Source organism: Pantherophis guttatus, chromosome 2 (assembly GCF_059756535.1).
Source record: "Pantherophis guttatus breed Tessera chromosome 2, ASM5975653v1, whole genome shotgun sequence".
Lineage (NCBI taxonomy): Eukaryota > Metazoa > Chordata > Lepidosauria > Squamata > Colubridae > Pantherophis > Pantherophis guttatus.
This window is the reverse complement of record NC_142064.1, coordinates 145,689,658-145,833,836: the sequence shown is the minus strand read 5'-3', so window position 1 is coordinate 145,833,836 and position 144,179 is coordinate 145,689,658. Positions and strand designations below refer to the sequence as shown.

Genomic DNA, 144,179 nt, shown 5'->3' with positions numbered 1-144,179 from the left:
ACTCTTCCCTGATCTGGCTCCCTCCTGCTAAATTTGGGTTGCAACTTCCAAAGTAATTATGATTCCCAGAGGGAAGCTGGGATCAACATGTGTTCAAAGGGAACTATCGACTCCTCTACAGCTAAATACACTGCATAAATCCTACTCCCTTTCCTTAAACTGAGAACTGATGGAATTTTCTCTCCCCCCCCCTTTCACTTTCATTCAGAGCCCAGCCTCTTCTAGAAATAAAGAGAAATACAGGATTCTTCCAGCTCCCCGAGTGGAGAAAGGCTAGTTATTTTCCCTTCTCCTGTCTTCTTTGTTGCTGCAAGTCAGTCAGGGATGAGAGATCAAGTCCTTGCTTTGCATCTCTCTCTCCCTTGTGCTAGGAGAAGAGAGTGAGAATACAGATAGGCTAAGGAACCTCTTGGATATTATTAATAAAGCCTCCAGCCTGCTTTGCAATTGCTAGATTCTGATTTCTGATTGCATCCTCACCCCTCAAGAGATGGATGGTTTAAAAAAAATATATTGAGGCCAGGAATCTAATCTATCAAAATGAAGGAAAACTACCGCTTGCCTTTTTGTCAAAATATTTCAGTTCTGCCTTGAGGTTTGCACAATGTCAATCATGTTTATCTGAAGGGATTTAGTGATTAGTGTGGAATTTAGAGCTTTTGACTCCTGTTGTTGGGGGTAGGGATGTTTACAAATGGAAAGTGGGTGTCTTATTTGTCTCTCATTAACCAGCAAATTAAATTACGTATTGCTGTATCTATCAATAAAATTGATTATTTGAAAATGAAAACTAACTAAAGTTCCCTGCTTCTTATTGGCAAGGTTATGGATTAACTTGTTTAATTTATGATGCCTCTTGCATACTATGTACCCACAGAACAGAGTACTAAAACGATCAGCAAGATAATAGGAATGTTTTTCAGTTATGAAATATAAGGATACTATCTTGTGAGCTATTGTTTATTTTTTTTTAACTCCCGCAGATGAAGAATTCTGTATGAAATGAAAGATTACTTTAGACATTTTGACCTTTAGCAGCTATAATAAAGGCACAGTGTCTTCTGCAGACAAATCCTTCTCAGTGGAAGTGATATTATCTTAGACATCACGGCTTGGATCAAGAATTGCAAATGGATTGTTGACAACATTTACACTGAAGCCCTCTAACAGGGATGGTGGGAGCAGCTCTTATTATAAAAAAGTACACATTTTACATGTGTTAATTATTAATGAGCAAATAAATAAATGTTTTATGCAGCAGTATTAATGTGCACAAACCTTTACAAAGTTTATATAAGCAAAAACGACAGGTCCTTGACTTCCAAGGAACACACTGTTGTGAAAATTGACAATTGGCAACACCACAAAAGCTGGAAGGGAGGCACAGAACATGAGAAATGGGGGGAAAAGGTATGTATGAATCTAAAATTAGAAAAGATGAACTAGAAAATAAGGTATTTTTCAGTAGGAATTAAAAGTAAGGTGGGGGAGGAGGACCCTCACTTTTGCATTCATCGGAAAGGACCTATGGACCAGGGGTGGGTTCTACTTACCTTTACTACTGGTTTGGAAAGGGGCCGCGCGCAAGCGCAGAAGCTTCTGCATATGCACAGAAGCGTTTTGATGACGTCAAGGTCAGTGGGCGGAGCCTCCCGCCAGTTTTACTACCGGTTCTATAGAACTGGTGTGAACCGGGGGCAACCCACCACTGCTATGGACCTCAACTCCCAGAATTCCTGAGCCAGGATGGCTGATTCAGCAATTCTGGGAGTTGAAGTCCACAGCTTATAAAGGGGCCATAGTTGCCCATCCCTGACCCAGAGGGAGAAGAAAGAATAGAGTCTCAGCTTTTTTCAAGTGGGTCTTTTAAGGATGTATTGGAACTATAGCTCTTTGCAATCCATGGAATAAGTAGACCTTTAGAAGCACTTGCTCTGTCATATCTTAAATCACAGGAGAGTTTTGGACTGTGAGTGCATATCCAATCTCTCCCCTCCCTTCTTCCCCAACCAAGTCCTTCTTGCATATTTCACAGTAACCTGTTGCCCTTAGGCTTTGGGGCAAGATTCCATTCAAAGTGCTTTTATTTAACTTTTAAAACCTTTGGGTCTTTTACCCATTGCTGAGTTGAAGAATTACAGAACAATCCTTGATAAATGGGCCAGCATGACGTGTGCTAGTCCCCCATCCCCCGCCCTGCTGAGCCTTATTCTACTTCTATTGTCTGTTCTGAGTCATTGCTGAATTATGCTGTCCTGATTATGCATGTGCAGCACATCATAACAAAAGTGATTACTTTATTTCTCTAGCTCTGCAGCCCTTCACTTGCCCTCAGTCAATAGTGGCACTGCAGTAAGAAAGTGCTGAGTCTGGCTACAGGACCCTTATTTCTAGGATTCTTCCTGTGCCTCCCCTCCTATACCCATTCTACAATAATCAAAGTTGGATAAGTTAAAAAAAGACTGAAAGGAGCTGTGTCAAAACTAGCACTTTTATGTAGGATTTCTCCTTTCCTTTCCTTTCCTTTCCTTTCCTTTCCTTTCCTTTCCTTTCCTTTCCTTTCCTTTCCTTTCCTTTCCTTTCCCTTCTCTTCCCTTCCCTGTCCTCCCCCTTTCCTTTCTTCAATGCTTGTTTAGTTATTTATATATATATATATATCTACCATGGATCCTCACAGACTCTAAGCTATTTGAAAGACATGAACCAAGATATGTGAGCGGCAGTGGTGGGTTGCCCCCGGTTCGCACCGGTTCTATAGAACCGGTAGTAAAACCAGTGGGAGGCTCCACCCACCGATCCCGACGTCATCAAAACGCTTCTGCGCTTGCACAGAAGAGCGCGCAGCCCCGCTGCAAACCGGTAGTAAAGGTAAGTAGAACCCACCCCTGGTGGGCGGGTGTTCTTGCTCTTCATCACACCCAATTTTATGACCTTTTTTTTTTTGCTACAGCTGTTAAGCAAATCATGTGGTCATTAAGTGAATCCGTCTTCCCTTCATTTACTTTGTTTGAAGTCCTCTGGGAAGATCATAAAACGGTGATCATGTGATCCTGGGACACAGCAACTGTCATAAATACATACCAGTTGCCAAGGGTCCAAATTTGGATCACATGACTAGGGAATGCTGCAATGGTTGCAAATGCGAGGGCCAGTTATAAGTCACTTTTTCCAGTGCCATCATAACTTCTAGCAGTTTTTCATCAAATGGTTATAAGTCAACCTCGGTGTGAAAAAGGGTTTCTCTTTGTATTCATTTTGTTGAATGCTAACATTATTATCTAAAATCTTCCATCAGATGTCGCACGAAATGAACAAGGTGGGTGATACAGAGAGAAGAAAAGCCTTTTTAGTGGCAATGCCCTGTTTCTGGAATGTCCTCGCGCCTCTGTGCTTTTCAGCTTCAAATAATGACCTTTCTATTTTCTACAGCCTATGAGTAACTGAATTTTTATGCTTTTCAATCTTCAGGACAACAAGTGTAAAAAAGGTTTTTACACTTTTTATACTGTTCTTTTATTATTTTGTTTTTTTTTAATAGTTTTCATTTATTTGTATATTGTCCAAGGATTTTTGGTAGTCTCGGTGTAGCAAGCAAGCCCACAAACCACTATCCTGCTATAGCGGGTCAGTCAGAGCAATGGTCTTTAAAGGACACAATCCACATCCGTGGACACTCCCACATCTGTGGATTCCCATAGCATCAGCTGTAGTTGAAAACTTACCTGATTTACTTTGCTCAGTTATCCTAAAGCTAGTCTTAGGGGGTTTGTAGCAGTGGTGAAATCCAAATTTTTTTACTACCGGTTCTGTGGGTGTGGCTTGGTGGGTGTGGTGTGGCTTGGTGGGCGTGGCAGGGGAAGGATACTGCAAAATCTCCATTCCCACCCCACTCTTGGGGGAAGAATTTTGCAAAATCTCCTTCCCACCCCACTCTGGGGCCAGCCAGAGGTGACATTTGCCGGTTCTCCGAACTACTCAAAATGTCCGCTACCAGTTCTCCAGAACCTGTCAGAACCTGCTGGATTTCACCCCTGGTTTGTAGGGAGTATCTCTCCCATTTGCAGAATCTTAGGAACCAGTTGCAGTTTTAATATGACTGTACAGATGGACAGAATACAGTATGCATAGGTATGCAAGCAAATTTATTTTATGGGCAATGGGGATGAGGGAAGGGGGTGTTTGTTACTATAAAGGCTGCAGAAACTTAGAACAGAGCACTGTTCCTAATTCTTGGTGTTTAAGGTTGGAAGGCTGGAAGACCTTTAAATCAGGGGTCTCCAACCTTGACAACTTTAAGCCTGGCGGACTTCAATTCCCAGAATTCTCCAGCCTGGAGTTGAAGTCCTCCAAGCTTAAAGTTGCCAAGGTTGGAGACCCCTGCTTTAAATAGCTTTGTGGGTCTGTGAAACAGTAGTGCTAGTCATCAGGAAATGCTATGAGTCTGGCTATCAGAACAAAGAGCAAACCTTATTAATGAGTAAAATTTGGAATAAATAATCCATTGGGTGTATCAATACCAGTTTCCCTGAGAAACATCTCCAGTTATAGAATGCAAGGACATTTGCGAGGACATTCCAGAAACGGCATTGCCATTAAAAAGGTCCTTCTCCTTGTATCACCTACCTTCCATATTTTGTGCGACATCTGATGGAGGATTTTAGGTAACAATGTTAGAATTCAACAAAATGAATACTAAGGGAAAACCTTTTTTTCAAGTCCAGATAGAACAGAATAGAATAACAGAGTTGGAAGGGACCTTGGAGGTCTTCTAGTCCAACCCCCTGCTTAGGCAGGAAACCCTACATCACTTCAGACAAATGGTTATCCAACATCTTAAAAACTTCCAGTGTTGGAGCATTCGCAACTTCTGGAGGCAGGTTGTTCCACTGTTTAATTCTTCTAACTGTCAGGAAATTTCTCCTTAATTCTACGTTGCTTCTCTCCTTGATTAGTTTCCACCCTTTGCTTCTTGTCCTGCCATCAGGACAATTCAAGGTAGTCCTTGACTTACTGGATAACCATTAGATTAATAACCACTAGAAGTTATGATGGTACTGAAAAAAGTGACATAACTGGTCCTCGCATTTACAACCATTGCAGCATTCCCTATTCATGTGATCCAAATTGGACACTTGGCAACTGGCATGTATTTACGACAGTTGCTGTGTCCTAGTGTCACATGATCACCGTTTTATGATTGTTCCAGAGGACTTCAAGCAAACAAAGTAAATGGAGGAAAGACAGATTCACTTAATGACCACGTGGTTTGCTTAACAACTGCAGTAAAAATTATATAAATTTTTAAAATTTGTAAAAATATTTCAGCGCTGTAGGTAAAGTGAACGTGAGATGATTGAAATGTAAGCTGTTACAAATTGACGCTATTGGTTTGTGCTTCTCCCAGTGCCCTGAGGCAACTGAAAGATGCTAATCGTCATGCCTCAGAGAAAGAGTGTGACTTGTTGGCATTGCTTTGGGGCAGTACATACAGCTCTCTAGGAGAACCCTTTCAATTCTTTTATGTTGAGGAGACTTTTGGCATTTGATTTTATAAAATGAGCTTTCTGAATATTGGATTTGAGACTACTGTATGATACAAACAGAATATATACTTCCTTAGTTATGATAAATGTATTTGCTGTTTACTTGGGCTAAAGACATGTTGCATAGGACTTGAATTTATTATCCAGGTGTTGCATGGAATTTATTAACATTTTGTGTATTCATATGTTTGCTGCATACTGGACGAGCATCGTATTCCTTTTCTTTGACGAGATCGGAGTTCACAAAGTTAATTTTAAATCTGATCGGTAGGTTTCTGTTTTATTTCTTTACATGATTTGCAGCGTGTATTTTTGATGCTTCGTTTCTATATTGTGGGAGGCGAGGAAAGCACGATGGTGCAAGACTGCCCAATTTGTATGAATGTTTTTGAAACTCTTAGAGGGACTGGATTTCTCACACCTTCCTAGTTGTCGGAACAAATATTTTCAATGTATCTGTCTCATGGCTACTCTGTTTATAGCTTTGCCCTTTGCAGCTAATGGAATAGACTAAGGGGAGATTGGGAGGTTATCTAGATTTGAGGCTAGATTGACACTTCACCCCACTCCTTAGTAGAAAAGCCGACAGGAGATCCAACAAAGGTTTTAGAGGATCCGTCTAGTTGCTTAGGAATTATATCGAGAGCAATGAGTGCCCATTGTCCTTGGGCTGAAAGAAAATACTTGCTCCCCTTGCTGTAGAACAGAGAAAAGCAGAGAGGTCAGAAGAGATTTCAAGGAAAGAAAGGGAAAAGCATCTTTAACTGTTGATGTGGAACCGTTATGGAGCCGAAGGTCAGGCAGAAAAAAAAATGGAAATGTCCAGTCTTCCAGCCTTTATCTTGTATGTGTTGTATATACAGCAATGGCCTTGTATGTTTATTTACTGTTTAGTTTCAGTGGCCACAATTTTTTTTATTTATTTATTGAAAAGTTTTTAAATGTTTACAAACAAATTCCCCCCCTTCCCCCACTCCTTCCCCTCTTCCTCCCCCTCCCCCCCCGACTTCCCAGAGCAAAATACAGGGTATTTCATTTAACAAACATAATCTAACATAAGCAAACTAACTATAAACTCTTAACTTCCCCTTACTCTTTAACTCCGCCATAGGTACTAAGATATCAAAGTAGAAAAAAAAAATCATCTAAATATTTCATTCATAAGCTATTTGCAACTTTTTAGTCCCGTATTTGTTTTGTATATAGTCAATCCATCTTTTCCATTCCAGTACATATCTTTCATTCGAACGGTCCTTCAAATATGCAGAAATTTTAGCCACAATTTCGAGTCTGTGCAGCAAGGGAAATAATTAGGGCCAGCCTTCCCTAAAAGTCTCACCTGAAACATTGAAGTACAGGTAGTCCTCAATTTACAACCACAATTGAGTTCAACATTTCTGTTGCTAAGTGAGACATTTGTTAAGTGAGTTTTGCCCCATTTTACGACTTTTCTTGCCACAGTTGTTAAGTGAATCACTGCAGTTGTTAAGTTAGTAACATGGTTGTTAAGTAAATCTGGCTTCCCCATTGACTTTGCTTGTCAGAAGATCACAAAAGGGGATCACATGACCCCAAGACACCGCAACAGTCATAAACATGAGTCAGTTGTCAAACAGCTGAATTTTGATTATGTGACAATGGGGATGTTGCAAGAGTCGTAAATGTGAAAAACAGTAAGTTTTTTCAGTGCCATTGTAATTTTGAATGATCACTAAACAAACTGTTGTATGTTGAGGACTACCTGTAGTGGATTTGTGATGGTCCCGATTCCCAGGAGGAAGGGGTACATTTCAGAGGAAAAAGAGACAACTCAGTTCAGATAACCTGTGGGAGAGAAACAGGATTTCATAATAGTTCTCAGAGTATATGTTTTACATGGTGGTAGCATGCTTTAGTTTGGCAAGATTCTGCCTATAGGTGAAGAACAATAAAGAAATCTGCTTGGAAGAATCATGTGTCTTTCTTGTTTTTTTTAATCTGACAAGATTCTAGATCCATCACTTGCTGAGGAAAGTCCAATGGTTGAAACAATTCAGGAAGATTCTGGAGAAGTTGTAACCAGCTAAATACAATTCAACGTGTTGAAGAAGACAGGCCAACTGCATCTTGTTCTTAGTGCGAGTGCTGCTTTTGGGAACTGGGGATTACAGATTGCTGGGTCATAGGGTATATAGGACAAAGCCCCACGGGAATTTAAATCAAGAATTTAGCAGTTCAAGTGCAACTTTCTCTTTCACCAGGATGGCTCTTTGTAGCGAGGAACTGGAATGAGGTCCAATTTGAATGCTAGTTAAAGGCTAAAACACAATGCAGAAAGTAGGATACGGACATTGTGGAAGTAAGAATGGTTTCCAAGGCTAGAAAGAGAGGGAAAACTATCATAACTGGCATTAGTGTAAACTAGATTATTTTTTAAAATTTTCCTACCTCGTATCTTACTTTATTATTTCTTATACCCTTTCTGAACTGGCAGGAGGTTGTTTCCCATAAAAGGTACGGGGATGATATACTACACATTTGCTGACTATATGATTATAAGCTGAGATCCCCTTGTTTCCAGAAATCGAATTATACCTGTGAGCAAGCATCAAGACACTGTCGGGCTTCTTGAAAGCTCCCGCTTTCTCTCTGTCTAAGCCACTTGACCTGAGGGCAGCCACAGGAGAACCCTCTGTGCTGTTAATCCTGTCTACCGCTGACATTTCTGCCTGACTTTAAAAACCCCAAGGCAATAAGGGGAGAATTGCTGCTGTAGGCCCATCCTGCTTCCTCTGCTTTTATTGTTGTTGTTGTTGTTGTTGTTGTTGTTATTGTTTCCCTGGAAAGCATCAATCCTGGAATTTTGCTTGCCCCAGTAACAGAAAACAGTTCGGTGGAGAGGAGTCATCCAATATCTAGTTTTACTGCATCTGGGCTTTTGAAGGTTGATGCCAATTCCTGGAGTTAATCTACTAATCCTAACGAGAGATATTCCATTCATATTTTATAAAACAGAGGACTAACATTGCTGGGACTGGTGGTCCCGTTGCCATCCCGTTCTTAAAACTTTTGGTTTTTTTGCTTGTAAAAAAGAAATGTGGGACAATGTGTATTCTTTTTTGTGTGCGTAATTTTATTTATGGTTTTTTTTCTTCAACATACTTAGTGAACAGTATATTGTCTGGGTCAATTTATTCTATACAAAATAAGGGTAATAATAATAATAATAATAATAATAATAATAATAATAATAATAATATTTACATATACCGTATTTTTCACACTATAAGATGCACTGGACCATAAGACACACATTAGCTTTAGAGGAGGAAAACAAGAAAAAAAAATCTGCCTCTGCTTCCCAGCATCCATCCGATATTCATCTGGCTAATGTCCTTGCAGCAAACAGCAAACAGCCTGGTCAGCTTCAGAACATTATCGCAGCCCCAGCATGTGGCTTGTCAGGGCTCTGCTTCGTTGCGCCCACCATCGGTCAACTGAGTTGAGCTGCTGCCGCCGCTGAGCAACATTGGAGCCTTCGCTGCCGAGCAGCTGATTGGTGGTTGGATCAGCTTCCCGGAATACTGCTGATCAGCTGTTCTAGGTGGTGGGAATCACCGCCTATCACTGCCTATCACTGCTGCTGCTGTTCACTGCTGCTGCCATTTGCCGCTGCTGCGGCTGCCGTTCACTGTCATTTGGTGGTAGCAGTCGGCAGCAATGGTGGCAAATGGCAGCGATCCTCGCCGCCTAGAACAGCTGATTGGTGGTATTCCGGGAGGCTGGTCCAACTGCCAATCAGCTGCTATGCAGTGAAGGCGCCAGTGTTGCCCGGCAGTGGTGAACAGTGGCAGCAGTGACAGGCGGTGGCAAATGCCGCTGTTGCACCAATGCCCCTCCCCACCACCGCAATATTTGCTCTATAAAACGCACAGACATTTCCACCCACTTTTTTGGGGGGGGAAAGTGCGTCTTATAGTGTGAAAAATACAGTACATAAAGTAATCTTTCAGCTTCTAAGATTTACATATACATTGTAATTATAATGTATTATATTTTGTAGCAGTATACATAGTATTGTTTTCCAAATTTCTACTTTTTGTCTCTTATTTCTAACCCCTAATACAACAATTCCCATATTAAAAAGTATTATGTATCTATCCATCATCTCTTATTTTTTACTTTTTAAGCATAAATAATAGTAGTCTTAATTTCTAACATTTACTTATACATAGTAACTATAGTAACTTCAGAAAATGTGTATTCTTCTGGAGAGGGAAAATAACGCTGAGTGTTAAATGTTTAAGAAAAGGAACAGCAACAAAAGATGCAGAATTTCGTTCATGTGTTAGTTAAGCCATTCCAGTACAAGGTCTCCCTATTCTGTTGTGACATTTCTTACAGCATTTGCAATATTTAAACATGGGTAATGGGCAGGGGTGGGTTCTACTTACCTTTACTACCGGTTTGCAATGGGGCCGCGCGCATGCGCAGAAGCATTTTGATGACGTCGGGAGCGGTGGGCGGAGCCTCCCGCTGGTTTTACTACCGGTTCTATAGAACCGGTGCGCACCGGGGGCAACCCACCACTGGTAATGGGGTAATTATGGGGTAGAATTGGGATCTGAGAAATCTAGATGCAAGTCTATTCTTAATCACAAAGCTCAGTGGATAACTTTAGTTTTCTGTCTTTCAGTCCCCTTACAAGCACGATGATGGGAACGTAAAATGAAGAGATGTTGCTATGGAGAATTCTTTGAGAATAAATATGTACAAATAATAAAAAACTAATTATGCTGATTTTTTTTTTTTTTTTTTTGTGGCTGAAAGTTCCAAGGAGATAAATGTATACTGGGGCATTTCTATCCCAAAGACACCCAGTTTTCGAGCTACCATAAAGAATATGTGCTGTATATGCTGATTGTGAATATAATGTAGACTATTAAGAGGCAGAAGGCAAGGAATCAAGGAAGGAGTATGAGCTATGTTTTCATTGAGCTTAGCAATGCAATTTAAGCTTTATTCTGTTTCCTGTCGGAGATGTGCGCAACAATACGCTGGTCTGCAAGATAGTTTCCAGATTAGAAATCCTATCCTGCATAGCACTGACTGAGGACACTGGGAGCAAAACGGGCTTTTTTTTTTTTTTTTTTTTAAATTGATTTATATGCCGCCCTTCTCCGGAGACTCAGGGCGGCTTACAATGCGTTAAGCAATAGCCTTCATACTTTTGTATATTTATACAAAGTCAGCTTATTGCCCCTGACAATCAGGGTCCTCATTTCACCTACCTTTGAAAGGATGGAAGGCTGAGTCAACCTTGAGCCTGGTGAGATTTGAACTTGCAGTTATTGCAAGCAGCAGATGTTAATAACAGTGCTTAGTCCACTGTACTACAGGCTCTTGTAGTACAAGCACTACAAGTACTACAGGCTCTTGTACAAGCTATGCTTGTAGTGTATCACTCCTGAAATGCCATAACTGCTCACTATTGCCTCATGATTGGCAGCTAATGCACAATTACAGCTCATAACTAGTCTGTACCTCCACTGTCTTACTAAAAGCACTGTGTGAATGCTTCAGTTGACTAAAGCCATATTGAGCAAACGGGGTCAATACCAATAGGGCCTGTGAAACATGGATGTGACATGGAGTGCAAGAGGTGTCATTAATAAAGAGTATGAATTAATGAATGAAATTAAAAGGGAGACCAATACACATGTTAGGTGTCTGTAGGAGAAAAATGGAAAGATGTAAGAGAAAGAGGTCAATCTTGTAGGGTGGAGGTGATGAATACAGAAAGGGAAGTCGTCTAGGTTTAAATTATAAATTATGAATTTAGATAATATGTATGTCAGAAGGTATGAATAGGTTATTTATGTTGGTGGGGTGTACATAAAACTAAGAATCTATAGACAGGTGATAGTTGCAAGTTATCCTTCAGTGAATGGTGATGATGGAGGAATCAAAGATGAAACTTGGGGACAAAATGCACAATATTTTGAATGAATGCAATGCAAAGAAAAAAATAATTTGGTTAGCTGACATGAATGGATGATTGCAACAAGTCAAGAGAGTATAGCATACCTGATTGGGTGAATTAGAGACCCAAGAATGAATGAGAATAGTGGCTGATTTAGTAAGCATCCATTTAAAAACAGGTTGATTTCTTTCAGATATCTTGTTTAAACATGTCTATGACAATGGAATTAATGTAACTTTAAAAGCATGATTGATTTAATTGTTCATGATGAAAGACTGAGAGAATTAATGAGGGATAAAAGGGAGTTGAGATGTTCTGAATGTGTGTCACACCATGTTTCTGGTTGTGGATCTCGGAGGAAAATGGAGATGTCTGAAAACGAAACAAATACAGAAAACCGAGGGGAAAATTAATAGAACATATGAGGTCTTTATGAAAATGTGTTAGAAGATAGATTAATCACAACAGAATAAAAGTGAATGCACGGAAAGAGGATGTGGAAGCTGTTTGGAACAAAATGAAAAGAATGATGTTATAGACTGCCAGAAAAGTTGGTGGAGTAAGTATGAACAAGAATGTCTGTTTCCTATTATGGCTGGAAGAAAAACACATAGAAGAAAATAATACCTGCAAAATAAGGTACATATGTGAAGGGAAAGATAATTGCATAGAATGCTGCCAAAGAAAAAGGAATGATTGAGATTAAAAGAGGAAGAGAAAATGCATTGCAATGTTAATAGAAATCAAGTGTTTTGGAAGTGAAGTGGACTAAACAAGGATTAGCAGCAAAATAATTGGAATAAAAAAAATAAACATTACAACATGATTTGGCATGAAACTGAAATGAAGGAACATTTTAAGGATTTATATAGAAACCATAGTAGCTCCAATCTAAAAAGAACAGGGAGAACATTCTATAGAGAATAATTCTAACTCAATAATTTCTCTGTAAAACTGTATCAACAGCTCCTGGGGCAGTCTGAACTTCCTGTGTTGAAGCAGGAAGAACATTCGATAGAATATTCTATAGAGAATATTCTTCCTGCTTCAATTCAGGAAGCTCAGACTACTGCATGAGCTGTTGATACACTTTTACAGATTTATTGATCCACTTTTACAGAGGAATTATTGAGTCTGACATTTGTACTTCTATAACAGTCTTGTCAGGTACAGGCTCCAATGGATAGTTAAGACTGCAGAAAGAACAACTGCAACCAGCCTGCCTTCCATAGAAGATCTGTACATTGCATGGATCAGAAGGAGGGCTGAGAAGATATCGGCAGACCCCTCACATCCTACTCCCTCCGATAGGGTTCGCAATCTGGGTGTCCTCCTGGATTCTCGGCTGTCCTTGGATGACCATCTGACAGCCGTAACCAGGTGCGTCTTGTGCGCCAGTTGCACCCTTTTCTAGACTGGGATGCCCTCGCCACGGTCATTCACGCCCTCGTTACCTCTAGGTTGGACTACTGTAACACCCTCTACATGGGGCTGCCCTTGGGATGCATCCGGAGGCTCCAGCTAGTCCAGAATGCGGCCGCGCGGGTAATTACGGGGGCTTCTCAATACTCCCGTGTAACACCTCTCCTGCGCGAGCTGCACTGGCTGCCGGTGGCATTCCGGATTCGTTTCAAAGTGCTGGTGCTTACCTATAAAGCCCTTCATGGCTTATGCCTGGGGTACTTGCAGGACCAACTCCAGCTGCTCTCCTACCGTCCTGTGCACTCTCACAGAGTGGGCCTCCTCAGGGTGCCTTCAGCCAAACAATGTCGGCTGACGGCCCCCAGGAGGAGAGTGTTCTCTGTGGGAGCCCCGACCCTCTGAAATGATTTGCCCACCGAGCTCAGGACAGCCCCCGACCTCCTTTCCTTCCGTCGTGAGTTGAAGGTGTTGGCTCTTTCGTCAATTTAACTGATCCGTTATGGGTGTACATTGTTATAATTTTAAATTGTTTTAATTGGGTTGTTGATTTTAATTTTATTGTGATTTGTATTGGATATTGTTTTTGTAAGCCGCCCTAAGTCCCTCGGGAGAATGGCGGCATATAAATCGCAATAATAAATAATAAATAAATAAAATCCTGGACATAAACTGTTTCAACTCCTCCCCTCAGGACAGCTCTATAGAGCATTGCAGGCCAAAACAACTAAACACAGGGACAGTTTTTTCCCCTGGTGCCATCACTCTGCTGAACACCTAATTCTCACAGTGCTGTCTAATGTCTACATCCATGTAGTATGGCTGTAATATTACTGTTCATCCTTATTATCTTCTTTACTCCCCCTTATTGGTATCATCATCATCATGCTGTTGTTTTGCATGTACACTGAAAACTTCTGCACCAGAGAGAAATTCCTTGTGTGTTTCATCACACTTAGCCAAATAAAGTATTCAATCCATTTCAATTTAGAATTGCAACATATGTTGTAAGTATTCAAAAAAAAAAAACCTTATTAAAAGAAAGACATAATGTGAGAATGTTGCAAAATAAGGCTGCAAGTTTAAATCTTTTCACTTGCGAAATATTCAGATGTGGATGTGATTTCCTTATGCAGGGTCTGGGCAACTTGTCTAACAGCTTTAAAGACTATATCTGTGCCTGACATTGTATTCCTATATCAAGGGAAATATGTCAAAAATGAACTAAAAGCTACAGAAAAAGTAGGCCAACAAATGTATTTTAGAAAAGATTTAGCATAATTCTGGCCAAAATGGTACAAGAAATGGCAATGAACAAAGTGTGGAAAGTGCCGTGTGACTTTAAACCAAGCAGGGTATGTAGAAAGATTTTTGCTCTTCAGCAACAGAACTGTATGTAGATGAGAAAGAAAGTGTGTTGGACATCCACTGATTTAAGAGAAAGCATATGATAAAATGATTAGACATGAATTATGGACTCTTTTGCATTAAATATGGAGTTGAAGGTTGGTTGCTGAATGAAGTAAGGGCAGTGAGTAATGGAAAGGAAGCATGTGCCAGAATAAATGGAAAGCTTAGATAATAGGTCACCACTGAGCAGAGAGCAAGATAAGGATGGCCCCTTGATTGTTCAAAGCACTTATGGATAAATCTGTAAGAAATTATTGGGTTATAATTGAAATGTGTTGGTTGTATGAAAATATGCTGTGTTATTAGTTGAGAACCAGAATGATTTGCAGTGAATATTAGCTAAATTGTATGATGCATCAAGAAACATAAGGTGCTGTGTTAATTTTGATTGACAATGGAAAGCAAAGTGAATGATTCAAGTTATAGGGGGGGAAAGTATATGAATTTTTGTCCCTTGAATGTTCAAGAAATGGAAAGATTTTATGAAGTGCAAATATTGGTAGGAATATAATGGGAATATGTAGTCAGTTGCAAGACATGAATATTTGTTGAAAGAAACAAACTGTTAGTTAAAGAAGTGTGCTCCTGCTCATTTCGTTATATGAAAATGAGATTTGTGTATGTCAGGAGAAGCATAAAGGTAAGTTCAATGCAGGGAGAATGGTGCCTTTAGGAAATCCGGAAAACAAGAAAACATGTAAACAAGAATTAATGTGGATGTGACTAAAGTGGCTTAATCATTCAGAGGGAATTAATAAGAATCAAATTGCAAAACAAATGTATAGGAAGAGTGTTTCAAGAGGAATGGGAAGACTGTAAAAGTGGTGGCTAGCTAGTTTTGAGATCCTTAGAGGTGAGATCCTTAGAGATCCTTAGAGGTTCTTGTCAAAGAACAAGCAAAATGTGTTCTACGAATTTAGGATGGCTTTGCAAAGTAAGAGTATAAGTGAATATTGTTGGCATAAGCTAATGTTGCATTTATCTCCTCTTTTTCCCACAGTATGCCTTTTTTATTATTTCTTGCTGTTTTCTGTGTTTTGCACAATACTGATGACTCCAGAAGAAAATAGTTCCTTGATGTAGGATGTGTGCCCCAATATAGCTGGTAAACAGTACCCCAACATACTCAGCAAATGCATCTTAAGAGCTGAGCTAGCTATGCTTTGCAAGTGATATTCACACAATGTCTACTTAGATAGGTCAACGTTAAATCCATTCTCATTCAAAAAAACCTCACAGGATGTTTCAAGACAAGCACTCACTGGCAATTCAAGCTACCTCACAAGGCTGTTCTGTGGATCAGAGAAATCACCATAGAAACTGCCTTGATCTCCTTGAAGTACAAAGGAATAGATGTGTAATAAAATATTAAACTAAATAAAGATCAGCAGATTACAAGGATAAAGATGGCTGTGTTTTAAGGTAAAGAAGGCAGAGATAATAATATACAGTATTTGACTGCTTCTTGTGTGCATCCATGTACAGCTCAGCTCTCAAGCTCCCCTTCCTTTCCTGTGTCCTGGCAAGAGCTCCATCTTTTTAACATTTTAATGTGGTATGTATGCATCTACATGTATTTGCATTTATCCTTCAGCTTACTAAAAATATATATATTAATCTGCGTAAACAGTTTTAGAACAGTCCTGAAGATTAGGGAGGAAGGGAGGAGGTATACTAGTAAAATTGGGTGTAAGCCATAATACATTCCCACTCTTTCCCCATCTCTCCGATACGCAAATACTCCCTCTGAGGACATCCAATCCTTAGCAATTGAGCATTTCTCCAGTTTTTAAATGTTCTGCTTGGCTGCACTCCTCACCTGCTCCCTCAACTTTAAAAGGATGGGGAGCATCTGGATCTGCCTGAGAGAGCCGAAAGCTACATTTTCCAGCAATCCTACCTAGAATGGCCAATGGAAAGGGGTGCTGGGAATTGTATTTTGGGATGGGACAACTCACCGCAGCCAACTCGCTGTGGGACAACTCAACAGTTCGATTTAATTATTTAAAAATTAAAATTAATTATTTTAAAAAATTAAAACATTATTTTAATTTTTGTCATTCACATTTCATTTTGTCCCTCCTTTGGCATCCTTTCTTTAATGGATTCTATTCCACTATTTCTTTGATATTAGTGTAACTCTTGTCCCGTGGCAAGTTAACCATGACCAGTTGGCAATGGTGAATTGTCATAGACCCATTGTATTTCAGGCCTGTCTCTTAATAAAGAAGAAAAGCCAGTTGTAGTGGTTAAAAGCGCCAGGTTAGAAACTAGGAGGTTTAACTTTTAAAGCCAGCTGGATGCCCTTGGCCCAGTCACTTTCTCTCAGCCCCAGAAAAGAAGCAAGGGCAAAACCAATTTTGAAATATCTTGCCAAGAAAACTGCAATCAATACTGACTCTAAGGTGGACACAGATGTTAAGGAAAGGTGAAAGATCTTCCCTGCCCAACCTTGGGCGGCCCGAAAATGCTTTGCTTGCAAGCTGGCGCCCTCTGGAGCGGCTGAGGCCTCCGGAGTTTCGCGGCTCTCCTTTCCCAGCAGGTTGAGCGGGAAAGCGAAGTGGCGGAACTTTCCAATTGCAAGGGCTAAACTGTGCTTCTTTCCTCTCAATTATTCTGTTGTGACGGGACCAGGAGACAAATTGGCATGTCAGAGGCAGCTGGAGTGGGTTTGGAAAGCGAATTGTGCAAATGAATACAGATGGGCTTCGGGCGACTGGGCCTGCTCGCCGCCGTTTAATCCAGGGCGTGCTTGCAATCAAACAAGCGCTTCCACGCCGGGACCTAAATTGGATGAAAATTGCCCTTGGACGGATATAGAAACCCAGAAAGGAAACGGGGATGTGTTTTGGGGGAGGTATTTGGGTGGAATGGGTGGGGGGAGGAATGAGGTCCATTTTTATTAAAGAGAAGGGGTAGGTGTTCCACGCGTCCCCCCCCGGGACGATCGGAAACATCTGTCTCCTCGGTAAATGTAAGCAAGGCAAAGGAGCGGCCCCGGCAGAGCTTTATTGAAACAAAAATTGACTTGATTGTTGAGGATTACGGAGCGTGGCAAGGAACGGCGCGGAGGATAATAGATTTGTTAGCATAATAGAGCCCGTCGCCAGGAGCTGTTTGCGTCACGCCTGGGTGGAGACCACGTTTCGCAGACGGCTCGTACATCACGAAATTGAGCCCTCGGAGGGTCCCCCATCAACCCGGCGACAGGAGCTCTTCCAGGCTTCTATACACATACACAACACACAACACACATGCTTGCCAAGGAGGGAAAGGCCGGCAAGGGGTGAGTGGGGATCTAGGAAGCCGAGTGAGGAGGTGCCAGCCCGCAAGTATTGCGAGGAGCCGGCGGGAGGGTTAGGGAATTGCTGTCAAGTGTTTACTGGTTGCTGTTCCGCAAAGTTTTTTTTTTTTTTTTTTAATGCGATCGTCAAAAGCCCGGAGGCTGAATGAAATGTGAAGGTTTCACGCGAAACGGCGCACTTCGAAACGGACTCTCCTCGGTGGCGGGAACGGGCCGGCGCTCAGGGCGGGAAAAAGCACCCGGGTAGCGACCAATGTCGCGGGAATTCAGGAGCAACGCATGCGGAGTTAGGTCCCGGGATGCAGCCAGGAGGCTCACGGACACAAACGCAGATAGGGGCCCCCGGTGTGAAAGACTAGCTGCTTTGACATAATGCATATTTTGATATTACCTTTCAGATAGGCGTCCCGATGTGAAAAATAAGCTACTTTGGCATAATGCACACTTTGATTTTACTTTTTTTCTGAGCCCGCCTCCTACGCGAGGAAAGCCCTTTATTTTATTCTCCGAGAAGTAGGATGGGATGAGGCAAAGACTGACTGATTCAGAGACGTTCAGTGTTACAAATGGGGCCTGGAATCCGGCTCTTCCAACATCTTACTTAGACGCAGTTTCTAGTTACTGTACCAAATAGGATGGGTTGCAAAGCGACTTGGGTTTCTTCATCACTACTGCTAAGCCACAGGCCTTTTTAAAACCTGTGGTTTAGTAAACTGCAATGGCTGTGTTCACACCACCAGATAAATGAGGAATTATACTACACAAAAGTAAAAAAACAACAACTAAACCCTACTACACTGTACAATTTCCTCTGTAAGGAAATACATCCAGTATTTTGCAAATACACATTTACCCCGACCAGATTTTCTCAGCCTTCCATGGCTCTACTGGCAGAAGCCTTTTCGAATATAATGAAGGAAGTGTGTTGACTTGTGGGACTCTCTTCTCCTTTTTCAGCGTTCTGCAAGAACGGATCTTATTCACCCAAATCTTTAGGCTCTCTTGGGAGGTCTTTATGTTTCTCCTGGTTGTTTTGAATCTTGCTGGCTCGGGGGGTTTTTTTGGTTTTTTTTTTTTAATATTTACTTGAGATTATAACTTAAGCAGAATCAATTTAAATATGGGGCATTTGATCTTGAAACAGGTTTTTTAATTGTTGATGCCTAGGGAGGAATGGGATATAGCTCAGATACATAAAATTGTGTAAGTCATTTCTGAAATGCACTGGAGTACATCTGGTGTCTAGGGCTGGAATGATGAAGAGTTGCTCCTCTTCCTTTCATGCCACTGCTGTTTTGTCCCCTACACACAGATCCTCATCATCACTTTATGCTGTGTAATGCAGTATCAATTAAGGCATTTGGCCTTAATTGGTGATAATGAGCCTGTCCTCCTTGGGGATGCCTAAGGTAATTAGTGCTCTCTGCCCCACCTCTCCCAGCCCATTTCCAAGGCTAGCCGGTGGCAGGCTGGCTCTCTGCCCAGCGGCTGCGTGGGGAGGCTGCTCTTTATTAAGGGCTCCCAAGGTGCAGGCAGGTCCCCGAGCTGTCAGCCTGCCCTGCTTTGCAGTCTCGTCACGCTGCTTAAATTGGGCTCAGCAGAAAGCAATTTAAAGAGTGTCAGGGCAGGCGGCTGACTCTGGTGGCAAAGGGCCCTCACGCCAGCGGCTTGATAAACGAGATCTTGCCTGCCACAGAGAGGTCGATAACCAGCAGTTGAGCATGCCATGGCAGAAAAGGGGAACGACACCCTTCCACCATGCAGGTGTGCACACACCAAACCTTTCAGACCTGGCAATCTTGTCTGATTCCCCTTTGTGGCCCTACTAGGAATGAAATATAGAACAAATTGGAAAAGTATTTCGGGCAATCTGGCCCATTGTAGTTGGCTGTGCCCACCCTAATCCCCGATTTATTTAACTAAACAATTCACTGAAATGTAAACTTACCTCCCGATTACATATAGAGTGGATTTCCACACCACTCAGAATTGCAAACTAGGTAATTGCATTTGGATTTATCCTGTTGTACATGGGAGGTCCTGACATAGACTTTGTACAATCCAGACCAATCTTCTCTGATGCTCTTGCAATTTGCTAAATTGTGGTTCCCATAATCTTCAACCAGAACAGCTATTCCCTATTGAGGATAATGACAATTTTAGCTCAATGCTTAATGGAGGGATCCAGACAAGCAAAGGCTTGTCCAACAGGTAAGACAGCAGGAGTTTTTTCTCCAATTGTATACAAAGCCAATTGTATCATATCATGGAATGACGTCGTCAGCACCCCTTAAATCAGTTAGGATATCTTCAGGAACTTAACAGTTTTATTGTATTGTATTGTTTTGTTTTTGAAATATTTTTTTTTTATTTTTAAACAAAACATAACATCCATCATTCATTCCAATTACAAGTAGTGTGTCAGTCGGTTACAAATCTTTTGTGCTTCAGCTCATATTCATCATTATGAATTCTCTAATTTCTCGTATTATCAATCTAACATATATCTTTATATCATTATTCTCCGTTTTATTGTATTGTTAAACATCCCCTTTGGATCCTTTTTCAAGACCACACAGTCATCCTCCCTTAAAATGGGATTCACGTGTCCAAGAGACATCATGATAAAACTTCGTTAGGAACCTGAAAACATTCTCTGTGCCATCTCCTTCCTCCTCTCCTCTCCTGCATCATGATTATGTAGCACAAGGATGATAAAAATAGGAAGACCCAATCCTAACCTCAGCCCTCCAGTATTTTCAAAATCAGCAGTTCCTCTGATTCAGAGAAACAGCCATGAATGCAAAAAAATCTCTTAAATGCTAAAACAACATTCCCAAAGATTAGAATCAGTCAAAAAAAGGGTGCTTGTATACCCCTGAAAGAAGAGTCAGGCCAATGGGCATGAGAGGCCAGCCCTCTGTATAGTTGATTGAATCTATCAGTAGATTTGGATAAAAGATTTATTTGATGTCCAGTTGCAATCTGCTCTGGATATATGGGACGCATATAAGATATTCTTATATCTTAGCTTCCTCTGCAGCTCCCAGTAGGCTAAAAATCAGTAAAAGTATGGGAACACTTAGGCACTGCATTTTCTTTGTGATGATATAAAGTAGAAGATTGAAAAGGTTTTAAAAATGAGTGAGAGGGGGATTACATAAAACAAATGCATTTCTGAAGAGTTGTTTATTTTTTTTTATTTTTTTTAATTTTAATTTGATTTATATGCCGCCCTTCTCCGAAGACTCAGGGCGGCTTACAATGTGCTCAGCAATAGCCTTCATTCTTTTGTATATTTATACAAAGTCAGCTTATTGCCCCCACAACTGGGTCCTCATTTCACCTACCTTAGAAAGGATGGAAGGCTGAGTCAACCTTGAGCCTTGGCGAGATTCGAACCCTGCAGTAATTGCAGGCAGCTGGTCTTAATCAGCTTAATAACAGGGTGCCTTAAACCCCTGTACTACCAAGGCTCCTCCTCCTGTTCTTGGTTATTGTCTCTATATCCCAAGATCAAAAGTCAAGAGTTAAGTTTCCCTTCTAGTACATGCTAGATATAGTCAACCCAAGTTAAGTAATTCACTTTTACTGAAGTCTAGATGATAAAGACAAAAAGATTATAATCTACTGGAGAAAGAAAACATGAAGAAATGGTGCAAATATATGGAAAAACTTCACAAAACATTCCTAAAGTTAAGGATACCTTTGAAGCTTTGTAACAGAACTCGGACCAGATATTTCAGTGAGCCCATAAAATACTATTAACAACAAAGCTGTAGGAGTAGATGAAATATCAGCAGAACCTTAGCAAGTTTCTTAAAATGATATTTAAGAATCACATATTGTAAATGTGTGGCAAATACAGCAGGGGCCAAGGGACTGGAAAAGATCAATTTACATTCCAGTACCAAAAAAGATTAGTGATCAAAAATGCCCAATCAAATAGTTGCAGATACCTTGCTAGCATGTAAGATAAAGCTTAAGATTTTATAAACCAAACTTCAGTATATGAAGTCAGAACTCTCAGATGTACAGGAATTCAGAAGAGGTAGACGCACCTGAGATCATTGTGCTAGCGTCTGATGGATATAGAAAAAGCAATGGAATTCCAAAAAGACATCAAGTTTTAATTGTATTGATTATATTGTGACTTTTGACTGTGTTACCTCAACAAGTTGTGGATAGGCCTTAAAAACATGGGTATATCGTGTCTTATTAGTTGGCCAGGAAGCAGCAGCTGGAATGGATTATTGAAGAATTAAATGGTTCAATATTTGGAAAGGAGCGCACCAAAATTATAGATGGTCAGGTTATTTATTTAACTTATACACAAAACGTACGTTGAGAGAAATGCTGGTCTATAGGAACTAAAGATGAGAATTAAAATTGCTTGGAAAAGCATTCTCAGATATCTGAAGATACCGCTTAAATGGTTAAATGTAACGAAGATTTAAGGAATGAACTTAAGTTTACTGAAAATGAAAAAAGAAAATCTCCAGTACAGATCGTCCTCAACTTATGACCACAATTGGACCTCAAATTTCTGTTGCTATGTGAGATATTTGTTAAGTGAATTTTTCCCCACTTTATTACTTTTCTTGCCACAGTTGTTAAGTGAATCACTGCAGTTGTTAAGTTAGTAACATAACTGTTAAGTGAATCTGGCTTCCCGACTGGCTTTGCTCATCAGAAGTTCAAAAAGGGTGATTACATAACCTCAGCACACTGCAACCATAATAAACAAAATGCATCTGCATTTTGATCACAAGACCATGGGGATGTTGCAATGGTTGTGGGAAAAAGGTCATAACTCACTTCTTTTCAGTGCCGTTGTAACTTTGAAGGGTCACTAAATGAACTGTTGTAAGCCAAGCATTACCAGTTTGCTGTTCAGGATTTTTTTAAAAAAACAGGCAGTATCAATCTATATTCCTAGGCGCAAATTTTTTCAGGAATAGCAACTGTGGCCATGAAATAAAGAAACGGGCATCTGCTACTTGGGAGAAAAATTATGGCAGGCAAAATATTAAAGTGCAGAGACATCATACTGCCAAACAAAGGTACATATTGTGAAGGCCATGGTTTTCCCAGCTATAATAAATGACTGAAAGTTAGAACATCAGAAGGACTGAGCAATGAGAAATGGATACTTCTACATTGTGCTGCTAGAGAAATTGGCTGAAAATATCTTGGATTGGAAGAAAAAAAAATATGATCCAGTACTAGATGAAGTAAAAGAATACACACTGAAAGCACTAATAATGGAGCTAAAGTTTAAATATTTTGAATACAAATAATACAAAGGAAAAATTATCATAAAAAATCCAACTACTTGGAAAAATCAAACGTACTATATAAGCAAAAAATGCAACCAGGCAAAGTGGGTAGATAGTCTCATCGATATCACAAGCATGAAAGCAGTTATGTACAGACAATTCTGTGAAACAATGTCAATGGGTCACAAGGTGTCAGAAGTAACTACGTAGCCAAATGGTTAGGCTTATTATAACTGGCCTGCAAAAATCCATGCAAACATTGGATGGCAGCAAAAAAATTCAAGAATTCTGAGTCTGCTGCTATCTAGTGGTTGCTTAGATACAATTACTACAACCAAACCTTTTTTAGATGACCCAATTTAATTGTATACTGCACAGGAATCTCACTAGGAATGTGTTATTCTAAAAACCTCTGACGTTTACTGAGCTATAACCAGTGGTGGGATTCAGCCAGTTCACACCACTTCGGGAGAACCGGTTGTTAACTTTCTCAGCAGTTTGGCGAACTGGTTGTTGGAAGAAATCATTAGGACAGAGAACCGGTTGTTAAATTATTTGAATTCCACCACTGGCTATAACCCTATTTGAAAGGCAGTTTGATATAGTCATTCAAATACTATCAGAAACGGGAAGTCTTGGGTTCTACTTTGTTTATTGGTTTATTTATTAAATTTATATGCCATCCATCTCTCTTTTTAAAAATGACTCTGAATTCTGCCAGCACAAAGCCAGTTGGATGAGCTTGGGCAGTCACTGTCTCTCAGCCCTAGGAAGCAGGCAAGAGCAAACCACCTTCAAAAATCTTGTCAAGAAAACTGCAGGAAACAGTTGCCAGGAGTCAACACTGACTGAAAGGTGCATGCACACACACATACTCACACTCACAAAACCTGAACACTTTTAAAATCACACTAGGAATTTTAAACTGGTTTGCTGGATTTATTTATTGTATTTTAAATGTATTGGCTGTCTGACTTCAGTGGGCTTTGAGCAGCATACAAATAAAATGGACCTTATAGTACCAAGCCATAATGAGTTGATGGGTATGTTATTCTAAGCAATAAGCAAGCTACATCTTTTGTGCTTAGGTACCAATGGGCTAATAGCTAAGGCTATTCTATCAATTGCCTTTAAGAGCTTCTCTGTTTGGCCAAGTTAGTACCACCCATCAGTTCTTCAGCCAGCAGAATAAAATCATTGGTGTAAAGTTTGCTGCCTCAATTGTCGATCCCAATCCTTCTACAAGTAGAATGTTATTCTTATTCACAGTGTACATTAAAGGCAGGTATTGGATCCCACCCCCCAGCTAAATTTCCCTCCCACCAGACATCACCAGCCCGTTGGGAAATATCCACCATCTTCGAGGAGCATGGGACCAGAGAGAAGACAAGTTTTGGTCAATGTGTAGATATTGGGTTAACTGTCTATCAGAACTCATTCTGGACTTGCAGAAGTGTTATGTGCAGGTCAGTGGTGGGTTTTAAAAAAATTTACTACTGGTTCTGTGGCTGAGGCTTGATAGATGTGGCTTGGTGGGCATGGCAGGGGAAAGATACTGTAAAATCTCCATTCCCTCCCGATCAGCTGGAACTCTGGAGGCAGAGAATAGATGGGGATGGGGCCAGTCAGAGGTGGTATTTAGTGGTCCTCCGAACTTCTCAAAATTTCTGCTACTGGTTCTCCAGAACTGCTGAACCTCTGCTGCAGGTACATTCAAAGGGAACCTACCTCTCATTTCCTTGATATCTCTTTTACTTCACTTTGCACTATCCTGCTCCCCCACTGTTGAATCACTTCCTGGTCAGGCAGATCCAGATCTCCAAGCTGGAATTGGTCAGAGACCTGAAAAATAAGGGGAAGAGACTTGTCGGAGAAGACCCAGTTGAACAACTGGAGGGAAATGGCCATGGATGCACCATTCTAAAGGAGCTAATAGGTCTTGTGCTGATCCTACCTCTAGGGTTCACTGGATTGCATCATTGATGGGATGGGAGAAAATTGTCCTTGAACACGAGTACTGCTGAAGAGACCTTAAGGCTGTTTCACTATGAGGAGCAGATCAGATGAAAGGAACATGAAGATAAGTAGATCAAAGATGTTGCTGGATATATATGTACCGCAGTTAAATGCATGTGAGAAAAAGCTGTTTAAAATATACAGCAATAGGAGCTCTGTATTTTATCACCTGTATACAGTAGGTGTGAAAATGAACTTTATTTTGAACTTGCTATGCTTGTAGCTCTGCAGGGTGTGTTTATTGACATATTGCATACTCTTTAACAAACTGAGGGTAGAAGCCGCCTCTGCTAACTTACTTCTTGGATTTATGACAAATGCATAAGATCGAAGCATGAAACTCTGCACATAAGAAGTGAACATGGAGGGTCAAGAAACAAATGTGCATTGCAGTGTTGTGATGCAAACTATATCACTTACATTCTTGCCTGGAACACTGGAGTGCAGCACTGAAAGGCTTAGTCTGGGCTTCTGTGCTACTCCAGCCTGAATGCTGTGAGCTCATGACTTCCATTTTGTCATTTTGCAGCACTGCGATTTTTACCAAAGCAAGGTTGATGGGAGAAGAGTTAATACAAGCACAACCTAACTGGTTTCAATGATGCTAGGGTAAAGTGACATCTATAAACTCATGTATATCAAATACTAGAATTTAAGGTGGTTGGTAATCAAGGCCAACTTTTCAGGACTCATAGAGACAGGTCTCCAGGCCGTGGGAGCAGCTGTTTATCAAATGCCACATGCTGACCTCCTGTTTCTTGACATGAGTGTGTACTGAAGATCTAAAGGAGTTGATAATGTCACCTGTCACTCAGCAGTGCATATGCAGTTGACTTTTGGCAGGTGAAATTGTAGAACATGTGACATTGGGGTCTGTTTTTTCCCCAGGAGAACATATTTACATCATCTCAGGACATTCCATAATTGCATGAAACTGAAGACTTTAGATAGTTGTGGACTTCAATTCCAAGGGCACTTGAAGGACTCAAGTGAAATGTATCACAATACAATGAAATATGTTAAAGGTGTAGAGGCAAGTTCAGTAGATACAGGTCAATAGCTGAAACTCCCATTAAGTCTTTGGGAAAGATTGATATTGATAAAAATGAATATAAGACTTAATGTACATTCTATCTATGGGATGTTAATCCTACTGAATATTTTATACGGATACATAAGTTACAGAAAATGTTTATGAGAAGCTAAAATCCCTCAAATATCTTTGGCCAAAGTGTGCCATTATAATCGCTTTAAAGTTCCAGAATTTCCATTATTGTATGGTCTATCAAACGGAGATAGTCTCTAGAGTCTAGACTCTAAATTTAATGATAAGCCTAAATACTGCATTAACTTTGTATCATTATCTGTAATTATTATAGAAACCCTATTAAATAGGTTTCTTCTTTCTTTTGTTATGTTTATTTTAATCATTAGAATATATCCTTTCTTTTCTTTCTTTATTGTATCACCTTGTTCTGCTCCAGCTACGGAACCCAAGAAATGTAGCACACACAAAACTCCGAACAACTCCGTTTACTACAGTCTTTTTCAAATGCAGGCTATTACTAAAAATGTCCTTAACAGCCTGCCAGAAATTCCAAATATTAGATAAAGGCTTACAAGAGTTGGCAATTAGCCCAGAAACCAGATTTGCAAGGAAAATTCACTCTCAAATGCTCAACGAACGACCCGACGAACACACATTGTTTCCTGCAACGTTTGCCAGCTGTGTGCAAACTTAAATAGGCTAAAGGAGTGGCCAATTAGTCCCAAGCCTTACTCTCGAGGATACCTCCTCCTGAGTAACCACTCCTGCCTTTTGGCAGCTCTGCGTGCTCGTGCATTGAGAAGAGGCTCCTCCACTTCACTCTCTTCACTTGAAGGAGCCTCTGGAGGATCTGAAGGCCCTGGCTGAATCTCTGCCTCTGGCACCACATCTTCTTCAGCCTCCTCGCTGTCCGACTCGAGCGCCGGCTGCACAGGCTGCTGGCGCGACACCACACCAGCCTCCTTGTCGTCAGGATCAGCCACAATCCGCGCAGGCCGCTGGCGGGCCACAACACACCTTTTCTGTTGATGGGGTAATTTTTTGTCTTTCACCATTATTAAACAAATAAATGGTAAATGCTTTTAAAATTCAAAGGGTCCTATTTTCTCTGTGAAAATGCCCTCCCAATCCTGCTTATGCCCTAGCTGGGGTTTCTGGAACTCCGTAGGGTGGTATATATGGCACTGCAGGCAGTCTGTCACAAGTCCTTTCCCTGGGCGGTCATGCCTGCTGCCCTTGATGGGCTGATGAAGATATAAACCTGGACACCTGCCTGGTTTTTAAACACAAACAAGGAGGGTGGGCTCTCTCCCTAATGAAAGGCAGCTTTTGACCATGCTTGATGGACTATTGAAGCAAGTTGCTGGTGACAAACAGCCACCTGGCCCAGGCTGTGCCGGAGCATGGATGTTGGATGGGGTCAATAGATGGTTGCACTCAAGTCAGATGGTCCTGAGAGAAGTGATGCAAAATCCCATTTCCCAATCTGCATGTGGAGAGTTGAATGGCAGAAGATCCCTGAGGACTAGAACCTTTGCAGGGAGAATGCATCCTGCACAGCCATGATTCAAAGGTGGACTGCTCCTTACATCTCCTTCCTTTACACTACTTCCAGGGTGAGGAGGAGCTCATTGATATATTGTGGCACTGAGCAAAGAGATTGGGAGGGAAAGGTGAAAAGCAGATGGGCTGCAAGGCAGAAGGGAACCTGTGGTCCTATGTTCAGCTTTAAATAACAAGTGGTGTGTGCACCGGTGGGTTACCCGCTAACCTGCAGTCGCCACTACCAGTTCGCCTGAACTGGTCCGAATCGGCTGAATACTACCTCCGGGTGTGTGTTAGTAAGACTCCCAGAAACAAATCTGGGAAATTATATCTAGCATGGATAGTAGCCTTGTTGCTACTGGCTGTTAATGTCTAGATTAAAAAGAGGCAAAATTCTTGTTTTTAATTCTTTATGCCACTTATTACAATCTCTATTGCATGTTTACTAATGTCTATTATGTTTAATGGGGCTTATTTCTAGAAATTGGGAATGATTTCTTGCAGCCTTGTTGTTATAATACAAATGAACATCTAGTTGTGGTTTGTGTTTTGGGATTTTTTTGGGGGGAGGTGTAGTACGTTGATACCATTGGCTCAGTGGTGAAATGTAAAATTTGTTACTACCTGTTCTGTGGGCGTGGCTTGGTGGTGGTGGTGTAATGTGACTGGGTGGGCGTGGCCATTTTTTTAACTTTTAAAAGCATTTTTTCTAAAACCTCTTCGGCTGAAGAGGTTGTAAAAAAAATGCTTTTAAAAGCCTCTGATGATCCCAGCTGAGCCGCGCGATCATCAGAGGCTTTTTTTTTTTACTTTTAAAAGCATTTTTTCGGCTGAAGAGGTTGTAGAAAAAATGCTTTGAATTTTTTTTTTAAAAAGCCTCTGATGATTGCACGGCTCAGCTTGGCATGGGGTGGGGGGCAAGGATTTTTGCTACTGGTTCTCCGAACCACCCGCCGCCCTCGCTACCAGATCGGGCGATCTGGTCTGAACCGGGAGCATTTCACCCCTGCAATAGACCCTTAGTGCTACAGATGCCCATTTTGAATCAAAGAATTATCAGTCTAGGATTAGAAAGGAACAAAGGATTTCCTACCCAAAATACAGGTAGCCCTTGACTTATAACCACATCTGAGACCAGAATTTCCCTGCTAAGCAAGGCAGTTGTTAAATACGTTGTGCCTAATTTTGCAATCTTTTTTGCCACAGTTGTTAAGCAAATCACTGCAGTTGTTAAATGAATCATGAGGTTGTTAAGCGAATCTAGCTTTCCCCATTGATTTTGTTTGTCGAAGCCATCTGGGAAAGTTGCAAATGGCAATCACCTGATTCTGGGATGCTGCAAACCATCATATATAAATACATGCTTGTTGCCAAATGCCCAGATCTGATTGTGTCGCTGTGTGGATGCTATGAAGATTGGTCATAAATAACTTTTTTCAGTGCCATTGTTATGTTCAGTGGTCACTAAATGAATGATTATAAGTTGTAGACTACCTGTGCACTTCTTATCTCGTCCTCCAAGCTTTATTTACATCCATAGAAGGATGACAAATGAAACTGCAGTCCTTCTTGGAAATAAGGATATATAGAAATGTCATTATGTAAGTAATTATTTGCTGCCCTTTTATAGCAAAAAAATAAGCTCCCGGGGCCAGCCATTCTGCCATTGTCCTGCAAAGAATGCCTGCCATGTTAAACCCTTGATTTGCAAGAAATCCAGGTTGAGCCAGCAGCTTGGAATCTAATTGATATTGATTAACAATTAAAAAGCAAGCATTAATTATTCCAAAAGCAGCAATAATACTCCATTTTCCGAGAGATGTTCTCATTGTCATTCAGCCTAAGACTGGATAATTAAACCAGTATAACTTTTTATAAATGACTTTAGCACTGTCCAAAAATTGATTTTCAAGTAAAATAGGAAAAGCTAGGCATTTCACAAGCCATTACAATTTTGGAAAGAGGAACCCAAGGAGCCTTTAAAAATAGGCATTCTTCAGATTTACTGTAATAAGGCATACCCAGATTTTAGCTTCTGTAATATTCCTCTTTCCACAATCTGTACTCTTTAGCTTCTGGTCAGCAAGGACTTTTATTGGAGAGCCATTTTTGATAAAAGAGTCAAGGAGTCAAGGGCAATAAAGGCTTTAGGCAAAACTTAATTATTCTACCTTCCCCGCCTTCCACCCCCAGGCATCTCACTGCCTGCTGGACAGTATAACATTAGCATCTCAAGCGCAGGAAAGGGCAATCCGAATCGTCAAAAGGCAAGAACACTTATGAGAAAAAAGGGGGAAATATTGGAAGCTTTTCCTTGGTAATAAAGGCATCTAAAGGGGGACATGATAAAGGGGTTGATAACCCAATGTACAGGGTGGGTAAAGCAAACAGCACTTCCCTCTTTATTTCATCACTGGGATAACCGGTGAAATTGATTGGCATGATATTCAGAACTGAGAGACCCAAATGTTTCTTTTCGTAATGCATCATTGGCTTGAGCATTTTGCTCCAGGCTAGGTTGCAATAACTATTGGTTTGAAGATGAGTAGGATTTGTTAATGGGGGAAGGGGGTGTACCGGGGTGAAATGCTCCCGGTTCGGAACGGATCGCCCGATCCAGTAGCGAGGGCGGCAGGTGGTTCGGAGAACCAGTAGCAAAAATCCCTGCCCCCCTCCATGCCAAGCTGAGCCGTGCAATCATCAGAGGCTTTTTTAAAAAAAATTTAAAAGCATTTTTTCTACAATCTCTTCAGCCGAAAAAATGCTTTTAAAAGAAAAAAAAAGCCTCTGATGATCGCGTGGCTCAGCTTGGATCGTCAGAGGCTTTTAAAAGCATTTTTTTCTGCAATCCCTTCGACAGAAGAGGTTATAGGAAAAAAATGCCTTTAAAAGCCTCTGGCGATTCCAGCTGACTTGCCTGATTGTCAAAAGCGTCTGAAAGCATTTTTTACTGCAACCTCTTCAGCCGAAGAGGTTGTAGGAAAAAAAAATGCCTTTAAAAGCCTCTGGCAATCCCAGCTGACTTGCCTGATCATCAGAAGCTTCTGAAAGCATTTTTTACTGCAACCTCTTAAGGTTGTAGAAAAAATGCTTTTAAAAGTAAAAAAAAAAAAATGGCCACGCCCACCCAGTCACATTACGCCCCCCAAGCCACGCCCACAGAACCAATAGTAACAAATTTTAGATTTCACCCCTGGGGTGTACCCAACTTCCTGGGGGATAGATCTCTCAGGAAGCATTGGCTGTAATGGAGCTAAATGAAACCTGCAGGTTCAGAGGCTGCATGGTCCTGAACACCAGTAGAGGAAACAATGAAGTGTAAAGCAGAATAACAGAATAATAAGAGTTGGAAGGTCTTCCAGTCCAACCTCCTGCTCAAGGAACCATGGTGCTTATCTCAAACTTGGCTGGCCTCTATGGAAAACAGTATTCTTGTCAAGCGGTTCAGTCCTGCGGTGTGTTTAATCTTCCCATGTTTTAAAGTCTGTTTATGGTACGTGTTTTATATTTATTTGAAGTGTCAATAACTACTAACTGCAGGTAGTCCTTGACTTATGATTGGTCACTTAGCAACCGTTCAAAGTTGTGATGGACCCTGAAAAAAAGGACTTTTACAACCCAGATTCACAGTTCCAACATTCCCCTTGCCCCCCCTCCCCTCCACCCCCTCCACCCCGGTCCTGTCACTGCATTTTGGGCGCTCGGCAACCTGGCTATCTTTACGGCCATCAGCCACATTCCATGGTCATGATTTATGACATTTTTCTGGAAATGGGCGCTTACATCTGGTTTCTAGCAAAAAAACGCCGCATGGTGAACAGTGGCTTCCTTAATTTGATGCCTGCTTAACCAGTCCCACAAAAAATGATTATAAAATCATGTGTGGTCCTGTGATGGCCTGCTTTACAACTATCATGATTTATGACCAAAATTACAGCTAAATAGAATAGAATAGAATAGAATAGAATAGAATAGAATAGAATAGAATAGAATAGAATAGAATAGAATAGAATAGAATAGAATTTTTATTGGCCAAGTGTGATTGGACACACAAGGAATTTGTCTTGGTGCATACGCTCTCAGTGTACATAAAATAAAATAAATGATGTTTTAAATTGAGGATTACCTGTATGGTCTCCCAGATGTTGTTGAAGAAAATTCCCAGCCAGCACTGTTGGGATTAAGAATGATATCAGTGGTAGTTTAGTGCTGGCTGGGGAATTCTGGGAGTTGGAAGTCCACACATCTGCAAGTTGCTGTAAGGTTCACAAACACTGAGCTAGACTATGGGGCACAGCCATAGCAAAGCAACTCCTAACATGTATCTATAGAATTTGAAATCTACCTTGTTTTGATTTTTTGAATACAGGGGCATTTATAATGCACACACACACACACACAGAGAAATTCTTTGGAGGAAAAGTGCCACCAACCGCCACAGGTGATTCACTTGTCTTGTTTCCTATTTCCCTGAACATCTTGCCTGCTTTATCTAAACACCATGTACTATTTTTTTCCCTGTCAAAAGCTGGAAAAGAGGAAAGGTGAAAAGGTATGTGCTGGTATCTGGGATGCTTGTTCTGTGATTAATATTTTGTGGATTACTGTCGTATTTCCCTTGGGTTTGGGGGTGGGATGTCTATGTGTGAGAAGCATTACCTAACATTTGTAGTGCTTCTACTCTGCTGTTTTTCTACTATACTTACTTTTATATATGGTCTGCTATTACAACAGATTCCAGAGTGGTGTAGAAAAGTGTTTAATAAAGTGGAAATTGAAGATAAAAACAAGGAATAGTAAAGAAATATTTCTTCCTGTCTGGACCTATGCTAACTCTTGGGGAGGTCTCTGTGTGTATTCTATGTATCTTCTCAGGAATGGTGGCTTATTAAATGATTCTCTACTTGTCCCCAGCTCTGGAATAGATGTTTTAGTAAACAGAAACAGAATAACAGTGTTGGAAGGGACCATGGAAGTCCTTCACTCCAACTCCCTGCTCAAACAGGAGACACTACCATTTCAGACAAGTGGTTGTCCAATCTCTTCTTAAAAACCTCCAATGATGGAGCACCCTCAACTTCTGGAGGCAAGCTGTTCCACTAATTAATTGTTCTAACTGTCAGGAAATTTCTCCTTAGTTCTAGGTTGGTTTTCTCCTTGATTAGTTTCCATCCATTGCTTCTTGTTTTACCCTCAGGTGCTTTTGAGAATAGGTTGACTCCCTCTTCTTTGTGGCAGCCCCTGAGATATTGGAAGACTTCCTGGGACACACAGATCCAAGCAAATACAAATCTATTTGCCTGGCACTGAAAAATAGCCATCTTTCCAGTTACCAGATAAAGGCATTTTTATTCTCCCAGGACTTTTCATATTTGAATATGTTAATATTCCAATACTTTAACGTCTCTGCTATGATGGAGCCTTCTGATCCATTTTCTTTCTGCTGTTGTGCTGCATATAAATTATGCACTTTAGCAGCTAGTTTTAGTTTAATTTTCAGTTTAAATATTAGACCTGGATGATGGACTTTGCCTCCAAGGCTGACATTTCCAGTGTTAGATTTGGACCAAGAGAAGCCTGGGTTCAAGGCCCCACTCAATCATGGAGCTCCTTGGGTGATATGGGGCCAGTTTCTCCCACATCCGTCCACCCTATAGAATAGGTCTCTGTGGGAACAGAATGAGGGTTTGGCCTTTTGAGCTCTCAGAGAAAACGTGGGGTGTAAATCAGTGATGAAATCCAATTTTTTTTTACTACCGGTTCTGTGGGTGTGGCTTGATGGGCGTGGTGTGGCTTGGTGGGCATGGGCATGGCAGGGGAAGGATACTGCAAAATCTCCATTCCAACCTCACTCCAGGGGAAGGATACTGCAAAATCCCCATTCCCTCCCCACTTGGGACCATCCAGAGGTGGTATTTGCCTGTTCGGAGAACTCAAAATTTCCGCTACCGGTTCTCCAGAACCTGTCAGAACCTGCTGGATTTCACCCCTGGTGTAAATAAATATTGTATGTAACCTTTTGAATGTGGTTCTTATTTTCATAAGGTTTTCTCTTTAGAAAGAAGCTGGAGGAGGCTTTGGGCTTTTTGTAGTATTTGATTTATTTCCATCTTATAGGAATTGTGGTCCAGGCCATTTGAATGGGACCAAATCTGAGAAGGCCAAAGGACCCCTAAGGACAGGCAGATTAGAAAATCAGAAATCCACACCCAGGCGCACTTGTTTTTCTATATATCTTCCTTGAAACCTGGCTGCTCCTCTTCCAGAGGTGGGGGAACACTGATGCTTATTGTTGGGGAGGAGGGAGAGTAGAGCCTGTGAAAAAGGCCGTTTTTCTCTCCTCTCCCTGCCCAATTCAGCTGGGATTTACTGTCCGAGGAGATGCACTGCGCTCCAGACCATATAAAATTAGTCATTTCCTAAATCCACCAGCTCCGTGCTAATAAATGGCAACCAAGCAGTATATCACCTGCATGCCAGTAGACGCCAAGATTGATATCTGCAGGGCGGCCTGAATTAATTCCTCAGACAATCTGCTTTTATTAAGCATTCTAGGGATGTCAGATGAAGAAATCCATCCTGCCCTCTTTTGGCAATTAGTTGGGCAGGGAAAGATTGGGTGGTTTGCAGCAGCTCCCAGGGGGTTCAAATCCCAGATCAGAGCCTGCGCTGGCTGCAAGGACTCTAGGCACGCAGGGTCCTTCACCGACCCCCATCCTTGGGCCACACCGAACCTGCGTAAATGCAGCATTATTAGAGGGGGGGGGTGCATAGCAGGAGGCAGAATTCCCAAATCCAGATTGGATTTCAGTGCCAGTTTCAAAGGCAAGGCCCCAATGGATCATCTCTCCATGGGAATAAAGAAAGATTGACATGCGTTGTATACTTTGCCATCATTGTGGAATGCTCAAAGTTGGCAGGAAGGGCACACAAGCCCAGGAATAGGATTCTGAGTGAAATGGTTGGTATCCATAACTTAATTTACAATGTGGATCTTGCACAAGCATGCTTTCCGTATGTACCCACAGCGAGTTTTAAATGTAAAAATACCAAAACAAAGTTTTGTTTGCATGTTTGATATGTCTGTCACACCAGCGAGAAAGGACAAGTTGCCCCATAAGAGAGACTGTTGCCAGGTTCCTGTTATGTTCTCAGGCTAACATTTTCAGCATGAAAAGATAAAGGAAATGTTCTTTCAAAGCTCCATTGTTAACCTTTTGCACTTGGTGGTGGTGGCTTTGATATTTCCTTCTTGTAAATAATAGTCATCCTATAACCAGACATAATTAAGAGAAGAGAAAGATGACTACAGGACATAAATCGTGTAAATAAAATAATTTCCTGCACCTTCAAATTTCTCTGCTGATACCCACATATATGGGGGTCATTAACAGAGTGCTCTGATGGTATAGGAAGTGTCCATAAGTTCATTTAAATATATACAATCTTGTATTCAGTAGTGGTTTTCACTCACCTTCGCTACCGGTTTGAAACTGTGAGCGAGTGCACAGCGCTTCTGCACATGCGCAGAACCTTCTGCGCATCCTCAGAGCGTCCATGATGATGTCCGGGTGGGTGGGCGGAGCCTCCTGCTGCCACTGCTACTGGTTCTCCTGAACTGGGGCGAACTGGTAGAAACCCACCACTGCTTGTACTCTATTTTTTTAATGAAAGGGCCAGGCGTTCACCATCTTTATCCCCCATAGCACTTCTCAACTTTACACAGAACCAAAGGCATTTCTAGAAGTTTAGGGGCAATTAAAAGGCCCAACAGATTAGAAAGAGAGAAAGCAAAAGGAGAATTCCCTTTTTTTCTTCTCTGAACAGTTGGATGGTGATTCTGAATAAGAAGGAGAATTATAGAATTTAAAGTGCTGTAAAGCTTCCTTTGGAGAGCCAGTGTGGGGTAGTGATTAAGACAATGAGCTAGAAACTGGGAAACTGCGAGTTCTAAGTCTGCCTTAGGCTCAAAGCCAGCTAGGTGATCTTGGGCCAGTCACCCTCTCTCAGCCCTAGGAAACAGGTAGGGGCTTCTAAAAAACTTCGTGTTAGATGTAAATGCCTTATTCTCTAATGTGTAAATAGTATGTAAATGGGATATCAGGGGTTAACTTATTCTTTAATTCTTAATGTATTCATGATTCACCACTCCCACTTATAGCTCCACCCATTGTATATATAAGGAGCCACCTTCCCCTTTTTCCCTGCTTCTATCTGTGAATATTCAGTGAATATAGAATGCCTATTGTAAATAAAAGGATATATATTTAAACCTTTAACTCTTAATAATATTATTGAGTCTGATCCTAAAATATCGCAACAATCTGGTAGCAGAGGATGGTTAATTGACTCAATAAAAGAAAAAAACTTAAAAATGTCCAAGAAGGATAGACCCAACACCAGGGCCTACAGCAAAGAAATGGAAACAGAACAAGAAATAATCAACGAATCGACAAACGCAATCTCAAGAGAATCCGAAGAATACACCACTGAAGATGAAGAAATAATAGATGGAATTGATGAACAAAAGGAAAACGAATTGAAAAGCAGTCCTCTCGGATCAGAACTATTGAAGCTGCTAAAAATCAACACAAAAATCAAAAACGCTATAAAAAACAAAGAAATGACAAAAAGAAAAGGAATCCACGCAGATGAAAATGATGACCAGAAGGAAACCGAAATAGAGAATAACGAACTCAGGTCAGAGATATTAAAACTATTAAAAAGCCAAAAGAATGATGAAAACCTCATCGCGAACCTCCAAGAAATGCTGAAGAACAGCGGAGCAGCGAGAGAAAAAAACATCACTAATGAGAAGCCTAAAGAACCAAAAATAGTGAGTGATATGACTACAAAGAAAGTCGTTAAAAAGAAGAAGAAATGTGATCCCGCGCGAAATTTTGAATGGCAGCCATCTTGGTTTCAACAGGCCTCCAAGGTGAGCGAAGCAGAGCCAATCAAAATGCTCAGTTCAAAATTTCTGGCGCGAAATACGTTATCAGACAACGAAAATGAAAAGGAAGATTCAAAACCCTCGGAAGAGTCAGAATCAGAAAGTGAAGATGACTCAACAAAGTCTCAAATAAAATCAGCGATGAAAACGCTTTTTGCTGCATTTGGGCCAAAACTAAAAATTACCAAAGAGTCACCAAAGAAGCAAGCGAGCAAACCGATGCCTCGGGACCTGCCCGCCTCCATCCTGACTTCGAGAGCGACGACGCCCGAACCCAGAGAGCCTTGTCGGTTCCACCCTACACCAAAGACCGAAGCAAGCGACAACGCTCACAAAAGAAGAAGAAAAGCAGCCGCCGTCACCAGGACTCCAAAGACCGAGCCAGAGACCGACTCGTCTGAAGAGGAGCAGAACGAGCGAGCCGCGATGGAGAGAACCTTCCACGACGACGCCAAAGAAGAAATGGACAACACGCATGCGCGAAGCTACGCAGACGATCCGGGAAGATCTGAACTAATGAGAGAACCGCGCAGACTCGTTGCGAACATCCCCATGCCGTTTTGCAATTTCCTACACTTGCGAGACCACGGACTGCCTCAGGTTGTAAGTAACGGACAAAATAATGTGGGAAACTTACCCAGTGACTTCCCAAAGCTAAGGGTTGATGGCATTAATTTGCAAGAATGGTACCAGCAGCTCCAGGTTATCTTTATGAAAGAAAACTTACTATTCTTTATCACTAGTCCCCCAAGAAGACCTTGGACTTTAAAAATAGATTGTTTACACCATAGAGCTTTTTTCTTAATAATAGCTAGTGTGTCTCCTGCAATGTATTATAGCATCAAACCAAATCTGACTGTTTCAGAAATTATTCAATGCATGTTTAATTTGTTTCACAGCGACAGTGTAGCTACCACCACAAGAATGTCTAAGGATTTCTTTTCATCTAGAGTAAAACCAGGGGTTTCTATAAGTGAGCATTTAATATCTTTAAACAAAATAAGAGCTGAACTGCATTTGAGGGGGGAAGTGATTTCAGACCAAACAATGAAAAGTGTTATTATCAACTCACTTGATTCATCATGGGACAATTTTAGTCACATTTAGACACTATTAATCTAGGATATTTATCCATAGAAAGTCTATCCAACAAATTGATAGCAGAAGACAATTCAAGAAAAAATCGTTCTAGCAATCACACAGAACACAAACCTTTTAGGAAAGTAGCTTTCCAAGAAAAATATAATGAAACATATAAATGTCATAATTGTGGATCCAAGGAACACAATAGAAGAGATTGCCCCAAATCCTCAAAAGAAAAACATAGATCAGAATACATAAACAAACACAATTATAGACAGTCTTCCATAGATAGACATAGATATAGAAGCCCACCAAATTATAGAGAAAATAGAGGGGGCAGAGAAAATTCAAGAGATAGAAAATCTGGTTCACTGAATGGACTAAATAAACAAGACAACACAAGACTACAACAAAATGAGAACAATAATTGGCTTATTGATTCTGGAGCAACAAATCACACCACTAATAACAAAAATATACTGTCTTCTTTTGCAGAAGATAAATTTGTAATAAAGGTAGCTAACCAAGAAAAGGTTCAAGTATTAGGCAGAGGGAATGTAACTTTGCCTGGTCTAGGAAAAATAGAGGGGGTATTGTTAATACCTGAAATACCTCATAACATATTAAGTGCCATAAAACTAAGTAGAGACTCTGACATTAATATAATTTTCTCAAAAGGAAAAGCGACTTTGGAGAAAAATAAAAGTAATATAGGTACTGTAATGATTAAAGGAGGCCTACCTTACCTAATAACAAAGGAAGAATGGTTGCATAACATTGATTCAAATGTAGAAGACTGTGTAGAAGTAGATGATGAAAATGTTAGCAACAGTGACAATGATGAATGTAAAATATCTCATGATCATACTGATGCACACAATATAGAAAAACCAAAAATAGGTAAGCCAATCCATGATGAGTGTGCTCACATCTTACATAGGAAGTTAGGACATGCCAGCTTTCCTGTAGTACAAAAAATGACTGAACACGCAGAAGGTGTCAAAATAAAAAATTGTGAAAACTATTTGGAATGCTCAGTATGTAAATCTACAAAACTGAAAACTAGTCCCAGGCCAAAAAAATCTACTAGATCAACTAACAAAATTTTTGACTTAGTACACATGGACCTAGTAGGCCCACTAACTCCATCAATCAATTATAGGAAACGTTATTTTCTGACAATAGTAGATGATTATAGTCGTTATGGGTTTGTTTACACATTGAAACATAAAGATGAAACTTTTCAAAAATTTAAGGAATTTTATAAACGCATAGAAACGCAACATAATATCAGAATAAAACAAATTATGACAGATAGGGGATGTGAATTCATGTCCAAAGAATTCTCCCAATGGTTAAAAGATAGGGGAATGCTACATTACACGTCCAGTCCATTTTCTGCGTTCCAAAACGGAATTGCAGAGAGAAAGAATTCCACGTTACAAACCATGATTAGATGCACATTAGAGGATGCCGGCTTAAGCAAACAATTTTGGTCAGAAGCCTTACATTATTCAAATTACACACAAAATAGGACCTGGTCCAGTGTTATAAATAAGACACCATACGAAGTAATGTATAATAGAAAACCAAAATTGGCACATATGCACATTTTTGGAGTCACTGCAGACGTACACATACCTAAACAGTTGAGAAGAAAGGGAGAAAATGTATCCAGAAGACTCAGATTCATGGGATATGAAACTGGTACTAAAGGATATAGATTCATTGATAGCAACAATAAATTTATAGTTTCCAGAACTGCCGTGTTCCATGAACAGGCCAACTGGTCCAAATTACATCTTAATGAAATATTTCCAAATAAACACAAAGAAACAAAATCTCATGAGGAAGGGACTGTAGATAAACAAAATATCAACAAACACAAAAACAAAAACAAAACCTGGACAAATAGCCAACACAAAATAAAGACTGACACACTAACAAAAAAGGAGGCAAGATATATGCATGATAACAATAGCAAACCTGAAAGAATTATTAGGAACAACAGGAATAAAATGCCAAATAAATATAGAGATTACGTAATGCATATGGATGGTGAACCAATAACACCTAATACATACGAAGAAGTATTAAAACTTCCTCGTGAAGAAAAAGAAAAATGGGAACTAGCCATGAAAAAAGAAATGGAAAGTTTGCAAGGATTAAATGTATTTACACCTGCAACTGCACCTAAGGATAAAACAATTATTGGTACCAGGTGGATATATAAAATTAAGAACTTAGAAGAAGGTAATACCCTATACAAAGCTAGATTAGTTGCTCAAGGTTATGCACAAAAATATCCAGAGGACTATACTGACACATATTCCCCCACTGTAAGGACAGAGAGTGTCAAAACAGCTCTAGTGGTAGCATCAGCACTCAATCTTGATGTATTCCAATATGACATACAGACTGCGTACCTACACGCAAAGCTAGACAAGGAAATATATGTAAGGGCTCCTCACAGTCAATACACCAACAAAAATGAAATTTGGTTGTTGAACAAAAGTTTATATGGATTAAAACAATCCGGTAAAAGATGGTATGATTGTCTAGTAAAAGTACTTAAGACCATGGATTTCAATGCTACCTCTGCTGATAACTGTTTTTTTGTCAAAAAGAGTAATGATCATATTGAATTTGTATTAATTTATGTAGATGACATTTTATATATTGGAAAACACAAAGAAAGAAGAGAAATCTTTGTAAACAAGTTAAATGAACATTTCTCACTGAAATCACTAGGTAAAGTGAACAAATATCTTGGTGTACAAATTAATAAGACTAGAAAAGGATTCAAACTTACTCAAAAAGATAAGATTATAGAACTTTTGAACAAATGTAATTTAATCAATGCTAAACCTTGTGATACTCCTATGCAAACTGATTTTCTCAGAAATACTGATGAATCTTCTCCTGAATTTAAGGATAACACATTTTATAGATCAATCATAGGTTCACTTCTTTATATATCTAATTGGACTAGACCAGATATAGCCTTACCACTTAATTTACTATCCAGATACGTCAGCAAACCAACAATGTATCACTGGGAAGCTGTCAAAAGAATTTTAAGATATCTGAAAAGCACATTAGATTTTTGTCTAATGTTAGAACCTAGTGATAATAAGGAACCAAGACTTATATGTTACGCAGATGCGGATTGGGCCGGAGACACATCTTGCAGAAAAAGTACATCAGGTTATATTTTTTTCCTAAATGACTGTCCAGTTTACTGGTATACCGGTAAACAAGAACTAGTAGCCACTTCAACGACAGAAGCGGAATACGTTTGTTTATCCAAAGCTGCAAATAACCTTGTATGGTTTAATGATTTAATTTCAGATGTTTGGAAAAAACCTGCTTTACCTTTTGTTATGAATGAGGACAACAAAGCAGCTATTGAAATATCTAGATCCGATGCTATTGGACAAAGGTCCAGGCACATAGATATAAAGTTTAAACATGTGAGACAATTGTCTCAGGATGGATTTATTAAAGCAGTGCACTGTGATACCTCGGAACAAGTAGCTGACATATTGACAAAGCCTTTACCTTCTAAACAGCACAAATATTTAACTTCCAAGCTACATGTATTGTATTGTCCCGAATCTGAATGTAATTGGTGTTGTATAACTAATCGGCATTTAGAGGGGGATTTGTTAGATGTAAATGCCTTATTCTCTAATGTGTAAATAGTATGTAAATGGGATATCAGGGGTTAACTTATTCTTTAATTCTTAATGTATTCATGATTCACCACTCCCACTTATAGCTCCACCCATTGTATATATAAGGAGCCACCTTCCCCTTTTTCCCTGCTTCTATCTGTGAATATTCAGTGAATATAGAATGCCTATTGTAAATAAAAGGATATATATTTAAACCTTTAACTCTTAATAATATTATTGAGTCTGATCCTAAAATATCGCAACACTTCGCCAACAAAACTGTAGGGACTACTCCATGCATTCGCCAGGAGTCAGTGTTGACTCAAAGGCACGTACATACACACAAAGTTGCCTTTGAAGCAGCAGAAAGGATTCCAGCATAAAATCTCTGCTACAGCGTCTTTGCTCCAGTATCCCAGTAAGCAATCCTGAAATTTTGAGAGAGTACCATGAGCTCTGTACTAAAATTGCTGCCATTGGAAAGGGAATAGAATGTCTGTTAATAAAACTGCCACCATGATTGGCATGGCTCATCATAAAACACCCATTTCACAGAAAGGAAAATGGAGCAAGAAATCAACAGTACATAAAATGTTTCCTCAGCCTTTCCCAACATATACCTGAGATTGCCTTAAATTGTCCTTTACTATTCCATTGTTGAAGCAGTATTTTTCCTCTCACACCAGCACAGGTTTTGTTGTGCCCAACATCTGAGGGGCTTCACTGATCAATCAGTAGGATAGTGATGTATCCTGCCAACTGGATAGAATAGACAGACAGACAGACAGACAGACAGACCCCCACCCAAGTGGATCCTAGCCACTTGTTTTCTGACCCTCTGATCTAAATCAGAATAGCCAAATTTATATAATTAACCTAGCCAACCCATACGTGCGGGTCTCCATAAACCTGGCCCTTGGATATGTCTTAAATCACAGATAACATGGAAATAACAATGCCAAAATTAATGTGAAATTAAAAACATTCCCTTCTCAAAATTAATATTTAAATTAAAAATCCCCTTCTCAAAATTGCGCCCTCGTAAAGCATTTCACTGTAGGGGAGGGGAGACCGAATGGTTTTTAAGTGGCTCAAGGATGGCTGGCGAGCACTTTAATTCAACCTTAAGAAGGACCCCATGGATCCCATGTTGGCAAGTAGTGTTGACCTTGTGGTGTATAATATTGGGCATGTTAAGAACAAGGATTGGTTGATATCTCCAGCTTTGTTTCTCTGATAATATCAGGCCTTACAATCCAGCAGGAATGTTTATGACATCACTCTCTTGCCTTAAAATCCTCTAGCGAGGAGGAGTTTTGACAGATGCCTAAACAGTTAATTTTAGCCACTTATTAAATTCACGCCAATTTTTTGCCAGAGTGTTTTGCCAGAGTGCCTTCATAGGGAGCCTGGCCATAAGCTGATGACAGCTTGGACATGGGTTTAAGAACTGTTTGAAAAGGGCATCAAATCTGCATTTAGAAACAGCTGAGCATGGGTGCATGGCTACACCTATGTTCAAAGCAAGCCAAACAACTGTTTTCCTCAATTCTGAAAGATTGCTCAGCCTGTCTTTAGAAGAAATCTGAAAAGCAGCTGACAAGCTGAGGGAAGATTTGAAAATGAAGCAGCAGAGCAGGAAGTGATTATGTCGTCCCTGCTTCTTTTTCCCAAGGCTACCATGAATGGCTACAGGAAGATAGTCCAGTTTGAAAGGAATAACTTTCCTGCTCTTGAGAGCAGAATAGTACAAGCAACCCCCAATTTATAACCATTTGTTTAGTGGCTGCTCAAAATTACAACAGCACTGAAAAAAGTGACTTATGACTGTTTTTCACGCTCATGACTGTTGCAGCCTTCCCATGGTCACATGATAAAAATTCAAATGCTCGGCATCTGGTTTCTATTTCTGACAGTTGGAGTGTCTCAGGGTCATGTGATCACCTTTTGCGACCTTCTGAACAGCAAAGTCAATGGGGAAGTCAGATTCACTTTATAACTGTGTTGCTAACTTAAATAATTGCAGTGATTCACTTAACAACAGCAGTAAGAAAGTTTGTCAAATGGGACAAAATTCACTTAACTGTGTCACATAAAAATTTTGGGCTTAATTGTGATTGTAAGTCAAGGACTACTTGTATTGGAGTGGTGGGATTCTACCAATTCTACCTGGTTCAGGTGACCGGTAGCGGCGGCAGTGGGAGGCTCCGCCCACCCGCCCGAACGTCATCATGAACGCTCTGTACGTGCACAGAGGTGGCATGTGAGTGAAGCGAGCGCATGCGCGCTCACACTTCCGAACCGGTAGCAAAGGTAAGTGAATACCACTACTGAGGACAACATCCAGAGACAAAAGAGGAGGGAGCATTGTGCACTAGCCTTAAGCAGCCTTAAGCAGGGGGTCTCCCGAGCCATAGACTGGCATCAGTCCCCAGTGCACCAAAAACCGGGCTGCACAAACGAGCGAACCCCATCCGTGCATGTGCGGGATATAGGCAGTACATGAAACCATGCCCGATCCGGTCTACAGAAAAAATGGAATTGGTCCCTGGCTCCCAAAGGTTTGGGGGCTGCTAGCCTTAAGTCATCAGCAGGTACCAGGTTGAGAGAATGGGGAATAATTTATATCCATCTGTTGAATTCTTTTAACCCTAGTCCTGTACAGGTAAATCCTTGACTTCCAGCCATTCATTTAGTGATTCTTCAAAGTTACAACGGCACTGAAAAAAATGACTTGCAACCAATATTAAGACTTATGAATGTTGGTCACATGGCCAGAATTTGGTTGCTTGGGGACTGACAATGTATTAAAGATGGTTTCATCATCTCGGGGTCATGTGATTGCTATTTGCATCCTGCTCAGCCAACTTCTGACAAGCAAAGTCGGTGGGGAAAGCCAGATTCCTGTATGATTCATATGATTCTCTTTTAACAACTGCAGTGATCTGCTTAACAGCCATGGCCAAAAAGATAGTAAAATCGGGCATGACTGACTGAACAACTGCTTTGTTTACCAATGGAAATTTTGGTCCCAATTGTAGTCATAAGTCAAGGACTATCTGTATATGATGACCAGCCATACTAATCACGGCAGACATTTTGTTAGCAGATATACTTTCCCTTTCCCATTTCATTAGCTATTATTAACCAGAATTGACCAAGCAACTACATCTTGTAGGAATTATCTGCTGTGAGATCAAAGTGAAAATTTGCCTAGTTTTTAATTAGAGCTATGACACCCCTTCAGTTTGGGTGCCTGGTGACTTATTAGCTTATTAATAAGAAATCAGCAGCTTTTCTAAGCAATGAATTAACTTTAGCCAGAGTTAATAGTTGTGCCTTTGCGTGCTAGAGAACACTTGCCAGCAAGAGCTAGAGGGGTTGACCACAAACATTCCCTACGTTGACCACAGATGTCTCCTATTTAGATTAGTTAATAGGTTGTGGCTTTGACCCTTGACTAAAAAGACCCTGCAAATGAACCGGTTACTGAAATTAAGGAAGGTGACTGTGATGTTTAGCTTAAGCACTGCTTAGGGGCATCTGGACAAGGATCCGGATGGAGGCGAGCAAAATTTATCAGTAATAACATAGTAAAAAACACACCCTGAGGTAGTCAACTTATATAATAATGACGTAGAATTAAATAATTAATTGACTATTATGGAATGGCTTTGCTTTGTGCGCCATGTGGAAGACAGGTAAATGTGGAACCAATCAGCCATTCTCTTATTTTTTCCTGTAGAAAGTTATATAAAAATAACTGTGCCTGATTTCTGGGATGCTGCTCCTTGGGTATGAAACTCAGAGGTGAAACCCTTTTCTGTTTCTATACAGAAATAAGAGTTTTGTCTTTCCTCGATCCTGGGTGGACATTGGCTTCTTCACATTGTATTCCTTGTACCTAGCCAGACTTCTAGCCAGCAAAGGTCAGTTGGTTATATTTTTGCTCTAAAATGGCCTCTCTTTGGAGATCAAAATCACACTCCTTCCGCTGGCTTTGAGAAAGTGGCCCAAAACCAAACTATTCTTGACATTTTCTTGTTTTAAAGCATGGCAACATTTTTATTATTTTATTTGTTTTATTGTCATTTATATATTGGTGTTTTATGGTGGATGTTTCGTTATGAGTTGTATACTTTATAAGCCATCTAGAGTCTGTGGATTGCGGGGCAGTATAAGTTCAATCAGTCAGCTAATCGATCGATTTTATTATTACACCCATGGTATTCTCTCGGAATTTCAAAATTGCCCACTGGTTTGACAAAAATGGGAGGTCTCTTATTTAGCCAATCCAATATGAAACAATGCTAGTTCACAGCATTGTCCTGAATGTGAAGAATATTGTCGTCTGAATAATGTGAGACTATTGAATGTTTTGATTTAGGGATAAAGGACATGTTTGCAGTGTGCATTTTGCCACTTTTTGAATGCCCCCCCCCAACAAAATAGGAACAATTTTTGCAAGATAAGATCCACAAAAATTATTAGTGAAATTCTCTCCCTCCCCCTACTTCCAAAGTAAGCTCAAATCTGCTTGATGGTAATTTGGGCAATATTAACCAATAGTATTTGGGAATATTATATAGGGTCTAATGCTGACTTCATTAATTATGGGGTATTTTAAAATTCAGCCAAATTATTTAATTATTTTAAATTTTGTATCTCTGTGTTTTATCTTCTGGCTGTTCACCGCCCTGAGTCCTTCTGGAGAAGGGCGGTATAGAAATTTAATAAAATCAATCAATCAATCAACTCTCAAACTATCTATGTCAGCCTTTTCCCACCTCCTAAATGTCTTGAACCAAAGGTGTAAGTCTTTCCTCAGCCAATAGGATATGAGTTTGAGTGTGAGATATTTAAAGGACTTGTTGGAGGCTGATGGAATCCAGAGGCAAGTACAGTATTAGAATCATTTTGAGTTTCTAGCTTGGCTTTGTTGCAGATTGCTAAAAAAAAAAAAAGGATTTTGAGGTTCACATTGCCTAGATGGCCCCCTTCCTTCCCATCTTTAAGAGTGGGATGGGAAGTGCACTCTGCACATGTTCAGAAGCACTTTTGTTGTAATAAAGAAGAATATTTGTAGCTCAGGGTAGATATGAAGGGCTCTCTGAGTTTGCTTGTTTTCTTGCAGACATTTCATTACCCAAACTAGGAGACATCTAGAGAGCCTTGGTGGCGCAGCAGACTAAAGCACTGTTAAGTAACACCAGCTGCCTGCAATTACTGCAAGTTCAAATCTCACCAGGCTCAAGGTTGACTCAGCCTTCCATCCTTTCGAGGTAGGTAAAATGAGGACCTGGATTGTGAGGGCAATAAGCTGACTTTGTATAAAAAAGAACACCGCTTGGCGGGGGCGCGGGCGGGGGCGGGGAGGCGACAAAAGCCCTACTAAGCAGGTATATACAAAAGTATGAAGGCTATTGCTTAACACATTGTAAGCCGCCCTGAGTCTCCGGAAAAGGGCAGCATATAAATCGAACCAATAAATAAATAATGTTTTCTTTCTGATGAAGAACACAAGTGTAGTCTTTGTTGGTGATCTCTGAGCTTGCTTGTTTTCTTGCAGAGTTTCATTACCCAAACTAGGTAACATCATCAGTGCTACCTGTAGTAGCTTGTAGCACTGAAGTTCCAAGCCATAATGCTCGGTCAGTGCTCTGTGGCAAAAAATACTGACTCAAATGATACCTTTCCCCAGCTAAGGCCAACTTTGCCTTGCAACAGTACTTTCTTTCTGATCTTTTCCCTGATATTAACCAGAGCAGACAAATAAAAGGAGCCTTTCCGATGCAGCCGAGCTAGGGAAAGCAGTTGATCCGGTGTTTCAGCTCCATAGTCAGATGAGACCTGCTAAACGTTGTTCGATTGCAACTCCCCATAGGCCCCGGCCGGCTGTGGATGATGGGTATTGTAATCGGACGCCGGAGCCGGGGAGGAAACCGAGCCAGTCTTTCCTTTCTCCCGGGAGGACTCCCTCCAGAATACCTGGAAACTTTTTCTCCCCTCACTAAAAGCTTCCTTTCGGCCTCCTGGTTGCCTTGGCTCCTTCCCCCTCCCCGCCTCTCCCTCTCGGCCTCCCCCCCCCCCCCCGCGCCGAGGCAAGCCGAGCAGAAACGCAAACATTTTGGGCCGCGCGTCTCTGCCATCGATCATTCCCGCGTCCCGGCTCGGGCGAGAGCCGCCCCCCCGCCCGTCCCGAGACAGGTTCCGTGCTTCATTCCCGATTCGGCTCATGCCCACCTGAGCCGCGCGCTGACAAATAGACATTTAAATCAGACAATTAGCTGGCCTCCACCGCTGACATTTTTAATGTATTAATGTGCATCAACAGCTAATACATAGAAAATTCCCCAAATAACAGGGCTTGGGTAAAAGAGGTTGCTTTGCCGCGCGGGAGCTGGCAGTGATATACGACTCCGGTGGGGAGCCGGACCCGCAGTTCGCATTAATTACCAGCCGACTGACAGGCCGACGTGACAGCGCGGAGTAGGCAGGAGCCCCGTTATATTATCTTTAGCCCCCGGGGTGGGCGAGCTCCGCCGCCGAAAGGAAGCCGTCTACAATCTACATTGTGCATCTGTTAACGCCAAATCCTCCTCGCCTGGCCTCGCCTGCTAGGCCGGGTGTGCGTATAGTTGGCAGTCCGTAAACCTTGGACCCTCCGCTCCTGGGTTTTTTTTGAAAAGAATTAACATTTGCCCTGGGTATCAAATGCCACGAAGTATTTCTGAGTGGGCCTATCAGAATTGCAACGGTGGAACTCGGTTTATCGAAAGGAAAAGAGGGAGAGAGAGCGAGCCAGCCAATGCAAAGGTGTGTAAAAGTTGTGCCCAGGAAACATTATAAAGCAATCCATCTGGTCTGCAAAAGTGAGAGAAAGGAATAAGTGTAGGTATCTGATGCGTGTTATGGTCAGCGAAAGGAACATGGACGGAGGATGTAGGGTGTATGTGTGTGAAAGAAAATTATATCCGGTGTGTGGGTATAACTAAGAATGAAATATATAAAAACATTATATTTCCCCTCTCCAGACAGTTTCTCTGCTCAAAGGCCTAACGTGCAAAGGCAAGGAGATGAAAACAAACAAAAATGGATCGTTAAATCACACTGAATAGCACTGTGGTGAAGAAAAGTATCAGGTGTGTACGGAATTTATACTTGAAACTCAAGCGTGGATTTTGCATACAAAAGAGGCTGGATGTACATGCGCTTAACTGATTTCCACACGGTTATAAATACATGATGAAGAAATCTTCAGCATTGCTGAAATTGGAATATATTATATTTTTATCTACATATGTGAATCTGCCGGCTTGGAAGCAGAGAAGCTGTAAGTACCTGTGAGACCCTGAGGGTACTTCAGGCCGTACAATCCAAAATAAAATGCATAAATTAAACGATAATTTCATTCATATAATAAAAGTGGAAGTAAATGAGACTACATTTACTAAGGCTGAGCCTTATCATTCTGGTTAATGTTTGCAAAAGCAAAACTAACAGCTTGAATTAATCTAGAAGTAATTTACAGAATAATATGTATTTAGAAATTGTTCTTTGAAAGAAATTTACTATGGAATCATTCTTAGAAAAGAAATAATAGTGTGATCTTTCTGGAAAAAGACTGGCGGGTGAGAGTACAAGGTGGGCAGACCTTATTAAAGATCTTTCTTTGTGTGTATATTTAAAAAATGAAATAGTCCATTTCTGGTGCTGCTGCTAGTTACTGTGATTGTTATATGTATGATTCTGGAACCAATTTCAATCCTCCTCTGCCTTGAAAATTGTCCTTCCCTTTGGTTTTTGTCTCCCAATTTCAATCTTCTATTTTTTGTCAGTCACGGAAGGTGTTTCCCTCTCAACACTACACAACTCAATATTGGAAAGTAGTTTGTTTGGCTAATAGATGTATGCTGTGGGTTGACAAACATGGATTGCTTCACTCCTGTGATATATTGCACATTTAGCTGAGGTTTAATAATTGCAGTACTTTGGGGTTTTCTTTTTTTATCCTATAGATGTCACCGATTGCTCCAAACTGGTGGATGAATGTATGGCTCTGCTCCCGTCTCTTCCCCGAGGAAATGAATGTCAAGAACGGCTCAGAATTGCTACTCTCCGAAACAGAAAAGTATTGAATTTCCTTCTATCCCCTCCGATGCGTTTCTTAGTTCCCAGCAGCAGCAGCCACTGATCTGAAAGAGAGCTTGTACATGTGTGAAACAACAGCTCAATAGCAGGGATATGTAAGAATGGGGACCCAGGGCTGCTGTTTTCACTGAAGCCATCGAAGCGCTGCTGGGTTGTAAGAAATGAAGTTTCAATCACAAACCATGCCTTACAGACTCATAAATATATGACTTGCAAATGGCAACTTTTCATTTGCGCTTATTTGCCGAAATATTGTATGCTGCGGTAGACACTGTCACTTGCGTATCAGCTCTATCCATCACGTATATCCATCATGTAACCCCCTTCTTCTATTCTGGCCATGAATCATCCACATTTACTAATAAGATGTGATTTACATAACCATAATAATTGAGTACGGAACAATTAACTTGAGTTTTTGCATCATGCTAAAACAATGAACCATGGTTAACACATCCCACTGATTCAGCTCATAGTATGCAAATTGCATTCTGACCAAATGAAATATGGTTCATGGTGAACTGTGGGGGATCATGCCAGGGTTAAGACCTGCATTCAAATCCTTACTGGGACATGACAATTACTTACTAGTGACCTTGGATTAGATACACAGGGAAGGAACATGCATGTCATTGTGAGCTCCCTGGAGGAAGGCTGGGAGACCCATGTAATAAATTAACATTGCCCGTAGTAGCTGTTCTACCACTGTTGTAAATTTTCTAGCAGTCAAGTTGGACAGCTTTGATGCTGACCTCCCAGCACTGCAGGGAAAAGATATCCATCACAGCCTTGGCTGGAGGAAATGTTGAGGGAGTGTGGTGGCTTTCTGTGACACTGAGAAATCCAAGTAATTGTATCTCCACAGAGCTGAGTTTAATTTGACTGAGATCCTGCTTCATAATATGATTAGCACAATGATTAATTCCGCTCAGAGCTTTTGGTTGACATACCAAAGGTCCTGATTTCAAAGATCCAGACGCCACTAGGTTGCAGAAATGAAGCAAGACTTTTCTATACCTATTGGTTATCATTTAGTGGTCCTTTGAATTTTCACAGCCCGGATCTGATAAAAATTTAGATTAGCTATGTTTTTAAAAAAGTAAGTGTTTCTGTATCTCTTTGCTGCCATGTAATGGTCATCCTGAGTGGTGTAGCCCAGTTCTGCTACCACTTTTAAAAGTAATCTTAACAGAAAAATGCCAAACTATTTTTTTTTCTTTCCTAAATTTTTATTAAGTTTCAATAAAGGATAACATACAAAAAGGCAAAATAAGAGTGGCTAGGAAAAAAAACAGAGATTAAATAAAAAGCAAAATCAGGAATGCAAGGAGAAAGAAATAGAACTGAATTAAAGACTGTTTAGGATACCAGTTAATTATTTACATTTTTAGGCAGTTTTTAGGTCATGTATCCTTCTAAGGCACTACAGGTAGTCCTCTACTTACAACAGTTCATTTAGTGACTGTTCAAAGTTATAACGGCAGTAAAAAAAGTGACTTGACCGTTTTTCACAGTTACAACCTTTGTAGCATCCGCATAATCATGTGGTCAAAATTTGGATGCTTAGCAACTGGTTCATATTTATGACCGTTGCTGTGTCCCAAGGTCATGTGATCACCTTTTGTGACTTTCTATCAAGCAAAGTCAAAGGAGAAACAAGATTCATTTAACAACCAGGTTACTAATTTGTCAACTGCAGTGATTCACTTAACAATTGTGGCAAGAAAGGTTGTAAAATGGGGCAAAGCTCACTTAACAAATGTCTCACTTAACAATAGAAATTATGGGCTCCATTGTGATGGTAAGTCGAGGACTACCTGTACTTCCTTGAGAAACTGAAATTCACCCCTGTGCAGTGGTGGGTTGCTCCCGGTTCGCACCAGTTCTCAAGAACCGGTAGTAAAAATTTGTAGTAGTTTAGAGAACATTGGCTGGCCACGCCCCCGAACCGGTCCCCGGCCTGGTCGCCGGTCACTTACCCCGCCCACCTCATCAGAGGCTTTTTTTTTTAACTTTTAAAAGCATTTTTCTACAACCTCTTTGGCCAAGTGGTAGTAGGGAAAAAAAATGCCTTTAAAAGCCTCTGGCGATCCCAGCTGAGTTGCCTGATCATCAGAGGCTTCTAAGAGCACTTTTTTCTGCAACCTCTTAAGGTTGTAGAAAAAATGCTTTTAAAAGTAAAAAAAAAAAAAAAGTTGGCCACGCCCACCCAGTCACATTACCCCCACCAAGCCATGCCCACAAAATAAGCCACGCCCACAGAACCGGTAATAAAAAAATTTAGAACCCACCCCTGCCCCCGTGGAGTTAAAGTTAAAAGAGTTAGAGGAGCAGGAGAACATTGGGATATGGTCGGAACTAGCCCTGTCAGAAAGTAGAAAATGGTTGTTCTGGTGGACTGATTTTAGTTCAAGGCAGGGAAAACCTTAATATGTTTTTGCATATCAGATGCTTAAGTTAAAAATATTCTAATCAGTTTTGTTTCCTCGGCATTTTGACTTAGAGCAGTGATGGTAGGGAGTTGTTCTGTGATATTTTTCAGGCAACAAATTTCCTTTGAGAGCCCCTGTTTCAAAAAGAGGCGCTTCCTTCTTTTTCTCTCTCTTTCACCTCTTTATTGACATTGCCTGCTATGACCAGACATAGAAAAGTGAAATCCAGCTATTTGAAATTTGTTCAGAATGACCATGTTGACAGACAGTTCATGCTGGAGGAATAACAGGAACAGAATAATACTGGAATAATAACAGGCAATGGACCCCCGTAAAGAAGCTGTGTTGCAGCATAATTAAATTAAAGAGAACAGGAGATCTGGACATTGGAACATTTTCCCAATAATTATAAAGAAGCTGACTCTGCTTATGAAACTGCCCAGATTAAAAGACAGATATTCTTTCTCTCTCTCCTTTCCTTCCTTCTTCCTGCCTACCTGCCTGCCTTCCCCATGGCCACCCAATTCACCCCCGTGACTCTGAGCAGCTAACAGCCCATAAAAATAAACCATCTGAGATCCATTACATGTTCATCCCACAAAAATGATCAGCTCCTATGAATGTTTATCCTATCACTTGCTCAGTCATAACATGTCTATTTTAGTAATTTAAGGGCGAAGTCTATTTCTCAGGCTTCTTCATCTGAGCACTTAGGATCATTTCTAGCTTGCCTTAGGATTCATCTGCAGTTTGGGGATATTATTGGGCTTAATTCTGAGTTTTAGGCAGGAAGAGAAGCATCCTGTCCCTCTTAACAATTTTTTTTTTCTCTTCAGTTGAGGAAAAAGCAAAGGGATCCTTGGCTATAATACAATCCAACCAATGAAGTCTTTCCTGTGTCTTCAGCTTTGAAGCAAAACAAAGGTAAAGAATGTTCCTATGTTGGGAAGGGCCAGATACATTTATGTATTGGATGCCTGTTATAAGGCATAATTGGCGACATTGATCAGACCTGACCGTCAATGCTTCAAGGAATCGATTGGCAAAATTTGCTTACTAATTGAGGCATTTGTCATTCTTGTCCAAACTTGGGGGGAGGGAAGGGAAATGGAAAGTGAATAGGATAGAAAGGTAAGGTTTCATGATCATATCACAAATCTTGGGTTCTCTTTCTTGTTGGTTTACTATGTTATCCCCAGGCTATCCTTCCCCAATAGGTTGCCTTCTACAGTATATCAGACTATAAGTCCTATTGCCACATCCTGGATAGGCACTGCTCTTTCTAGAGAGAATTGTAGATCAACACACTTGGAAGGTCTCTGATTAGAGAAGGCTCTCCTTCCATCTACATGGATTCCTGTGCAATTGTTTGCTAATCTTCACCCTTGGTTCTTCCAGGCACAGGGTCTCTTTTGGTGGTTCATCCGGCTAGGATTTATATGGACCTGGAGAAATGGTGACTATGGAATAAGAGCCAGGATCTGAGGATGAAAAGCAGTTCTGGCGCTCTTCCCTTCCTGTCTTGTTAGCCTTTGCTTAATGTGAGTGTTGACAACTTGAGAGATCAATACGGCTGACCTTTTGCAGGGCTGAGGATCTGATGCATGACAGGTCAGATTTGCCGAGGCCTAGAGCTCCGATCCAGAGAGAAGAAAGCTGTAATGGTATGTGGGAATGACCTTGGGAAAATGGGACACGAAATATTGCCTAGGGAATGGTCAGATAAGAGACAGCATAGCCCGCAGCTGGGTAATGTGAGGAGCAAGAGGCTCAGAAGCAGTGGTGAAATCCAAATTTTTTTACTACCGGTTCTGTGGGCGTGGCTTGGTGGGCATGGCATGGCTTGGGTGTGGCTTGGTGGATGTGGCAGGGGAAAGATACTGCAAAATCCCCATTCCCACCCCACTCTGGGGCCAGCCAGAGGTGGTATTTGCCGGTTCTCTGAACTGCTCAAAATTTCCGCTATTGGTTCTCCAGAACCTGTCAGAACCTGCTGGATTTCACCCCTGCTCAGAAGAGACCCTCCCTAGTTTCTAGGGCTTTAATGGAGAAAGTGGGAGATTTGTACTTTTGGACTTGCAAGATTCTCACAATGTAGTTTTACAATAAAGTAGAATTAGCTCATATTGTCATGTTTCCTGTCTGGTCAACCTAGTAAGGCTGACATCAATCTTACAATACAATTTCTGGTTGTATTTGTAGCTAAGGTCAGATGGAATAAAAACTCTAGGGGTATAGGAAATTGGCAATTTTCATTTACAGTGTCCTACCTATCTCAGGCTGCAGCTTCTGAGCATTTTGATAGTTCCTGATCACAATTAAACCCTAATAAAACAAAAGATTGGGATAAAAATAATGTAAGTCCAGACTATACCTGACAATGTGCAAAGCATACAATAGGATAGGATTTCCTTTGTTTGCTCAGAGGTTATTCAAAAACACAAGAAAGTTTAGTATTCCCTCTTTCAATAGGCAGGCTAAAACAGGGGTGTCCAACCTTGGCCACTTTAAGACTTGCAGACTTCAACTCCCAACATTCCTCAGCTAGCAAAGGTTAGACAACCCTGGTTTAGGATAAGATGATAGGCAAAGGCTGTCACAATAAAATAAATTAGTCCAGTATTTTCATCTCCAGGCACTCAACATTCCTCAGGTCCTTACAAACCTACAGGGTCAACTTTCTGAAATATTGGTTTTCTTTTGATGTAGAAATCTGTATTTCTTTTTACACTTCGGGAAGGCCAAGATTTACTCCCTAATTTTTAAGTACACGTTAGTGTATTTTTCAGTACCTGATTTTCATTTCCAAGTTAGCTTGGAGTTATCTAAGTTGATTCCATCAAAAGTGGGTCTTGAGTTCTGTCAGCACTTTCTTCTTTCAGGATGGTCCATTCCATCTTCCCCACTGTATCCACTAGCTGCATTATGAGAAGCTCATTGAACTTAATCAGATACCTTAAATTGTTTTACTGACCTCCATCACTTCAGTTACCATATATTTTTCCTGAAAGATAGTTGGTATTGCTGCAAATCATGAACCGACTATGAGATTGATTGAATGAAAGGAAAAGCTTTGCCTATTTGAGCACAGACATCTTGTAATAGGAGTGTAAAGGCCCTCAGAATAGGCATTTAGCATACTGGGTTCTAATCCGGACTAGAAATTGTGGGTGTCCAATTTAGGTAAACATTCCTTCAAACAAATCCTCATTTGCGTTCTTTAGGTAACAATATAACTTCTCGAGGACTAAACATTTCTCAGGTCTACTCTTCCCCTCATCTGCTTATATATTCTTCATCTGAAGTCTAAAAAGTTGAAGGTGTACGTTCCAGGTGTCTTTGACTTACCTTTCATTCACCCTAGTGTCCTTTATGATATTTCATGCTAAATAATGAAAGATTTATTTTCCTCAGAATATAAAGATGGATAGTGACAGGAAGGGGATCTTAAAGAAATGGAGTGACCCAGTTGTTGAAAGAAGCAGACGTTTGAAGCAATTGGAATCCAAAAGGATGAAGAATTCACAAATTCAGCAGAGATATAGACAGGCTGAACAAATCCAGAATATCCAAGGTTGGCAGCAGATGAAATCAGTGTTTTAGAGAATTGAGAATGCTATACTGATGTGTTATTGAACTTACTCAGATTTTATGTATAAGAAATTCAGGCTATGAAACAAAACTCCCTGACTCAGCTCATTTGCTAAACATCCAGAGTTATGGACTAGGTCTGCAGTCTAAGCCTTTAAAATGCTAACAAATTGCTCTTTTGTGTTTTAGCCTCACACCAGTACACTTTCAACACCCTGAATAATCAAGAGAGTGTAGTTGAAAAACTCTGGTCTCTCTCCTCTACAAATAAAGTGCTGTGCCAGCATCTGTTAATGATAAAGTAAGAAATAATTTATTCAAAATATAATGGCTATGAAAAGTACTTACTTGTGCAAACAAAAGCAACTTGGGTTCTCCCGTCTGTGTGGGATACTTTGTGCTACCGATGAATGGATGGTTCAGAAAGAAGCTAGCACACAGGCTAAGAGTTCATTAAGTGAAATGCTATGTGGGGCACTGCAAAGGTGATGTTTCTATGTATTCTGTCTCTTCAAGCTCAACAAGCTAAATCTTTAATCATAGTAATGAAAAATAAGCTGGCATGCAAAGTGAGAATAAACAGTAGGTCAAGCTTAGGTCAAAAGTCTGAAAACTATAGTATGTGAGAAGTGATTCTTTAGTTGCTTAAATCAAAGAAAGGAACCACAGAGCTCAGCAAGTGTTTATGGAGGTGGATGGCAGAAATAAAAGGAAGCATTTTTGTTCCTAGCCTCCAAATGATTGATGTGAACCATTGTTTTGATGCCGAGTTCTTAATCAGTAGACTGTGTTGATCTTTATTAAATTGCAATCAAGTAAGATTTCATTCCTATAATTCTAAATTATGTGTTTAGAGTTATAATTATCCTGACTGTAACCAAACTCCAAGCATTTTTTTCTCCCTAGTAAATATTTCCCTGGCTATTTCTCTAGAGCTAAAAACTAAGAGGTCTAAACCTTTCTTGGTTAATGTATATATTCCTCCCCATGAATGCTTCTTGGGGTTTATTGGATAAATTTTTATTGGGACTGAGCTCATAGATCCAAAGTTGCCTTGATTTTAGTCAGAGACCTCAATGCAGGCAGTCCTGATGATTTTTAGTCCTATGAGGTAGACCAGATCTGCTTCCACAAGAAGACTACAATTATATTTTCCCACCTCCTTTGGGCCAGCACATGCTCTGCATCTGTTATTATTTTAACACTTTCTGGATGGTTTCTCCAAGGTCACCTCCATGGTTCCATGCAATGATGAATCATTTCCTTTCCCACTTTAATGCCAAAAAAAAAAAAAAATTACTTAGACAAGCTATTTCAATCTGGCCCTCAGCATTCTAAAGACAAATGCATCATTTCAGGAGGCTGCAAGTTAATTCTTTTGTCTATTAAACATTGCTTACAAATTTTGAAGGGCCTAGCCTCCCAAGATTAGAAGGAGAATACACCTTCTGGGGCCAAAAGAGCATTTCTATCTTTGATTATATAATTGATACCTAACACACTTCCTCTTGGCAGTTATGATCTTGAAATACTTTTCCATTCTGACTGTTATCCCTTTCTACCATCTGGGGCATTTGATCTCGCAATGATTTGGTTCAGAAAATGTTCTCAGCTGAAGACCACAGTTGAGCCCAAAATTTTCATTGCTAAACAAGACAGTTGTTAAGTGAATTTTGCCCCATTTCACATTTCTTGCAACAGTTGTTAAGTGAATCACTGCAGTTGTTAAGTTAAGATAACATGGTTGTTAAGTGAATTTGGCTTCCCCACTGAATTTGCTTGTCAGAAATTGCAAAAAGAGATGATAATAATAATAATAATAATAATAATAATAATAATAATAATAATAATAATAATAATAATAATTTTATTTCTATACCGCCCTTCTCCCGAAGGACTCAGGGCAGTGTACAGCCTATTTAAAAACACAGACAAAACAACAATATAAAATTTAAAATAAATAAAGTGGCTCAGATTTAAAACCCCAACAAATTTAAATACCCCAATTTAAAAACTATTGTGTTGATAGTCCAGCCTGGCGGAACAATAGGGTCTTCAATGCGCAGCGAAACGCCCGGAGGTCGGAGATCTTACGAATTTCCGGGGGCAGTTCGTTCCACAGGGCTGGGGCTCCCACAGAGAAGGCCCTCCCCCTGGGCGCCGCCAGCCGACATAACTTGGCCGACGGCACCCTGAGGAGACCCTCTCTGTGGGAACGGACTGGCCGGTGGGAGGCTATTGGTGGCAGAACACGGTCTCGAAGGTACCCACCTTCGAGATCACATGACCCCAGGACACTGCAACCATCATAAATACATATCAGTTGCCAATTACCCAAATGTTGATCATGTGACCACAAGGGTGCTACATTGGTTATAACTGTGAAAAACAGTCATAAGTCAGTTTTTTTCAGTGCCGTAGTAACTTCCAACATTACTAAACAAATGGTTGTAAGTCAAATACTACCTGTACATAATTCCCAAGTCAAGTGGTTTAATGTACCGGTAATTGCTGTAGCAGTCACTCAGTTTCTAATCTTATCTGAACCCCTATTACTTAATTTACTTAAGCCCATCAAGCTGCTAAAATGCATTCATAAAGCATTAAATGCCTCACCAATTGCAGAAGCATGTACAAGATCAAGCTACTGCCATCCACATTTGGCTATAAAAATTGCAATGACCCCTGCAGTATTTATTAATTTACTAACTTATTTATTAATTCATATTTCTATGTGTCAGATTACTCTCTACAGAGACCTTCTGGGTTGACAAGTCTGGATAGCATACAGAATTAAAAACAAAGATCTAAGACAGCCAACAGAATAGAAACAGAAATTGGCATGTCTTCTACTCTAACAGTAGTAACTTCTACTAAAAATCTGTAAATCCCTCCCAGAGAGGCCCACATCCCATCTTAGATTAAATCTGGTTGTAAAAGCAGGTCATATTTAAAGGATAGCAGCATTAGGGCCATTTGTATCTGAAGGAGCCTCTAAATCAGTGATGGCGAACTATGGCATGCGTGCTGGAAGTGACACACAGAGCCATCTCTCCAGGCACGCCAGCCGTCGCTTGTTGCTCTTCTGGGTTCCAGCGTGCACATGAGCGCTGACCAGCTGGTTTTTGTGTGAGCATGCGGGCCAAAAACCAGAAGACCAGGTGACCGGTGCACATGCGCACGCTGGAAACCGGAAGCTAGGCTTCTCGGCGGACGCACACATGCCAGGGAACTGCTCTTCCATTTCCGGCGCTCCAGCACATGCGCATTGGGGAGCTGTTCTTCCAGTTTCCGCTGCTTCCCCGTGTGCCCATGTTTCGGCACTTTGTGCCAAAAAGGTTCGCCAACACTGCTGTAGATCATCTTCACTGATTTGTTGGCAGCTTTTGGGTTGATCCTTCATAGGTGATTCTGCCAGAAATTACCTGAAATTAGCTTCTGTCAGTTGCCATTTGTTGCATCTACATTTTATGCTTCATGAGGAGGATATCTCAGTCTTTATTACCTGTGCACAAGCAAATATCTTTGCACCTGTTTATTCAATGTTAAAGGAATTGTATAAACTTCTTTAAATATAAATTTCCACTCCTTCCTTCATTGAAGTACAGTTTAATCTCCTTGCTTGTCTATGCTTATGGCACTGCTATTTTCTGTTTAACTCAAGCTGGACTTCATTGCAGCCTCTGGGCATTAAGTGAATAATGCCTTACTGAGAGACAGGGTAAATAAATGAAGTAGGCAAAGATATTTAGGATTTACTTTGAGTCCTCTTCTTGGCTCTATCATATTTGTGAAGCCACAGTCCAGGCTCAAAAGGCTACTAAAACACTGATCAAATTTGCTAGTTGCAATGGGAATACTTCAGTTCCTACTACTATCCATCTTGCTTCTGGTTGCACTGACTCACATACAGTTATTATGGCAATTCACAGTTTATTCAAGGTTAAGAATTGGAACAATCAAAGCATGTGAACCAAACAGTCCCAGACATTTGCCTAAAAGATTAGCTTTTAAATAAGAGCGCACAGAAGAAAAGCACCAAATCAGTCCAAGGTTCCAAGAGTCAGGTCTGGGTTGTCAGCCAGTCTAGAGGTCAAAGGTTCAAGATATTTTACACAAACAGGATTCATAGGAATGCCCCATAAGAGTTAGACATCAGACATTGTTTCCAACAAAAAGAATATGGCACAGGGCTGCCTTTTAAATCAGGCTGCAGCCAACTGTCACAAATCAAGGAATTTATTCCCTTGCCTGGCAAGGAGCCTTATGGAATGTCTCTGCTCTCCTCTCTATCCACTAGAGGGAAGGCCTTACCTCATCCTTATCTGACTGCCCTACTGTAGCTGTCCAGTAGATGCCTGTTTTTGATCAATCATATGTGATTCTGAGCTCAATGACTCCCGAGACTGATATTTATTTATTTATTTTATTGAATTTCTATACCGCCCTACTCCCGAAGGAGTCAGGGCGGTGCACAGCCATGAAGTAAAACACATAAATATACAAAATTTAAAATCAAATAAAAATGAATTAAATAAATTTGGCTGAATTAATACTAATTAAAAACCCATAATTTTAAAATACATTTAAAAATTTAAAATTTACAGTTGAAAGGGAGAAGATTTAGGCGAGGCCAGCTTGATGAAATAAAAGCGTCTTCAGCTCGCGGCGGAAGGTGCGCAGATCCGGAATCCTCCGTATCTCTGGGGGGAGCTCGTTCCAGATCGTCGGGGCCCCCACAGAGAAGGCTCTCCCCCTGGGGGCCGACAGCCGACATTGTTTGGCCGACGGCACCTGGAGGAGCCCCTCTCTGTGGGAGCGTACTGGTCGGTGGGAGGCTGTTAATGGTAGTAGGCGGTCCCGTAAGTAACCAGGTCCTAAGCCATGGAGCGCTTTAAAGGTGGTAACCAGCACCTTGAAGCGCACCCGGAAGACCACCGGGAGCCAGTGCAGCTCGCGCAGGAGAGGTGTTACATGGGAGCTCCATGTTGCTCCCATAACCACCCGCGCGGCCGCACTCTGCGCCAGTTGGAGCCTCCGGGTGCACCTCAAGGGGAGCCCCATGTAGAGAGCGTTACAATAGTCCAGACGAGAGGTGACGAGGGCATGAGTGACTGTGCGTAACGAGTCCCGATCTAGAAAGGGACGCAACTGGCGAATCAGGCGAACCTGATGAAAAATCCTCCCGGTCACGGCCGTCAGGTGTTCTTCTAAAGATATTCCACAGGTTTGCCTTCTTCAGATTCAAAATTTGAATCCTGAGCCTGGATCATGACCTTATCAAAACATAATACTTGGCACTGAAATTATCTGCTTCCCTCTCACAGGTTTTTCAAAGAAAATCTGCAGAAATTTTTGTTATTTATTAAATTTCTACACTGTCCATCTCATCTAATGACTCTGGATGGTTTACAACAGGGGTGTCAAAGTCAAAGTAAGCCCACAATGTGGTTGGATCTAGCCCGCGGGGCTGTCCTGGTCTACCCAGTGCGAAGAGGAAAGATCAGGTCAGCGTAGCTTTGGCCCAGCCTACCTAATGCAAAGAGGAAACATGGAAACAGTTTGGGGAGTGGAGTCAAGCTGGACACACCCACCCAGTTAGCCCCCCCAACCACCCCCCGAGGTCAACCACAGCCCTGATGTGGCCCTCAATGAAATTGGGTTTGACACCGCTGGTTTACAACATCATTTAGTATGTAGCATGTTGTAAACATACTCAATCTTTATTGCCATTAGGTTTGAGGCAATACTCAATCTTTATTGCCATTAGGTTTGATAAATAAAAAGCAAATCATGTTGGAGCTATAATAAATTTGAAGGAACTTTAGAACATAAGGTCTGAAACTGTCTACTGGTTGTTCCTTTTGGGGCAGCAGGTCCTTGGGAAAAAGTTACCACTGAAAGGTATCTATGTAATGCTGAATTATATTCCAAACATTTGTGCTTCGGACTTCATCCGTTTCTGAAGAGCTCTGGCTATATTGTTTTTGGACCGTTGCAGAAAAGGTGATTGTGTATGCTTGGAAGGATGTGCGTGCTCTGGACTCTAAAGGTTGGCTTAATGAAACCTGTCAACGCTCAGCCTTTGAACTGGCTCTTTATTGGCAGAGGAGCCAGATCGGATGATACGATTTCAAATGGTCTAGATTTAATTGTTTATACAATTCCTACTTTAGTGGTTCATATGGTTATTTTTTTCTATTGCCAAAATCTCTATTGGGATATTCCATGGCATTATTATAGTGGTTTTTATTTCACTTTTTTCCTTCTTTTTTCTTTTTGCATTATTTAGTGTTTTTTAAAGCATGTCACTGTTTTAAAGACATAGCTTAGAATGAAAAAGATTCATTTCTCCTTGTTGTTGCTTATATTGTTTATGAAGCTCAAGAAAAGTTACGCTTAAAAATGGCTTCCTTGGGTTAGTGATATAAAGAAAGGGGACAAGCGGGCAGAAAAACCAGGCCCTTTTGCTTGATGTGCCCTGCACATCCTAAATTAGGACAGTGGCAGGAGGCAGAATAGAGGCTATGGAGGCAGGATAGGGATTGGCTGTGGAGGCAGCAAGTTTTATACCAGCTTGTTTTCTGCCACTTTAAGGATGGTAAGGTTTGTGTGTTCAGCTGGAGAGGACCATCTTGACCTCACTGCCATCTTCAGAGCTGTCTGCTTGAGAGTCACATCATCCCCCCCTCCCACTTTTCATGCCTGGGGGATACCTATTTCCTGCCAACACCCAAATGCCAGCCCCTTTGCTTCTATGACAATTTCCATTCAACACATGTGATTAAGGACATAAATAGTCTTATCTACCGGAGGGGAAAGAAGTTTTGGGAAGGGCTGTTAATTCCTTGTTGGACTGGACATCAGTAACCTTTGCACATAAGTCTGATTCCATCAACTGGGACAGGTGAAACCCCAGAGCAACAGATGTGAAACAGCTGGATTTAGTAAGTGGGAGTGAGAACTGGAGAGACTCTCTCCAGTCTATCTTTAGAATGGTATATACTGTCCATGGAGCATTTTAAGTTGTTGGACAGGGAAATACAGAAGTTACCTTACTGTATCACATTCTATTCGTGTTCTAGATCAGGGCTGTCAAACTGGCGGCCTGCGGGCTGGATGCATCACATGCAGGCTACGCCCACCCCAGCTCCTCAAGGAAAAAACTTTGCAATATGTCATGTGACAGCAATGTGACGCGGCGAGTTTGACACTCATGTTCTAGATGCTATACACAGTATCTATATTCACTCGACATTTACAGTATGCTGTATATAGATCATACCTGCCTATATTTAATTATTTTTTGCTTATTTATGTAGGAAGAAATATCCTTCTGGGTTCAGCTCCAAGTGGGGAAAAAGACACTGGAAACATGGAGACTGCTTGGAAAGATGGTTTAATGGTGGACAGGATCACATGGTTTGAGTTCCTGAACAGAAAAAGGGGCGAGACACAGTGAGTCCCCGGGTTTTATGCCCTCTCTGGCTTTGAACTTCCTGGGGCCCAGAAAGAGTATCCTGATTGGTTGTCAGACTCCCAGGGGGTGGGGGTCTTAGCTAGCCTTGCTGGCTGATATAATCTTCCCAGGTGCCATGTGGTGAGTTTCTGTTGCTAGATGGGTCCTATTGTGTTGCAGATGATGGTCCATTGACAAAGATTGAGTTTCTGCCTCTGACCCCTTGACAAAGGGTGGGGGCAGGAAGATGGGAGCTGCTTCGTCCTTAAAACATGCTTCTCCATTTCTCATCCAGGGAAACATAATATTCTGCCTTTCGAATATTTCCCAAAATATTTCATTTCTCTAGGAAAGGGCTGGGTGCTAACGTCTTACATTTACAAATATAATATTCAGCCTTCTAAGTATGCTGCATGGACACATGTGGACAAACACTGGTTTGGCTTTCATGCCTGTCTCTTTGTATATTGCCTTTTCATAAATGTTTAATTGGCACTAAACTACAATTTTATTTTATTTATTTAAAGATTTCTATGACTGCCCAACTTGCAAAAATGTGACTGTGGGCAGCGTGCAAACCATAAAACAAATCATAATGTCCAGCAGAAAAATCCCCAGCAACAAATCACACAATTGGGGCATAACCTCATATACGTGAACTGCTAGGATGAATCCACCTAACCTCGTGGCCCCAACACCTGGGGGAACATCCAAGTCTTCAAAGCCTTCTTGAAGGCTAACAGGGTCAGGGCCAGTCAAATCTCTTGTTCTCACTGTGAGAATGAATAGACTGTAAGACTCTATACCATTGCATGTTTATATGCTCCATGTTAATATTTAGAGATCTGGATGTATTTGCAGTCCTTTGTCTGTGTTTTAAGAATAATGGGCAGGCAGTGTGCTTTTAGTAGTAATATTTAGGCATAAGGCACACAATTAAAGCTTTATTGCTAAAAAGCCTCATTACAGGATATATCCTATTGGCTTGCAGAAGCTCGCAGTGTGAAATAAAGGAAGTTTAGCTTCTTTAAATGTAAAGGACAAAGGCAACCTTTTAAGCAACACTTCCTTCCCTCTTCTACTCCCAAGTCCTCCCCACTCCAAAGCAGACTGACAGCCGGATCACCTGCCTGGGTACCTGTCAGGTATCTGTCTCCTGGTTGTGGAAATGCAGCATCGTATTCCATGACAACGCACAAACAGGGAGCTGGAAGGAAAGGTTCCCATCTGCCCCAGTGGAGTGTCTATATTGAAATGAGAGGCTGAGATGGAAGCACGCTAAGCCAAGCATCCTTATCTAATTGCTTTAAGAGGGCAAGGGGTGCCTGGGCTTGCCTTACTCAGATGACAAGAAGATGGGCAGGAGTTGAGCATGAAGTGAGGCCGGTGATCAGATAATTCGAGGCATCAAGATGTGGAGTTCATTCTGAGCAAGGCAGAGCCCCACCAAGTTGGGGCTGCCTGCCCTTCGCAAATGTTGACGTCTCGTCATCCTCTCTCTCCTAATCGAGCCCCCAGCAGAAAAAGGCAAATTTGACAGCTTAAAGCCAGATCTTTTACTGAATCGATCAGAGTTGGAAGAGAAACCCCCTCCCTCCTTCAACAATTGATCTTATCAAACTAGCAGGGCAGGAAATCTTTAGTGGATGTAAAAAAAAAAAAAAATCCACTGCATTGGGGTGTGACTTCATATGTGTTTGTGTTTTCAAAATCGCTGGTTGGGATGGGGGGGCAGCAGTGGCCCAGCATTATCTGTGACCTGGTCTCTGAGGATGGAGAAATGAAACTCAGCAATGCCGAAGATTAGCATTACGACCCTTTAGAAAAGCTTTGAGCTGCAAACCAAGAACCAGGCTGGGTATCGCAGTGCTTAATTCCCCTCCTCTCCTCTCTCTGAGCGAAAGCCTGATTTTTGAAGAGCTTTCATAGACTGTCTGCGCTTGGCTGGGTTTCACCCTTGGCTGCTTCCATAGGATCCCCCATGGGACAGCGCGGCTTGAAGCCAACCAAGGATTTGTGCTTTGTGCCGGACTGTTCTTGTTTCAGGGTCCCCCCTGGGACTTCCTGTCTGGAAAGAGACAAGTAAGAATTGGAGCAGAGAAGCTGAGTCTTCAACACTAGGCGATAGTTGCGGGGATGGTGGGTTGGAGAGGTGGGAAGACAGACAGGAAGACTCCACACCTCTATAGATGCTGTTCTGGTTTCTTATAACCGCCTAGTCCTTTTCTAAATGGATATGTTTTCTTTGGATTTCTGATTATATTCTTGTGATGAAAACCACCTTTCATTTAGGCTAAAACAGCAGAGTTTTGGCTTGCTTTAAAAGTGAAGATTTAGTGGAGTGGGCTTTTGACACAATAGACTTCATTTTGTCGGTTATGTTAAGCAGTTAAGTAAATGGCTTTGGTGAGGAAATTTTGACTACACTCACAAAAACGTTGCATAATTTTACAGCCAAAGTAAATCCTGGAGAGACATATTTAAGTTCATTTAAGAGTCCCAGAATATCTTGTGGTTCTACTACCCCATATAAATGTCTGTACTGAAGTATCTTCTGGGTTCAGTTCAGCAAGTAGCAACCACCTTATCTTGGCTCATGTTGAAAACAGCTAAGTGGGGGCAGATGGTTATTATTTGAAAGAGAGAGCACCAAGATGCCTCAAGATAATAGACTGGAAAGTAAAAAAAAAAATGGCAAAAATATGGCAGCTTGCTTCCATACTGCTGCCAAAAACCTACCTTACGCTATCCATGGACTCGCCAGTTTCTGTTCCTGACTCAAGGAAGACTTGATTTTTTTAAACTTTGTAGCCATTCAGTGCTTTCTTCGTGTGGCAGAGTGGTGTTCTTCTGGCTGCCTAAAGATCATTGAACTACAACTCACAGTATCTCTAACTAGTGTGACTAATATGAAGGATGATGGGAAGAGAACAAGTTTCCCATCTCTCATGAGGGCAATTGAACTGATGTTCTGTTCTCCAGGGGACGTGCCATCGAGCAGTTAAGACACTGGACTTGCCAACCAGAATTTTGGTAGTTTGAGACCCAAGTACCATATGATGGAGTGGGCTCCCATTCCTGCTCCAGCTCCTGCCAATCTAGCAGTTCAAAAGTATACAAATGCAAGTAGATAAATAGGAACCACTTTAGTGAGAAGGTAACAACGTTCCATGTGCCTTCAGCATATAGTCATGCTGGCCACGTGACCACATGCTGGCATCCTCAGCTAAGAAACAGAGAGAAGCACCCAGCCCCTAGAGTTGGACATAACTAGACAGGGGAATCTTTTACCTTTTTAAAATCATTTCTCCTAAATTGTTCTACATAAGTTGGTAAGGCCACACTTGGAATACTGCATGCAGTTTTGGTCACCACGATGTAAAAAAGATGTGGAGACTCTAGAAAGAGTGCAGAGAAGGGCAACAAAGATGATTAGGAGACTGGAGGCTAAAACATATAAAGAACAGTTGCTGGAATTGGGTATGTCTAGTTTAATGAAGACATGATAGCAGTCTTCCAATATTTGAGGGGCTGCCACAAAGAAGGAGTCCACCTATTCTCCAAAGCACCTGAAGGCAGAACAAGAAGCAATGGATGGGAACAACTAAGGAGAGAAGCAACTGGAAATAAGGATAAAATTTCCTGACCGAACAATTAACCAGTGGAACAACTTGCCTCCAGAAGTTGTGAATGCTCCAACACTGAAGGTTTTTAAGAAGATGTTGAGGGTAAAACTGCCCTCTACAAAGTGGTGCAACGGACCAGACAGCGAATAGATACGTTGCTTAGCAAAACACACAGATACTCACAGACTTGGCTTCTCAAAACAAAGATAACACTTCTTCAAATAATCACGGTTCAACACAAAAACATAGTTTGCTTACAATTCCAGTTCTCTTCAGTAACACAGACACAGTTCCTTTCAGCAGTTCAACCTTCTAATAGCAGGAACAGAAGTGAATGAACTTCCTGCCTTCTTTTATGTCTGCTTAGCACAGCCAATTAGTCATCTTGTAGCTGTTAAAGTTACAGAACATAGTTTTCTATATATTATCTACCCAACTATAGGATAAGCATCCAACAGAAGAGATTGGATAATGGTATAGGGTTTCCTGATTGAGTTTTGGTTGGACTAAAAGGCCTCTTCCAACTCTATTATTCTTTTCTATTCTATTATTCTAAGTTCTAAATAGTTAAGAACTTAGTAGTTCTAAGCAGTTCTAAATGATGACTGCTTGGGAGGATGAGCTTCAGTCCTTTCTATCCTGCAGCAAGACATCATGTGGAAGTATGATGTCTTTTTCATTATCAAATACTATACTGTCACATCAAATGTTTAAGAATGGACAGCTTGACTGGAGCTGCGGTTAAGAGCTATATTACAACAACCTATTGTTACGAGAAATAAATCTCCCTTTGTTCTGTGGGATTTACTCACAAACAAAGGTTTATAAAATTCTGGCTGTTCAAAAAGGAGCATTGATATTTTTAAGCTGAATTGTGGGCATGGCTTATGGCCAATTGCTGGATGGAGATTTTTTTTTTTCTTCAAACATCCCCAAATATACTGTTTCTTATAGTACCGTCTTCCAGAAGCTTGTAAATGGAGAACTTCATAAAAAAAGGACAGGACTGATCTCAGCATTCCCTTAACCGAGGCCCTAGTCTTTCAAATTGCATTCAAAAAATGTATCCTTGATTCTTCGCCTTAACTGAAAGCAGAATGCAGGATTATCGTACAATGTTTGTCAATACAACATATAATTGCACTATTTCATGCCATTCCAGCTACCTTTTCAAGCCTCGTCTTAATCTTTGGCCTATTCTTCCTTTCCCGAGTTATGGACAGAATTCAGATAGCCTGCTTTATTGCCCTCTTCTTAAACTTCACATCCCTAATGAGGGAGTTTTCAATGCATGAAGAGGCCAGGCCTGGATACGGCCTTGAGGTCTCAAATCCAGGTGACCTGTAAACAGATGATGACCACAAACATCTGAATCAATCACAAGAGGAGCACCTGCTAATCACTGAGGCTGATGCAGAGCCATGCTGCATCCCTGTCTCTTGTGGGGATACAATGGCAAAAAGAGGCACCACTTTTTCATTAAAATTCATCAGTCTGTTAAATATTTAACACTCTTCCCTAATCTGTCCGGCTCTGTTCCCACAAAGGAGCTCATCAACTATCTTTCACCATCATCCTTTAACCTGCTAGTTTTTGGTTAACTTCCATATTTGGGAATAAGATATGCAATTCTTTTTTTTTTCTCCCCTCAAACTAATCAGTTAAAATCTGTTCCTTTCCCAGATGACCATTTCCCCATTTTTCAGTGACCTCATTGTGTCTCTGCATTCCCATCACTTTTCTAATGGAGATCCGACACTGATGATTCTTGCCAGCGGAGTGGAATTGGGATTTTGAAGGATGTTCACAAGTAGTATAGTTTTGGTTCCTAGCCCTGTTGCTCAAAGTGCATGGGTTGAGAGGAGGTTTTTCTCACCTGTCACTGTTAGGCCACTGAGTACAACTATCCAGTCATGTGGTACCGTAGAATATACAAATGTTGCAAAAAACTCCTGGCCTTAAAAGGACTGGGTATTATTTATTTATGCATTTGATTTCTATAGCCGCCCATCTCAATCAATGACTCTGGGTGCCTTACAATTCTGTTAGACAAAAGGGGCTGACTCAGCCCACTGAAGGCCCCTGATCAGGAGTGGGCAGCTATGGCCCCTTTACGATCTGTGGACTTCAATTCCCAGAATTCCTGGGAATCCAGCTGGCTAAGGAATTCTGGGTGTTGAAGTCCACAGGTCCTAAAGGGGCCATGGTTGCTCACCCCTGTCCCAAATGAAGTGTAAGTAGACTTTACCCTGTACTAAAGAAGAAAGGAGCTAAAGTTTGCTCCAAGTAGATTTGGTCTCACTATTAGGCAAAACGAAGCAGCTGCTTTATTTATTTTTCACATTGTTGAACTGCCCATCTCCCTCAGAGAGGGCTTATTTTAGGTAGCAAATGCTGAGATGATATATACAAACCAAGCTGTATGCCTCACGTGTCTTTCTGTGCCCCCCCCCCTCAAACCCATCAGAACAGAGATCTATTTTATTGCTTTTGTTTACTTTCACCTATATAACCCCTTTCATATTAAAACCCAAAATGGTGCCCATGGTGTATGTACGCCAGTTATTTAATTCTCATGACAAGCATCTTGTGAGATACAGTGAGATGACAGATGATTACTGGAAATAGTCAGACAGTTGCCTCAGTGGCTGGGTGGCCACTTGAACCTGGATCTGCCAAGGTACTATAATCACTACAAGTAGTCCTCATCTTCCAACCATTCATTTAGTAACCATTTGAAGTTACAATGGCACTGAAAAAAGTGACTCATGACCATCTTTCACACTTATGACCGCTGTAGCAGCCCCCTGATCACGTGATCAAAATTCAGACACTTGGCAACTGATTCATATTTATGACAGTTGCAGTGTCCCGGGGTCATGTGATCACCTTTTGTGACCTTCTGACAAGCAAAGTCAACAGAGAAGCCAGATTCACTTAACAATCATATAATTAACTTAACAACTACAATGATTCATTTAACAACTGGGGAAAGAAAGTTTGTAAAATGGGGTAAAACTCGTTGAACAACAGTCTTGCTTAATAACAGAAATGTTGAGCTTAATTGTGGTCATAAGTAGAGGACTACCTTTGCACCACACTGTTGCTAATGCCAGAACAAGATTCAGCTGCTGGTCAGTTGCCAGTGGTGAGGGCACACACCATTTTGTCCTCTGCACAAAATATCAAATTTATTTAGCATTTTTTTCAAAAAAAATATTTTATTCAGAGAATTAAAATACAAAAATCCAAAAGAAAAGAAATTAGAAAGGCAAAACAAAATTAGATAAAAACATTAAACAAATGTTGAGTTAAAAGGACAACAAACAAAAACATGTATTATGCTTGTTTTGTTATACAGTGACTAAAAAAAATTTAAAACATGCTAGGTCTGGTTCCAAAAAAAAAAAAAGCTTAATTCCCTATTTTCTCAGTACATAAGAACAAAGTGGGAGATTATTTAGAAAACAATTCAGATCAAGATGCAGCTGGACAAAACTAACTCAAATTATTTTGAGATTGTATTACCCAGGGGTCCAGTTTGATATGAAACAGTAGCAGCAATTGTAGCCAATTCCAGATCAAAAACTGTACCTTTGAGTAAAAGGAGGACCAATTTCTGTTTATATCTTCTAATCTTTGGCAAACTAAAAACCAGTTTACCGTCTCATGCTTCAGAGCACACCAGTAATTCCTAACCTTAGGGGTAATAGCATGAATAGCGATTTTCTTCTTTTCTTTTTTTTAATGAAATATTAAAGTCTCCCAATACATTTCCAAAGTTGATGCAAAATTCTCCCAATTTGCGGAGGTCAGGAAGCAGGTGGCTGAGTCAACAACATAGAAGGAGATTGGGTTGATTAATTATGAATTAGGACAAATTGGCGGCCTGCTACTCAGTAATCTATGTAAATAAGGATGATAATACTATGAGTGCTTGTGCAAATAGAAACTTGCTAAGGAGCAATGGGCAAACCCAGCTCCCCGTGGTGGTTGGGGGAGAAGGCTTTGTGCTGCTATTAATTTTTATGGGGTGACAGAATGAAATTTACATGGACAATGAGATGCCTATCACAGGGGCTACCTTGTTAAAACTATGCTTGGTCAATGGAAGGAGAAGAAGAACAAACAACAGAAGATAGAAGATGGATACACTGTCTGAATTCTAGGAAGATCATTCCCCTCACCTCTGCCTATATGTCCACCCAAGCATAAGCTTGGCTCAACTGCATCTTGCTTTCTTATCTCTTTTTTATTTATTTTTATTTTTATTTTTATTTGATTTATATGCCGCCCTTCTCCGGAGACTCAGGGTGGCTTACAATGCGTTAAGCAATAGCCTTCATACTTTTGTATATTTATACAAAGTCAGCTTATTGCCCCCACAAACTGGGTCCTCATTTAACCTACCTTAGAAAGGATGGAAGGCTGAGTCAACCTTGAGCCTGGTAAGATTCGAGCCTGCAGAAATTGCAGACAGCTGTGTTAATTACAGGGTGCATTAAACCACTGTACTACCAAGGCTCCTTTTTGTATGTAGTGCTGTGGGAAGAAAAGTAAAGATGTCTTAAATTCAAATATCCAATTTGTTTTAGTCATCTTGTCCTCTGTAACTTTATAAAAGTTGGAAGTAATAGGGTTACAATGAATGGCATTGTACAAGAGAGGTAACTGAAGTGGCAGCTTTAAAAGTCAGGGTCATCAACAGATGTGGCACTTATCAACAGCAGGTATGGTTTTTGAATGAGACCTGCACTTCATTAAAACAAGCATGCACACGGACACAAAATTTAAGATTTTTTTCCCATCCTAGTCACAAAAAAGATAGGAGAGAATCATCATGATATATAAAAGGAAACAAACAATGGATGTACTCTTATGACCTAGGTGGAAAGTATTTTGATATGGGAAAATTCCCATTGTTACAGAATTATGTTCATACATTTCTAGTGAGTGACCCTACTTCAAAAAGTCCTAATTAACTAACACAAGGCAGTCTCCAGTAAGATAGCATCATGGCTGAGGTACTGGTCAGGAACTGGAAAGCCTCAAACTTATCTCCCCATTTGACTGTGGAGTTCACTGGATGACCTTGAACAATTCTTCCCCTATTTTAACCAAACTGGCTTGACCAGCTTGCTGTTATGAAAATAAAATGAGGGGACAGTCCCTTCTTGTACATTGACTTAAACTCAGAGATGTAAGATAATAAACTTGGTCAATGAAAGGAGAGGAAGAACAAACAGCAGAAGGTAGAAAAGATGATACACTCAACTGATTATTGTGTTAAATTTATATTTACCGACAAAGAAATAAAGGAAGACTTTGTTGGTAAATATAAATTTAACAAAAATAGTTTGTCACAAAAGCAACTGCCTGCGAAGGCTCCTGGATTGGGGCTGAAAGGCGAAAGCAGAAGTAGTATGCTTCGTTCCATATTTGGTAGACCAGGTGGCCCTGATAAAAAAACATTTACTCAACTGGTTAGTTTAGACAGACTGCTGTTATTTTGGTTGCAAGAGGTTAAAGCTGCTGTACCTCTGGCAACTTAAATTGTACTTGAATCGCATAATATCTCAAAAAAAATTAAGCTGCCTCCAACTGCCCACCATATCCTTCCCGGAAAGATTAGCAAGGAAGCAGCTTTCATTGTGATGTTGCTACTGCCACCTGGTGTCTTGATGCTTTTTAGGAGAGCCAGGATTTTTATTGGCTTGAACTGAAACAAAGCAAAATACAGGTTGCTTTAGCTATCATGTTTATTCCATCACAACAGACGAGGGGTGAAATCCAGCAGGTTCTGAAAGGTTCTGGAGAACCGGTAACAGAAATTTTGAGTAGTTTGGAGAACCGGCAAATACCATCTCTGGCTGGCCCCATAGTGGGGTGGGAATGGAGATTTTGCAGTATCCTTCCCCTGGAGTGGGGTGGGAATGGAGATTTTGCAGTATCCTTATTGCCATGCCCACCAAGTCATGCTCACCAAGCCACACCACACTCACCAAGCCACGCCCACAGAACCGGTAGTAAAAAAGTGTGGATTTCACCACTGCAACCGACCACCACCAGGCTCCAGTATAACAAGCTGCGCCTCAGATTTGAATGTTCAGGTAGTCCTCAATTTACAGCCGTTTGTTTAGTGACCGTTCAAAGTTGTAACCGCACTGAACAAAGTGATTTATGACCAGTTTTCACACGATCATTGCAGCATCCCCATGGTAACGTGATCAAAATTCAGGCATTTGGCAACTGGCAGGTATTTATTTCAGTTGCGGTGTTCCAGGGTTATGCGATCACCATTTGTGACCTTCCCGGATAACTTCTAACAAGCAAAGTCAATGTGGAAGTCAGATTCCCTTAACAAGGGCATGATTCACTTAACAATTGTGGCAAAAAGGTCGTAAAATGGGGCAAAACCCATTTAACAACTGTCTTGCTTGGCAATGGAAATTTTGGGCTCAATTGTGGTCGTAAATCAAGGATTATCTGTATTGAATGCTCCACCAAGATGGAGCTAAAGTGGCTGGGGCTTAGCTCTGGGACATTAGTTCTGGGTGAAATCTATGGAACTCTAGTAAGAAACAAGAGCACTATTGGATTACATGGAAGGTTCTTTGGCTTGGACATCCTGTTTCTCCCTTTATGGCTAAGTAGCATTAGGTTCAGATGCTGGTCTCTAGTGGTGGAGACTGCATATATCTCTCCGACCTGTTTGGGTCACATCCTAAGAATAAGGAATCTTTTTTTGCCTGAAGGTCTTGTTTCTTCAAAGCTATCCAAATGGGGTAAGGAAACATGGCAATGATGGCAAGGCTAGAGTTGGCAACACACACATGCACATCCGATCTACACATTACACAATCACAGACATACAATCTTCTGAGCAGGGCAGCAGATTCCAATAACACTGTTCACCTTTCTCAATGCCCCTTACGTCAGCCAAGTCTTGGTAAGCCAAAAGGAAGGACTTGCAGGCTGGCTCCAACCTGTGAGCCCAAATGTATCTTGTACAAATTGGGGGACTCAACAAATCTGCTTTCATCCAAGATCCCAAAGATGCAAATAGCACATGCCAGTTCCTGCGGTTGTTCTGCCTGGAGTTTCTCCTGCTTGTATGCTACCATTCCTTTGGTAAATGTACTGTAGCCTCTCAATAATTTCTTTAGAATAGGGAACTTGTTCAACCAAAGTTTGCAGTGTGTTCTGATCAGGGCTTCAGCCTTGCATGTGAAAGCCTTGTGGCATCCATAAACAAAACTGAACTGCTGTTAGAACTTGCTTCTGCTCTCTCTGGACAAGTTGACAGGGTTTTCTTCAGTTGCTGCTATAAAAACTGAATACTGATCTTAAATACTGTAAATGTGGAACAAGAAATGAGAATGATTGCCTGCAAAAATGAAAGCCAGATTTCAGAATTTGTATAAAACTCTAAAAAAATAAATTTTCATATATATTTTTTTTGTTTCTTTCCAGGGGAAAGTTTTTGTTTTTTAGAGTTGCAACATTGTCAATATCTATTTGCTATGCAGATGAACATTTAATTATTAATAGTAAACAACATATTTACTTTTAGCCCAATGAAAACATAAGTTTTATTGATGAGTTGTGGGGGTTGTGACACAAGTTAATCTTATTTCAGGGTTCGAGTTATCTCAAACTTTGATTTGGGCAACCTTTGTGCCAAGAAGTTATATATGGATAGGAATTAAGTAGCTAATCATGAGTCCTGTGGTAGTATTAATGGCCCCTAGTTCTTCTGTGGTAGGGATTAAGTTGAGAAAAGAAGTTGAAAGGTTATTTAAATACCTGTCTTTCACTCCTCATGTTAATTTCCATCCTTAGGTACTTTGCTTGTTTTCTTTTTTTAACAATACAATTGTTCTTAATGTGTGTGTCAATACACTAGATTTCACCATCTGTTGTAAATCTTTCAGCTATAGATTTATTCCTGTTATTAGGGGGGTTAAGGATCTAGCCTAAATTCTTTGTATTGTCAATTTCTGGAGGTTTGTGATTAAACAAGCCAACTTGGTAATGATGAGTTTAGGCAGATATTGTTGGGTGACCAAATTAACTGCCATGAAGTGAGTGGTCACATTTATTTATTTATTTATTTATTTATTACATGTATTTATATGCCGCCATTCTCCCGAAGGACTCAGGGCGGCGAACACAAGTACAAGAAACAAGTACAATAAAATCCCATTTTAAACCAAATAACTAATTAATAGTAAATAATAAAACCCGGAATCAGAATCAGCCTATTTGTTTGAACAGCCAAGTCTTCAGGTCCCGACGGAAGGAACGGAGATCAGGAGATGTCCGGAGCTTGGTAGGTAATTCATTCCAGAGGGTGGAAGCACCCACAGAGAACGCCCTACCGCTGGGCATAGCAAGACGACATTGGCTCGCCGTCGGAACCCTGAGGAGAGCAGCCCTATGTGAGCGAACAGGACGGTTAGAGGCAGGCAGGAGAAGGTCCTGCAAATATCCCGGACCTAAGTCATGTAGGGCCTTATAGGTGAGAACTAGCACCTTGAAGTGGACCCGGAGAATCACTGGTAACCAGTGCAGCTCACGCAGGAGGGGTGTTATATGGGAGTAACGAGGTAATTTAAGCCTCTGGGGAACTTTCCATTCACTTGAAACAACAACCAATCTTTCAGCAAACAGAGGAGCCCACCTTGGTCAAAGAGAAATCTCCAAAACCATATCAGGGGTGTTCCCTTTATTAGATTAACTCAAGTCCACAGAACAATATGTACGTTTTTGAGTTCATAATGGACTTTTCATCAGATAAAGAGCCAGTTTGGTCTAGTACAGGGGTCTGCAACCTTAAACACTCAAAGAGCCATTTGGACCCATTTCCCACAGAAAACACCGGGAACCAATAATTTAACAATCGGTATGACTGGGTGGGCGTGGCCAACTCAACGTCACTCACTCCCACCCAGTCACAGGACACACACACCCCAGCCACGCCTACCAGCCAGTCATTAGGGCAGAGAACCATTGCTAAATTATTTGACCCGCCCAGCCACCTCACCTCTCCCTCCCCTCTCAGTCACGTCTTGTCACACCAGGACTTGGATGTCTTGTTCACCTCTCTCTCCCTTTCTCTCTCTCTCTTTCTTTTTCTTTCTCTCTTTTTCTTTTTCTTTCTCTTTTTCTTTCTTTCTTTTTCTTTCTCTGTCTCTCTGTCTCTCTTTCTCTTTTCTTTCTCTTTCTTTCTCTCCCTCCCTCCCTTTCCCCCACTCTCCAACCCACACATCCAGGAAATATCTCTAAGGAACTTCTGTCTCTGGAATACAAAAATAAACCTTGCATTGCAAAAGAAGTGACTGTCAGACTGTTACATCACAGTGCAAGGTTGCTGCCTTAGATCGCCACACACATTTCAGAGAAGCAACATCACAAGCAGCAGCACACTTACACAGGCACGCATCCGCATCCTGCAACTCGATCCAAAGCGGCTGGAAAATATAGTTCCCAGGCACCCCTGAAGATGCTTGGCAGGCAAAGCATGGGACGACACCTCCCCCCATCACTAAGGCAGTATCCGCTGAATCCTTGCAAATCTGGCAAAGGTGGAGAGAGGGGAGCAGACGGAGCTGAATCGAGCTGCATCTGTCTCTCTCAAGTACCTGCCCAACACTGCAGGAAACGGTGGGCAGCTACTTCTGGCCTTTCTTGGTGCTGGACGTGTGATCTGCTCTCCACCCCGAGACACTGGCCCGCCCTGCAGCCAAAGCTGCTACTATTGCCAGAGGCGAGTGGGGCAGGGTCGCATTGTGGCTCTTTAGCGTAATGGGCTCCAGGAGGAGGGGGCCCTGTCTCCCTCATTGTGAAGTGCACTAAATTTCATCATGCTGCGCAAGGTGCTGTGAGAGCAGCAGGCAGGCCATGGAGGCAGTAACAGCAGCGGCGTCAGCCGCTTCTCTCCGCAGCAGAGGAATGAAAGGAGCGAGCTGCAGCAGAGGGTTAAAAGAGCCACATGCGGCTCTGGAGCCGCGGGTTGCCGACCCCTGGTCTAGCCGTTAAGATACCAGGTCTTCCGGGTGCGCTTCAAGGTGTTGGTTACCACCTTTAAAGCACTCCATGGCATAGGACCTAGTTATCTTCGAGACCCCCTGCTGCTACTGACAACTTCCCATCGACCCGTGCGCTCCCACAGAGAGGGCCTCCTTGGGGTGCCATCAGCCAAACAATGTAGGCTGGTGACCCCCAGGGGGAGGGCCTTCTCTGTGGGGGCACCTACCCTATGGAACCAGTTGCCCCCTGAGATAAGGAGAATCCAAGACCTTGGTGCCTTCCGCCGTGCCCTTAAAACTTTCTTTTTTCATCAAGCCGGGCTGGCTTAACATATTTTTAAATTTTTAATTGGTTTGTCATTTTAAACTGGGGCCAAATTAATATATATTCTTTTAATTGTTCTTAATGTTTGTATTGTATGTTTTTATCTGGCTGTACACCGCCCTGAGTCCCTTGGGAGAAGGTGCAGTATATAAATTTGAAAATGAATGAATGAATGAATGAATGAATGAATGAATGAATGAATGAATAAATAAATAAATAGAAAGAGGAAGATTGTGAGTCCAAGTCCTGCCTTAGCCATGAAAGCTGTCTGGCTGACCTCGGGCAGACACTGTCTCTTTGCCTAGCCCACCTCACAGGGTTGTTGTGGGGAAAGTAGGAGAAAGAAGGAGCATTAGATGTTTGCTCTCTTGAGGTTTTTTTTGTAAAAAATAATAAAGGCAGGATATAAACAAATAAAGAATCTAGGAGTTGGGGATTTAAGACCAGGGGCCACATGTGATCTCCAAGCTCCACTTTAGCTTCTACAGCAGGTGTGTCCAACCCTGGACAGCTAGCCGCACAATAAATAAAAATAAAGGATTTTTATCTATATAAATTAACGATAGTATATATATTATGTGCAGCCCAAGACAATTCCTCCTCATTTAGAGTGCCCAGGCCAAAATTTTGGACACGCTTGCTCTACGATAACCTCAGATTCAAATCACAAGATTACTTATTTTTATTGGTATAATGTTTCATGTTGGAAATATATATACTTGAATTACTATTTTTAATTTATTTGTTAGATTTATATCATACTTTTCCTTCAAGAAAAGGCAGCTTATGTGGGGTCTTCCTTCATTTTATCCCCGTAAGAGCAATACTCTGAGAGAGGAGTGACACACCCAAAATCACTCAGTCGCTATCTATGGCCGAGGATCAGCTTGAATCTGGATCTCCCCCAGTCTCAGATTAATACCTTTAACCACTACATCACCAATCTCCCTCTTAATTTGATTGATGTAAATGAACTCTGAAAAGTGTAGGTAGATGATAATTTTGACCAAGTTCCAGGCTTAATTCTCCACCCTGATCAGGTAAAGATTCTCTGCAGAGCCATCTCTCTCTCTCTCTGTCTCTCTGATGTTATCTGTAACAGAGTGTGCTCTGCTGCCCTTTGACCATTCCTCCTCCTTTCCTGACCTACGTCCTGTGTGTGCAGTGCTCTGCCGTACCTCCTCCCCCAGAAAGGAGGCAAAGTCTGTTAGCCTTGTGAGGTGAAAGGCTTTCTGAGGCATTAGAGTTGCCTGCATTTTCCTGATGTTCCCACTGACAATGAGCTGAAAGGTAGGTGATTATGATTCTGGAAATCAAACATTTGCACCCTCTCATCCCGAACCATCTACTCTTACTGGAAGGATCTTCACGGTGCTTAGCAGGAGTCTTTCCTAGTCTTCCTTAAACATGCTTTTGCTTGAAAAATAACTTTTGAAGCAGATACTCTGCCATTGAAATACTTGGCGGGATTCAATCGATGAAAGTTTGGGGAGGCTATGGAAGCAATGCTCTGATTAGGAAATGATTGATCTTTTAGATGATAAACTGTAAGAAAGCACCAATGGTTCCCTGGATTAGTTGCCAGGAAAATCAAGCTGGCGCTAAGTTCTCCTGCACAGTATCATAATGCAGACACCTAGACCTGGGGAAAAAGGCAGGCAGACATTAGCAGGGAGGGTGTGGCTCGACAACAGGAAGAAATCATGACTTACAGTCCAGACATTTTATTAGCCTTGCGCTGCAGGTAACTGCTATTTTTTATTGTTTCTCTCTCCACAGAACTATTATTTGGCATCCAGGGAGGATGGAGTATAGAAAACAGCATTGCCTGCAGTGATATGTCCGGTGGTGCTATGGCCAAATGAGATGGCTAAACATCTTGTGGTGGCTGTTGCTCTCTGGGCTGTGGGGGGCCCTGCTGGGCTTCACCATCTTTACCTGGGCCGAGATAACCATGCCTTACTCTGGATGCTGACTTTGGGTGGCTTTGGCATAGGATGGCTTTGGGAACTGTGGCTGCTCCCTGGTTGGGTAGCACAGGCAAATGGTACCCAAGACTTGCCTAATGGTCAACCCCCACCTTTGAACCCTGTGCGTTTTCTTGGCCAAGCTTTAGTGGGCATCTATTTTGGGGTAGTGGCTTTGATTGGTCTCTCTACTCTGCCAGGTTTTTACCTTCTGGCCCTCCCTCTGGCTGTGGGTCTTGGAGTTCATTTGGTGTCTGAAGTGGGCAATCAAGCCTCCAATCTTCAAGCAACCTTAACGGCTGCCTTCATAACTGCACCAATCTTCTATGGCCACCCACTGGGGATCTTGCCCATTACTCTCACCACTAGTGTGACAGCCCAGAACTACCGATGCTATAAAACCAGCAATCGCACCAAGAAGAAGCTTAGCCTCCGACTTTACCGACTAGGCCTGGCCTATCTGGCATTCACAACGCCACTGGCCTACTCTGCCTTTAGCAACACAGCAGCCACTGCCAACTACATAGCCAGCACAATTGGAGCAGCCCTGGATTATGTCAGTGTGTTTCCATCATTGAGTGGATTATTGGAATCAGTACTGCTTCTCCCCTACCGTGCCGGGAAGATGCTGGGTTTAAGTGGTGGCTATTTCCAGGAATGGGAGAACATTTTAAAATTTGTACAGTCTTTCCAGAATGAAAGACGTGAGATGGCGTATCAGGTACAGTGGACTTTTATTATTGTTCAGCTTTTGGAAACAGTTAAGTTTCAAGTTTCCTACAACTTATCCAACAGGATCAGGGTTGTCCTCAACCTTGAGGGAAGAATGTTCCAGAGGGCAGGGGCTATAACAGAGAAGGTACGTGTCCTGGTCCCTGCCAGTTGACATTCCTTAGCTGATTAGACTCGTAGCATACCCAGCATCATTTACTACCTGTGCAGCCACATTTTGCATCAGCTGAAGCTTTTAAATGCTTTTCAAGGACAGTCCCGTGCAGAGTGCATTGCAGTGATCCAATGTTATATTATCAAATATAGGAAATGAGACTCTGCACTAAATCTTTCCTTCCATTCTGGACTAGCACAGGATCATCTGCAGGAAGGATTTTAAAAAAAGTCAAGCTAATGGTCATTACTACATAATAGAAGCCCTGTCCCCTTTGTATATGCATCACAGTGTTTATAAGCTTTGACTGCACATTTGTGGCCACCCTCTTGATTGCTTTACCCCTTCCCAGTCATCCTTGATTCAGGTTGTCATATTTTTTCCATCTCTGTGTGCCTTCAAGTAAGTTTTTTATTCCTGGCGACTACCTGGATTAGCCCCTGCAGTTTTCTAGACAAGATCTTTCAGAAGTGGTTTGCCATTGCTTTCTTCCTAGGGCTGAGAGAAAATAACTGGCCCAAAATCACCAAACTAGCTTTGCATCTAAGGCAGGAATAAAACTCACAGCCTCCCAGTTTCTAGGTGATGCCTCAACCAATACATCAAACTGTCTTTTGTCCTCAGACAGACTAAAATATTCACTTCAAGCCTTACATATCAAACAACTTGCCTTGCATGTATTAAACAACTGCAATTTGTATTAATAGTAAAATGGCATTAAAGGAAGCTCAAATAATAGTACTGTACAGTGTGCAAGATAAAACAACAACAAAATGTAAGTCATGTTAAATCTAATTAGAAACGGTATGTGAAAAATTCTTATTCTATTCGGTAATAATATCTTTTATTTTAACAATATTTAAAAGTAAGCAAGCAACTAAATAAAACACACAAGAATACCCTAGCCCAGGGGTGGGCAAATGTAGCTCTTTTACAATCTGTGGACTTCAACTCCCAGAATTCCTGAGACAGCTTGGCTGTCCACAGGTTGTAAAAGAGCCACATTTGCCCACCCCTGCCCTAGCCAATAATTTTGCACTTACATTCATTTACCAATTTTAAATGCTACTTGTGAAAAGAATATCTGAAACCAGAACTTTTTGGTTGTTAAAGAAAATAGTTCAAAGGGCAAAGAAGTACCGTAAACCATGTGGTAAGTTATCTGTCACACATATTTGCTCCATTATTGACTATTTCTTCCATTTACAGTATTTTTCCCTGATGTCCAAGAATTAAAATTCCCAGAATTTTTAGTATAGCCCTTGGTTAGAATTCTACAGTCTTAGATTTAACACAAGAAGACCATATTGATTTTAGTGGAATTTTCTGAGATTATTTGAAATATTACAGCAGAATATGCCATCTTTAAAGGCTGGAAATTGTATATTATCATCTTGCTAGTTGAAAGTTTTACCCAGAATGTATGACCAGAGATAATAACAAAGCTCTTCAGTTTTGATGTCTTTGGGTGTAGAAAGAAAGAAAAAACAACTGTGTTTTGCAGAATTGCAAGAAAGAGAAAGTACCTTTACGCTTAGCTTTCCAAAGCTCTGCAAAAATCTACTATTAGTTCATCCCCTACAAAAATCATCCTTCATTTGATTTTTGGCTTTCATAGATTTACCAATAAATTGTAACAAGTGCAAGAAAATTATTCTTTGTTCTCTCCACCTCCGCTCCATCCCTGACAAATGACTAGTTTTTTTCTTTCTTAGATGTTATCCTGCCTTTATTACTTTATAAGAAACTCAGGACAGCAAACATGCTCCTTCATCCTCTTCCTCCCTTTTCTCCACAACAACCCCGTCAGGTGGGTTGGGCTGAGACAGTGATTGGCCCAAAGTCACCCAGCCAACTAATTATCAATTACATAATTGGTAATTAAAATATTCGTGAACTCACAGCTTTGATAGGATGCTGATACTCCTCTCCCCTCTTCTTCTAGATTTTAGGTATCCCTAATGATGCCACTCCAGAAGAAATCACCAAAAGCTACCGGGAGCTGGTGAAGCTTTGGCATCCTGATCATAATCGACATCAAATAGCAGAAGCTGAAAGACGTTTTATTGAAGTGCAAGCTGCCTACGAATTCCTCATTCAGGCAAAGAAGTCAAAATTCACATGATTGCATTTTAGATGGCACAGAAATTTTATTACCATCAAACAGCTGGGGATTAAACTATTATTATTAAAGTAATGGTTCTCAAAATAACATGGGCCAAGTTATAAATAGTGTTAACTTTCTATGTACCTTAAATTTGTTAGAAGGTGAAGATTACAAACACAACTGTTTTATGATCTTTCATTAAACGTTTGTTATAGTTCCAAGACTTTTTGGATAAATTGGGGAGCGGGACCTTATTGTACTGCAGTTTCACTAGGCTTGTTTTTTATGAGATACTGCCAGTTTCTTTTCAAGTTGCCAATCCTCTGATATAAAAAGGGAATCAGTGCCATCAATTTTGCTGGTTTCTGCCCCTGAAATATATGTTCAATATATATTAAAAAAGGTATCTTATTTATCGAATAAGTCCTACTATGTTAACAATGAGAAGATGTACCTCATCCTTTCTAACTTCAGGGAAAATCAAACAAGAATTGCATAGAATCACCTTGTAGGGGAGATGGGCAGCACGGAAATTTAATAAATAAGTAAAAATGTTCTAATTTTCTTTGTATTTTATTGTTGGTTTATATTTCTGATTAACTTTAATTATAGTGATTGGTTATGACACTGCTTTAACTAGTTTTAAGCCACCTTGAAAATGTTTACACTATAGATGTGAATTTCTTAAATTATAAAAATCAAGAAAGGAGTTAGCTCAAGGTAGCAGTTTACAGTAGAATACAAGCTCATGCTATGCATACATCCATTATTACATCATAGGTTTCCTTAAACTTATTACATTCTTTAAATTGCTTACTTCATTAATATTCCTTTCCATATCTTTTAAGTTTTAATTGTCCCAATATTCTTTTTGAAACAGCAATAACATTAAATCGTGTAAGGGTTTCTCTTTTCCCACAATAACATTTAATTATCCTCAATATGAGTGAACAGCAAACTTTGTCATTAGTTTTATTATGACATAGCATTTGAAAGAGTACTTTCCCTTTACACTGCAGTTTGTGTTGCTAATTTTTCTTGAGTGCTTGGATGGCTGTAGTTGGTAAAACATATACCTATATTTTTTGTCTATTATACTTTATTATCTTTTACTGGAAACACAGTATGAATTATTGGTTTGAAATGGTTACATGTTCATCTAGGCCCAGTAGGTGACACTATTGAGCTATTAACAGAAAATGAATGAGACTTGATTTTTAAAAAAAAATCAGGGAAAGAAAAATTATATTCTTTTTTTATTACATTTGCTTGCCACCCATCTTGCTGTGAAATGATTCTGGGTGGCTGCAAGGCCATATTAAACAGAAACTAAGGGCAAAAGACAAGAATGAGATGCTGGAAATGAATTAGCATTTTTATAGCAATGTCTCTCATTTAAGGAACTTTCAGATTTTCAGTCTGGATGTAGTTTTAGAAAATGTTTTATTAACTATGTTTTAGAAGTAGCAGAATGCTCTAAATATTATGACTGGGAAGACAATGCATCTCCATCCATATACAGAAGACATCTTGAGGCTTGAAGGCAAGTGATGCTTTGCCTAAAAGATACAGGATTTGGGGAGAATTTAAACCAGACAAATCCAGTGAGAACTGGAATTAATTATAGTTACCACTGTGGAATCCTGCACAGGAGGAGACTTGAGAATGTGCAATTGTCTAATCATGGTACAAACCTTCTGAGATTGATTTCACCCTACACTAATGTTGCCTGTTTGGTTTTATTTACGTGTAAACATTTGTTTTTGAGCAACTGCATACATTCAGCCAACCATGGCCTGTGTGACCTCAGCAAACTTGCAGGTTTCTTTTCTTAAAAAGCATTAGTATAAAAGAGCCTACATTCAGACAAAACACTGGCCCATACCGTGAGGCTAGCATAGAAGGCAATCACGATGAATTGATGTACTGAATGAAGTCAGAAAAATGGGTCCAGAAGCTGTAAGGCAAGAGCTACGATGGCCCAGTGGTTAGAATGCAGTACTGCAGGCTGCTTCTGCTGACTGATGGCTGCCAGGAGCTCGGCAGTTCGAATCTCACCAGGATTAAGATTGATTTAGCCTTCCATCCTTCCGAGGTGGGTAAAATGAGGACCCAGATTGTTGGGGGCAAGAGGCTGACTCCGTAAACCGCTTAGAGAGGGCTGTAAATCACTATGAAGCGGTGTATAAGTCTAAGTCTAATAAGTCTAAATGTTATTGCTATACATAAATTCAGTAGATCATGTCACCCATATCAACATCTGCAGGGACAGATGTTCTAAATCTCTTGACATAAAACAGGGCAGACGCACAATGAATACACGGGCATACACGAAGCTTAAAAAAAAGTATGCGCGGCGTGCAAGGGATTGGGATCCTCCTTCGGCCGTTGCCGGAGAGAACGCGCATCTCCACACCCCGTTTCAGGATTCGCAGCAGGAACAGGAAAGAACCTCCAGAGCTCCTCGCGCCCCTCCGTCCGCCTGGATTGGGTCTCCCTCCACGGCTTTGGCAATTGGTCTATCGTAGGTTAACCATCCGTCCGCAACAACCTCCTTCGCGGTCGCTGATTGGGCTTTCTCTAACGCCGAAGCCGATTGGACAACGGGCGAAGCGCTTCGGTGGCTAGAGCGGTTCCGTTGTCCTCGAGCCGAACTCAATTTTTGGATCTCGGGGGAGGCGAGGGAGGGAGAAGAGAAAGGAGGGAAAAGGTGGGAGCGAACTGGGTTCTCCGTTTCTCCTATTGGCCGGCGCTCCGCCGAAGAGAAACACCTTTCTCATTGGCTGAAGGAAAGAGGGCGCCTGTGTCCGGTTGGTTGCGGGGCTCGCGCAGCCTTCGACGATTTCGCTCTCTTCTCCCTTACGGGTGGGCGGGGCTCCACTTTCCCCGGCGCTTGGCGGCGGCGGCGGCCTGAGGTGAGGAGGGGATGTGTAGCGGCTTTGATGGTTTGGTGAGGTTTTCCGCTGAGGTAGATAAGACGGTGGCGCGTGTGGGAACAAGGCGACGAGCGGGGAGGTTGGGCGTCATGGTGGAGGTAGGGGGGGGGATCACAAAAGCATGTGGGAAAGGAGCCTCGGAGGAAAGAGGCTGGAAGCGGCGATGGGGAACAAGGGAAGGAGGCACAGGCAGGCAACCGAGGGAATGGCCCCGTGTTGGGAGGATAAGGGGTGGGCTCAGAGGCAGGCAGGCAGGCAGGCCGGCCATCGAAGGGCGGCGAGCTGGAGAGCGCAGAGGCGATGTGGCGGTGGAAGGAGGGTTTTTTTTTTTTCATATGTGGCAGGCAGGACTGAGGCTCAGCCCGGAGCCTTGGAAGGCTTCCCCCTCAACTCTCCACGGCAGAGGAATGATATCTCTATCCCACGAAAAAGAAAAAAGAAAAGACCCCGCTCGGAAAAGTAGAAGACGCCTTGGCTTTGTGGGGGGGGGGGGGGAAGAGACTCGGGTCCTTTACAGATAAGGACACCCCCTTTCCCAGGACAAGTCAACAAAGAACCGTTTACAAAAACAGGCTTCAGGGCAAGTGAATTATAGTTATTGGAATTCTGGAAAGATAAAGTGACAATGCACTGATGTGCCCTGTTTGCAATGGAAAGGTGAAACAGAGAAACTTGTATGTCTGTGGAGATTCTCCATCATCCAGATCATGGTTGTCCCAAAGGTACTTTTTCCAAAAGGCAACTGGACTTCCTTTTCACCAAGAAAGTCCAGTTGCCTTTGGGAAAAAGCATCTCTGGGACAGATAAGCTTGTCGGGAGCATGGCTTTAGACTGAATGGAATTATATTCATTAAGCAGAAAAGATAAATCAAGACAAAACAGAGGAAAAGAATGTCCTATGATTGAAGGCTTGAGTTTTCCTGTTTAATTATACAGCTCCGTTCACACAGTACTAAACTGTGTTTTGTGGCTTTAATGTGAAATGTGAACCCATTCCAAGAAAGGAAATACATTTATTTGCCTGATTACAAAGATGTATGTAAGTTGGGATAAACAGTTTTGGTCCTTAGGGCTTTTGCTACTGTATTAGTTGTGACACTTCTACCTTATGATCTTTGAAAGTAATTGAAAGTTGCAGACTCTGAACATGCAGAACTCTTTGTGTTTGTGATCAACAAGACTAAAATAGCTTGGTAAGGGACTACAGTACTCAAAAGCCAATTAGCCAGATGTTGCTGTTTTACCATAGATGTTGTTCAGGCTTTGAAAAGGATAAACTTTTTTTATTGTTGTTCACTACCACAGAATGAAGTGAAAAACAGACTAGATCTGACAAAGGAGTATTTGCTGTCTTGGTTCAAAGTAGATTGGCCACCAAAAACTTTGGATGTATTGATCTACAGTGGCAGGTTTCTGAGATTATCAAATACATTATAGACTAATGATGCTATGTAAATATAGAAAGTATAGTTAGACAAATAAAGTATGCGTGGTTCAGAATTATTTAAGAGTAGGAAGGAAACTGTGGTTACTTTTAAATCTTTTTTCTTTTTTTAGGTATTAAAATTGGACATTGTGGCTAGATGCCTTATATTTGTGATAAAAAGACATCTATTGGTTCCATTTTATGCTGAATAGTTGGTTGTGCTTTACTCTTTATTTAAAGTGCTAGATTAGAGTGACTTTTATATGATGTCCTGTGCAGTTTAGAAATGCTTTCAAATTAAATTTATTTACTTTGATTATAGATTTGTTGCATTTGCAGTGTAGAATATTAATGAACATCATTAACATTAGTCTCCACTTAATGTATGTCAAATAATGTTCAATGGTTAAATAAAACAGAGCTTAAAATCATAATTTATTCTTTATCACTTCTATTAGGCTGTTTATTTGGCATAGGAAGTCTATCTCCTTGATTGTCAGTGGTAAAAATAATTTCTTAATTTTCTGTAGTGACTAAAGCAGACAGACAAGAACTATACATTGCAACTAATAATAACAGGACTTTTATGTTCAGAAAATTCTTTGGCAACTGAGGATCATATGTTATCAGTACTGTACTTAATTTCAAAACTGCATTCAAAACTTTTTAAATATTTTCTACATTGCTGAATTATTTGCTCCAAAATTTTGAATTTATATGCAATGTTTCTATACTGTAGATCTTTCTAGAGCTGTGGAACTCTTTTGGAAAAGGGACTTCTTTCAAGCCAATTTGGTTTAGTGGTTAAGGCACCAAACTAGAAAGTCAGAGACAGTAAGTTCTAGTCCTGCCTTAGCCAAGAAAGCCAGCTGGATGTGCTTGGGCCAGTTACTATCTCAGCCCAACTCATTTCACAGGGTTATTGTTGTGAGGAAAATAGGAGGAGGAAAGTGTGTTGGATATGTTCACTTCCTTAGAGTTATCTCTAAAAATAATGAAGGTGGGATACAAATAAATAAAATAAATAAAAATAAAATTTAAAAATATATTTCTGAATTGTTAAAGTGGCTATATCTTTTTCCAGGCTTATGTGGTTGCTTTGGAAGCTGTTTATGATCTTCTCTGCATATGTATCCATCCATACACAGTGATTTCATTTCATGTTCCCACTTGTTCTAGAACATCTCTTTTGAGGGACTTGCCCAACTCTGTAACCATGTGCAAATCTTCATATACTGTTTATCACATTTTGGGATCTGAAGCTGTTCTAACTATTGTCTTCATTTTTGTTATGAAGTTTGATTTTTTTTTTACAATTTAGAAACTCCTTTTCCAAATTTTGTGCAGTTTATTTCACAACTATCACATCCACAGGCTGTATTTATAAAGTATACTATTTATATTTTATAAACTATAGTATAGGTCTTCAAGACCGCCTTCTGCTGCATAGCTCCCAGCGACCGGTAAGATCCCACAGAGTTGGTCTCCTCCGGGTCCCGTCAGCTAAACAATGCTAGCTGGCGGACCTGTGGGGGAGGGCCTTCTCGGTGGCTGCCCCAGCTCTCTGGAACCAGTTACCTCTTGAGGTCCGGACTATCCCCACCCTATTGGCCTTCCGAAAAGTGGTGAAGACCTGGCTTTTCTGGCAGGCCTGGGTCCGTTGATCTCGCTCTTGTGATCTGGCGAGATCCGGCCATGAATGGCTTGAATGAGTTTTTAATGTTTTTAATGTTTTTTTATAATTATTTTTTAAAATGTATTGTGAGCCGCCCTTAGTCTTTGGAGAGGGGCGGCATATAAATTTAATTAATTAAATTAAATTATTAGATATTACGGTCTGAAAATAAACATGATTTTGATTTTTGGAATTCATTTTATTAAGCTACAATCCTGTGGAATTCTCTGGGAATAAGTAACATTGGGTTCAATGTGACTGACTTTTGAATTGGATTGCTCTTCAAGAGAAGATGGTCCTAATCACAGATGGGTTTAACACAGTGGTTCTCAACCTTCCTAATGCTGTGACCCTTTAATACAGTTCCTCATGTTGTGGTGACCCCCAACCAAGGGTGGGTTCTAAATTTTTTTACTACCGGTTCTGTGGGTGTGGCTAATTTTGTGGGTGCGGCTTGGAGGTCATGTGACTGGGTGGGCGTGGCTAGCTGGTCATGTGACCGGGTGGCCATGGCTATATGTATAGGGACTACTCAGAGGGCTGAAAAAAGTCATTTCTGACAGGTCCTCGCACTTTTGACTGGTCCTCACACTTATGACCATCCTCACATTTATGCCTGTTCAGCATTCTTAACAACCATGTCACTCATTTCACAACTGCTTCTCTTCAACGTGGTATAAGATAGGGCAAAAAACGTAAAATGTGAGGACAGTCGTAAATTCGAGGACTGGTCAAAAGTGGGAGGACCAGTCAAAAATAACTTTTTCAGCCCTCTGAGTAGTCCCTGTGCATAAAAGGACTACCCAGAGGGCTGAAAAATGTGATTTCTGACAGGTCCTCGCACTTTTGACCGGTCTTTGCAATTATAACTGGTCATCATTTATGCCCATTGTACCATTCTTAACAACCGTGTCACTCATTTCACAACTGCTTCTCTTCACCATGGTGACAAGATAGCGCAAATACGTAAATTGTGAGGACAGTCATAAGTTCGAGGACTGGTCAAAAGTGCGAGGACCAGTCAAAAATAACTTTTTCAGCCCTCTGAGTAGTCCATATGCATAAAAGGATACAGCAATAGACAGGGATGAAGGAAGAGAAGGGAAATTAGAGTAGGAGTGAAGGTAAGAGAGGGAGGAAGAGAGGAGGAGAAAGAGAAAGAAAGAGGAAGTAGGGAGAAGAAGAAGAGGGGGGGAAGAGAAAGTAAGAAAGAAAGAAAAGACAGAGGTGGTAAGTTTGAGGAGAAAGATTGCTGTACAATAAAAAAGATGAAAGGGAAGAAAGCCAACCCCAAACAAATATTAAGATATTAAAATAAAGAATGAATTGTTAAACTTTAAAGAATAAAAGAGAATAAATAGCAATAATTAGAAACACACATACAAACATACAACGTATTTTCTTTGGACAGAGTATTTGGCCGGTTCACAAATTTAAACAGTTGTAGGAGGTTAGCACCCACCCCTTTCCTAGAAGACTGAAATATTTTGGGAAATATTAAAAAGGCAGAATATTATATTTCCCTACCTGGATGAGAAATGGAGAAGCATATTTTACAGACAAAGCAGCTCCCACCTTCCTGCCCCCCACCCTTTGTTAATGGGCCAGAGGCAGAAAGTCAATCCTTTGTCAAAGGACATTTGCAACACAATAGCAACAGAAACTAACACAATGGGCCTCATCAAGCCATGTGAGCCTGTCCACCATTAAACCATCTTTCCAAGCAGTCTCCATGTTTCCAGTGTCTTTTTCCCCACTTGGAGCAGAACCCAGAAGGATATTTCTTCCAACACAGTATTTAGTCATTTCAATTAAATTTACAATTTCTATATTTCCTTTTTACCATATTTATTCTTCATCTATTTTTTTTAAAAAACAATATTACCCTTCATCCTCATCTCTAATCTTAATCAAATTCAATTTTTCCCTTCTATTCTATATTATACCCCTTCGCATTGTCATCTATTTTTATATCCATCCTCACATTGGTTAATTATGTAATACAGTTGTTTAATACAAATTCAACATTTTAATATAAATCAATTAGTTATATAACTATCTTTTTTGTATATTAATCAATATGAACATGAATATTCCAATTATTTCCATGCAATACAAATCAATTAATTATATTTACCAATAATAATAAACCAAATAATTTCCCCCATATATTCCTCTAAACCACAACTTAACCAATTAATAGTATCTCAATTATTACAATTCCCTAGTTAAATAGAGCTTTTTTTCTTTTGGGTTTTAAAATCTTGGAACTCTCCTCTTTTGCCCTAAATTTCCCATTGTTTGCAGTTTTGCACCTACCTTTTTTGGAGAGGAAAAAGAAAAAGAAATCTCTCTGCCTCATTTTGTCACGTTGCAGCCTGCTTACTTTCAATTTCGCTTTTTCAGCATAGCTATAGTTTCATAGTTATGAAACCAATCATTTTTGACCAAGTTTTGTAACAAACAACTGCTTTTCTTCTTAGAATTTCAACTAGATGTATACTGCTTTGAGTATTATGAGATGGGATTTTTTTGTCAAAGAAGTTACAAAACCAACAATGATTGTAAGATGAAGTTGTACTTAAATCTGTTTCATAGGACACTATCCAAAGCGATTTTCTTTTTCTGCTCTTTCATAGGCAGAAATTCAGATATAAATTCAAATGCATCATATCGTGCAGAGATGGGCAGTTCATTTTACCAAGGGGTGACATGAAAAACGGACTGTTCTGGAGGGATGAACCAATAGAACTGTGAAGGTCCATAGACATGCATGCATACACATGCATAAACTGGGAAAAAAAACAGTCACCTTCAAAATAAAAGCAATCCACTTGGACTAGACAGGGATAGCCAAAGGTCCTGAAGTGACCTGGGGGCCATAAAATGCCCAATGACCAGGTCTGATTAGTGTGTACTTGTTCAATGTATTTTAATTGCCATGTGATAACATCCTGAAAGAACTGATGGCCAGACTGATTACAGAATAATTATCTGCACTTATGGTCCCTTACGATTCTCTTCTCCCAATCTGGGCTAGGTGTATTTTTTCCCCCAATATCTACCCATTTTCATAGATGATATACATCATAATTCTTGTTTTCTTATGTCTATGTCTAATCCTCAATTACAATGGTTGTGAGTGCACCATTGGGAGATTGGAAGTTTGGGATAGATTGTCAGGAGAAAATCTATGTGGTCACTAGGAATCAAAAACGATTTGATGGCAAATAAATCAAAATCAGTGTCCAGTATTTTGCACCAGAAGTCAAAAATTGACTCAAAGGCACATTTTTAAAAAAAGTCTTAGTATATTTTTGTTTTTCCACAGTTTGCTGTGTTCTTGATCTTAGTAGCCTCCGGTTGGGCAAGAGTCTGTCCCTTTCTAGCTTGTGAAACTTCATAAAGTATTAATGTTGTGTAAATATTAATGTAGCTGAGGGCTGGCTACAGATATTATAAAGCCAGTAGTTTTTTCTAAGTACCCAAGTCTAACTCAGTTTATAAGAAACCATTTGTTACAGTTCTGAGAATTTAAAAGTATTGTGTCATGCAGCCCATAAACGTGGTTAGTTTTCTATTTGTATGCTTGGCTTCTGGCTGAACAGCTTATTGCCTTTTAGAAAAATAGTTCATAAAACAGCCCTTGCTTTTATGTAATGCTTCTAGAGTTGCTAGTTGATTTTGGGACAGTTATTCATGAGCAAGGATCAACATGCTTATTCTCACAGCAATTATTTTGTCTTGGGGGAAACAACCATAACAACAGTTCTTTGTATAACTGGAATAACTGATCTGGCCACTATTTTTAAAAGCATAATTCTGTGTAAAAAACTGGAAGCTAATCATTTTGGGCTACAGTCCAAAGTTGCCATTTGGTATATAGACAAATACTAAAGATTTGTGCAGTGGTACACCAGAGATAGATTTGACAGTATACTGTTTAGTTTTTAAAACATTTGATGGATATATAAAATGTACCAACTATATACCTGATTCTGTTACATTCCTATATAATTGATTTCCTTGACTTAACAATAGCAATAGCACTTAGATTTATATGCCACTTCAGAATGCTTTACAGAGTCAGCACATTGCCCCTAACAATCTGGATCCTCATTTTACCAACCTTGGAAGGATGGAAGGCTGAGTCAACCTTGAGCCTGGTGAGACTCGAACTGCCGAACTGCTAGCAGAATTAGCCTACAATGCTGCATTCTAACCACTGTGCCACCATGACTCTTACAATTTTATTTATTTCTAAAAAAATTTAAAGTGTCTGTCTCCCTTACAGAGGGTCTCTGGACTATGTGCAAATAAATATTAAAACCATAAAAACAGTATATAAAATTTAAAAGGCAATCTGTGTTAAAAATTAAAAGGCAGGGGAAAGGGCTTTCAGGGCGCTAACCAGCTACATGTCCCTCTGTTCGCCCCAAGTAAGCTTGCAGAGTCATGATTTCACACCTATGCAGAAGCCCAGGAGAATGGGGCCTGCCTCACTTCTGGCGGAAGAGCGGCCCTGGTGCAGTGGTTGGAATTCAGTACTGCAAGCTACTTCTGCTGATCACCGGCTGCCAGCAGTTTGGCAGATCGAATCTCACCAGGCTCAAGGTTGACTCAGACTTCCGAGGTCGGTAAAATGAGGACCTTGTTTGTTGGGGGCAATATGCTGACTCTCTAAAATGCTTAGAGAGGGCTATAAAGCATTGTGAAGTAGTATATAAGTCTAAATGCTATTGCTATTCTACAGGGCATGGGCAATGGCAGAGAAGGGTCTCTTCCTGGACCCTGCCAATCAGAATTCTTTTAATGGATAGCGTCCAAACATTCCTTCCCTACCTGACCAGTGGGGTGAGCTGATGTAACAAGATTTTTATTTATTTTATTTTTTTATTTTATTTATTTTTATATGCCGCCCTTCTCCGGAGACTCAGGGCGGCTTACAATGCGTTAAGCAATAGCCTTCATACTTTTGTATATTTTATACAAAGTCAGTTTATTGCCCCCACAAACCAGGTCCTCATTTTACCCACCTTAGAAAGGATGGAAGGCTGAGTCGACCTTGAGCCTGGTGAGAATTGAACTGGCAGTAATTGCAGGCAGCTGGATGTTAAATACTGCCTTAGTAGCAGGCATTAGCCTCCTACGCCACTCAGGCTCATAGAACTGTCTATAGAACTGTCTTCAGATGAAGACAGTTCTATAGATAACCTGGCTCCATGCCATTTAGGGCTCAAAAGTCAAAACCAACACCTTGAATTGGACCTGGAAGCAAACCAGCTCAGCAGAGGTGTTACATGTACCGTTCTTTGGGCACTCAAAATTGCCCATACAACCACATTTTCCAGAACGCTGCTACTACACTCCAGCATAGGGTTAAACCCTCATTTCTGCCAGCAACTGAGAGAACCTTTATTGATTTAACTTCCTACTCTGTGCTCTCACCACGCCCCTTTTGCACTCAGTTCCCCAGTCTTTCTCTCAGTTGCTGCCGGACTGAGAGGGTTTTCTCTGTGCTCTGAGGTAAGCGTTAGGCCTTTGTTTATTTTTGATTAGCCCCTTTTTATTTTCGGTTTTCTTGTATTTCCCTTTTGACTCTTTTTGTTCTATTTATTTGAATTTCCGTGGTCTCCCTGCCTGTCTGCTGTTGGTCGGGTTCGTGCCTGAGAGATCAGGTCGTCCCGACCGGGGCGTTTGCGCCCACAGCTGCCGGTTTCTGTCCCTGCGGGGCGGATCCGGCCAAACTGTGATCCCCGGAGCGTGCGGAGGCTAAAGGCTGCGCTGCCTGCCTGCCGAAGTCAGGAAGTGTGCTCGGAGCGGCAGGGCGTGTGGGAGCAGGCGGATAGCGGGCGCGCTACCGCCGAGGAGCCTCATCGACGACCGTCCCGTCAGGTTCCTGCGGGCGGCGTCGCAGCGATCCTCCCAATCGTCGTTCGGGCAGCTTCCCGACGCGTGGGGCAGCCGGAGCAGGGCGCGGCGTGGCGGATGGTCGCTCGCCACCCTTAAGGCAAGGAGACATCGCAGCGATCCTCCCGATCGTCGTTCGGGCAGCTTCCCGACGCGTGGGGCAGCCGGAGCAGGGCGCGGCGTGGCGGATGGTCGCTCGCCACCCTTAAGGCACGGAGACATCGGCTGCAGACTCCCCTCACGTGGCGACCTAGGGAGAGGCGTCGAGGGGTAAGACAGAGGCCAGTGTAAGCGAAGGGGACTCTCTAGCCCTTCCTGCAGAGTCATCGTGCGGCCGCCATTTTGGTTTGTGGGCGGCCGCCATTTTGGCTGGCCTCGTGGAGCGCCCTACCTCGCAGGGCTTCCTAGCTACCTGGGACCAGGCTCCTTTTGAACGCCTCGAGCATTACCAAATGTCCGCCAGCTGTTCACATCCTGCTGGCTGAGGGGGGGGAGTCACCTGACAATCCCCTCTGTGAGCTTGCTCGTATCACAGGCCTAGCCCAGTGCTTGGAGGTCTCTGGCGCCCAGTGTAACCAGCTTGAGGAGTGGCTAGCGCGTTCCTTTCCTGAGGGGAAGGCCGCCACGGCCCAAGTATTCCAATTAGTTTATACATTTATTGTTGTTGATATCTAATTAAGATTTAAAAAAAAAAACAAACAAACAAACCTCCCTAGTCCAACGGTTGGGCTTTTATGATGGCGGATTCTTCGCTCTCCTCTGACGTGGACAGGGAGGCCAGTCCGGTCAGATCGAGTAAATCCCGCAAGAAGCGGTCAGATAAAAGGTCCGCTACGGGAGGCCATAAATCCCGGTCCTCTACGTCCTCCACGGCGGCTGACAAGGACGTCACAAGGCCTTGGAGAAGCAATGGGAGAAGGCCAGGCTGGCCAGGCTGGCTTCAGCTTCCTCGTCTTTGGATCCGGAAAGGAGGTCGGTCTTACCCATCCCGTTGGCATTGCAGAAGGGTGTGTCCGTTTCGATGCCGGATGTCTCGTTAGCAGGTCGAGGGCCCTCTCCACCTCCGCGACGCCAGCCTTCCGCCACGTTCACCCCCACAGCAGCGGGGCTCCGAGCGGCGGATCCTCCTCCGCCTCCTTCACAGTATGACTTCCAGTCGATGCTTTCCACCGCGTTGGCATCTATTATGGCAGCTAGTGCGCAGACTGCGACCATGACCTCATCTGCGGGGCCTTCTTCAGGTGGTGTGGGGGCTGCGGGTTCTCGAAGGACTCGTTCCCCCTCCCGTCTAGAGTCGGATTCGTCTGAGGCGTCCGACCAGGAGGAGGAGGTGCCAGAGGACATGGAGTTTTCAGAGGATGAAGGCCTCCCTCCTGACACTCCAGCTTTCACCGGTCTGTTCCGACCTGAAGTATTCAAGTCTTTACTGCACAAAGCCAGGATGACGACTAATTTGGGTTCGGTGGGGGCTCAACCCCCGGCGACCCAACCTGCACCTGGCCCGCATGATGCCTTGTTCAGACAAGTCAAGAAAGAAAAGGACTTTATTCCGTGTCCCCAATTGTTCACGGATGTGTTGCAGGCACCTTGGGGTCAACCGGGGTCATCTACTTCGCCCAGTAACCTGGACAAGAAGTTATTCTGTTCGGCCCCTGAGTTGGAGGCGATGTTGAACTTGCCCACGGTGGATGCTCCAGTGGCTAGCCTCACTTCTCAATCGATGGTTTCATCCGATCCCCTTGAAGGGCTGAAATCTGAGGACAGACGCACCGAATTGGCGTTCCGGAGGTCTCATCAGGCAGTGGCTTGGACAGTCAGGACGGCCACGGCCACTTCATTCTTTAATCGAGCCTCTCTGATATGGCTGCGCCAACTCCGAGAGCGACTTCCGCCGGAGGAACGACGCATGCTTCATGATATCAATAAGATCATTGCGGCCACAGAATATTCGGCGGATGCCTCACTGAACTCTGTCAAGTTTGCTTCTCGGGCTCTGGCGGCTTCTGTCACTTCACGACGTCTTTTCTGGCTCCGTCCGTGGAAGGCTGATGTCAAGGCCAAATGGAAGTTGGCAGCGGCTCCATATAAGGCCCCCGACCTGTTTGGCGCTGCATTGGATCCAGTCCTAGTGGAGGACAAAGACAAGAGAAAGATTATGCCTTCCTCTTCTCGCAAGCATGACAGGCGCTATACTCCTTACTCACAGCGTCAGCCCTTTCGTGCCTATGCAGGGCAGGGAGGCCCTTCTACCTACCGACAGCCGTTCCAGCAGTCCGACCGCTTCACTGATAGGCACCGTTTCAGAGACCGCGGCAGACCTCAACATGCGTCAAAGAGACCTTACCGCGGGGCCAATTCTAAGCCCTTCCGCAGGGGCAAATGACTCACCGACTTCTGGTCCCGTGGGCGGGCGACTCCAGGCCTTTCACCGCCAATGGATCCGTTCCACATCGGACGAGTGGGTCAGACGCACGATTTCCGAAGGCCTCTCGATAGAATTTTTGGATCGTCCCCCTCGACGCTTCCTCAGATGTCCTGTACCCCTGTCTACGGACTGTCGCAAACAGATGATAGCGGAAATAACTCACCTCCTGGAGATAAGAGCGATAGAACTGGTTCCGTCGGATCAAAGAGGAACCGGATTCTATTCGGTCCTGTTCTTGGTTCCGAAATCTTCAGGAGGCGTCCGGGGGATTCTCAACCTCAAGGAACTGAATCGTTCGGTGCGTTACAGGCGGTTCAAAATGCACTCGCTTCGCTCAATCCTGGCATCGATTCGCCCGGGGGACCTGATGCAGTCGGTGGACTTGCGAGAGGCCTACCTGCATGTTCCAGTGCTTCCTTCTCATCGTCAATTTCTACGCTTCGAGTATGCGGGCAGTCACTACCAGTATTGTGCAATGCCGTTCGGTCTTTCCTCGGCTCCCAGGACTTTCACCAAGCTGGTGGCAGTGGTGGCGGCAACTCTCAGCACTGTACCGATCAGGACTCTTTGTTATTTGGACGATGTGCTGGTCCTTTCTTCGTCCAGACAGAGGGCAGTGCGAGACATGGAAAGGGTGCTCCTGGCCTTCAGGGAGCACGGTTTCACTATCAACCTGGACAAGAGCCATCTCGTCCCCTCCACCTCGATTTTACATCTCGGAACGGTGATAGACTCTGGGAGGGGGCAGGTGTTCCTGTCAGAGGACAGAGTGAAGAGCATTGTATCGCTCCTGGACTCGGTCTTAGCCCGGAGGTCGGTGCCCCTGTTGACATTGTCCCAGTTATTAGGGAAGATGGTGTCATGCTTTCGCATTGTTCCGTGGGCACGCAGACACTCTCGCCCGTTACAGTGGCTTCTGCTTCCCTTCCAACGGACAGGCTGTTCCAATTCGGCGAGGAAGGTACGGGTCTCGCCGCAAGTTCGACTGTCACTGCGTTGGTGGAGGTCGACTGCCATTCGGAAAGGCTGCAGCTTTCTGGAACCAGACCGGGTAGTGATCACCACCAATGCCAGCCTCCACGGGTGGGGAGCCCACCTGGATGCACAAGTGGCCCAGGGACGGTGGACTCCGACGGAGCGCGGCTCCAGTATCAATCTGCTGGAGCTGAGAGCGATTCGCCTCGCCCTTCTACACTTCCAGCCGCTGATTCACCGTCGTCATGTTCTGATACTCACAGACAACACGTCCGCCAAAGCGCACGTGAACCGCGAAGGGGGGACGAGGTCACGGAGCCTGATGTTCGAGTCAGAGCGTCTGTTCAGCTGGGCAGAGCGACACATAGCGTCGATCCGGGCGGACCACATTTCCGGGATGGCCAACACGCGGGCAGACTGGCTCAGCAGGGAGGTGATCGACCAGGCCGAATGGCAGCTTCTTCCCAGTCTGTTTCGGGAGGCTTCGCTTCGCTTCGGGCGACCGGTAGTGGACCTCTTCGCCAGCCCGGCAAATGCCCAACTCCCCAGGTTCATCTCTCGCTTTCCGTCGCCACTCGCAGAGGACACAGACGCTCTGCGATGCAGCTGGCCGGCGGGCCTTCTGTACGCCTTTCCTCCCCTACCGCTGATTCCACAGGTGGTCCGGAAATTACTTGCGGAGAGGGCGGAAGTGTTGCTGGTGGCGCCTTACTGGCCGCGCAGGCAGTGGTTCGCAGACCTCGTGGAGCTGTCGGCGTCGGATCCTTGGCTGATTCCTCCCCACCGGATTGTGCTGCGCCAGGGGGCCATTCAACACCCCGAGCCCCAGTGGTTCCAGTTGGCCGTCTGGCATTTGAACGCGTTATCCTGAAGAAGGGCCGCTTGCCAGACGAGGTGATAGGGACGATGCAGGCGGCCCGTAGACCATCTACAACGAGAATTTATGAGGCCTCGTGGAGGGCCTTTTGTCACTGGTGCGCAGGGGCCCATGTGGATCCAACTTCCGCAACTGTTCAGGATGTCCTGTGCTTTCTCCAATCGGGGATGGACAAAGGTTTGGCTCCAGCGACCCTACGGCGTCAGGTGGCGGCCCTGGCCACGGTATTGTCGTTTCCCCCGTACACGTCGCTGTCGCATCACCCGTGGGTGAGGGGGTTTATGCATGGCGTTACGAATCTGAGGCCGCCCACAGTTCACCGTTATCCATCTTGGGATTTGTCGTTAGTGTTGCAAGCCCTTACAGTTTCACCGTTTGAGCCGCTAGGCTCTATTCCCTTGAAGTTTTTGTCATTTAAAGTTGCCTTTCTGATAGCGATCACTTCGGCTCGGCGCATATCGGAGCTCTCGGCCTTGTCCGTCCGGAAGGATTTGTGTATCTTCCACGCTAACACGGTGGTTCTTCGCCTTGATCCTGCGTTTACACCCAAGGTTAACTCTTGGTTTCACCGATCCCAGGAACTGGTTCTCCCAGATTTCTGTCCATCGCCCAGTCATCACCGCGAGGTTCTTTGGCACACTCTGGACGTTCGCAGGGCTCTGCGACGTTACATACGCAGGACTGAGTCGTTTCGCAAGACGGAGGCGCTGTTTGTGTCGTTTCATCCAGCTTCTATGGGTCAGAAGGTGTCTCCGGCCACGATTGGCCATTGGATTAAGGCCTGCATTTCTTCGGCCTATGAGAGGCAGGCACGTCCTGTTCCGGCGAGAATCCAGTCTCATTCTACTCAAAGTGCGGCTACTTCGGCTGCCTGGGCGACCCAGGCGTCGGTTTTGGACATCTGCAGGGCAGCCACTTGGACTTCCTTGTCACCGTTCATTAGACATTATCGCATTGATGCTTATGCATCTGCGGAGGCGTCATTTGGACGGAGAGTTTTGCAGACTGTGGTCTCTGGTTCTTCGGATAGGAGTGGTGGGTTACCCGACCCTGGAATTTAAGCTTGGGTATGTCCCTATGCTGGAGTGTAGTAGCAGCGTTCTGGAAAATGGACGTTGACTTACCTGAACGTCCTTTTTCGGAACGCTGCGTATACACTCCATTCCCCTCCCGTTTGTTCTGACGTTTGTCAGTTGTTGTTGTGTTTTCTGATGGGTTTTAATAAAGTTGGTTCTGGTTACCTGCTGTGTCTTCGTTCAAGACTGGGGAACTGAGTGCAAAAGGGGCGTGGTGAGAGCACAGAGTAGGAAGTTAAATCAATAAAGGTTCTCTCAGTTGCTGGCAGAAATGAGGGTTTAACCCTATGCTGGAGTGTATACGCAGCGTTCCGAAAAAGGACGTTCAGGTAAGTCAACGTCCATTCTGTACCAGCCGAAGCTTCCAGATAACTTTTAAAGGGTAGCTTTGAAAAGCGCATGTAGAATGCATTGCAATAGTCCAAATGGTAGATGACCCGGTCATGAGTGACTGATTCATTCAGATGGTGCCTGCGACTTTCATTATTCTCTAATCAGAGAAAATATTTCATATAGAATAACTCATTCAGGGAACAAAATGGAATAGCTTAGTTCAGTGTTTTCCAAACTTGGCTATTTTAAGATGCATGGACTTCAATTCCCAGAATTCCCCAACCAGTATGCCTGGTTGAGGAATTCTGGGAGTTGAAGTCCATACATCTTCAAAGGGTCAAGTTTGGGAAACACTGGCTTAGTTAAATAATGTATGTTCCTGAAGTATTCTTTTTGAAGGAAAAAAAATTGAATGGGTTACAAGATGGGTGGATATGGCAGTGTTTAAGCGCTTGAAATTTTTAGGGTTGTGTAGTTCTTTCGGCCAATTTTTTCTTTCCCTGAACTATTTTTGTATGTGGGAAGCAAAAGAAAGACATTGAAATAAACACTTTTCTTAATAGCCAGTATATAATCTTTAATTGCAGTATTGTTAACATTGTTCTCTTATTTGCATTCTTTGTGCAGCTGTGATCTTCATTTATTTTTTCCTAGACTCTGAGGGTGCATGATATGGTAATATGATGATATTACTGATGGTATGCAATTAGATGTGATTGTTTTTTCATTATTTGGAGTGATTTTTTTCCCCCTTTTCTAGGTGTGTTAACATTGTCAAAAGTACTTTAGAGTATATCTGTTTTTAAATGAAAAAAAAACAGGACAGTGTATAGCTGTTTTCTTAAGTTGCACCGTTTGGGGGACAATATGTAACTTGAAGGTTGCAGTTCTTGAGGCCTGCTTAAAATGTGTAATAAACTCTGAATTCTAAAAGAAATGAAATTACCTTCTTCTGGGAATATTGGTTGTCAAGTAGAGAACAGGAAGATATATCTTGAACAAAAACTGAACTTTTAGCATTTTGAAATAGTATTTTTAGTTTCCTTACTGATGTTGGAGTGTATAGTTAACAGAGGTTTTAGAATTATAAGTACCGTATTTTTCGGAGTGTAAGACTCACCTAAGTTTTTGGGAAAGAAAATAAGAAAAAAGCTGATTAGCGGGTGGATCAGCCTCCCAGAATACCCCCAATCAGCTGCTCCCAGAGGTGAATTTTAGCAACAGGTTCCTTGGTTGTGAGCTCTGTGCCTTGCTTTTTTTTCAGCCTCTGAAACCTCTGTTTCAGAGGCCTTTTTTTCTGCCTCTGAAACTACTGAAACTCTGTTTCAGGAAAAAAAAAATCTGCTTCTGAAAGCCTCTGAAACAGAGCTTCAGAAAAAAAAGCCTCTGAAACTTCATTTCTGAGGCCTTTTTTCTGAAGCTTCTTTCAGAGGCTTTTTTCAGCCTCTGAAATCTCAGTTTGAGAGGCTGGGCGGGGCTACACTTGGAGTATAAGATGCACACAGATTTTCACCATCTTTTTATGGGGAAAAAGGTGGGTCTTATACTCTGAAAAATACGGTACTCACCAGACTAAATGCGTAATATGTGGGAGTTACAATGTTGTTGGCTCTGAGGACTATACAGACTTTTAGGAAATAGTTTCATGACTGTTTGCTTGCCTTATGTTTATTCTTGATTTTGAATATGAAGTAAATTATCTTTTTTTAAAAAGTGAAGGTAGAAATGCAAAGATTTTTCACATAAAATGCCCTAAGCATATTAAGAGATAAAACATCATTATTAGAATTAAGCAAAACTGCTATTATCTTTAATACAATATGCTAAAAACTTAGAACTAAAAAAATGAAAATTAATATCTGAGTGTTTAAAGTTTGAATATAGTAAAATACTATTCTTATGTGACTATTTCTGTTCTTCAATTTATATATTTTAAAAGTAGTTTTTATACTGAAATTTTAATGACATTTATGGAGACAAAGAAAAAAAAATATAAGGCTAGCAACTAACAATTTATAATTTAGTTTATTTTCTTTTATCCTGGTGGTAATATCAACTATTTTTGTGATTTTTTTCCCCTGTGGCATACGTGTAACTTTTTTAAAAAAAGAGAACTACAGTATCTTAGGAACTACAACATTTCATAAATTATTGTGTGCTGTATGCACTCATAAATATCACTTTTATACTCTCTTTGCAATGATTCTGCTCGTGAGTCAAACCTCCTCAGTGTTCTGAAAAAGTTTATATTGTGTAAATGTAAAATACATTAACTTCAGTTTCAGAATACTAGCTGTTTAAATAGAGGGCAAAGTCTGCCAGATGTTACACTGGCCTTGATAAGTTTCCCCTGCTCTTTGTTTTGCATTTTTGTGAAGAAACATTGAGTTTGGTGAAAATCACCCCATTTTGTGGAATGCTCTTGCATACTGAATACAACTTATTTATCCCACATAATTCTCTACCCTAGATTTTCTTTGTTAAAATAAATAGAAGTGATAAATTAAATTCCCCCTATACATTTTCATTTTCAGAATCTGAAAAACAGCAACATGAACTGCTGTGTGGGTGCTTCCTGACAGAAGATTGGTGCTAAAAGAAAGAATCTACAGTCTTCAGCTAGCAGGATTTTGACAATTCTCCAGTTGCCTTGGGAGCTGGGGAGGTTGCTGTCTCTGAGCAGATATTTGCCATTTCCTGCCTGGATGCAAAGCAGTACTTGAATCACATCTGCTACTTTCATACTTGAGGAACCATATTCTTTGCTGTGTAATCAGACATTAAATAAGACAAGCTATTATGTCTAAGAAGCAAAACCAAAAAGGTAAGCTTTAATATAGAGGTAGTATAACTAAGAAAAAGGACTATATAATATGTTGTTATCAAATATGGGAATTTAGTCAGTGTTAAGACATTCATCAAAGTCAGGGAGTTTTTTCTAATTGTTCTCTTATGTGTCTGTAAAGAAGAGAAATTCTGTTCACATCTTCCTAAATAGATATAAGATTACTTTTCTAAAATATAATCCTTCATCCCAAATCAAAGAAGGAATGTCTTCAACATTTGAAAAACATGCGACTTTCTAGTGTTAGGAATTTAAACTAATGGCAGACATGAAAATTCTAGTTTTGCTTCAGAACCATCAATACTAACAACTGCAAGACCTGCTATGGCAGAGAGTTGACTATTCCCTATGCCTCATTTGAGAAATTACACCTCTCTCTAAGCAGAATTCCATCGCCTGAGAAATCAGTATCATTTTAAGAACTACTACTTCGATTAGATTAATAGGTACCACTTTGGTGGGGAAGTAGCAGTGTTCCATGCACTTTTGGCATATAGCCACGCTGGCCACATGAACCCGGAAAATGTCTTCAGACAACGCTGGCTCCCTTAGTCAAGAAACGAAGATGAGCACTTGTTTCCTAGAGTCGGACACAACTAGACAGGAAGCCTTTACCCCCCCCTTTTTTTTTTTTAATTTTAGGAACAATAAATCTTATCAGAAACTGACATCTATATCTGCTTGTTAATATTAATTACAGATTGTATGAGAAGTATGTCTGTCTGCAAAAACATTTTATTTTATTTTATTTTATTTATTTTATTTTATTTTATTTTATTTTATGCAGGTTTTGCAAATGAAAATTGCTGGTGACTTTTCTTTCCTTGATAAGGCTAACATGTATTTTTCATTTCCCTGCCCTCTCTTGGATGCTACTGATAATATGTCAAGATTCAAGGTTCACTATGTATGTTTGAGTTAACATGACATTTGGACAGGTTTTAAAGATCAAAACTAGTACTTTGAATTAGATTCAAACAATGACTAAGAGTCTATTAAGGCTTTTTTGAATATGTGGAAGATGTGTTTGCAGCATTTTGAGTTTAAAGTGGATTGTTTCAACTTTCCTGAAAGTGCCTTGATCTGAATCATTGGCATTCTTATTGACCAGTCCTATTGAATAACTTCCAGCTAAAATGGCTAGATTGAGATCAATTATAGATTCCAAAACTATAGCTGTTCCCGGGCTTCAGAAACATTCTAGGGCTGAGTATATGATTTGGTTGCTCCCACCTCTTCCCAAATTGGCATGAATTGGTTCCCCTCTAAAGTTTTTTGCAGCCATCTTTCCAAGAGGCTGCAGTGGAATAGGTTACAACTGGCTTCATGTGCCCCCCCCCCCCTTTTTCAAATGCACAAGAGGTCTTTCTGCATACTAGGTTTATTTTGCAAAATCTTACAGTAAGATACTGATGTATCTTACAGAACTAGCTCATTTGAAGTATAGATCTGAAGTTGTATTCAGGTCCCTGAATTCCAATGGCTAGGAACAAATTGCTCCGTTGGCTGTGTGCACTACTTCCAGCTGTAAATTGTTACACTATTCATCCTGTGGAAAAAAGATTTTTGGCTCTTCTAGACCAGACATTTGGTTCAAATTACTATTTCCAGTGTCCTTAAAGCTGAATTAGGGTTGAGTTAATAATCTGTGCTATAATGTTTAAAAACAGAACATATGAATTTATATTTTAATAATGTGTATTCTTAAGCTATCAGTGTATTAGCTCTGATTTGTATTGTTTAATTGCTTTATTTACTATTTATTTCTAATTGATTTTTTTCCCCACAGCACAAGTTGTATTGGGTTATAGGTGCAGAAATCCTAATTTTTATGAACCAGCAATGATTTGGTCTTGTTTCAAATATATATTTCAGGTAGAAACAGTCATCTTGTATACTGATGTAATTTCTAATGTTTCAATTCTGTATATTATTTGTGATGGGAAGCTGTAATAAGTCAGGTTTTCTTAGTGAAATTTTTCATATATACACTTAGTGAATGTTAATAACAAGTACTAGACATTGGTTGTAACTGTATGTAACTGAGTACTCTCTTGTTCATACATGCTCACTTTATTCTCTTTTGGGAAAACCATTGTGCAAATTGCAGAAAAGAAGTAAGAAATAGTAAACAAATAATGAGGCAATGTTAATTGCTTATTTTTGTATATAGACCATGTTCATTTGTGATCCCACATACATATTTTTTGTATTTTATTTCTACAAATTCATTCTATTTGCCCTGTTTTTTTACTACTAAATTATAACTTGGAATTGTTCATTCTGATTCCCCTGTCAAATACAATTAGTTTGGTTTTAAATACATATAAGTCCATACTCCACGTTGCATCATACAGTCTAACTGAAGGTTATTTAGGTTCTTGGCTAACAATTCAAAAATTATAAAGTTACACTTACGTTCCCAAGCAACCAACACACTTCTAGCATCATGCACTGTCTTTAAATCAACAAATATGCAATAAATGTTCCCTCTTCTCAGCGACCAAAGAACAAATATATAATGTGTAATACACACTACCCTGACAGGAATTCCAAATTTTGCTTGTGATCAGAATCAGAATTCTACCCACATCTTTCCAGTTATATTTGAAGTTAATCCATCTCTAGTTTTCACATTTACTCTTTTTTTGACATTACACTATTTTTCTTTTAATTAGAAGAACAACAGTGGCATTTTTCCAATCATTGGGCACAGACTTATTCTCACACATGTTAAATAAATTACACAACACTCTATGAAAAAAACTAAATCTGTACATTTACATTTTTCCAGGCATGCAGACTACATCTGCAACCTTACCATTTTTTAATAATTTCACAGTATTTATCCCTTTTCATATTTTTTCTTAGATGTTAACATTTTTAACCTACATTTACTGCTTTCAAAACTGCTCTGTATTTTCTCTGCTTCTTTTAAACATCTCTCTCTTATTCTCTGTTGATAGAATAAGATTATTTGCAGTTTTTTTTTCTGAATATACATTTGTAATGGCAGGGCTGAGTCTAAACATTGGAACTCTTTCCTCTCAAAAACCCTCTGGATTTACACAATCTGGCCCCTTCTTCCTGCTTTGTAATAACTGCTTAGTAGTTACTGCTTATCTTCTCAGAGGACAGAAAAAGAGAATGTAGAAATTCCTTTTCAAATAGCCCCTTCCAAAACCGTTCCTGTTGGAGAAGAAAATACAGGGATGCTCAAATCACAGAAAGCATCTTAAAAGAAACTCCCATAGAACAATGTATGATTCAAAGTGAATCATAAGGATCTGCTGCTAATATAGAACCAGCTCTGATGTGAAGAAGTGGATAAAATAATGTACTAAGCATGTATAAAAAAACATAAATATCATAAACCACAAAGGATCAACTAGTAGGAAATAAACTAAAGAGTGTTGTCCTTAGTTAATTTTCCTCTATTCCTCTAGAGAATAGATTAGCCTTGGAACATATGTTATTCTTCAGTAATCCTGCTTCCTGCAAATTCTTAAATCTGAGGCTGGGGGAAGACAGTAAATCTCACTTGTTTCCAGCCTTTTGTCCAGCAACCTACGCTCAGTTTCTAAAAGAATATTTTTCCCCCTAATTTATAAAAAGGATTAGGTTTGGGAGAGGGGCATCTCCATATATGCCATACCCTGTATGTTTGTGCTTGTGACAAAGGTGGGGCTGATTTGAATGTCTGAGCTGGCAGCTTTGACAGTAAAAGTGGGGACCGGGACTTGTCTACACATTGTTTACAACATTATACAACATCTTTCATTTTTATTTTTTGCAGCAATCATTCTCCTATAAACCTTTCTTTTCTTATCCATATACTCTGACCTCATCATGGCACCAAAACGCAGTAAGAAAGATGATAAAAATAATAGAGATAAAAATACAGTATAAAAATGACACAGCAGCAGTAATCAAAACAGTTGTTGAACAACTGTTGGATTGCCAGATGGTCTGCAGAAGAGCTTGCTTGGTTTGTAGCATCTCCTGAAAGGTAATCAGTAATATGCAATATGTCCAGTGGAAGGCTGTGCCAAATAACTGATACTGCCCCTGAAAAACAGCATTTCTGGGCCTCAATCATTTGATATCCATCTGACATTCAGAGCCTTTCATTGCCTTTGTATCCTTCGCTAATTCTCTCAATCTTACAGCACAAACGATGAGACCAATCATTCTTTTAGATTTATGTTAATCTCTTTGCCATATGTGTATCTTAATAAACTTGTACTTAAACTACATACAGTATTCAGAAAAGACATTTAGTATACACATACCGTAATCATTCTAGATGATACCAATTTGTATTCTCTGACATCTGTATTAGCCCTTTTATAATTAAACATAGATGTTTACTTCCAGTCATGTATTCATCACCTCCACAAGATCAGACCAGTTTCATTCTGATCTATTAATGCTTCCACTTTTAGTTAATGTGTATGCTTGTGATTTGTTCTGGCACAATACCTTTCTATTTTATGACATGTTTTAATGGTCTCTTAATTGTATTTTAATTTGTATTATTTTAGATTTTGAATGACTGTCTTGCTGTCTAGTTTACATGCAATTGTGTTTTATAGCTTATATGAAGTTTTTATTTAATTCTATATCTTTTTATTCAGATTGTATTTTAGTGTATTTCATGATAAAAAATAGCTTCAGCTATTGGGCACTTCAATTAATAAAAATAAAAATTATATAGATATGTAGATATAAAACTAAAATGAATAGAGCATGCCCAAAGCTTATACTTCAGTGTGTTTTCTACTATTTTATTCTCTCATTCTGTAAAATTTATATCCAGCCTTATTAAACATTTTCCAGAGACATATTTAACATTCTTTAAAATGTTAAGCTGCTTCTTAGTTAAAATAGGGTATTCTGCTTCATCCTGTTTCTCTTGCAAATTACCAGTATCTATCTTCATAATGTTCTTCTGTGATCTGTTTTAAAAAATACATGGGTTTACAATCTTCCCAAACACTTTCCGGTAATAATAGTAATTCAGGAGCTGCTAACCATTAGTGTCAGAATATGTTTTAATGTGTATATTGCCATCCTGCAATTTTATTCAGATGAATTCATCTTGCTGCATCACAAATGTTTTAAAAGATGAATTAATTATAAGCTAATGTAGGGTACATTTTTCCCAAGAGTTCTAAAAAAAGGGAGAGATTTGCAATTTTGAAACTGATGTAATCCCAGACTGTCAATTTCTCTTTGGAATATGGTTCAGATTAAGTATCCTTCTAAGTGGTAATCAAACATGTCTTGGCAGCTTTAATGCAAGAAAAGTGATTGATTTGGGACCAACCTGGAATCTACCAAGGACAGCAAAGTAGAAAATCCCTACCTTCATGATTAAGGTGAATTGGGTCTTTCACCAAGTTAGGGAATGGTCTTTCCCTCCCTCTATTCCCTTCTGAAAATCCAATTAGCAAATGATTGGAATAACTTGGTAAATTGAGCAGAATCTTCTTGAACAGAAAGACGAATTCAGTCTTAATCAGTTTGGTTCCAATAACACCACATGGACTGCTGTGATCCAGACACAATTGAATATTGGACCTTGATCCTGTTGACTTTTAGAAGGACATTAAAAACCTGATTGTTTCCTCAAGAATTGGAGCCAGGAAGATGAAGGTCTCTATCTGGAAGACAATAATAATTGTGAATTCCTGATTTCTTATCAAAGGTTGATTATTTCAGTTGAATCCTTTTATCTACTCTACTTTATATAGGTTTATTATAAGCTGATTGTACCCTGTTTCCCCTAAAATAAAACATCCCCTGATAATAAGCCCAATCGGGCTTTTGAGCGCATGTACTAAAATAAGCCCCCCCCTTGAAAATAAGCCCTCCCTGAAAATATTTAAACACATGTGCAACCGGTCCCTGCCATTTCCTCTGGTTTCCTCCACGCACCACAAAATAATAAGACCTCCCCGAAAATAAGGCCAAGCACTTATTTCGGAGTTCAAAAAAATATAAGACGGTCTTATTTTCGGGAAAACACGGTAGCATCCAAGTTGAGCAGCCATATATATGTTATAAGTAGATAAAGTGTTGACCAAGATCACCCTGGGGGTCATTGCATGCATCAAATTATCTGTGTAATTCCAACTAAGCCTGGCACACCGGAAATTGTGAATGACTTCATTAGAACCACCTCTGCGCTAAAGCCATCTAGTAATGTTTATTTGGGACTGCTGCGCAATATTCCTTCAGAAAGCACTGTTCATTTCTACATCCAGACAAAACATCTTTCAGATGGATTATGTTGCAGAAAATAATTGCCAACCAAGATTAGAAGCCCTCCAGAAGTAAGATCCCATTCCCAGGGACAACCCTGGCATATCCCATATCAAAGACTGTGGCTTTGGTGTAGGCAAATCATACACTGGATTTATCTGTAAGTCAATTTTGACTTACAAAATTGACATTTTGTGAGCAGCAGATAAGGGATCCAGGCCATCACACACTGATGGGGCCCCTGATACTCTATTTATTCCACAATCAATAGTCTCCACTGCCCTGAAGACTTTTGTTTAAGGCTTTTAGTTTAGAAAAGTTGTAGACTAGTTTACAAACGTTAGCTGTCATCTTGCCATCCTCAGCTAATGGAATTCCTTGTTAAAATGCATCATTTTTTATAGGCTGAAACATCTTGTTACATTTTGTTTTCTCATTGTAAAAGAACCGAGACTAAATATTTAAAATAATTCAAGCCAAATGAGAGAGCCAGTTTGGTGCAGTAGTTAAGATGCTGGCCTAGAAACCAGGAAACTAGGTTTAGTTCTGTTTTAGGCATAAAACCCAGCTGGGTGACTTTGGGCCAGTCACACTCTTAGCCCAACCCACCTCACAGGGCTTTTGTTGTGGGGAAAATAAGAGTAGGCAGGAATATTAGGTATGTTCTCCAACTTTTTTATAATAAAGGAAAGGCAGGATAATTAAAAAAAAAAAAGATTACAAGTTACATGAGCAGAACAGGAATTTGAAGTGCCTAATTTAGTCTTGTTCAACATATTATTTAAAATAGCTAAATGCAGTCTGACTTTATATATTAACTTTTTCTCTAGTTTTCTTTTAACATATAACTAAGTCACCTGGCACACGCCACTTTTTGAGTTTTCAACAAGCAGATTGTTGAGATTGAGCAGATTGAGGCAAATAGAAAATTTTTTAAAGAAAGTAGCCTGAAAATTTGTATCTTCTTTTATTAGTAACTAAAATAGGGGTTCAGAGTTCATTATACAGTCTGAACACCCTACTAGAGTGTCCCAAGGGTGCTTTTCCAAAAGGCAAGTGGACTTTCTTTGGTCTTCTTTTTTTAAAAAAAAAAAACTCATCCAAGAAGCTTCTTCAGTTCTAAACTGACTGGCGGGGAATGGAAGGATTTATATTTTTTGCAATCATCTGGTTGTTAGCACTCTGAGACTGCAAAGAAAGTAAATTCTTCCATTCTCCACCACTCAATCAGAAATGAAGAAGCTTCTTAGATGAGAAGCAAAATGTTTTCAAAGAAAAAAACCTTTTACCTTTTGGAAACGCACCTTTGGGATAACCATGACATGGATGATTGAGAATCTCCATGAATAGGCAACCTACTTGAGTATTTTGAGTATAGTAGTTTATTGAACAGACTCTAGAGTCCTGTATGAAAGAAAGAAACAATGTAAATATTGTAACAAGTTACAAAAGATGTGGATGAGGTTCCAGCAACAGAAAATTTTTGAGGATAGTTTTTTTTTGTTAAGTTTGATATTTTTATTTAGTAAGTAGTTCAGAACTCAAATTCTTTTCTTTGGCTATTTTACCAAAAGGAACACGTGGAGGTAAATTCCAAAGTGAGGCCTTGGGAGATAGTTCGTAGAATCCAGGCGTCCGTGGTGGAGAGTTCCACTTATAGTAAAACGACTGGAGTCTGCCACCAATGGGTGGTAGAGATGGCGAGTCACTTACCTGATGGAAAGAACGGGATCCAGCACCACAGAAGGGATGTTTGAAGGTGGTAGAACGTCTGCCTCAGTCACGGAAGGCGGCCCGGTCAGATGACGGGTAATATTGTTGAGATGCATATTGTGGAAAATAGGACCCACTGGGCCCTGAGTCTGCCCGAAAGGGCTGCTGGCCGTAAGGTGAGAACCTGCGATCCGACCGTCGATAGGATGAGAGGAGCACTTTCTTTTTATCACGACCTTCCACCAAGATAGGGTCCAGAGCCGCTCCAAAAAGGGAAGATCCTTTATAGGGAGCAGCGGTAAGCCACCATTTGGACTTTGAGTCAGCTCTCCAATGACGAAGCCACAAGAGGCGTCGAGAAGTCACAATAGATGCCAGCGCTCGGGAGGCAAACTTTGCCGCATCAAGGGAAGCATCGGCCGAATACTCCGCAGCAGCTAAGAGTTTGGTCACATCTTGATGAAGTCGCACCTCCTCCGGAGGCAATCTGTCCTGCAGCTGACAAAGCCATATTAGGGAGGCCCTGTTAAAAAAGGATGCCGAAGTCGCTGCCCTAATAGCCCAGGCTGCTGCTTGGTGGGTTTTACGAAAGGACATCTCTGCACGTTTATCCTGCATTCTAAGACCTTCGCCCACATCACCTGTAAGAACTGAAGATGAAGTGAGAGTAGCTACAGAGTCATCTACAGCTGGCAATTGCAACAAGGCATCTAGTTCTGGAGCAGAACAATACATTCGTTTATCATGGTAGGTAGGACCTGAAAGAGACCCTGGACGTTCCCATGGCCTTTCAATCACCTGGGAGAAGAGATCTGGACAAGGCACAAAGTCCTGATCCGGCTTGGGTAACATGAACAAGGAATCATTAGGATTAACCTGATCCTGAGATTGAGAAGAAGGGTCAAGGGTTTTGCCCATACTTGTGGCCACCTTAGCCTTATGTAAAAGAGATTTAAATAGGGAAGGTCTGAATAAACCTGGAAAGGCAGGCTTATCTGGTGTCATGTCCTCGTCCTCAGAAAGTTCAAAGTCATCAACATAATCATCGTCTTGTACATGCTCATCGAACTGGTGATATACCTGCCTCGAAGGAGGAGAGTGAGCAGTAGGCGCAGATGAAGACGTGCTAGCGCCAGTGCTAGATGGCTGTAAAAGGGTCTGTTGTTGCAACTCCACTCAAAATATACGAGTGATTGCTTGTGAAACCAGTGACTGGAAGTCCAAGGGCTGTCCCACATTCTGGCAATCTCCGGTACGGATGCTGTCTGCATTGGGGAAAATTGTGGCCTCTGGAACCGTCTGCGACATCTGAGATGATACAGATGACTGAGGTAAGGGCGCCCCATGAACATAAGGTAAACCCTGCTCACGAGGAACAAGAATAAAGTCACCTTGAGGCCAAGTCACCAAATCAGGGCCCTGAGAATTGGAGTTAGGGGAAGGAGGTTGCTGGGCCACCGGGACATCAGTAGACAATTCTAGGGAAGGCTGAAATTGAGTTAAATGTTTTGCTTTATTAAACTGGCATTCTAAAGCATTATGTCTACGCAAGGCATCCTTGTCAATTGTGACAGTCTTTTTAAGAGACTTGGACTTGGACTTGCCTGCTTCATCCAAATGCTTAGTTTTAGACTTCCTTTTCCCTGAGGATTTGGGAGGAGAAGGTCTAGGAGGAGAGGCCTCCTGCTCCATATCTGAAGACAAAGGCGAATTTGCCGTTGTTCTGAGGGTTGACTAGGAGAAGTCAGGAAAGGTACAATAAGGTTCACACTATGCCAAAACCCCAAAAGGTAAGTAAAGGGTTTTTTTTTTTTATTTTGTTTTTTGTTTTTTTTAACTTTCCTTATATGAAGCCGAAATCCAGACAAGGAAGAGGCAGGCTGGAGGAAAGTCTGTGCCCTCAACACCACGCTTCGCTGAAAGGCTGAGGCTGCTGTCAAAGAAGAGCCTCAGAAAAAGATGGGCTGTCAAAGTCTGTATGAAAAAAATGGTGGGCGTTAACAATTCCCTGTCAGCGGAGCCGCCCTTTTAAGGCAAGGAGGCTAGGCACAGAGGCTGCTTCCTGACAAGCCGCAAACGAAAGAATGCTGGCCGGTGCTGACTCTCGCTCCTGTCAGCCGGCAATGAAAGCCTCCAGACAGAAAATGGCAGGAACTGTCAACCGCCGCGAAGCTACATCCAAGCTCCACAGAGTATGCCTTCAATTGACAGGGACTCCGTTGCTGCAAATCAATCCCGGAAAGTTGCGAGGGTGGAGATTGTACCGGCACGCCGGAAAACCCGCTCTCTCACCCGCGGCAATAAAGCAAGAGGTGCCCAAAGGCAAACCTCTGCAAGCTGTCAAAAAAGGTTAAAAACAAAATGGCGAATCAGCGGCTAGCGTCCCGGAGCCCCAGGAGCGCTAACTCACTGATGACAGCTGTCAAACTCCCCCCCGGCGCATAGCTCTCCGACTCAATCGCCAAAATTTAAAGTAATTTAAGAAAATTTTAAAAAATGTACGAAATGAAGGCAAGATACCAGAAAAATGCACAAATGTAGTAGACAAAAGGCACTCAGGTCTGAAGCCAATCACTGAGTGAAAAGACTGACAGGATAGAGACAAGGGGGCGAAAGCGGAGCTGCAGAGCAAAATTATTGGCACTCAGCAAAACCAATCACAGTGAAGGAACCCAGGAGTAGGATTGCCAGAACAGCGAGTCAGGAAAATATGTGTACATAGAAGAATATCTGGGGCTCAGGTTTGAAAAAGAGTTGCAATCCTTACAAATAATTTCTGTGGGGATTGAATGGACTAGTATCTTTAAGAATTTGATCAGGAAAATAGCTTTTGAGAGGTGTCGGTATGAAACTTGCAAGTGCTATACTTGACCTTAGCCAAAAGGCTGAGAAACAAATGAAAATTGAAACAATCCACTTATGTTTAAGTCCTGAGAGAATTTTTCTGACATGTGTACAGTAAATGTGTTAATATTGGACATTTGTCTGAAAAGGCTTTCTGTTTCAGCCTGATATAAATAGCCCTCTGAAGGTAGTTATTTTGTTTTCCAGGTTATCCTCTTTTAAATCTAGTAATAGAATTTGCAGCTCCCTAATGTGTCATGTTCCTTTCTGTAACTTGTAATAAGTAGATCCAATTGTAATTTGATGGAATTGGAAACTGTTTTCAAGTATAGTTTTGCTCTGAGTTGCAACGGAATAGTCTTGATAAGTTACAAAGACAAGCAGTTTAGATTGTAAAAAAATGCTAATTTTGTATTATTTGTGATTAACTTAAAAGCATACATTTATTTATAACGAAAACCAAAAATGGTTCCAATCCCATGTGTCAATCAATAAACCCATGGTGTCACTTCAGCCTCTAAAGGACAATACAAAATACTTTCACTTTTAATAACTAGCAGAAAACCAGTACTTTGAGGTCAATATACCACCAACCCTGCTACTCAGGTGTGAAGCTACTAGGCCAGAAGTAAAAACAGATAGTTGGCCCCTCCTTCACTGTATTGGCATATCTACCGTTGCCTATCCTATCCTACCAAAATCAGGATACGCTTCCCCCTTATCTGAAATCCCCCCCCCCATATAATATGAAATATTTTTGGCTACTTTCTGCACAGTTACAGAACCTACAGACCGCCAGGAATATGGCAAAGCCATTCATATGCACCCAACCATACACCCACCACTTTTCTACTGTCATCCTAATTCCTCCCTTCAAGTGTTCCTCTTGCAAGGATAACCTTATTAATGTACCCTGCCATAGCCCCTGACATCTCACTATGAGTGGAGGACCCCCTCAAACTGCTGACCCAATTCACCTCTTCTGCTGCCCACAAGACAGCGTCATGCGCTTGGGTCATTCTATTGATAGAATTCTCAGAGGGAGTCCAATGTTACCAGGAGTCTCAACCTGAGCTGTAAACAACTCTAGCATTTCAGTTGCTAAGCCCATGAAGCCCCCACTAGACTTAGGGCATTATATCTTGACCCTGTTGTCCCATTCTTAAAATGCGTAGAAGTAAATCAAGCTGCACTGACACCCAGCCACAGTCCAACAGGAATTACCCAGGACAGGAAATTGCTAGTAATTTTCCTCCAGTTTCAAATTCTTGAACCTGAAGCTTGCATTCCATCATGGTGAAGCACCATGAATTGGATTTCCTGATGGGCATTCTTACTCTCTTCCAAATCTGCAATATCTATCCAAGGCACTGCTTCACCAAATACCACTTTACCTCATCCACACTGGCAAATTCGACCAGCTCCAGTCTGTTAAAGACCCTCAGCTCTATCCAAAGTCACCACTCCTACATCTATTATTCTCTCCACCCGCAACTACCAGTTCCTTTTGGAAATATTTTGAAAGATGCTGTTTAGTGCCATTTAAAAAAAAAAATACTCCAAAAATACTCTGACTCCAATTTCTGACAAAAGGGTGAATTTTATGTAATCTTATTTTTCTGAGAGCAGTTGTGTTTTATATTATGTCGTTAACTGCAATTAATTTGCCTACTCCACATTTGTTTTATGGAACAACGGGTTTGGTTACATTTAGGTTTTTATCTTCCCTTGTTGAAAAAGAAATGAGCTTATGGAAAAAGCAACTGCAAAAACCACACTACAATGTTGACTTAGCCATGACTATAGTTCATGGAACAATGAAAAGCATGGTCCATCTTTTAAAAAGGAATTTGCAGCTAAAGTTTTTTTTTATTAGCAATAACTTTTGTGTTGCATCAGAATTTCTCACTTAGAAGAGTTTCAGTATTTGTTTTCAGCTGCGTAGGAAAGCTGCTACAAAGAAAAATAGCTGTCCATCTTGCAGTTCTTGTTGAATTTAGGGTTGCATAAATGTATATCTATAAATATTGCTCACTCTTTTAAAACTAATCTCCCTGAAATGAAGATTTAAAATTTCTAAAAATTTCTAGAATTCTAAACAAATGTAACCCCATAGGTTCAAATTCCCTTTTTTTTTCCTTCCTAAAGAGAGAATATATTTGCACATAAGTTGCAGAATTCGGTAGAACAACAAAAAGTCAGCAAATGCAGTTCCATTTTATACAGGTTGTCCTCGATTTACAACAGTTCATTTAGTGACCATTCAAAGTTACAACATCACTGAAAAAAGTGACTTATGACCATTTTTCAGTTACAACCTTTGTAGCATCCCCATGATCACGTGATCAAAATTCAGATGCTTGGCAACTGGATCATACTTATAACTAAGTTCATGTGATCCCCTTTTTGCAAACTTTTGACGTGCAAAGTCAGTGGGGAAGATTCACTTTACAACCATGTTGTTAACTTAATAACTGCAGTGATTCACTTAACAAGCAAGAAAGGTCGTAAAATGGGGCAACACTTAACAAATGTCTCACTTAACAACCAATTTCGGTCTCAATTGTGGTCATATGTTGAGGACTTCCTGTATAAGTGACTTATACTGGGTCTTCTTTTCAATCAGAACTAATGTTTAATATTGTTTCCTTAGCAATTAATGTAAGTCCTAAGAATCTTAGTTTATTAAGAAAAATGTTGATTTTTCATGCTACAGATTATTGTATAAATGCAATTGGCAATGGGAATAATTTTTTTTCTTTGACACTTAGTTCCAAAGTATCACTGAAGTTCAGTATGACTGCCAAGATGCCTTGCTTGTCTCTTGAGTCTTTCATGCTGTTAGCAATAGTTAATCATATAAGCAGCTAACGTTATATGGACATCTGAATGTAAAATTTAATAGATTACTATGAGAGAATGAATCCTTCAGGGCCTCTAGTGCCTAAGTTGTATATAGGAAATAAATTGGACAAGGCCACATGCCAAACCTATGCCCTCAGAAAGCCTTATATTAACAAGACTACTCTCCACAATGGGAACCAGAAAGCTGTTTAAAAGATAAAGGATGCAAATCTAATTACAGATAGTCCTTGACTTACAACCTTTCAACTAGTGACCATTCAAAGTTACAATGACACTGAAAAAACTGACTTGTGGCCATTTTTCACACTTAGAACTGTTGCAGCATCCCCAGGTTACATGATCAAAATTTGGACACTTGCAACTGGCGTGTATTTATGAGAGTCGTAGTGTCCCCAGGGTCATGTGATCACCTTTTGCGATCTTTTGACAAGCAAAGTCAATGGGGAAGCCAGGTTTATAGAAACCTTCATACTACTATACAGATTTTAATGAATTTTCTGGACATAGTAGGCCATTAGCTGTAATTCCAACTAATGAATCTTTCCCATTTTCCTTATATTTGGCCTCAGAGCCATAGAGGGCTGGGGATAGAGTGGCGGTGGGGGCCTCCCAAGAGATGATTATGATTTTGATCTTAAAGTATTTTGTGATAAGCCTTTTCAGTTAGTTCTTGAAGAGTTTGTTGAATAATGAACTGAAAAGAAGGTGCTTGAATTTCTAGCAATTCCTACTTAGGTATGATTAATTAAGTGAAGTTTCTCTTCTGTGGTATAAAATTACCCCCAATTATTATTTCTGTGCTATTTTCTATGGAGTGCTGCTACTGAGTAATTGGGAAATAAACAGGATGACTAAATAGTCATCCTATTTAGCAAGCATCTCTTGGCAAGCAACATGGGCTTTCCTCACTTTGTCAGGTTGCTCTGTCTTTTATGGAAAGACAGAGCAACCAAAGAGCAAAGATTTAGTTCATGGTTGACCTGATGGAGGTGCATGGTTAGGTTTTCATGGTCATTGTGAAGTCTCAGAAGTAGACTTGCATCCAAAAATCCACAGCAATGTGCAGGACAGAGAAGATTTAAAATCCCAATAACTCACTATGTAGGACAAGACACTGCACATCGTCACATCTCCTGCATCTTCCTATATATTACAAGATTATATTATGAACAAATTCTGTGTAGCCTACGGCAGCAGTTTTCAAACTACAATCTTTGAAGAAAAATGTTAAGGGCCATTTTAAATACTAGCTTTTCCGGTGTTCCGTCCATTCTTCTCAGAACAGAGAAAATGGCATGAGCTATGGAAGAAGGAAGAGCTCACTGTTTTTTCTCCATAGGTTCTTTTTTTATAGATAAAAATTCCACACTTACCCCCACACTGTGCTCACATCTTGAGATCTGTACCTTGGCAACCACATATGGAAAGTTATATAAATAGTTTGCCATATACAATGTTTTCTTTTGCAATTTTAATAATGCTGACATGGTAGGTTGGTGGGATCACCTGTAACCATAGTTCATGTTAAATTTATAAGACCATAACTATACTATGTCTTATAAATTTAACATGATTACAAATTAATATGCAGTCTGTTTTCTAGCATACTAAATTAGAAGTAAGCAAAAATGTCACTGTACCTTGATGACATTATTATTGATAGAAGATTCCATTTTGGGGTTTCATCTTAATAAGGAGCTTGGGAAAAAGGCTTGGGAACAGCTGACTGAACTCTTTCTAACACCAATTATTTCTTAAGGTTTATTTACTAAAATAGTGTCAGAATAATTGGTTACTTCAATGCAGTCAGCAAGTAACAAATACAGTCAGGTCCAGAAATATTGGGACATCGACATTGGCTCTATAAACCACCTCAATTGAGTTGGAATGAAACAAACACAATGTGCGTTAACTGCAGACTGTCAGCTTTAATTTGAGGGTATGTACATCCAACTCAGGTGAACGGTGTAGGACTTACAGCAGTTTGTATATGTGCCTCCCACTTGTTAAGGGACCAAAAGTAATGGGACAATTGGCTTCTCAGCGGTTCCATGGCCAGGTGTGTGATATTCCCTCATTACCCCAATTACAATGTGCAGATAAAAGGCCCAGAGTTCATTTCAAGTGTGCTATTTTCATTTGGAATCTGTTGCTGTCAACTCAAGATGAGATCCAAAGAGCTGTCACTATCAGTGAAGCAAGCCATCATTAGGCTGAAGAAACAAAACAAACCCATCAGAGAGATAGTAAGAACATTAGGCGTGGCCAAAACAACTGTTTGAAACATTCTCAAAAAGAAGGAATGCACCGGTGAGCTCAGCAACACCAAAAGACCTGGGAGACCATGGAAAACAAGTGTGGTGGATGACCGAAGAATTCTTTCCCTGGTGAAGAAAACACCCTTCACAACAGTTGGCCAGATCAAGAATACTCTCCAGGAGGTAGGTGTATGTGTGTCAAAGTCAACAATCAAGAGAAGACTTCACCAGAGTGAATACAGAGGGTTCACCACAAGATGTAAACCATTGGTGAGCTTCAAAAATAGGAAGGCCAGATTAGAGTTTGCCAAACAACATCTAACAAAGCCTTCACAGTTCTGGAACAAGATCCTATGGACAGATGAGACCAAGATCAACTTGTACCAGAGTGATGGGAAGAGAAGAGTATAGAGAAGGAAAGGAATTGCTCATGATCCTAAGCATACCACCTCATCAGTGAAGCATGGTGGTGGTAGTGTCATGGCGTGGGCATGTATGGCTGCCAATGGAACTGGTTCTCTTGTATTTATTGATGATGTGACTGCTGACAAAAGCAGCAGGATGAATTATGAAGTGTTTTGGGCAATATTATCTGCTCACATTCAGCCAAATGCTGCAGAACTCATTGGACGGCACTTCACAGTGCAGATGGGCACTGACCCAAAACATACTGCAAAAGCAACCAAAGAGTTTTTGAAGGGACAGAAGTGAAATGTTATGCAATGGCCAAGTCAATCACCTGACCTGAATCCCATTGAGCATGCATTTCACTTGCTGAAGACAAAACTGAAGGGAAAATGCCCCAAGAACAAGCAGGAACTGAAGACAGTTGCAGTAGAGGCCTGGCAGAGCATCACCAGGGATGAAACCCAGCGTCTGGTGATGTCTATGTGTTCCAAACTTCAGGCTGTGATTGACTGCAAAGGATTTGCAACCAAGTATTAAGAAGGGAAAGTTTGATTTATGATTATTATTCTGTCCCATTACTTTTGGTCCCTTAACAAGTGGGAGGCACATATGCAAACTGCTGTAAGTCCTACACCGTTCACCTGAGTTGGATGTACAAACCCTCAAATTAAAGCTGACAGTCTGCAGTTAACGCACATTGTGTTTGTTTCATTCCAACTCCATTGTGGTGGTTTATAGAGCCAAAGATGTTAGAATTGTGTCGATGTCCCAATATTTCTGGACCTGACTGTATATTGTTGCTATGGTGAATAGGTTGTTCCTAGTATTTTAGTTATTTTAATAATTATTTTGGTATTTAGGAAACATGATTGAATGATAATCTGAATGTGAATTACTTGTGGTAACTGCCTGCATATGCTTATCTAATAAAGAGATGTTATGCCTGGCTGGGGAATTCTGGGAGTTGAAGTCAATAAGTCTTAAAGTTGCCAAGATTGGAAACCCCTGTTTTAAAGCAATAAAATACATGCTTGACCTCTTAATTCTGAAGTCATTATGGTACAAATGTATTTTTGTGAAAAGAGGACTGTTAAATCAATGTTAGCAAACAAGTTGAGATTTGTTTAATGATCTAAGAGGAATAAGTAATTGATTTCGCCAAACTGCTTTTTCAACTATTTCTTTGTAAAGGAAAAATACCTCAAGTCGTTATTGGAGAGAATAAGGTTATTATGCAAATTAATATTCCATTATTCCTCATGCAATATTTCACTGAATTCCTCATGCAATTCAAAAGACAGAGCAATGTCTGTTAAAATTAAAAGAGTCATCAAACTAATGCATCTCTGGATAACCATTGAAAGAAAGGTGAATATTACATGTTTACTTCCTGGTTGAACTTTGAATTTCAGATCTGGAGACTTTAAAGAATTTTCAGATAAAATATCTCAAGTTACATTTGCTGTACTACTGATTTCTGCATCACCAACTAGATATTTAAGTCATCAAGTAACTCATTTGCTGCTAGATCTAAAACTGATAAAAGGATAGACCTGTAATATCCCTATTTGGTGGCATGTATAAAAGCAGAATATCTAATCATTTTTCATGAAAATTATAATAACTAGTAGACGTAATAATGCATTACAGAAATCCTGCACTTTATATAACCAAAAGAGAGAGGCAATATTCAATATAAAATAAAATCTTGAAGCTGAAGTGGATTCTTGTTCGTAGATTTGGTATCTTATTTTTTGTATTAGCAAAGAGCAGAAAAAAATGTATCCAGTTTCCATAATTGATTTTATATTGCCAATTTGAAAAGGAGCAATTCATTCATTGCTTTTGTGATTCTTCTGGGAGTTTTTCTTTTAGGGTTGCTAATGTAAAAGAATTTCAATATATTCCCAAAAATAAATGGGTTAGGAAAGAAACAGAACTAGTGTGTCTCTTGATAAACTGCACTGTCAATCTAATATTCTGGCTATGAGTTTCAAACAAAGATAGTGGATTCCAGTTGATTGTTAGACATGGCACTGCTTTAAATGTTGAATTCTGATCTTAGTTGAGTGGGCCAGTGTCATCTTTGAGGTAGAGAAGGGTATCTACCTCAGGGGTAAAATTTATACTTCTGCTACATAGCTTATTATTTTTTGTGAGCTGGGAAGAGCATAGTAGAACTGGGTATGGAATCAATGGAGATCAGTTAAAAATCCAGTCATTTTTTATCCAGCAATCCTGAAAGTAAGAACTGATTCCACACTGCTATTAACAATGACCTCAGCTATATCAGCATTGGAGGATGAGTTTTTCCCAAACAATCAACTAATGACTAATCAGCCTTGGAACATAGAATAGCCAAGAAATGTTTACAGCTAGCAGGAAACACAGCTTGCTATAATTCTGGTCTAAAAATAGAATTACCCTGAAAATTATGTAGAATCTAGTGATAGACATTAAGAAGAACTTCAGTATGCCTCGGGACATAGAAGTCTGAATTTCTGACTTTGAAAACTATTCAGTTAATACTTTTCTAGTGCACATTTTAATATTTGACTAGTTTTGCAATATTGCCAGAACTGTTTGTTTCAGAAGTCTGCTTCAAAAAAGTATGTACTAATGCTGTGGTGCTCAGCAGGTGAAACTGATACGCTTTCTGCCTCTCCCAAGGGGGTGTGCCTACAAATTATTGCTTTCAGGGATTGGATGAGTTATTCTAGCATAATTTCCAGCCTATATTTATATGATTCTGCACAGAACGATCTATAACTGCAGCTACTCTCTGAACTTAAATTTCTTCCTTGTTGAATTCTGAACATTCATTTCTTTCTGACTCTTCAGATTTGTCAGGATTTATTTTTGATGTGCAGTCAAACACCGTGATGGCCCAAGGAGGTACCTTTGAAAATATGAAAGAGAAGGTAAGTAATATCTTAACAGTTACTTCATTAAGAGCTGAAAATAGCATAATATTGTTTTGAAAGTCAGAAAGTATGATGATTCCCTTGAAGTATGAATAGAGCATACAGGGAAATTTTCAATTTACAATAAGTTCTTAACTTTTATTGTAACCCTTTTGCTGTTGGAAGTGGTATCTTCCACAATTGCAACCATTGATTGACAGATAGCTTGTCTTAGAATAACAGAATTGGAAAGGACCTTGGAGGTCTTCTAGTCCAACCCCCTGCTCAGGCAGGAGACCCTATAAATTTCAGACAAATGGTTGTCCAATCTCTTCTTTAAAACTTCCAGTGTTGGAGCATTCACAACTTCTGGAGGCAAGTCGTTCCACTGATTAATTTCTCTTTTGTTCTAGGTTGCTTCTCTCCTTGATTAATCTCCATCCATTGCTTCTTGTGCTGCCTCTTGTTGTCTCATGGCTGAACATTTGTTTTTCCTCTTCTTTTTTAAGCTGGTATTGATTTGGGGACAAGCTTTTCTGGTCAGACTGTTTCAGAGCATATTTGCTTTTCAGTGACATCTTAACCAGTGAAAGCTGGAAGGCTTTACTCATGCTGTGGGCTCATATTGCTTGCAGCTCTAATGTAAGAGTTTGAAATGGGTTTAACACCACACACAGGCTGCCAGAGGAAAAATGAATGGGCTGTTCCCAGAGTAAAAACGAAACTGACTTCAGTTTAGGAGAACAGAAACTTAATTTTTCTCCTGTATTGGCAGTTGCACATATTTGTCTGGGAAGTGGCTAACGTGTGACCTGCATATCTCATTTTTCTAGATTAGTGCTGTGAGAGCGATAGTCCCTAACCGCAGCAACAATGAGATTATCCTAGTGCTGCAACACTTTGATAATTGTGTAGATCGAACTGTACAGGCTTTCATGGAAGGTAAGTTCTTAGTTCCTACCTGAGATGTTTTCTGGCAGGACTCAAAAAATAAATATGATGAAAAAAAGCAATGGGTTGTCATTTAACATGTAATCTTACTATAATGCAATTACAGAATACTAAATAACTATTGAAATATATTTATATATTCCTTCATTTTCTGATACTGTGGTGTTTCAAGATATGTAACTAAGGCACAGGACTTATTTGTATTGTATGATACTTGGAGTATATAAGACTTAACCTCTCTACATCAAAGTTAGTTATGAAGGAAATAGAAAATGTCTGCCCTTTTTATTAAATAATTTCTAAATTCTATTTTCGTTGTTGAAGACTAAAAATGGCTACCTGGGGTGAAGAAAAATGAGCGGTGCGCTCAGTTAAAATTCCACTTTAGACATTGAGTTCTATGTTCTCCAGTAGCAAAGCACATTCACAAGTTTTCTCCATAACTTATTTACACATGTTCATAGGAACTCATGGAAACTGAAATTTTCCTTGCCTAATGAAAGACTCAGCAGGAACTACTTAGGAAGTTTATTTGCTGCCTTTGGAAGCTCTGAGTGTTGCCCCAGAGACACCAAAGGTTGTTATTAGACTGTCATTTTAATTGTAACAGAAGGGGGGGAAACATGGCAGTAACATACTAACTTAAATAAAAATGAAATTAATGGTTTTTTTAGGTGATTTAACACAGCACTTTTTATTGTTGTGTGCTCTTAGCCCAGAAGGTGTTGTGCATCTTTTTTCTAAACAATATAATCCTTTTTTTAAAAAAGGTTTCATTCTTTATTCTAAATGTGGCTTTATCCTATGACTTCTTTCACAATCTATTTCAGACTTCTGAAAACAAGACTTTCTGGTTAAACCTAGAATTCTACGCTTCAGGGCCTAGATTAGGGAAGCATTTTTTCTGAGATCATTCTGTATGGAAATGAACTAATGGATTAATGCCTTTCATTAGGTACTAAAATTAATCAGAAAGTATGATTTCAGAAACTTGTGTAAGAACGCTACCATTGGCTTTTGGCTTCAATAAATCAGTCTTAAACAGCTTTCTATGAAGCATAGAAATCCTAAAACCTTGTCACTATGATACAAAACCACTTTGTCTAAATTGTGTCCTAAAAGTACCTATTTAGCAACTTAGCTTTTACTCAATGTCTCGTTGACCAATATTCTTCAGCTTTTATGTTTTAAATTCCAACAATTATTTTGGAAAAAATTCAGGTCTCACTATGATAGCAATAATACTTAGACTTATATACCGCTTCACAGTGCTTTACAGCCCACTCTAACCGGTTTACAGAGTCAGTATATTGCCGCCAACAATCTGGGTCCTCAATTTACCAACCTTGGAATGATGGAAGGGTGAGTCAAGCTTGAGCCTGGTGAGACTCGAACTGCCGGCAGCCAGCAGTCAGCAGAAGTAGCCTGCAGTACTGCATTCTAACCACTGCACCAACCATGGCAAACTTCCCAAGAATATATTTATACATATTTGTAGGCATTTTGTTACTATATTTATTTTTAAGATAAATTTTAAAGATTTCACACTTCAGTGGCATATTCTGGTCTTCCCTTAAGAACCACAATCATTTTTTTTTTAAAGTAACAAAAACAAAATAGTCTTCTATCTATCTTCTGGCCAGAAAATAAATTCATATCTTTTCTGTCTTTATGCCATTTTTTGCTAGCAGCGATATAAACTTACTGTGTGATATTCCATTCATGTGATATTCCATCCACCTTTATGTTTTGCTATTTTTTTGCATAGCTAAGAAGCACATAAACCGTAATAATTATGTGCTTTTTTTCAAAACAGGTAGTGCTACTGCAGTGTTGAAAGAATGGACGGTAACTGGCAAGAAAAAGGTTAGTCTTGGTTTGGATTTGAGCTTGCTTTGATATTCTACTGAATTATAATGAGTCTGTTGATATTCCAGAGACTTCAGTTCCTCATTCTTAGGTTCTCCCTCCTCCACCAAGGATGTTGGCATCCCCAGTAAACCATTTATAAGTTCCAAAGCACCTATAGGACCTTCACTTAGTATCTTTCAGGCTTCATACCCATTTTTCCTTTAACACTTTTTTTAAAAAAGTCTGCTATATAAACAGAGTACTTGCATGATCTAAATTTACCAATGGATACTACACACCTTCTTAGAAGATGAAAACTGTTGTGGCTAGAGTCCATTGCTTTGGTTAGAAGTGTGCCCAAATAATTAGAAAAAAAATACAAAAGTAAGTTAGGGTGTAAGAACTTAAAGTATGAATGACCAATCTCATCTGTTTCTCTTCTGATAAATGATGCTTTGTGGCCAGATGTTCCCCCTGTTGCAATTATTTTGGAAATAGTAAGAGTATTCTGTTTATTTTTATTTATTTAATACTATGGTCAGGGAACTTCACCCTGCTGTTAGTCCCCACAACACAATCTTGAAATTCCAACAGAGATTCTAGAAATTCACTAGAAATTCTACTAGTCCCAAAAGCCTGACTACCCCAATGAAAAAGAGAGAGAGCCCTTGAAGGGGGTAACTTGAAACTCATTGCCAACCTTTATGAAGCCTTTCCTTTATTAATCCTCACATTGGCAACATTAATTTTAATTTATGCTGAAGGTCAGCCTTACAGCAGGGATCCATAGCCAATCCACAGTCATGGCCCATTAGCTCCTGTTATGTGTCATGTGGTATAACTGAGGTGATGCAACTAGTTTAAGTAAGAGGGAATGACTTTTTAAAAAAAGACCTCTGGGGAAGGGGAAGAGAAGCAAAAAAATTCCAGTACTTGCTTAGGGCTATTAGAGCATTCTGTAACATCAGGTGGGATTTCTCAGGAACACTGAATATATGATATGTAAGACCTCTGCCGGGTTAGAACAAGGTGTAACCTGACCAGCATTTTCCATATGTATACACTAATTCATTCAAGGTCTAACCTGACCAGCATTTTCCATATATATAAAAATATATCCATGATAAAAATCAAGTATACACCAATTCATTCTGCTTCTTTTAGTAATGTATCTTTTATTTTATGGACACTGAGAGCCTATGCACCAAGACAAATTCCTTGTGTGTCCAATCAAACTTGGCCAATAAAAATTCTATTCTATTCTATGTAGAAGGCTTAAGGATATGTGTGATGGTAAGGTCTCGCCCATTAACTATTTGAAACACAACTCTGAAATTGTCCTGTCTTCTGAGATTTCACAAAGCATATTTTTTTCCTGTATTTGTATGGAATTGTAGAATGTGCATATTTCTGAGAATAGCCCTTCAGACTAATTTGGGGTAAATTGCAGCAATTTTAACATCCCTTAGAGCCACACTGTCTCTCTCCATAAATGGCCCCTATATACTGCACACTTGAATTTCATAAATATCACAGTCTGTCAATTCTGGCTGTTAAATAAAACCATCTCACATTTAAGGGATCGTCCTTAAGTCCTGACTGCTGAAGAATTTAATTCTTTTATATTCAGGCAATAGTAATAATATTCCATTTCATACCAGGAGTTACGCTTAGTTTCTTCTCTCATAATGTCGGTGTCTTAATTCTAGAACAAAAAGAAGAAGACCAAATCAAAACCCTCTGCAGAATCAAGTGCCAACCTTCCTGACCCCAGCAAGCCAGCAGCCACTGAAGAAGAACAGTCTGCAGTTTCATCAGAGAAGGGTGGGATTAACGGTTACCATGTCAATGGTTCAACCAATGACACAGAGTCTGTGGACTCACTCAGTGAAGGCTTGGAGACACTTTCCATTGATGCGAGAGAGTTAGAGGAGAGCGAGCCTGCTACGCCTGAGACTCCTGATGGGGCAGGTTAGTTCTCTGTTGGATTATTATGAAAGTCAGAAAGTCTGTATGGGTAAGGAAGGCTTCCTTCTTCCATTCTACTTGTGTAGTACCGTCTGCCACATTTCATTATTTAATAACCAAACAATTACAGTTTCTCTTCCACTATTCAGTAGTTGCCACTGAAGGAGATGAATCATTCTTTTTCAAATTACTTTGACTCTTCCCAGAGGGGGAAAGAGGTAGAAATGGAAGCAGCATGACAGTAATAATACTAGATAACTGGAATTTGTATTTAATTATATAATCTGACAAATCCATAGATTGCATGGGCAGTGAATGTACTGAAATAGAAAATCGGGTACCATGTAAACCAGGGTTGGGCAACTATGGCTACTTTACAACCAGTCGACTTCAACTCCCAGAATTCCTGAGCCAGCCATTCTGGGAGGTTTTTTTTTTTTTTTTTTTAATTTGATTTATATGCCGCCCTTCTCCGGGGACTCAGGGCGGCTTACTGGGTTAAGCAATAGCCTTCATCCTTTTGTATATTTATACAAAGTCAGCTTATTGCCCCCACAAACTGGGTCCTCAATTTACCTACCTTAGAAAGGATGGAAGGCTGAGTCAACCTTGAGCCTGGTGAGAGTCGAATTTACAGTAATTGCAGACAGCTGGTGTTAATCACAATGCTATCAGTCTGCTGAGCCACCAGGCCCTTAAGTTGAAGTTTATAGGCCGTAAAGTTGCTATAGTTGACAAGCCCTGATGTAAATTCTAGGTAGGCAGATGTTCACTATACAGAGACACCCTAGAAAAGTAATTTGGAATTCCAGTCTACATAAAATTCCTTATCCTATTGTTCTTTTTTATGTTATTTTATGATTGTGGGAAGTTTAGAGTAACTCTTTTTTCCCTTCCTCAGCATTGTTACAGTTTGAAAATGGAATAACCAACTTGAGTCCAAAATCTGCAAGCACGCGGTCTTCCCAGAATACCCAGTCCCTCAGAGTGCAACCTGAATTGAGAAATGCTGGCAAGCCACTCTCCAGATCTGCTTCCAGCACCCAGTCTCCAGCTCCCTCATCCCTAGCAATGCTGGATGAGGTCCCTGTGCCCCCTGGAAACAAAAAACTAGGTAGAATTTACAGATCTGTGACATGATTCTGTTCTCTTTTTAGTTTTTCTAACAAGTTCTTTGTTGCAAAATAATTATAGGGTGCCAGTTGACATTTGTTTTAACTCTAAAGCTTGTAATTCTTAGTGTATATCTCATTAGTTGTTGTGCTGTGGTGGATTGTACAGGACTTTGATCCTGTTCAAATCTTGCTGAGTCATAAAGTTCATTGGGTAACCATGTACCAGATCAGCCTAACCTTCAGCTGTTTCAGAGATAAGCAAAAAGAGCCTAATCTATCATTTCAGATATTCCTTGGGAAACAGTAAGATTAAATTAAATAGAATCTAAAATTGAAGTTGTTATTTTTGTTCTGAATACTTAATGTGCAAATATATGAATATATTTTACATAAATATTAAGATGAAGATAAATATTCAGGACATCTCAGTATGATTATTCTTGACATGCCTATTGATAACCTTTTAATATGCTCTAAACAACAAATCATTTGTCATCATGGGGGTTTTATTGCTTTTTAACATAAGTAATATGTTAGCTGCTGCACTGGGATTGGTAAATGAAGAGTGGAATCCTGTGGAAGTTGATTGCCACTTCCTCTCCTCCCTGATTTCGATCAATCACTTCATCTTGCCTATTTCAGTGTTAAATTGCTGCCACTGTATAATTCTCATTTAGTTTTATGATGACTTTGCAAATTCAAAATTGCTACAGATCTGTTCAAGCCTGATGGTATAATACCTGCTTGCTCTGTGAATAAATGCATTCACTGGGCACAATATTTTTTCCAGTTCTATTTGAATTCCTTTATCTATTTCTATTTGGGTTGCAGAGAGCTCTTCCATAATATATTGCATTAATAGTGGGGAGTAATTTGCAGAGCACATTAGGTAGCTAGAGTTACTTGAAACAGGTTGTAATTGACTTACCAAGGAGCACTGAAAGATTGTAAATTATTTAATATAAATATTGTATCCTTTGGGGGCAGGTTGTAGACTACATTTTTTCCTCAACTGGATATACAATAAAATGAGAATTAGTTGACTTAATTATTTAATTAGCTGGCATTGCTCAATGATTCACTCTGTATATGTAATGTGCAACATAGTTTTAGAAAAGTGTGCTCTCCCTTGTAATCATTATATTCCTTATCCCAGCTTTGCACACTTCTTTTTTCCACACTGTGAGCCAGGTGTTCAATGAACCTGGGTGGATAAATGAGACGCAACAGCCCTTGCTGTTCCTTCTCTTATTTTCTGTTCTTCTCTTCTACACCTGTCAGCAAATAAGACCTTCAAAATCTTGATTCTAAACATGGTCATTATCCATAGTTTTGGGGAGACAGGAACGTCTGCCTCTTGGCAGCAGCGTTTCAGCTTTTTGCTTTAACAAGGACCATAACAAGCAGCTTAGGAGAGGGGAGCACTTCAGTAATTTCTGATGACAGAAAGAAGCTTGGAAATGTGCTTTTTTGGAGATAGCCAGCAGAGAGTCTAACCTTTGCAACCGGTACCTAAGCCTTAAATCTTCCCTTTTAGAGGAAACAGCAGTTTCATGCAGATTTGATCGTAAAGGGGACAGTCAATCTTAGTGTGAACTTTACAGTTTTATTCACAATTAGATATTTTCTCTTTATAACTCAATGCTGCTATTTTATTCCTGGAACATTTTTTTCTGGTAAATATTTAGCAGAAATATTTGGAAGAAATGACATTCAAAGTAGCATTCAAGTTTCTTTGAACTCCCTTTTTCATGTAATGAACAAATACTTTATGGCAAGTAATTTGTAGTTTTGATAATTATTGGAAAATTTGTAAGAAGTACTGACGCTTTACTTTATTGTGTTCTTTTTGGATAGGTTCCAATATTGAAAAATCGGTAAAAGACCTCCAGCGATGCACCGTGTCACTGTCTCGATATCGGGTTGTGGTTAAAGAAGAGATGGATGCTTCCATTAAGAAAATGAAGCAGGTCTTTGCAGAGCTGCAGAGTTGGTATGCTAATACTCCAAAATCTGGTATATTCAAGAGTGAACATGATGTTAAAGGATTTAATTAAGAACAATGCCTTCCAATTTCCCTTTTTTCCTTCACCAAACTAGTCCTTGCCTGAGGGTATATATACAGCATGATTAGTTGGAGTCATATAGTAGCGCGTTAGTTGGGGTCATATCACGTGTTTTATAAAAATAGGGATTTCTTTTTTATTTGGGGAGAAAATTTCAAAATTTAGCTATAAATTTAACTATAATGGCGTCTGACTACGAGATTCTGGTGATACTGTATGATGTTAGGATACAAACTATTTCCAAATAGCATCTTTATCCCGAAATAAAACAACTATGTATATGGGTGGCTTTATGTAGGGAACCCATGGACTTAGGAATGCAAGGTTACTAAGAATAGATGCCTTAAAGATAATCTATAGCATTGCAACATACAATAGTTGCTTAATATGTTCTCCTAATTTTTTAGAAACTGGCTTATGATAAAAATGGGCCAAACAAATGTTCTGTACATATACGCAGGATTTCACTGACCACTTTTAGTAATGAATCCTCATCATGGTTGAGAAATCTATTGCATTTACATTTCAAATGACCAAGTGATTAAAGTGATTTAAGTTTTTTATTTATTTATTTATTTATTTATTTATTTTTACATTTTTATACCGCCCCCTCTCCCGAAGGACTCGGGGCGGTGGACAGCCATAATTAAAAAACATACAATATAAACATTAAAATACTATAAAAACAGAATTAAATGTATATTGGCTCCCCCAATTTAAAACCCCTTACCCATAAAATTCAACAATTAAAAGATTCTTAACCCAGCCTGGCTTGCTGAAATAAAAAAGTCTTCAGAGCCTGGTGGAAAGTCCGGAGGTCCGGGATCAGTCGTATCCCTGGGGGTAGCTGATTCCAGAGGGCGGGTGCCCCCACAGAGAAGGTTCTTCCCCGGGGGGCCGCCAGCCGACATTACCTGACCAACGGCACCCTGAGGAGGCCCTCTCTGTGGGAGCGTATTGGCCAGTGGGAGGTTAGCGGTGGCAGAAGGTGGTCTCGTAAATAATCGGGCCCTAAGCCATGGAGCGCTTTGAAGATGAGAACCAATATCTTGAAGCGCACCCAGAAGACCACTGGAAGCCAATGCAGCTCGCGCAGGGGAGGTGTCACGTGGGAGTGATTAAAATAATTTGATTCCCAACTTTCACAAAGCTACAGAATGAACAAGAAACAATTCCTGCTTAATACCAAGTGAGTTTAAAAAGTTAGTTTGAAATCTGAGCAAATAAATGGAAATTTTGAGGACAAAATTCTTTTCCATGCCAAAAAGCATTTTCATTTTCAAATCCTAGCAACCTGAGATCAAGGGACTTGAGGGGGTTTATAGGCTGACTTAATCTATCACAGCTCTGTGTGTTGCTTATCAAACACATTGTTAGAGTATTAAAATGGATGGTTTAAATAGCTAAAATTTGTACATACCTGTACTAAAATCTTTGCTGTTTATCTCACATACAGCCTTAAGAAAAATAATGAAAGCATTTTTTTAGTGAGGGTCACTTGCATCTGATTTATTTCTCCAAGGATACATATTGGAATTGTAGGCAAAGGAGAATCTTGAAAGATTCCTCAATTGAAGGCTAGCAGCCTCTGCATGACTTTTAATATTTAGAACTAATTCTCATTACAGATTTTGCCAGTAGATTTGTTATTCAGTATTACCCACATTCATTTGGATGGTGTGTTTTCCTGCAGATATCTCTTCCTTCAGCATAAAAAGCTAGTGCTTTTTATATATCATATCCTCCTGTGTCACTCCTCTAATCTTTGCTTCATCATGCGTCATGCTTTAAAAGGTTAAAGACCTTGTTTCAATAATTCTGCTTGCTGTGGGGCAGAGTAAGGGCAGAAAGCAGGAAGTGCAGTTCCGTGACACAGGGAAATGCATGGCTAGTTTGGAAGTAAGCCAGTAGAACCGCCTTTAATAAATGCCAGATAAAGAATCAAGGGTTTGTTATTTGTTCTTTCCTCAAAACGGGATGATTGCCATCCTGCAAGTAAGGTTGTGTATCTTTGAGCCACAGCATACAAATCCCTTTCTATCCACTTCTGAGGAAAATTATTTGCATCAACACATAAATGCAGCATTGCTGGTTCACTGTAGGAAATCTGTCAAGAGAACTGGTTTTGCAACTGTTGGCGTTACAAATATTATGTTCTCTTGATATACATTGGTTGTAGTCACTTGCTGGAAGAGGTGTTGAAGGAATTGCCACAATTTTGTAAACTAAAACTGAACAAGTCATATTTTATAGCATCCCTTCAAAACTTAATTATTTTGCTTTAGGAATTCATAATGTACTCATTAGGCAGGCTGTGTTTTTTTTTTTAAATATAATGATGAATTTATAATATTCGGCAAAAAGAGGAAAACCCATTCAGGAATACCTTGCCATGTAACAGACTGAAGTGTTCAGTTTCTTGAAGATCAAACCCTCGTGCTAAATATTCTCTGCATTACTCTTTCGCTGTTTTCACCTTTAGCTGTTCTACGGTAATGTTTAATAACTCTGCAAACTGTATTTTCAGTTTTTATTTGACTTGTTATCACATACTATCACCTTTTGTTTTATATTTTTATTTTCATCAGAGTTAGGGTTAGGGTTGTTCATCCACAATAGAGCTTTCAGGGGTCACCTGCACTCTAGATGCTATTTTGTAATTGAGAAAGTATGGCAAAAAAATATTTACCTGATGGGAAACGCTCTTTGCCACTTGAATGTGCTGTGAACTCCTGAAGTTATTGCCAGGAATGAAGATTTTCAGGTTTTGGGTATCACTGCTCAAGATGCTCAAACTTTTAAATATATAAGTTCAGTCTATAATTTTTGAATTTTTCTGAAGTTCCTATTGAAGGACAAATCATCTGTCTCTGGGAGCATATCACAAATACAGCCTAATTAGTCCTCTAAATTTTTTGATCAGATTCTGTGATTGCCTTGAATACTAGAATTATTTTGGGTTAAAGCACAAACAATAAGCAGGCAGACCACACTTGAAGGTATAATAAAAGAAAATAGGCAGTTCACTCTTTCAGGCTTACTTTTACCTAATATTGGTCTGAGAAATAAATCCATTGCTTAAGCCTTGCCTTCAGGATTGTTTTCAAACACACATTCTCTGGTTCCCCTGTACAGATAGTTCATTCAGCGACAATTCAGAGTTAGAATGGTACTGAACCAGGAGACTTACAAACAGTCCACATAGTTATAGTTGTTGCAGCATCTCTGTGGTCATGTGATCACAATTTGGGCACTTAGCAACCAGCATTTATTTATGATAGTTGCAGGGTCCCATGGTCCCATGGTCATAATTTGTGGCCTTCCCCTCTGGCTTCTCACAAGCAAACCCCAGTGGAGAAGCCAGCAGGAAGTCGCAAATGGCAGTCACATGATGTTCTGCTTAATGACTATATGGGATTTACTTAATGATGGGAACCAGAACTGCTGTTGTAAGTTGGCATGGTATATGAGTTTGCACTTTACAACCACATCACAATGGAGTTGCCAGTCCCAATTAAGTGAGGACTAGTCCTGTTTCATTCATAAAGGCAAGCAATAGAACTCTACTTTGTAGCTGCTTTAATAATAATAAAGGCTGATACCTACCCTGTCTTCATTCTCCTCACCGTAAGGATTTTATTGTCTTTCCTTGGCTTGCTGCCCTGAATAGAAGCTGGAACATATTTATGGGTGGTTATTAGAATTTAGAATTGCATCATCATCCATGGCCTTTATTATCACAATCTCTGAACCATTGCTGGGATTGTTCAACCTCTTGAAATGCAAGCTTTCAGTGATTATATTTTATCCGTTATCAGTTGTTCATCTGGATGCATCTAAACTGGAACCTATTCATGCAGATATTCAGAATCTGATATCACCCATCTCTGCATGTTGTCACCCATTTCTGCATGACTTAGTGGTACGGTGTGATAGATAACTACTCCAAATTATCCTCAACCCCTCAGAAATTTGGAATTAAAACTGAAATATCAGATGGTTCCTTTATCTCTTTCTCGGATGCATGACCCCTTTAGGAAACCTCTGAGCTTTTTCAGATTCCATAAGATTGCTATATTTTGGGGGCAAGGGGTGTTATTTTTATTAAAATATTTAAAGGGACAGAATAAACAGCTATAAAAAAAGGAGATAAGAGATGTAGTGGATAAAAGATAAAATGTCAACAAATAATGTTTTATTTATTTCCTTCCTTGTTATTGAGGGTGGTAGTGAAGATCAGAGAAGCAGCTGTATGGCGAACAGCTCTTGGTATCCATGCCAACCTCTGCCGAGACTCCTGAGGGGAATGTCTTTTCAGAGACTTTTAGAGGTTCTAATGATGCCCATAAATAATCTCTGCATTTATTAGGCCATTTTTTTCTCTCACAAGTATTATAGCATGGAGTATGAATGAGCTTTGCCCCCTATAAACAAATTCCTGGCATTCCATAGGAATAAACTGATGCTGCGAAAGCCTGTTCTCTTGCATTTCAACCAAGAATGTATTCTTCCTAGTTCTTTCCAAATCTGTCTTCCTCTTTGGCATATGCTAGGCCTGTTTAAGAGGATAGAAGTCCTTCATAAGGAACAGTATATTCTCCTCGACTCTGAACAGATTAAGAAAGCAGTCCCTGTGTCATTCAAAACATTGCTATTTTGATATGGTGTGAGCTGGCAAAGGAGCCCAGCCTATACTGGACCATTCCACGTCAGCTACATATGTGCCTTCTGATTCTTGTATTGTATAGATCTGGTACTAGTACCATCAGTTTTTATTCTCAATCAACAGTTTTGTCTAAATGGCTCTTTGGCGCTAACCAAGAGGAAATGAGAGCGAAAAAGAACAGAGTAACGATAAACCTGAAACTCTGGTTCTTCAATGGTCACCAGTGTACGTCAAGCCCCAGGTTAAGAACACCCTGGTTTAAGGACAACCCAGAGTTCAGTCTAGAACCTGTTATAGCAAAATCTGAGTTAAATACACAATGATTCAAATTAAATACACAAGAGTTCAAGTTAATTACACAATACTATTTATTCAGTATAATACTTTTCTGGCTTACATACAAATTTGACTTAAATGCAGATCTTGGGAACAGAACTTGTTCTTAAACTGGGGATTATTTCTGTTCACAAAATGAACACTGGTCCCCTCCCCCATATCAGATACATGATTCTGCTTTATCAGTTCCAGTCATTACTATAGCAGTTGCTAATTTGAGGAGAAAAACAATAGTTACTACTTGCAGGGCAGAGTTCCCCAACCTTTCTGGATTGGTGGCGTGGCGGGCGGAAAGGGGATGATTTGGGGGGAGGGGCAAGCGCATGTGCACATGTGTGCTCCTGCGACATTTACAGTGATGCAAACGCAAGTGGGGCCATGAGCATCCGTGACACGGCAAGCGTCCGCGACAAGACGAGGGCGAGTGGGGCTGTGATTGTCCGCAACAATATTTGTGTGGGTGGCGCTGTGCATGTGCACAGAGGCACGCCCATCGGGCAGCCACTCATGTGGCCCAGTAGTGATTAGCCCACAGCCCAGTAGTGGGCCGTGGCCCACAGGTTGGGGATCCCTGTTATAGGGGACAAGTTATAATGAGGCTCAATTTCCTGCAAAGAATAGTTCTGGTATGTTTTGAATTGGGTGCTTGCAAGTACAAACCTTGTATAGGCAAATTCACAGTTGACCATTTGAAATATGAGAATTATAGGCAGTTAAACACTTTAATAGGCCATAGTGATTGCTACATGGAAATTAGAAATAGATCAGCACACTGTAAATAGCTTTGCAAATAAAAGCTTAAAACATCAAGATAGTTACGATTTTTGGAACCAAAACAGTGATAAACCATGTAGAATTTCAGTTACTGTATTTTTTGGAGCATAAGATGCTCCGGACTATAAGATGCTACCTTTTTTGGTGAGGAAAACAAGAAAAAGAAATCTGCCTCTGCCTCCCAGCAATTTTGCTTCGCTGCAGCAAATAGCCTGCTTTACTTTCATTTTCGTTTTCAGCATAGTTTGATTAGCACAAGAAAAAAAAATCTGCTCCCAGCAATTTACCTCCTTTGCAGCAAGCAGCAGAGGCCTGCGCAAAACAGCTGAGAGTCGGGAGGCATCCAAGGAACAATCAACATGTGTTAATTAGGCTGTGCTGAAGCTGAAATGGGCTGTTTCTTCTTGCTGCTTGCTGTAAGGAGGTAAATTTCTGGGAGGCAGAGGCCAAAGGGTGGGGGCCAGTGGGTGGGCGGGGCTACATTCGGTGTATAAGACGTACCTAAATTTTCACCCCCTTTTAGGGGAGAAAAAGGTATTTCTTATACTCCGAAAAATACGGTAGTTAACCTAAGAAAAAGAGATGCTGGAAGTCTGAGAAAAAAAGTTGATTTGTTCCTTGTTAGTGATATTTATCCATTCAGTGTTTGAAAGCTTAATGTATAGCAAGGAACTGTTTTCATCAGGGAGGCAAGGTTTTGTCCCAATTTAATGGCCTGATTTATCGTTGAGTTGATTTCTGAGAGTTATAGCCTATGAATATAAGAATTTTAATCTTTTATTTCCTTCCTTCCTTCCTTCCTTTCCTTTCCTTCCTCCTTTCCTTTCCTTTCCTTTCCTTTCCTTTCCTTTCCTTTCCTTTCCTTTCCTTTCCTTCCTCCTTTCCTTTCCTTTCCTTTCCTTTCCTTTCCTTTCCTTTCCTTTCCTTTAGCCTCATGGATCGAGAAGTAGCCCTACTTGGTGAAATGGACAAAGTAAAAGCAGAAGCAAGTAAGTTTTATAAAACACAACTATGTTAATATCTTTGTAGTGAAACCAGTACAAGACCACCAGATGTTTGAAATAAGCAGTCCAAGACAAAATGCAAAGAAGGACTTCCGTTTCCAGTGTTTCCAGATATGCAAATTGGCTATTTTTTAAATATCACATCTAGTTATATAGGTTCATGTTTCAAATATCTTGTAATTATAGATACATGGGTAAGATCCGGTTTTACTCTTGACTTACAACCATTCATTTAATGACCGTACAAAGTTACAGAGGCACTGAAAAAAGTGACTTATGACTACTTTTCACACTTACGACATCCCCATGGTCACATGATCAGAATTCAGGCGCTTGGCAACTGGCATGTATTTTTGACACTGCATTGTCCTGTGGTCATGTGATCACCTTTTGTAACCTTCCCAGCTGGTCACCTTTTGCAAATGTTTAATGAAGCAAAGCCAATGGGGGAAGCCAGATTCGCTTAACAACTGCATAATTTACTTAACTTCAGTGATTCGCTTAACAATTGTAGCAATAAAAAAAAAAGTAAAATGGAGTGCAACTCACTTCATTGTCTTGCTTAGCAATGGAAATTTTGGGCTCAATTGTGGTCGTAAATCAAGGATCGCCTGCATTTATTTTCCAAGTATACTGCCATAATTAATCCCAGTTGCCACTACACCAGGACTGCATCTGGGATTTTCTCATTACAAACACAATGTTAAACAGAGTCCTGTTATGTGTGCATTTATACACCGATTTACTTATCCTGGATGAAAACTATCACTGTCTCATTCTCTGTGACCATTCCAGTGGTATGAAACTTCTCATTTTAGAGTCCAAATATGCTGAAAAGTGCAAGAATAAAATATATGCCCAGCCCGATTGTCTGATTTGAGACTTGAATTACTGTTTGTGATCCTATAATCTTCATATTTAAATTAAGTTATGGCTACCTATGTTATAAAAGAAGCAATTCCCATTACCTCTCTTAGTAGAAAAACTGGAGTTGTTTCTGTTTAAGTTCCCCAAGCTTTATTGTAGTATCTTCATTGTTTTCTCCTTACAAGACAAAAGAACTGCTTTGATACAGGGGTGAAATCTACTTTCCTTCCTTACTGGTTTGGAAGTGCACACGCTGCGCGCGTCACAGGATGCGCAGACCTTCTGCGCATGCGCAGGAGGTAAAAAACACATTACTGCCTGGTTCAAACCAGGAAGTAATGACAGCTGGCCGGGTGGGTGGAGCTATGCTCTGCCATTGCTACCGGGTCACCGAACCACTGGCCAAAATTGCTACCGGATCAGGTGATCCGGTCCGATCCAGGAGCATTTCACCCCTGCTTTGATACCATCTTTCAATGGGAAAAAAGTACAGGAGAAAAGAGTTATAAACTGCATCCCACCCCACCCATTGCAATCAAGCAAACAACCAATTTGACTTGGTAACTTTTTTTAATTAAAAGGGGAGAGAGAAAAAGAAAGCAAAAAGACCTTATTCACAGTTTGAGCTACATAAGAATCTGTCAATTTAAGGAACTTAATAGTTCTCACCCTGTTGCTCAGGTAATTGTCCCCTGACATTTAAGTCCAGTCTTCTTAGGCATTTTCCAAGGCCTCAAGTATTTTTCAGATGTATTGCAGAGCTGGAGCTGACCTTTGAAGGATAAACTAAAATATCAGGGAAAGGAGAGAATAAGGACAGGCAGGAATTAGATTTGTAGCAACTTAGACATTGTTTTGTGCTTTAATTGGTTAATTATCGTATTTATTATAAACATGATTGCCTTTTGGGGGTTCTGTTTTACATTATAGTGGAAATCCTAAGCAGCCGCCAAAAGAAGGCAGAGGCACTGAAGAAACTAACTGACGTAGCAGTCCGAATGTCAGAAGAGCAATTGGTAGAACTTAGAGCTGATATAAAGGTGAATCTCCAGACTGCTTTGGGCTATATGCAACTTTTTCTAATCTACACAGATTGGGCAGTTGGGGCAGAGATCTCATCAAAAGTACCACCACAATATGCACAGAGAAATTATATTTTCCCAGCTTCTGTTGATGTACCATATTTTTCACACTATAAGACGCTCTGGACTATAAAATGCACCTAGCTTTTGGGGAGGAAAACAAGAAAAAAAAAATCTGCCTCCCAGCAATTTGCCTCCTTACAGCAAACAGCCTGGTCAGCTTCAGCACAGCCTGATTTAGCACAAGCAGCTGATTGGCGGTTGGATCTGCCTCCTGGAATACCACCTATCAGCTGTTCCAGGCTGCAGGAATCGCCACCACCCATTGCTGCCCATCGCCACTGCCGCCCATCACCGCCTCCTTGCGCCCCATTTTCGGCCTCCGCACATCCTGTTTTTCGCTCATTCCAGGCTACAGGGGTTGCCATTGCTGCCACCTATTGCAACCGAACAGCAGCGATGGTGATCCCGCCACCTGGAACAGGCCAAAAACGGGATGTGCAGAGGCCAAAAATGGCTGAAAATAGGGCGTGCAGAGGCAGCGATAGCCAGTGATGGGCGGCTGCGATCCCCACAGCCTGGAACAGCTGATAGATGGTATTCTGGGAGGCCAATCCAACCGCCAATCAGCTGTTCGTGCTAAATCAGGCTTTGCTGAAGCTGACCAGGCTGTTTGCTGTTTTCAGTACCAGATCTGGCAACAACATTTGCTTAAGCTTGACTGAAAAACAAAATCATTATTTTTTTGAAAAGAACAAACTCGAAAATCAAGTTGAAGTCTTTGCCTGAAACTTTTTCACATTTATTAACCTCCATAAAGCTGAAGAATAATTTGATTGCGACTGCAAAAAGTTGATCTTAGTGTGTTGTGCTGTGTGAACCAGCAACGCTGACAAATGCTTCCCTTGCCTACCACTAGAGGCCAGAATGAAGTTACGTTCAAATTCCCACAAAAATCTCACTGTATGGAAAAATTCACTCTGGTACTTGCTGTTCTATCAGCAGTTCCACCTTTAAGCTGTTCATTATTTTCTAACAGGGTCATCTTGCAAAATAAATCCAATTGTTTCTTTTTCTGCAATTATATAGAAGCAGAGAGAAGGGTATGTAGTTTGTGCCTCGGTTGATACCAGCAACCCACATTGACAGCTTCTCTCCCAAAACATGAATTTGCTTTGTGCATAATGCTCACATGCCTACATTTTTCTTCTCTGCAGCACTTCGTTAGTGAGCGCAAATATGATGAAGATCTTGGAAGGGTGGCTCGCTTCACTTGTGACCTGGATGCACTAAAGAAAAGCATTGAATCCTTTGGACAAGGTGAGCTTGTATATCCTGGGTACCGAAACAAAATAAAAACACAGCAATGATGGGATAAAGCTGAACTGAACTAAACACATGTAACTGGTAAAAGCATTTCTAAAATTCTGAAATTATGCTTTTCTGTGGCTTTCAACTGAAATGGCCTTCTCAAAATTTTATCAGCTCAGGAAACGAGGATGATCGAGATCCCTTATGTTAGCCTTCATGTTATTACAGTTCCAGAACAGAGTCATTTACATGCATTTATTACTTTATCCTGCTTATTTTATGTACATTATAAATTCATATGTTATATATCCTTTGGGCATGGGGCACACTATAAATATTCAAATTAATAAACCTGGAACAGGGGTCTTTGTTTGGAAACCTCTATTTGACATAGCCCAATGCTGTAGATTTTAAGAAAAAATGAAGAAATGTTCAACTGTCCCTGTTGCAATACTAGTAAAGTGAAATCCATTCACTTACACAAAAGTGCATTTGCAGGCTTTTCCTTTCTGCTCACTAGTTCTCAATGGATTGGGTCTTGCCCCTTTCAGTATTTTTGGTATTTCTATACCTCAAGGTATTTTTCAGCAGGCACATAGCTCCCCTGTCAGTTGGCTTACAGTGTCTGAGGAGTATTTGTAAAGTGGTGGCGGTGGCAATCACAGAAACACTATAAGAGCAGACTGGAAGCAATTTTTCTTTTTATTGCAATTTGATTGTGTAAGGATTTGGAAAATATAACATCACTGGTTGCTGATGGGATGAGAGGTAAATTCAGGTTTACAATTTTTTTTTTAAAAAAAGAGTGAAATAACTTTTTGTAATTCTTGTTTCAGTTTCACATCCAAAGAACAGTTATTCAATCAGATCACGGTGCAGCTCCATGACCTCCATGGCAGCGAGCAGTCCAGATGAGTCCACTACCACAGTGTGTGCCTCTACCTCTTCTCCTAGCCTCATAATGACCAATAAGAAACCGTCATCCCCTATAGAAACCTCCACAAATGCAACAAGCCGTCCATCTCAATCCCACCGTGAGGTAATGGTTTAATGTTGTTTCTGTAGTTGAGAGTGGCCTGGAGATTGCCCAGGCTTGGGTCCTCTTTACTGTAGTGTTTTTCACTTAGAAGGGGAAAGCGAAGGGCACACATTCTCACATGTAGTAAACTGCCATCCCACACCTTTAATCTCACCTTTGCTTGTCTTAAGCCAACACTTGGAATAAAAATTCAACTCTAATAGGACATGCACCAAATTTAAAATAACTTCCCATTTTTAAAGACTGGATTGACAGCATTCAAATGAAACATTCTAGGCCATTGCATCTTCTTATGTAGTAGACATATTCCAGGAGAGAGAAGTTCCACGAGGATTGGCTCCAGCATGAATCTAAAAGCTCATAGGAGTAAACCTCTGGTCTCGGCGACCAACTCAGATTGGATCTTGCAACATTATCCTGGGACACATATATTTGCATTTGTTCATAATATTGGTACCGATCTCACTGATTTCCCCCCTTCTTTCTGTTCCAGGGGTTCCAGGGAAATAGAAGGTCTGGTCAAGGTTACCGGCCCCAAGGACAACGCCAAAATGGCTCATCGCATCTCAATTCAAATCGCTATAGAAATGGGTCTTGGTACCAGTCCAACTACAAGTCCCGACCACCCTCTGGAAATGCAAACAGCCTCAACCAGACTTGCCCCACCGGAATCAATGGAACTGGGCGTGGGCCTGAGCCAGGCCCACCAGCCCCATCCCTACAGACACATTTGGTCCCACTCAGCCCAGAAGTCAAGGCTCTGCCACAGAGGAAACCTAGATCAAGCCAATATGAGGCATCCAATTCCTGAGGACCGCAAACTCTGCCACTTTCCAAAATTGAAGAACAAGATTCTGGGACACACTTAGCTAGAGATATTAACGAGAAAGAAAACTTACACTTTGCTATCCCTGTGCCGCCTCTTTTTCCCAATCATTCCATTCTGGGAAAGCAGCTTCTTAGCATTTCTCTTGTCCTTGCTTCCTGCAGTTTAAATGGGTCAGTTTTTAATGGGAAGACATATTCTTGCTGTTCAGGAGTGGCCTTGGCACACCTTACTGATGCCCCTCCTTACGTCCAATGGCTCCTCTTAACATTAGGGCCAGTTTGAAATATTGCTGGGTCTATATCCTAAAAGGGTGGTGGGTGGTGGGTGGGAATGTCTTCCAATAGTTCTAAACCAAAATTTTCTGATCCCTATTCCTCCCAGAATGCCACTAGCCAGGCCTTATTTTTAACAGCAAAAGCTATTCATGCTGACAATGAAACAGGTTGCTGTGAATTGTGGGTTCAAGATGAGAAATTTGAAGGGGAAAAGCTGTAAGAAATTGCTATATTATTTTTTTGCAACTTATCCTAAATTTCTACACTTGGAATACTGGGGAATATCTCTTCCAGCAGTGGGTGAGCAATTTCCATTCTTCCTGAGAGAATTAGCATTCTGTCTATATGTCATGTACAAATTTAGATATTCCCTAGTTTTAATGTTTGGTGTGGGATGGGAGGTTTCATTTTTTTAATTTCCCGACCAAAATCCCGTTATCTGATTCTAAACTAAATTTCTAGCAATTTATTAGTAATGCTAAGCCTAAATGATCGCAAGTAAAAGCAAAAAAAATGCCACAATCTCTATCCTTGTATAAATAAAAGCAACATACATGTTTAAAAGATGGTAGCCTTCACTTTGTGCCCTTATTTCTTCTCTTTAAAAAGAGTTCATAGTAAATGGATTTTCTACAGGTGTGGGTTAGATTAATTTAGGATTAGTTTAATTTCAAGGAACAAAAAAATGTCTGGACTATTTTGAGTACGGTTAGTTTGGGTATCTAGTTTGCTGCTACAGCTGATAAATGAAGTGAGAAAAAAATGATAAGACTTTTAGCGATAATAATAATAGGTAATTTAGAATGTTCAATTTGGCTTCAGGCTTGGACTCCCAGAGTAAATGAAAAAGGAGGAAGAAAAATCGGTCTTTGGAAGAATAATGGATCTCAAAATATTTTGTGTAGGATGATAGAATGTTTAAGAAACTTCAAAGAATCTGATCGCTTCACACAGTCATGCTGTATGTTACCACCCATATTGCAGATAACTGAAAATGGCGATTTGCCTGAGACCAATCAATCAGTTTATTGCAGAAGTGAAGTTTGGATCAGATTCTTAGCACACTATTTATATTAAATGCAAATGGAGTACCAAAATACTGGATCATAGAAAATGATTAGAATGTTTACTGTGATTAATCCTAGATGATAGGCAGTAATAAATGGTTAATTTAAAAGCAAATATTAGGAGTATTCAGGTTAGTGCAGTTTCTCAAACCTGCTAATAAGTTATGGAAATGAATAGTCAAAGCATCTAAGTGATCATCCAGAAGACTCGATGTCTGGCAAAGAAAAACTTTTATATTACCAAAGCCTGGGCAGTAGGACAGCAAGTGAGAATCACACTCCTTTCTATTTTGCATTGAAGCTAACTTGAACCTGGCTACTGAATATCAGCTCGAGATTGTTCAGGTATAAGTTAGGAACCCCTGCGTACAGAACTACAGTTTATAGAGTTGAGCTTTAAATTAGGAAGCTTTTCAACCAGCCTTAAAAATGACAAAATTGGTTTGAAAAGGAAAATTGGAGAAGTATAATAAGATTTCAGAAACAAATGCAGTAATGGTTGTATGTGTTACTACCTCAGGTGATAACTACCAAGAACAAGAAAGCCCTTACTGCCCCATTTAATATTTTAAAGTATTTCCCTGTCCCAACTTTGTATGTATGCCTGAATGGATTGTAATGTCTTTGCTGGCTGTTGCATCAAGCCCTTAAAAGTCTTTTCCTTTTGAAATTTCAACTAGCAAAAAGGCCATCGTGTGGCTAAGACGAGGCATATGAGGATAAATCCTAAATTCATTATGGGAGTCAATATGGTTGTCATGTGGCCGAAAGCTTTTCTCAAGCCTTTTATACAACCTAAACATGATAATAACCAATCTACCTGATAAATGTGTTTGGGTTTGCTGAAATAATATATATGGACTAATTTGGATAACTGAAGTACATTATTGATGTGTAATATTATTCACAATGATGCAATTTATCTTCTCATTATATCAATAAAGGCATTATCTTCACTGGCATGGTAATTTAATGTGAAAACGACACTATAATGCAACTACAGCCTCACGGCACTATGGTGACTTTGCTAAACTAACAGCATTCATACCCTTGAGGGACAATAAGAAGATTTAGGGCCTGCTGGGGACAATATGAAACCTGCAGGAACCTAGTATGGATCCAGTCTTTCTCCAGAATAAAGATCTTGATTATATGTCATATAAAACTGTACAAATGATTGTTGTATATAAATATAAATGATGATCTTAAGAACACTGTAATTGCACGTGTCTCATCCTGCACGGAACCAAAGTCCAGAAACTAACAAAGGAGTCCATTTTTGCACAATATGCTTACCCCTGATTTATGTAACTGTGGTTGACTCAACTGGATGCTATTTGTACAAAATATAAACTAACTGCAAGATTCAGGATGAGTTTACATAAAATCATAGCTAGCTAGAGTAGCTTCTGTACAACGTCATTTGAA

The 144,179-nt window shown here is 40.6% G+C and overlaps 2 protein-coding genes and 1 long non-coding RNA gene across 6 annotated transcripts; all 3 read left to right on the top strand.

The window, feature by feature from the left end:
• The first annotated feature begins 48,273 nt into the window (after positions 1-48,273).
• LOC117663127 (uncharacterized) lies at positions 48,274-52,752 on the top strand. The gene is made up of 3 exons (XR_004590617.3): positions 48,274-48,381; positions 49,258-49,370; positions 52,659-52,752. It is a non-coding gene; the product is annotated as an uncharacterized LOC117663127 (long non-coding RNA).
• Positions 52,753-78,641: 25,889 nt separating this feature from the next.
• DNAJC22 (DnaJ heat shock protein family (Hsp40) member C22) lies at positions 78,642-81,924 on the top strand. The gene is made up of 2 exons (XM_034413058.3): positions 78,642-79,542; positions 81,653-81,924. The coding sequence occupies exons 1-2, from the start codon at positions 78,721-78,723 to the stop codon at positions 81,830-81,832; spliced, it is 1,002 nt and encodes a 333-aa protein (XP_034268949.2). The 5' UTR covers positions 78,642-78,720; the 3' UTR covers positions 81,833-81,924.
• Positions 81,925-84,396: 2,472 nt separating this feature from the next.
• On the top strand, positions 84,397-143,707 carry SPATS2 (spermatogenesis associated serine rich 2). Of its 4 annotated transcripts, none has more exons than XM_034412550.3 (13): positions 84,397-84,729; positions 101,982-102,271; positions 121,489-121,568; positions 122,384-122,492; positions 124,318-124,367; positions 126,062-126,323; positions 127,222-127,434; positions 129,293-129,428; positions 136,208-136,266; positions 138,079-138,188; positions 139,448-139,550; positions 140,378-140,580; positions 141,074-142,248. In XM_034412550.3, the coding sequence occupies exons 2-13, from the start codon at positions 102,247-102,249 to the stop codon at positions 141,389-141,391; spliced, it is 1,668 nt and encodes a 555-aa protein (XP_034268441.2). In that variant the 5' UTR covers positions 84,397-84,729; positions 101,982-102,246; the 3' UTR covers positions 141,392-142,248. The 4 variants fall into 4 exon arrangements, with proteins under 4 accessions (XP_034268441.2, XP_060544823.2, XP_087743099.1 ...); XM_060688840.2 differs by having other exon boundaries at positions 84,694-84,782; positions 141,074-143,707; XM_087886973.1 differs by lacking the exon at positions 84,397-84,729 and adding an exon at positions 85,333-85,785.
• The last annotated feature ends 472 nt before the right edge of the window (positions 143,708-144,179 follow it).

Excerpts from the sequence above, each read along its gene's own strand:
- DNAJC22 (XM_034413058.3), top strand. The coding sequence starts at position 78,721 with ATGGCTAAACATCTTGTGGTGGCTGTTGCTCTCTGGGCTGTGGGGGGC. Across the intron at positions 79,543-81,652 it reads GACGTGAGATGGCGTATCAG|ATTTTAGGTATCCCTAATGA; the intron begins GTACAGTGGACT and ends CTCTTCTTCTAG.
- SPATS2 (XM_060688840.2), top strand. The coding sequence starts at position 102,247 with ATGTCTAAGAAGCAAAACCAAAAAG. Across the intron at positions 121,569-122,383 it reads TTGAAAATATGAAAGAGAAG|ATTAGTGCTGTGAGAGCGAT; the intron begins GTAAGTAATATC and ends TCATTTTTCTAG. Across the intron at positions 139,551-140,377 it reads CATTGAATCCTTTGGACAAG|TTTCACATCCAAAGAACAGT; the intron begins GTGAGCTTGTAT and ends TTCTTGTTTCAG.